Source organism: Grampus griseus, assembly GCF_964374135.1.
Source record: "Grampus griseus genome assembly, chromosome: 5".
NCBI lineage: Eukaryota > Metazoa > Chordata > Mammalia > Artiodactyla > Delphinidae > Grampus > Grampus griseus.
The window spans coordinates 9960910-10105088 of NC_138998.1; the positions used below are offsets into that span (position 1 = coordinate 9960910).

Below are 144179 nucleotides of genomic sequence, written 5' to 3' on the forward strand. Positions count from 1 at the left end.
AACTAGAGAAAGCCCTCGCACAGAAACGAAGACCCAACACAGCAAAAATAAATTAATAAACTCCTACCCCCAACATCTTCTTAAAAGAAAAAAAAATACATAACACCACGTACGATGTAGTCCTGCAAAAGAAAAACAAAATCTTGAATCTAAATGAGCTCTAGATCTCCTTACCAGTTTATGTGACATACAGAGGATACAGGGTGATGTTCAATGACACCTTGAGGATACAGTAGGCTGGGTTTACAATGTGGGAAAGTCTGTAGGACCAATGCCCCAGTTTCTTCAATGAAATGTCTATGGATATGTGTGTGGGGTGAGAGGGGACCGTGGATTGAAAGCAGCTCAAAGGACATATCAACCAAATTGCAACACGTGGACTTTGAGGCAGTGGGGGGAAAAGAATTCAGGAAGGTTGTTTTGACGATATTAAGGAATCACTGTTACTTGTGCTGAGTGTGATGATGGCATGGTGGTCACATTGAGGTGACATGGCTGTTATACACTGAAGAATTTACAGGTGACATGATATGATTTCTAGGATTTACTTCAAAATACTCCTGAAACATCAAAACACAATGACGTTGAGGGCAGACAAAAATAAACAGCAGAATGTTGGTAATCAGTGAAGCTGGGTGATGGATGTCTACTTTGGTGTATCTTTGAACATTTTCGTAAGACCTTTTTTTTTTTTTTTTCTTTCAGAATAGGGGCTACTGACCAGAAACAGGGTCCCAGGGAACATCCTTATCTCGGAGCTCCACGTCCACCTACAGACACCCTGTGGATGAGGAAGTGCCCTGTGCCTCAGAGAAAGCCCCTTTAATGGCAGACTATTTGGGAAAGGCCAAGGTATTTGATCCATTTTCTGGTGAGCATTAGCGTTCATTTTAACACAAAATTTGAGAAAGTCTCACACATCAGCTTAACCTATCTTCTGAGTAGACTCTGAAAGGGTCTCATGTCCCAAGAAGAAACATCCTTTCACAAACTCATAAGGCCAGAAGGATCCATAAGAGTGCCTTTAAAACAGCCCATCAGCTCTGGGCAGGTCCTCTCACCCATGTAAGAAGTATCTACTAAGTACTTACCATGTGCCAAAATGAGCGCTGAACAAGACAGAGCCCTACCATGTGCAGGTTACAGGCAGGTGGACTAAACCTGCGCCATCCAGCCTCTTACACCCTTCCTGAATAGGATGAGGAAAAGCAAAGTACTAACACACTCACACTCATGCACTGCTCTACCGAGCACTTCATGTTTCATCACCTTTAATCCCCATAACAGCCCTACAAGGGAGGGGGTATTATTCCCTCCGTTTCACATGCAGGGGCGCGTTATGTGCCCACGTGTGTGTAATCAGAAACTGAGGCAGCACGCAGGTCAGTGACGTGCTCCAGGTCATCTACCCAGTACGTGGCAGAGCTGAGATCTGAACCCACGCAGCCTGGCTCACAGGCTCTCTCCAGTTGACATTCTCAGCCACCACACTATAAATTCCAAGTCACCCTGGCTGGACTTAATTTGAGGACCGAAGAGATTCTCACTGGCCCAGCAAGCAAGGGCAAAAGGACATCCTTGACCAGTGGACCAGATATACTGTTCAGCGCTCGGCACCAGAAAGAACAGAGCTGGAAGGAGCTACAGTCTAGGCAAAGGTCATGACCTGGCCCCTCAGCGATTTACAGATGGCGACAGTGTCTGGCAGGGTGGCGGGCAGAGCTGGGATCTCCAGGACGGGTGGCCCTCGCTCTATGACACAACACCGGGCACACAGGCCCCTGTCCCATGCCACACTGAAGCTACCCCCCGGCACCTCCACTCCCAACACAGAAAGGCCTGGGGCGGACTCCCTCTTGGTAGCTGGGTGTCCCCCCGGCTACCAGCTGCCCTGGCCAGTGGGCAGAAGGGCCCTGCGGTGCTCTCACGCCCTTGAACCTCAGCATGCTCCGCCCTCAAGGCCAGCCCTCAGCCTGGACACTTTGGGGCCAACGGGTGACTCAGGCTCCTTAGGGAGGTCAGAGCTCCTCATGTTCCCCTCACCTCTGAAATGGTGACGATCATTGCCCTGAACGGACTCTGATGTTCTTGTCGGGTCAAGGGTCCCCCTCTCCTCCTACGGAATTCAAATCTGGGATTGAAACAGTTGACAAACGATCCCTGCTTAAAACAAAATTCAAAACAGGGCAGAGGCTAGAATGGTGATGCTAGCCGTCGCCAGACCCCATAAGTCAGTGATGTGTTTAAGTCCTGGAGTCCCCGTGAGACCTGCAACCCCAGAGAGGAGAAAGGGTCCCCTGCCCTCTCATCAGCTGGAGAACAGAATCCTCTCCACGGACCCCTGCATTCCGGCTCTGGTCTGCCCTTCTTCCCGGACCCCCCTTACCTCATGGGGTTCTCCAGGAAAGTGGCCATGGTCCGAGACTGCCTGTCACAGAAAGGAGGGCCTGGCCTGAGCCTGGGGACTTATTTCAGGTATTTTAAACTCTAAACAGAGATAAGAAGTAAAGTCTGCTTTCTAGCAGTTCCACCAGAGCAGCCTTAGGACGATGCTCTCCACTCTGTCCATGCATCCTGGGGACCACCTCCCAACCCCAGGCTTAGCAAGGGATTAAACGGTAGTTGCTTTCTTTTAGTCACTCAACAGGTATGTGAGAAGCTGCTGTGCCAGGAACAACCCTGGCAAAAGAATGAAATAAAAGGCAGAGGAACAGGGTTTGGAATTGGCTCTGTAGCCCCTAATCAATCCTAAGCACATTTCTATAGCCAGCCAGCCGAGCCACTAAAGGCAGATTCAACAGGGAACACAGCAGTCATCCTTGCCTTTGTCCCAAACAAGAAGCCGCCTCCCACGTGTAGCACTGAGGCAGGTGGCCAAAGACACAGACCCCAGGAAAGGTTTCATCTGAGAAGAAACTAACAATTAGGATACATACTGAGGTTGTTTATTAACATGAAGCAAATATGCTGGATGTTCAATTCCATAAAGCAGTTTTCCTAATAATTTTCTATTTCCAAATCCAACTTCTGAAGAAGCAAGGCTGCAGGCAACAATAAGGTAAACTAAAACATTAAATTTTTATTTATTTATTTTTGGCTGCGTTGCGTCTTCGTTGCTGCGTGTGGGCTTTCTCTAGTTGAAGCAAGCAGGGGCTACTCTTCGTTGCAGTGCGCAGGTTTCTCACTGCAGTGGTTTCCCTTGTTGCAGAGCATGGGCTCTAGGCGCACACGCTTCAGCAGCTGTGGCACGCAGGCTCAGGAGTTGTGGCACGTGGGCTTAGTTGCTCCATGGCATGTGGGATCTTCCCGGACCAGGGCTTGAATCCGTGTCCCCTGCATTGACAGGCGGATTCTTAACCACTGTGACACCAAGGAAGTCCCTAAGACATTAAATATAAAGCATTTCAAATGAAATTATGTTTAAATTTATTCAACATAAGATATATAGGTTGTTATCAAATAATTTAAAGATAGCCTACCTTTCACACACAAAACCATATTTTCATGACTGAATAAAAGTCTATGTCTTTTTTTCCCTTAAGGGGAAAGAAAATCCCTATTGACCAATTCAAGGTACATCATGAGATAATCAAGCAGTTATTCATAAAAGAAAGTCAACGTAGTGAAAATCAGTTTAATCAATGAAGTTTTTGCAACAAGTTTATAATTTAAGTCTGTCAGCTGGTTTTTCTTGTTTCTCCAACCGGTCACTGAGTTCACAGCCTTAAAAACTAAGACTGGGTAGAGGTAAATTCATCCACCACGAATCACAGAGTGTACTGTCTGTCCCTGTCCTCGTGGACCTCCATCCCACCCTTCTGCACCTGCGCCTGCCCCCTACCACCACTTCTCAAAGTAGATGTGCTCTTTGGGAACGTGGCTGCTCTCCAGTTCCTTGGAGAAAAAGTCTGTCATGGGAGGTGGGCCACAAATGTAGAACAAGGTCTCTCTTGAAATATGGTATCTTATCTCCTTCTCCGTTATTCTTCCTTCTACCAAAAATCAGAATAAACACCAATTTAAGCCAGACGTGTCTGTACTGAAAAGAGGAAGGACTAACCACAACTCGGCAACAGTGTTTATTTTCAGTAACTAAGCTCAGTGGGTCGCGTCCTGAGTCATCAGCATGCTGGCTCCTGCTGGTGTCCGGGCCGGACCCAAGCAGAGAGCGCGTCTCCAGGTTTCCTGAATCCACAGCAAGCAATGAGGGCAGCTGATCCTAATGCACTCACCAGACAGGGCCAGGGAGCATACTGATCTTTGGGAGAGATTCAAAACTGCCTTCAGCAAAGTAAATAAACTGCTTTGTGAGAACTCCTCCCAGGGAGGGGAAACCAAGAGAAATTTAAATTACTATTAATGGCAAATGGAATTGATTCAGTCAAAGCCGGAGTATAATTCTTTGTATGCATACTACGGCGATGACGCAAAGGTCCCCTAAAAAATGCAGAAAATAAATTTTAATATGGGCAGCAGGAGATCTGTATATAATAAGTAAATCCAACTAACCTCTCCGTATTTTTCCATGATGAATCGTCTCTCAATTCCCCAAGTAGTGACATTCCCAGCCAGCAACTCCCAGCAATAAAGCATCTACACTCAACCAACTGGCACATCCACAAAATAATGGTGTGGATACAGTCAAAACATCTTTAGGGGACTCACCCGTGATGTACGGCTTGAGGTCTGCACTGATTTGTGTAGTCTGTTTTGTAACATGCAAACTGCATGCAATCTTCTCAGGAAATTCATTTACTAAATCAAGGATATTTTTCTGGAATGTCAAACATACTTGGTCACACTACAATTTAAAAAAATCAAAACAGATGTGCACCCCCAGGGACGATGAACCTCCACTGCCATTCCACACACGTCTGCCCCTCCGCTCTCTACTTAGAGAGATATTGTTTGCAGCCGAGCAGGCCAGAGCATTCAGAGTACAGAGGGCTATTTGGCTTTAATTGAAATCTGAATATGCTAACAAGCATATTACTAACTCTCCGGGAGTTTTTTCTTTTTTCTTTTTCTCAGGCGTGGGCAATTAAGCAGCAGTTTCACTGACCACAGTTGTGTCTTTTAACTGTTTCTGTTCTTTTGTTCATCCTTGCAGCTGCAAAGCAACCCAGAGTGAAACGCTTCTCCTGTCAAATGGACTTAGTTTCCACAGATGCAACCGCTGGGAGTTTCACATACCCAGCTGGGTCTCACCTACTCCTGTGCCATCTGAGCCCACCCGTAGTCCTCATGACTCTCTGGGGAACCCCAGCGCCACGCTGACTTTCCTGCTCGTCCACCTCCTGAGTCAAGCCCCCAGCCCTGCCCTCTCCTGTCACTGCACTGGGAGCCTCCTCAGCACTAGCTTTTTAAATTGTCCTGGGCCTCATTTGAACATGATTCAGCCTCTCCAGCTTCTGAACTATTGCAGAGAAGACAGAATAGAGACAAGAAAGGTCCGTGGACACTAATACCATGATGCGGGTCTGCTCACAGCAAGCTATGGGACACACACTCCTCCCTTACCTTGAACAGGAGCTCACTGGTGTTTTTTGCGCTGTAAAACAGTCTGATTGTTCCAATCTCATACCCACGTCCCTTGTTCGCCCGTTCTCTGTGGAGGTCTGCTGCATGCCGCAGGATGGAAAGCAGAGGGTTAATTCCAACTCCTCCCGCAATCAACACAAGGTTTCTAGAGGCATCTGCAGGCTGAGGGTCAAAGAAGAACTCTCCACCCACTCTCATGGCCACTTCCGAGTCCAGTGTACACTGAGGGGGGAGAGAAACGAGCCTTTAATGCTGTGTAGCAAAGGTCTTAAACCATGTTCTTCCTTCGGAAAGCAGAGGGCATCCACCTCCTATATTCTGGTCAGTTTTTAGGGCCATTTTTACAGCTTGCTCTCAGTTCTCGCAGGGCCGTGAATTGATCCCACCTGTGCCTCATACAGGCCATGTGCTCCTCCACCTTCATGATGCAGGCTGCACAGCCACTCTGGTGTTGAGAAACGGAGGCTCGCTTCAGGAATCCTGCCGTTTGTTAACTTCTCAGGTGCTGAACTAACTGGGTTGTGCAGAGAGGCACTGGGCCCAGGGGACAGCCCTGACGTATGAGTGTCCTTTTCTGAGCTGTGTGCCTGTGCTCTGATTAAAGCCTTGGAGCTGAGAGGCGGGATGGGGCTACCCTGGGCTCATCAGGGCTGAGGAGTGTGGGTCCCCAGGCTTCCTCCTGGCCGCCAGCAGGGAACAGCCAGGCTGCTCCACAGGCTGAGGCCAGCACTGCGGTCCTGCTCAGTGCTGTCAGCTTCTCCCTGGAGCAGAACAGGCAGCCAGAGGTTCCAGCCTAGGGGTTGAGTACCAATCACACCCACCCAGGTAAAGCAGCTACAACTGGGTGAGGTCACTTACACCAGAGATACCATCAGAGCTGAATGCACTGGTTCTCCATGGGGGCGGTACTGCCCCTGAGGGAGGTGTTTTGGAAATCTGTGGTGACACTTTTTTCAGGTCATGATGACTTGGGGAATCCAACTGGCATTCAGAGGGCAGGGCCAGAGACACCAGATGTCCTGTGAAGTTAGTGGTGCCCAGAAGCTGGCTCCTGCTAAGCGGATGGTTAAATCTGCAGGAATTGTGTGGGCCAGTTTCTACTGGTAGTTTGATGCCAGCAACTGTGGGAGTACTTACAGCACAGAAATCAGCAAATGAGGCAAACGAGGGCTTTTAAGTCAGAGAGCTGGTGTGGCGGCACACCAGTCTCTGTGATGCACAGGGCTGCCCTGCACAGACTTCTAAAAGATCCATGGGACGTACATGCAGGTGAAAACTGGTTTGGAACGATCTGAGACTAGACCCTAAATCATTTTACAAAAAAACTCGACCACAGGGCAGACAGCAAAGCAAGAAGAACCACAATCCTGCAGCCTGTGGAACAAAAACCACATTGACAGAAAGACATGATGAAAAGGCAGAGGGCTATGTACCAGATGAAGGAACAAGATAAAACCCCAGAAAAACAACTAAATGAAGTGGAGATAGGCAACATTCCAGAAAGAGAATTCAGAATAATGATAGTAAAGATGATTCAGGACCTTGGAAAAAGAATGGAGGCAAAGATAGAGAAGATGCAAGAAATGTTTAACAAAGACCTAGAAGAACTAAAGAACAAACAGAGATTAACAATACAATAACTGAAATGAAAACTACACTAGAAGGAATCAATAGCAGAATAACTGAGGCAGAAGAATGGATAAGTGACCTGGAAGACACAATGGTGGAACTCACTGCTGTGGAACAGAATAAAGATAAAAGAATGAAAAGAAATGAAGACAGCCTAAGAGACCTCTGGGACAACGTTAAACACAACAACATTTGCATTACAGGGGTCTCAGAAGGAGAAGACAGAGAGAAAGGACCCGAGAAAATATTTGAAGAGATGATAGTCGAAAACTTCCCTAACATGGGAAAGGAAATAGCCACCCAAGTCCAGGAAGTGCAGAGAGTCCCATACAGGATAAACCCAAGGAGAAACATGCCAAGACACACAGTAATCAAATTGGCAAAAATTAAAGACAAAGAAAAATCAGTGAAAGCAGCAAGGGAAAAATGACAAATATCAGACAAGGGAACTCCCATAAGGTTAACAGCTGATCTCTCAGCAGAAACTCTACAAGCCAGAAGGTAGTGGCATGACATATATAAAGTGATGAAAGGGAAGAACCTACAACCAAGATTACTCTACCCGGCAAGGATCTCATTCAGATTCAATGGAGAAATCAAAAGCTTTACAGACAAGCAAAAGCTAAGAGAATTCAGCACCACTAAACCAGCTCTACAACAAATGCTAAAGGAACTTCTCTAAGGGGGAAGCACAAGAGAAGAAAAGGACCCACAAAAACAAACCCAAAACAATTAAGAAAATGGTCATAGGAACATAACGCATCGATAATTACCTTAAACGTGAATGGATTAAATGCTCCAACCAAAAGACACAGGCTCACTGAATGGATACAAAAACAAGACCCATATATATATGCTGTCTACAAGAGACCCACTTCAGACCTAGGGACACATACAGACTGAAAGCGAGGGGATGGAAAAAGATATTCCATGCAAATGGAAATCAAAAGAAAACTGGAGTAGCAATACTCCTATCAGGTAAAATAGACTTTAAAATAAAGAACGTTACAAGAGACAAGGAAGGACACTACATAATGATCAAGGGATCAATCCAAGAAGAAATATAACAATTATAAATATATATGCACCCAACACAGGAGCACCTCAATACATAAGGCAACTGCTAACAGCTATAAAAGAGGAAATTGACAGTAACACAATAATACTTTAACACCTCACTTACACCAACGGACAGATCATCCAAAGAGAAAATTAATAAGGAAACACAAGCTTTAAATGACACAAAAGACCAGATAGATTTGATATTTATAGGACATTCAATGCAAAAACAGCAGATTACACTTTCTTCTCAAGTGCGCACGGAACATTCTCCAGTACAGGTCACATCTTGGGTCACAAATCAAGTCTTAGTAAATTTAAGAATACTGAAATCATATCAAGCATCTTTTCTGACCACAATGCTATGAGATTAGAAATTACAGGGAAAAAAATGGTAAAAACCACAAACATATGCAGGCTAAACAATGTTACTAAATAACCAAGAGATCACTGAAGAAATCAAAGAGGAAATCAAAAAAATACCTAGAGACAAATGACAATGAAAACAGAATGATCCAAAACCTATGGGATGCAGCAAAAGCATTTCTAAGAGGTTAAGTTTATAGCAATACAAGCCTACCTCAAGAAACAAGAAAAATCTCAAATAAACAATTTAACCTTACACTTAAAAGAACTAGAGAAAGAAGAACAAACAAAACCCAAAGTTAGTAAAAGGAAAGAAATCATGAAGATCAGAGCAGAAATAAATGAAATAGAAACAAAGAAAACAACAGCAAAGGTCAATAAAACTAAAAGCTGGTTCTTTGAGAAGATAAACAAAATTGATAAACCATTAGCCAGACTCATCAAGAAAAAGAGAGAGAGGACTCAAATCAATAAAATTAGAAATGAAAAAGGAGAAGTTAGAACAGACACTTCAAAAATACAAAGCATCCTAAGAGACTACTACAAGCAACTCTATGCCAATAAAATTTTAGGACAACTTGGAAGAAATGGACAAATTCTTAGAAAGGTATAAGCTTCCAAGACTGAACCAGGAAGAAATAGAAACTATAAGCAGACCAATCACAAGTAATGAAATTGAAACTGTGATTAAAAATCTTCCAACAAACAAAAATCCAGGACCAGATGGCTTCACAGGTGAGTTCTACCAAACATTTAGAGAAGAGCTAACACTCATCCTTCTCAAACTCTTCCAAAACACTGCAGAGGAAGAAACACTCCCAAACTCATTCTATAAGACCACCATCACTCTGTTACCAAAACCAAAGATACGGGCTTCCCTGGTGGCGCAGTGATTGAGAGTACGCCTGCTGATGCAGGGGACACGGGTTCGTGCCCCGGTCCAGGAGGATCCCACATGCCGCAGAGTGGCTGGGCCCGTGAGCCATGGCCGCTGAGCCTGCACATCCGGAGCCTGCACCCTGCAACGGGAGAGGCCACAACAGTGAGAGGCCCGCGTACCGCAAAAAAACAAAACAAAACCAAAGACACTACAAAAACAGAAAATTACACACCTATATCACTGATGAATATAGATGCAAAAATCCTCAACAAAATACTAGCAAACAGAATCCAACAACATTAAAAGGATCATACACCATGATCAAGTGGGATTTATCCTAGGGATGCAAGGATTCTTCAGTATATGCAAATCAATCAATGTGATACACCATATTAACAAATTGAAGAATAAAAACCATATGATCATCTCAATAGATGCAGAAAAAGCTTTTGACAAAATTCAACACCCATTTATGATAAAAACTCTCCAGAAAGTAGGCATAGAGGGAACCTTCCTCAACATAATAAAGGCCATATACAACAAGCCCACAGCAAACATAATTCTCAATGGCGAAAAACTGAAAGCATTTCTTCTAAGATCAGGAACAAGACAAAGATATCCACTCTCACCGCTATTATTCAACATAGTTGCAGGATACAAAATTAATGCACAGAAATCTCTGGCATTCCTATACATAAATGATGAAACATCTGAAAGAGAAATTAAGGAAACACTCCCATTTACCACTGCAACACAAAGAATAAAATACCTAGGAATAAACCTACCTAGGGAGACAAAAGACCTGTATGCAGAAAACTACAAGACACTGATGAAAGAAATTAAAGATGACACCAACAGATGGAGAGATATACCATGTTCTTGGATTGGAAGAATCAATATTGTGAAAATGACTATACTTCCCAAGCAACCTACAGATTCAATGCAATCCCTATCAAATTACCAATGGCATTTTTTTTTACAAAACTAGAAAAAATCTTAACATTTGTATGGAGACACAAAAGACCCCGAATAGCCAAAGAAGTCTTGAGGGAAAAAAACGGAGCAGGAGGAATCAGACTCCCTGACTTCAGACTATACTACAAAGCTACAGTAATCAAGACAATATGGTACTGGCACAAAAACAGAAACATAGATCAATGGAACAGGATAGAAAGCCCAGAGATATACCCATGCACCTATGGTCAACTAATCTATGACAAAGGAGACAAGGATATACAAGAGAAAAAACACTCTCTTCAATAAGTGGTGCTGGGAAAACTGGACAGCTCCATGTAGAAGAATGAAATTAGAACACTCCCTAACACCACACACAAAAATAAACTCAAAATGGATTAGTGACCTAAATGTAAGACCATACACTATAAAACTCTTAGAGGAAAACACAGGAAGAACATTCTATGACATAAATCATAGCAAGATCTTTTTTGATCCACCTCCTAGAGTAATGGAAATAAAAACAAAAATAAACAAATGGGACCTAATGAAACTTAAAGCTTTTGCAAAGCAAAGGAAACTACAAACAAGACTAAAAGACAACCCTCAGAATGGGAGAAAGTATTTGCAATCAAATCAATGGACACAGGATTAATCTCCAAAATATATAAACAGCTCAGGCAGCTCAATATTAAAAAAACAAACGATAGAATCAAAAAATGGGCAGAAGACCTAAATAGACATTTCTCCAAAGAAGACATACAGATGGCCAAGAAGCACATGAAAAGCTGCTCAACATCACTAATTATTAGAGAAATGCAAATCAAAACTACAATGAGGTATCACCTCACACCAGTTAGAATGGGCATCATGAGAAAATCTACAAACAACAAATGCTGGAGAGGGTGTGTAGAAAAGGGAACTCTCTTGCACTGTTGATGGGAATGTAAATTAATACAGCCACTATGGAAAACAGTATGGAGGTTCCTTAAAAAACTAAAATTAGAATTACCATATGACCCAGCAATCCCACTACTGGGCATACACCCAGAGGAAACCATAATTCAAAAAGACACATGTACCCCAATGTTCACTGCAGCACTATTTACAATAGCCAGGACATGGAAGCAACCTAAATGTCCATCGACAGACAAACGGATAAAGAAGATGTGGTACATATATACGATGGAATATTACTCAGCCATAAAAAGGAACAAAACTCGGTCATTTGTAGAGACATGGTAAGATCTAGAGACTGTCATACAGAGTGAAGTAAGTCAGAAAGAGAAAAACAAATATAGCATATTAACGCATATATGTGGAACCTAGAAAGATGGTACAGATGAACCAGTTTGCAGGGCAGAAATTGAAACACACATGTAGAGAACAAACGTATGGACACCAAGGGGGGAAAGCAGCGGGGCTGGGGGGTGGTGGTGTGATGAATTGGGAGATTGGGATTGACATGTATACACTGACGTGTACAAAATGGATAACTAATAAGAACCTGCTGTATAAAAAACAAAAACAGAGGGCTTCCCTGGTGGCACAGTGGTTGAGAGTCCGCCTGCCGATGCAAGGGACACGGGTTTGTGCCCCGGTGCGGGAGGATCCCACATGCCCCGGAACGGCTGGGCCCGTGAGCCATGGCCGCTGAGCCTGCCCGTCCAGAGCCTGTGCTCCGCAACGGGAGAGGCCACAACAGTGAGAGGCTCACATACTGCCAAAAAAAACCCCCAAAAAAACCCAGAAACAAAAACAAGTCAAAGTATTGTTTGCCTGGATCTAACATAGTCTGAATTTTCCAGAATGTCACTGCCATGTAGATTGTATGTTGTTATGTCCAGAAATTTACCAAACATGTTCACTATTCTGGAGAACCACATCCCAGTGTACAGCACGTATGTGTGGTCATTCTGTTGCCAGGAAACACCTGCACCACCTGCATCTGTATACGTGTATTCACGGTAATCCTACACTGAGGAACAGCAACCTGCCTACCTCATTCTACCTTCTAGTTTAGACATGTCCCACCATTTATACACTGAAATACAGTCTTTGATTATGGATCACTTTCTTTCTTTATTTCTCCTTTGTATTGTATTTAGAGAATTGTGTTATATTTTAAATGTATTTATTTAATGTATGTACCTATGTATATATTAACTTTGAATTTCATTTCAGAAATGAAAGGGGGCATTGGATCCAGCAGTGTTGAGAACCCTTAATTTGGATAAAAACACACTGATCTAGGAGTCAGAAAGCTAACTTTTAATCACAGCCCCTATGAAATCCAGCAAGTCCCTTCGCTCCTCTCAGCCTCTGCTGCCACACCTGGAAAATGGGTTCCAGCCCCTGTCCTGCTCACCCCCCAGGGCCATGGTGGGCATTGCATGACACTGTGGGGGAACCCCTGCTGGCAGCAAGCACTACATGGAGGGTATTTTGGTCATGTGGCTGTCACAGAAGAAAAAACATAGGGGGTGCCTGCTTCCTTCTTCCCTGTCACCAAAAAACAGAACTTAGGAATAAAGAAATCATTTATACTAGGAGCATTCTTGACACAAGTCAACTGAGTAGACTCCCTCAGTTCAGGCACTTTCTGAAAACCAACCCTGAGCGCTCACCTGGTGCCTTGCCTGATAGGTGCACAGTAAGTACTTTTTGATATGAATTTAATTTGGGGCTCTACAACTTAAAGAACTAAACTTAGAGAAAATCTAAGAAAAAACGAAAATTATGTGAATTCACAGAACAGGTCCTTTTTGGTCAAGAACTGTTAAATGAATGGAAATCCTTTCTCTGAGGGGGAAAAAAAACCCATCTGAACTATTTTAAAGATGCAGGAGATTTTTACATGAAGGATGGTACATGGGTTTTCATTTTTGACAGAAGAAATTAGCAGCAAGGGTGCATTCTTTTAGGAATAACTAAAATCTAGGAATTGCGACACTGTCTTCCAAAGTGCTTTAAAATGCTCTTCCCTTTCAAGTCTTGAAAACAGAAATCTGTGGAGGCTCTGTCTAATGATGACAGCAGAGTTAATCTCTCTCCCCTCCTCTCCTTCTTGCCTGTACATTTCTCTTTATCTCTAAGAATCTAAGAGTAAAAGAGACTAAGAAACAAGACAGAAATAATTCCCTCCAATGGTCACCTTCAGAGTGCTTAGTAATGACACCAAACAAAACCTTTAGGTTACTGTTTTTAGAAACCAGAGCATTTTCAACCCTTAAGTTGTCAAGAAAATATGTCCCAGAGAGAGAGAATAATCAAGAAGCCTGTCGTCTCCTTAGTGACAAAATAATCTTCAGTAGATCTATCTCCTAATTTGCTAGCATCTGGAAAGAACCAAAAGCCATCTTTGTCTTTTGTTGATCAATAAAAACTGCCAGGGTAGCATGAACACGAGACTCAAAGTGCTGTAGAGTATAAAATGGAAGCGAGTAAAGGGACATTACCTTCAATTACATGGCAATGTATCTAATTTGGATATAGATTTTCTACTTTTGAAATAAACAACTTTTCCACTGCAACTGGCGCCCAGCACACAATAGCTGTCTACAACCCTTTACCCTACCAGGAGCTTGAGCCAAAGCAGAGAAAATAAAGGAAGACATTTATGGCACTTTATTCCATGTCCCAACACAGCAGCCTGCTGCCACCGAGACACTCACGTGCCTCTATTGTCCACTCTAATAGCTTAATAAGACGAATCCTCAGGAGGAAAACAGACACCTGAGAATGGTTCCAAGAAAAATCTAACTTCATAAAGGCTGTTTGCAACTCCCACTGGGCAGAGTGGAGTAGGCAATACAATTAGGATGTGCACTCAAGCAATACCACTTGGAGATTTTCTACAGCCTCTTGGAATAAGTTCCTTCACTGAAATGCCAATGAGCCATGAAACCAAGCAGGGAGCTATGGACCAGGAACAGGTCCAGGTCACGTAGGCGGCCAACACTGGAGGGGGCACGTGGCACTAGGAGCCCAGATGGCTAAGCTCCTTTTAGCACTGAGCTCGGGGCACATGGACACCTTGCTGGTCCCACCCTCAGGGCATACTTTAACAACTCAGGATGCAACCTGGAGATAGTGATGGAGGAAAATCCAAAGAGAATATAAAAAGGAATGAGATAGCCGAGGCCACACCAAAGGAAGGACTCAGAAGGTCGCAGGGTAGAAATGTGACAGGATACATTTACAATGGAAATGCTAAGGCAAGCAGCTAGAAATGTGTGTAAACAGATACAACCTGACATGTAAACCATAGGAAGAATATTTTTTTATGCTGCTGTAGATTTAGAAATCTTTTATTTTTTACATTATCTTTACAGTAACAGTTTTTTGTTGTTGTACACTTCTATGAATTTTAACACAAACATAGAGAAGTGTAGCACCAAAATTGATACTGAACAGTTCCATCACCCCCCCAAAACTCCCCTATGCTATCCCTTTCTGCTCGCACCCTTCCGCACCCTATCCCTTGTCAACCACGTTTCCATCACTGTATTTCTGCCTTCCAGATTGTGGCATAAATGAGATGTATGGGACCTTTGAGACTGGCTTTTTTCACTCAACATAACACCCCTGAGATTCACCTGAGTTGTGTTGTGCATCAACAGTTGATCTGTTTTTACTGCTTAATTAACAAATACAGGTGGACCTGGGAGATACTGCAGGTTGGATTCCAGAACACAGCAATAAAGCGAATACTACAATTAAGTGAGTCACAGCCATTGTTTGGTTGCTGTGCATATAATAGTTACATTTATAATGCATATAAAAGTTATGTTTACATTATACTTTAGTCTATTAAGTGTATAGTAGCATTATGTCTAAAAAAACCATGTACATACCTTAATTAAAAAATACTTTATACTACAAAGCTACAGTAATCAAAACAGTATGGTACTGGCACAAGACAGATCAATGGAACAGGACAGAAAGCCCAGAAATAAACCCACACACTTATGGTCAATTAATCTATGACAAAGGAGGCAAGAATAGACAATGGAGAAAAGACAGTCTCTTCACTAAGTGGTACGGGGAAAACTGGACAGCTACATGTAAAAGAATAAAATTAGAACATTCTCTAACATCATATAGAAAAACAAACTCAAAGTGGATTAAAGACCTAAATGTTAAGACCAGATACTATTAAACTCCTAGAGAAAAACATAGGCAGGACACTCTTTGACATAAATTTCAGCAATATTTTTTTTGGCTCCATCTCCTAGAGTAATGGAAATAAAAACAAAAATAAACAAATGGGACCTAATTAAACTTAAAAGCTTTTGCACAACAAAGGAAACCATAAACAAAACGAAAAGACAACCTATGGACTGGGAGAAAATATTTGCAAACAATGCTACCAGCAAGGGATTAATGCCCAAAATATACAAACAGCTCATACAGCTTAATATCAAAAAAAAACCCAATTAAAAAATGGGTAGAAAACCTAAACAGACATTTCTCCAAAGAAGACATACAGATGGCCAAAAGGCATATGAAATGATGCTCAATGTCGTTAATTATTAGAGAAATGCAAATCAAAACGACTATGAGGTACCACCTCACTCCAGTCAGAATGGCCATCATCAAAAAATCTACAAATAAATGGTGGACAGGGTGTGGGGAAAGGCAACCTTTCAAACTGTTGGTAGAAAGGTAAATTGGTGCAGCCACTATAAAGAACAATATGGAGGTTCCTTAAAAAACTAAAAACAGACTTAGCATATGATCCATCAATCCCACTCCTGGGCATATATCTAGAGAAAACTCTAATTTGAAAAGATACATGCACCGCAAAGTTCATAGCAGACCTATTCACAATAGCCAAGACATGGAAACAACCTTATGTCCATCAACAGATGAATGGATAAAGAAGATGTGGTATATATATATATGATGGAATAATACTCAGCCATAAAAAAGAATGAAATAATGCCATTTGAAGCTACATAGATACACTTAGAGATTATCATACTAAGTGAAGTAAATGAGACAAAGACAAATATCATATATCACTTGTATGTGGAATCTAAAAAAATAATACAAAAAAACTTATTCACAAAACAGAAATAGACTCACAGGCATAGAAAACAAAATTACGGCCACCAAAGGGGAAAGCTGGGGAAGGGATAAATTAAGAGTTTGGGATTAACATACATATACTACTGCTATATATAAGACAGATAAACAACAAGGACCTACTATATACTACAGGAAACTATATTCAATATCTTGTAATAACCTATAATGGGAAAGAATCTGAAAAAGAATATATATATGTATGTATATGTATATATATATATATACACACATACACACACATACATATATATGTATAGTCACTTTGCTGTACATCTGAAACTAACATAACATTGTAAATTAACTATACTTTTTTTTTTTTTTTTTTTGCGGTATGTGGGCCTCTCACTGTTGTGGCCTCTCCCGTTGCAGAGCACAGGCTCCAGACGCGCAGGTTCAGTGGCCATGGCTCACGGGCCCAGCCGCTCCGTGACATGTGGGATCTTCCCAGACTGGGGCATGAACCCGTGTCCCCTGCATCGGCAGGTGGACTCTCAACCACTGCGCCACCAGGGAAGCCCAACTATAATTTAAAAAATTTCTTCATATAAAGAAAACCTTTATTGTTAAAAAAAAATGCTAACTATCATCTGACAAGGCAGGGTTGCCACAAACATTCAATTAGTAAAAGAACACAATTATTTGCAAAGTGCAGTAAAGTAAGGCGCAGTAAAACAAGGTCTGCCTGTATACTGTATGAATGTATTGATATCACAGTTTATCCATTCACCTGCTGAGGGATGTTTTGGTTGTTTCTAGTTTTTGACAATTATGAATAGAACCACTATAAACATTCATGTACCGGTTTTTATATGGACAATTCTTTTGTTTCTCTAAGATGAATACCCAGGAGTGGTACTGCTGGGTATTCTGGTAAGTGTATATTTAGTTTCATATGGAATTGCCAAAATATTTTCCAGGATGGCTGTAGTATCTTGCTTTCCTTCTAACAATATAAGCAATATAAGAGTTCCAGTTTCTCCACATCATTGGCAGCACTTGGTATTGTCGATCTTTTAAATTTTAGTCATTCTAATAGGTCTGTAGAGGTATCCCACTATATATGGTTTTAATCTGCATTTCCCTAATGGTTAATGATGCTGACCATTGTTTCATTGCTTATTTGCCATCCTTATGTCCTTTTTAGGGAAGCATCTGTTCAATCCTTTGCTCATTTAAAAATTATGTTTGTTTTATTTTTGCTGCCTTTTGCAAGTTCTTTATATATTCTGGATATGAGTCCTTTGTTGGATATCTAATTTGCAAATACTTTCTCCTAGGCTGTGGCTTCTTTTTGAAAATTCTGTTATAGTGTATTCTGCAGAAAAAAAATTTTAATTTTGATTAAGTCCGATATATAAATCTTTCCTCTTAGGAATCTTGCTTTTGGTGTCATGTCTAAGAACTATCTGCCTACCCTGATGTTCAGAATATATCCAGTGTTTTCTTCTAAAACCTTTACTTAGACCTACAATATATTTTGAGTTACCTCTGAATATAAAGTATGAGATTTAAGTCAATGTTCCTTTTTTCTGCATATGGATAGACAACTATTCCAGCACTGTTTGTTGAAAAGGTTATCCTTTCTCCATTGAATTTCTTTAGCACCTCTGTCAAAAATCAAAAGGCCGTATGTGTGCCGGTCTATTGAACTCTTTAATCTGTTCCATTGATCTATATGTCTATGCCTTCACCAATACCACACTGTTTTTATTACGGTAGCTTTATTTTAATCTTAGATTTGAGTAATGTGATGCCTCCCCTGTTAGTCTTCTTTTTCAAAACTGTTTTTGCTACCCTAGTTCCTTTGCTCTTCCATATAAATTTTAAAATCAGTTTATTTGTATCTACAATATTTGCAATATAGCACATTCCTTTTTGGTAAAGGGGATAAGCAAGTGCCTGAGATGGGATGGAGGTTGTTGGTAAATATAGAAGGCACACTCTAGAAGTGAAGGGGATGGCAGTTAAAAAAAAGATAAAGGTCAAAAACTAAGAAGACAAATAACTGATCTGTTCTTAGCTCACTCTTTGTTATCAGAGTTCTAGTAGGTAATGAACAGCAGCATAGGGTTGTGTTGAGGTCCATGATGAACAATGAATTATTAGCAGCAAATGTGGACTCCTTCTCAAAATCACATGTGAAGAGCTCTCCAGAGACTGAAATGGAGAGGCAGTGGCACCACAGGTTTAGCAGTGCTCAACTGGGCACGAGAAGTACGTAATCAGAGATTGTTTCCTCTCCAAATAATGAGAGAATGATTAGCTTAATTCTCTTCATTTAAGATGGTCAGGACAAAATAATCTGATTTATAGATTTACCAATTACAAGACACACACAGAGCCAATTTCCAAAAACGTACATATGAAGTAAAAATGTTTTAATCCTAAAGCAGCATTCAACTGAATACTGTTTGGTGACCCAGAAGGTATTTCAAGACCCCAAAGTATCTTTGCATCATCCTTAGTGCATCAGAAAGGTTCTGCTTCTTTAACCTTGCTACAGTCTGAATTCTGGATGGAGGGGAGCTCTTTGTGAGCTTCTACCCTTTTCATGCAAGCCTAGGTTTCTTAGGTGGATTAAGTGAGCTGAACACAAATTCTGTGGGAGACAGAGATCCCAGATCTCCCAGTTTAAACACAGGTTTGCTCACCTGATTGTGAATCCAGAGAGCAGGAGGGTGGTTTGTGTATTTCACTGCCAATTCTATCATTCTCTCTTGTTCTAGCAGTCTGGGGCTGGAGCATATTGAGAACCCACCAACCACAGAGACTCCTGGGATAAAGAAGTCAACCCTAAAAGGAAAGGCAAGTAAATAACTATTGTTGAAGCAATTTTAAAAGTGGGTAGTAAGGTAAACAAAACTGACAAACTAGACTAAGAAAAAAGGAGAAACAAATAAAATTACTAAAATCAAGAATGAATGATGGGACATTATCACCAACCTCACCAAAAAAAAAAAAAAAAAAAGATTATAAAGGAATTCTATGAATAAGATAAAAAATTAGCTAACTCAGATGAAATGGACACATTCCTTGAAAGACACAAATTACCTAACTGGACTCAAGAAGAAACTGAAAATCTGAACAGACCCATAATAAGTAAATGGATTGAATTAGTAATTTTAAAACTTCCCACAAGAAAAGAATAGGTCCAGATGGCAGCACTGGTGAACTCTATCAAACATTTAACGAAAAATTAATGCTAATCTTTCACAAATACTTCCAAAAAACCCAGAAAAGAACCCTTCCCAACTTATTCTATGAGGTCAGTTACCCTGATACCAAAACCAGACAAAGCTATCACAAGAAAAGGAACTATAGATCAACATCCCTTGTGAATATAGATGCAAAAACCCCAGGAATACAAGATTGGTTTAACATATGAAAATCAATCCAATGAAATAAACCCACTTAACAGAATAAAGGACAAACCCATGTGATCATCTCAATAGATGCAAAAATGGCATCTGACAAAATTCAATACCCTTACATAATAAAAATACTCAACAAACCAGGAATAAATGTGAACTTCCTCAACATGATAAAGGCAACTATAAAATATCTACAGCCAACATCATATTTAACCTTGAAAGGCAAAAAACTTCCCCACTAAGAACAGAAGCAAGACAAAGATGTCTGCTCTGACCACTTCTACTCAACATGGTACTAAAGGTTCTAGCCAAAGCAATTAAGCAAGAAAATGAAATAAAAGGTATCCAGATTGGAGGGAAAGAAGTTGCAGATGACTTAATATTGTATATAGAAAATTCCAAGGAATTTACTATAAATATATTAGACTAATAAACAAGTGCAAATAAGGCTGCAGGATTTAAAATCAGTAATAAAAACCAATTTTACTTCTACACACTAGCAATGAACAATCTAAATGTGAAATTAAGAAAAATAATTCTATTTATAATAGAATAAAATAATAACTGGGAAGAGTCTTTAAAAGAAGTTTAAGATTTGTACACTGAAAACTACAAAACATTGTTGTAAAAAATCAAAGAAGATCTAAATAAACAGAAAGGCTTCTCATGCTCATGGACTAGAAGACCTAACACTGTTAAGATGGCATTAGTGCCCAAAGTGATCTACAGATTCAATACAATACCTATCAAACCTTAGCTGGTTTCTTTGCAGAAACTGACAAGTTGATCATAAAACTGATATGAAATTCAAGGAACCCAGAATCACAGAAGAATAAATTTGGAGGATTCATACCTTCTGATTTCAAAACTTATTATAAATCTACAGTAATGAGGACACTGTGTACTGGTGTAAGGAGAGGCATATATATCAATGGCAAAGAACTGAGAATCCAGAAATAAACTCTTAGATTTATGGTCAACTGATTTTCAACAACAATACCAACACAATTCAATGGCAAAAGAATAGACTTTTCAACAAGTCATGCTGGTTTTGTAGTAATCTATAAGGGAAAAGAACCTGAAAAAGAATATATATACACACACACACACACATATATAAATAACTGAATCACTTTGCTGTACACCTGAAACTAACACAACATTGTAAATCAACTATACTTCAATTAAAACAAACAAACAACAAGTGGTGCCGGGACAACTGAATAGCCACACAAAAAGAATAAAGTTGGACCCCTACCTCACACCATATACAAACTTTAACTCAGATCACAGACTTAAATATAAAAGCTAAAATTATAAACTCTTAGAAGACTTACACAGGAGTAACTCTTCATGGCAACAGATACTTAGAAATGACACTAAAACACAAAGGTCAAAGAAAAAATGGAGAAACTAGACTGCATACAATGAAAAACTTTGTGCCACAAATGATACCATCAAGAAAAAGATGACCCTCAGAATGGGAGAAAATATTTTCAAATCATGTATCTAATAAGGGACTTGGATACACATTATATAAAGAACTCTTAACAAGTCAGTAATAAAAAGACAACTCAAGTAAAAAATGGGCAAAGGATTTGTACAAACGTTTCTCCAAAGAAGATATACAAATGGTTAATAAGTACATGAAAAATCCTCAACATCATTAGTTATTAGGGAAAGGCAAATCAAAATCACAATGGGCTATCACTTCACACTCACTTGGATGGATGGCTAATCAAAAAGACAATATCAAGGATCAGAGAAATCAGAACCCTTACACATCGCTGATGGGAATGTAAAATGGTCTTGCCACTTTGGAAAACAATTTGGCAGTGCCTGAAAATGTTAAACATATGTGACCAGCAATTCCACTCCTAGGTATATACCGAAGAGAAAAAAATATATATGTCCACTCAAAAGCATGTACATGAATGTTCACAGCAGCATTATTGATAATAGTCTAAAAGTTTCAAAATAATCTAAACATTCATCAACTGATGAAGGCATAAACAAAATGTGGTACATCCACACGACGGAATTAAATACTGATCACATGCCACCACATCGATGAACAACAAAATTATGTTAAGTTAAAGAAACCAGTCACAAAAAAAGATCACATATTATATATTTCTATTGATATTAAATGTCCAGAAGAGGCAAATCTGCAAAGACAGAAAGTAGAACAGTGGTTGCCTAAGAGGGTGAGGATGGGGACTGAATGATAATTAGTGCAGAGTTTTTTTCTGGGATGATGAGAACGTTCTAAAATTTGTCTGGGCTGATTGATCACTGTAGTTCTGTGAATATACTAGAAATCACTGAATTGTACACTTTAAATGAGTGAATTTTATGATATGTAAAGTATATCTCAATAGAAGTTTTTAAAAAGTGTGGGGAAAAAAATGGCAACAAACACTCTCTCACTGGCATTTGAAAAACTAAACAGGCTGATGCGGGCTCCTAAGTTCCAAGAGTCTCATTTTCCTTCTTCTCTTCTAACCATTCTCCTGTAGTCGAGAACTCTTGTGAGTTCTTCTACTGAACTGAATTCTATGCCACAGAAACTTTGGGGGGGGGCTGGGGGGGTGATTCTAGGAAATGCAACAAATCTAGTCACATACCAAGGAAAGGGAAACTCTTTAGAAACTGGGACCACAGGAAATTCTCATCTCCATGTGCAGAAAACTCAAATATCCAATATAGCTGCTTCTCAGCCATCAAAGAGCAATAGTATTAAAAAAAAGCAATAGTATCATTTCCCTCCAGTTGCTTCCCTACCAGCAGGCTTACACGAAAAGCACTTGACGTTCTCTCCTGATTTGATCTATGTATATGGCCTTAAAAGATGTTCTCTTCTCATCTCTGGCCTTAGATATCTGGCCATTTTTTTTATAGTCTTAGAAAACCAGTTCTGGACTGGAAGTGCTCCAGAAAAGGTCCCCAGGCTGTTTTCGCATTTATTCACTTCCTTCTTTCCCATGAATATTCTAATTCCCCTTCCATTTCAGACAAGATACAAATTTTAAAAGACTATAGCTAACATTTATTAACACAGTTGCTATATGCTTTCAGAGAAGAGGTAAATGGCATCTCCATAGCTTCTGTGTTTAAAAAAATTAATCTCTGAGCTACTTCTGCTGCTTTATCTCCTGAACTATAGCACCCTCTGCTGCTTGATGTTGATAAAGACCTTTCTCTCAGGTGTCCCTCTTCTCTAGTAACTCTGGAAACCCTTTGCCTTTAAAAGGACTCCTTCATGAAATGCTACAGAAGAACCTCATCTGAATGGACTTAAGAAAATATGTACAATACGTATTTAATAAAACATCTTTCTAAGAAAGAATTAAGTTTTAAACACACAAGCGCGCGCACATGCACCCCTTTAAAAATGCCCTCTGCAGGATCAGCAACCAGATGAGTGAGTACGTGAAGAGCGGAGAGAAAAGACCTAATTCTGTAGTGAAGCGCACATATCCACATCCAATGTGACACACCAGGCAGCCCCATCCTGCCCCAGGGCCCAGCACAGAGCAGGCACACAAACCACAGCCGAACGACAATGCTTTAGCCGTCAGCTACCGTACTCGGCAAACGCGACAGACGGCATCTGCCCACCATGAACAGGCACTGGGGTTGGTGTTGCAGGTAAAGATGCAAGTATGTCTTGGTTCCTGCCCTCAAAAAACTCCCAAGTGGGAGGAAAATTAACAAATAAACACGATTAATGGGGCTATGAAAAACTCTGCTTGGCAGAGAGAAAACGCTCATCATTTGAGATCTGTCTGGAAGTACCTGTACTTAGTATAGGTTTCTTCTTAGCTCCAACATATGTGATCCTGATTTTCTCAGGCAAATAACTAATAAAGCTGCTGCTTTACTTAAAAAAAAAAACTTGCTTGGGGGGTGGGACGTGGGGAGGGGAGGCGAGGAAGAAGTAGTCAATTCCACTAGGGGTGGAGGAATTAGGAAGGACTTCACTGAGGAGTCCTGAAAGACAGTGCTCATCAGACAAGCACTGGAGGAGGACACCATCTGAACAAAGATGCCAAGGAACGCAGCACTACCTCAGCGTGGCCCTGCGAGTCAGGGCTGTGAGGCCGTCTCTATATACGTCTACAGCACAGCTGCCCTGCCAGCGGGTGGCGGGGGGGGGGAAGAGTCCTATTTCTCTAATCTTGCTCCTCTAATCACTTTCTTCTCAGTGTCTCCTCTCTTAGTACAGCCCAGTCACTTGCAAGCATAAAACCTTGTGTTATCTTGTACGAAGTCAGAGACACACCTTTCTCTCTCCAAAAAACGCCTGGGCCTTGCTCGCCTGGGTGCGTTCTGTGCACAGCCCAGGTGCGGAGCACACACTGACTGCACACAAGGGACAGCATCACAGGGAGTGGAGCTGTGCACTGGCCCACTCCTCGCAGGTCTGCTGCTCTTCCAACAATAGCCTCACTGCAGGGGAACTGGCAGAGGAGCTAAGAGTTACAATCTGTCCCTTGGGCCTCACCAACACAGATGATCTAACTGACTGTGAAACACTGGCTACAACAAAAAAACAAAACAAACTCTGCCCGACATACCCCAAGACACAAAAATATTACTATTCCCTGTTTAAAGACATGGAAACGGAAGCTCAGAGCAAGAAGAAAGCCGCCCATATCACAGAGCCAGCAGGTAGAAAAGCAAGCCTTTGGGCCAGGCAGTCTGCAGAGCACAAGGCGTGTGACGCTATGATACAGCCGCCCAGGGGGACAGACCCAACACTGGTGATATTACCAAATCCATTCACTGATACGGTGCATGTAACACCCACCCTGAGTGATTTTATCTTGAGGCTCACAGGGAGACCCTATTTCTATGTATATCACCAGGGAAGGATGACATTTTTCTTATCAGATAACAGTTTGCAAACTTACAGTTTGCAAGTGCCAACACACTCACACACACGCCATGGGAGCAGCAGTGTGACGAAGGCACAGGCTTTTTCTAATCAGGACGCTGGGGTCAGAGTCTTGGCACAACTCTGAGTTGGAGGCAGGGAGATAATTGTGTGCACAGGACACAAACACTTCCCCAGAAGGGAAATGTGGAAAGATAGATCATTACAATTAAAGTTTGCACTTTCAATGTAAAAACTGCTAAACTAGTTTGGAAGGGTAAAAACGCTGCCCTCCCCCCTAAAACAGCCCAAATTCACTTAATATGTATCACTGAACATGTGCAAAGATTGCAGTAAATTGCTTCACAAACGCAAATTATTGCAATCAGCATCTTGTTTTCTAGTTCTAAATTCAAAGGCAAACTATTAACACAAGACTGCTAACTCTTGCTATTATCACATTTGCTATTATCACACATCCTCCTTCTAACAAAACCACATTTCCAGATGGACTGCCAAAATTAGTCAAGTGACTCCTAAGAAAGACAACCAAGACTGACATGCCAGAAATTCATTTAGAAATGAATGCTTTATTTAAATAAAGGAAACAGACACCCAAACACACCTTTCCTAAGGAAATACAAGTTGCTTTATTTACAATTCAACTTGAATCCCAGCGCAGTGAGGCCATTTGCGGGAACAGTGGGACAGCTGGGCTGTTACACTGTCAGCGTACTGACCAGCTCTCAGAGTCCAGAGTGTGATGTGGGCTGGGCCCCATGGGGGATCCTGATAATAAATTCAGCAAAATATTTCAACTCAACCCAGACAAGTTATGAGGGATACAGGAATTCAGGCAAGAGGGTGGGCAGCTCTGTGACACACCTCGTTAGAACAACCAGTTTCAGACTGCTGTGTTTACTCTGCATTTGACATAAAGAAGACTGATTTTTAAAAATGGATCAACCCCCCAGCAACACAAAACTGAAGCACGTTAGATTACTGCAGTGCAATCTATTAGCAGCCATTCCTGCAGAACGTAATCAGAGTTGTCAGGTCCTCAGACCACAGCTAGCTGCTGTTTCAATCTGGAAAACTCAAGAAGTTCTGGGAAGTACTCCTTGGCATGAGCCCTCCCAAAGTCCACCATTAGCCCCACCAAAGAGCCAGGTAGGCTCCAGTGCTGGGTCGCCTCAGGCCAAACAACCAACAGGGAGGGAACCCCACCCCACCCATCAGCAGACAATCGGATTAAAGTTTTACTGAGCTCTACCCACCAGAGCAACACCCAGCTATACCCACCACCAGTCCCTCCCATCAGGAAGCTTGCACAAGTCTCTTAGATAGCCTCATCCACCAGAAGACAGACAGCAGAAGCAAGAACTACAATTCTGCAGCCTGTGGAATGAAAACCACATTAACAGAAAGATAGACAAGATGAAAATGCAGAGATGTACCAGATGAAGCAACAAGATAAAACCCCAGAAAAACAACTAAATGAAGTGGAGATAGGCAACCTTCCAGAAAAAGAACTCAGAATAAAGATAGTGAAGATGATCCAGGACCTTGGAAAAAGAATGGAGGCAAAGATCAAGAAGATGCAAGAAACGTTTGACAAAGACCTAGAAGAATTAAAGAACAAATACCTAGAAGAATTAAAGAACAAACAAATAGAGATGAACAATACAATAACTGAAATGAAAAATACACTAGAAGGAATCAATAGAATAACTGAGGCAGAAAAAAGGATAAGTGACCTGGAAGACAGAATGGTGGAATTCACTGCCACAGAGCAGAATAAAGAAAAGAGAATGAAAAGAAATGAAGAGAGCCTAAGAGACCTCTGGGACAACATTAAACATACCAACATTCGCATTATACGGGTCCCAGAAGAAGAAGAGAGAGAGAAAGGACCCGAGAAAATATTTGAAGAGATTATACACAAAAACTTTCCTAACATGGGAAAGGAAATAGCCACTCAAGTCCGGGAAGCACAGAGAGTCACAGGCAGGATAAACCAAGGACAGACATGCCAAGACACATAGTAATCAAACTGACAAAAATTAAAGACAAAGAAAAATTATTAAAAGAAAAAAGGGAGGGGCTTTCCTGCTGGCACAGTGGTTGAGAATCCGCCTGCCAATGCAGGGGACGCGGGTTTGAGCCCTGGTCCGGAAAGATCCCACATGCTGCAGAGCAACTAAGCTCGTGCCACAGCTACTGAGCCTGCACTCTAGAGCCTGCGAGCCACAACTACTGAAGCCCAAGTGCCTAGAGCCCATGCTCTGCAACAAGAGAAGCCAGCGCAGTGAGAAGCCTGTGCACCGCAACGAAGAAGAACCCCAGCTCACCACAACTAGAGAAAGTCGGCATGCAGCAATGAAGACGCAATGCAAGTCAAAATAAATAAATAGATAAATAAATTTATTTTTAAAAAAAGCAACAAGGGAAAAAATGTCAAATAACACACAAGGGAACTCCCATGAGGTTGACAGCTGATCTCTCAGCAGAAACTCTACAAGCCAGAAGAGTGGCACGGTATATTTAAAGTGATGAAAGGGAAGAACCTACAACCAAGATTACTCTACCTGGCAAGGATCTCATTCAGATTCAATGGAGAAGTCAAAAGCTTTACAGAAAAGCAAAAGCTAAGAGAATTCAGCACCACCAAACCAGCTCTACAACAAATGCTAAAGGAACTTCTCTAAGTGGGAAACACAAAAGAAAAGGATCTACAAAAACAAACCCAAAACAATTAAGAAAATAGTAATAGGAACATACATATTGATAATCACCTCAAATGTGAATGGATTAAATGCTCCAACCAAAAGACACAGGCTTGCTGAATGGATACAAAAAAAAAACCTCCATAGGTATGCTGTCTACAAGAGAGCCACTTCAGACCTAGGGACACATACAGACTGAAAGTGAGGGGATGGAAAAAGATATTACATGCAAATGGAAATCAAAAGAAAACTGGAGTAGCAATACTCATATCAGATAAAACAGACTTTAAAGAATGTTACAAGAGACAAGAAAGGACACTACATAATGATGAAGGGATCAATCCAAGAAGAAGCTATAATGATTATAAATATATATGCACCCAACATAGGAACACCTCAATACGTAAGGCAAATGCTAACAGTTGTAAAAGAGGAAATCAACAGTAACACAATAATAGTGGGGGACGACTTTAACACCTCACTTACACCAATGGACAGATCATCCAAACAGAAAATTAATAAGGAAACACAAGCTTTAAGTGACACAACAGACCAGATAGATTTGATATTTATAGGACATTCCAACTGAAAACAGCAGATTACACTTTCTTCTCAAGTGTACACAGAACATTCTCCAGGATAGATTACATCTTGGGTCACAAACCAAGCCTCAGTAAATTTAAGAAAACTGAAATCGTATCAAGCATCTTTTCTGACCACAATGCTATGAGATTAGAAATCAATTACAGGGGCAAAAAACGTAAAAAACACAAACACATGGAGGCTAAACAATACATTACTAAATAACCAAGAGATCACTGAATATGATCATCTCCATAGATGCAGAAAAAGCTTTTGACAAAATCCAACACCCATTTATGATAAAAAAACTCTCCAGAAAGTAGGCACAGAGGGAACCTTCCTCAACATGATAAAGGCCATATATAACAAACCCATAGCAAACATCATTCTCAATGGTGAAAAACTGAAAGCATTTCTTCTAAGATCAGGAACAAGACAAGGATGTCCACTCTCGCCACTATTATTCAACACAGTTTTGGAAGTCCTAGCCACGGCAATCAGAGAAGAAAAAGAAATAAAAGGAACACAAATTGGAAAAGAAGAAGCAAAACTGTCACTGTTTGCAGATGACATGATACTATACATAGTTAATCCTAAAGATGCCACCAGCAAACTACTAGAGCTAATCAATGAATTTGGTAAAGTTGCAGGATATAAAATTAATGCACAGAAATTTCTGGCATTCCTATACACTAACAATGAAAGATCAGAAAGAAAAATTAAGGAAACAATCCCATTCACCATTGCAACAAAAAGAACAAAATACCTAGGAATAAACCTACCTAAGGAGGTAAAAGACCTGTACTCAGAAAACTATAAAACACTGATGAAAGAAATCAAAGATGACACAAACAGATGGAGAGATATACCATGTTCTTGGATTGGAAGAATCAATATTGTGAAAATGACTCCACTACCCAAAGCAATCTACAGATTTGATGCAATCCTTATCAAATTACCAATGGCATTTTTTACAGAACTACAAAAAAAAAATCTTAAAATTTGTACAGAAACACAAAAGACCCCAAATAGCCAAAGGAATCTTGAGGGAAAAAAATGGAGCTGGAGGAATCAGGCTCCCTTACTTCAGACTCTACTACAAAACTACAGTAATCAAGACAACATAGTACTGGCACAAAAACAGAAATACAGACCAATGGAACAGGATAGAAAGCCCAGAGATAAACCCACATATCTACGGTCAACTAATCTATGACAAAGGAGACAAGGATATACAATGGAGAAAAGACACTCTCTTCAGTAAGTGGTGCTGGGAAAACTGGACAGCTACATGTAAAAGAATGAAATTAGAACACTCCCTAACACCATACACAAAAATAAACTCAAAATGGATTAAAGACCTAAATGTAAGACGAGACATTATAAAACTCTCAGAGGAAAATATAGGAAGAACACTCTGACGTAAATCGCAGCAAGATCTTTTTTGACCCACATCCTAGAGTAATGGAAATAAAAACAAAAATAAACAAATGGGACCTAATGAAACTTAAAAGCTTTTGCACAGCAAAGGAACCTATAAACAAGACAAAAAGACGACCCTCAGAATGGGAGAAAATATTTGCAAACGAATCAATGGAGGAAGAATTAATCTCCAAAACATATAAACAGCTCATGCAGCTCAATATTAAAAAAGCAAAAAACCCAATGCAAAAATGGGCAGAAGACCTAAATAGACATTTCTCCAAAGAAGACATACAGATGGCCAAGAGGCACATGAAAAGCTGCTCAACATCACTAATCATTAGAGAAAGGCAAATCAAAACCACAGTGAGGTATCACCTCACACCAGTTAGAATGGGCATCATCAGAAAATCTACAAAGAACAAATGCTGGAGAGGGTGTGGAGAAAAGGGAACCCTCCTGCACTGTTGGTGGGAATGTAAATTGATACAGCCACTATGGAGAACAGTATAGAGGTTCCTTAAAAAACTAAAAATAGAATTACCATATGACCCAGCAGTCCCACTACCAGGCATATACCCAGAGAAAACCATAATTCAAAAAGACACATGCACCCCAGTGTTCCTTGCAGCACTATTTACAATAGCCAAGACATGGAAGCAACCTAAATGCGTATCAACAGACGAATGGATAAAGAAGATGTGGTACATGTATACAATGGAATATTACTCAGCCATAAAAAGGAATGAAATTGGGTCATTTGTAGAAATGTGGATGGATGTAGAGACTGTCATACAGAGTGAAGTCAGTCAGAAAGAGAAAAACAAATATTGTATATTAATGCATATATGTGGAATCTAGAAAAAATGGTACAGATGGTACAGAAAAATGGTACAGAACTATTTTGCAAGGCAGAAATAGAGACATAGATGTAGAGAACAAACGATGTAGACAACAAGGGAGGGAGGAGGGGATGAACTGGGAGACTGGGATTGACATATATACACCAATATGAATAAAATAGATAACTAATAAAAACCTGTTATATAAAAAATAAAATAAAAATTTTAAAAATGTGTATCAACCCCCAGCAACACATAACTGAAGCAGATTAGATTATTGCAGTGCATTCTATTAGCAGCCATTCCTGCAGAATGTAATTATCAGAGTTGTCAGGTCCTCGGACCACAACTAGCTGCTTTGTTTCAATCTGGAAAACTCAAGGCAGCAATTTTCATCTATGACTGAGAGGGTCATGTGCTCAAAACCAAGGTGAGCTGAGGATAGGAAATGAATCAGATTCTCCATGCCAAAAAGAGGCTCAGGCCGAATGGAGACGCTCTAGAATTCCTACTCCCTGGCAGAAACAGTAGCCATAGAAGTCCTTTCCAGAAGGAAAAACAAGCTCTTGTATCTGATGGCACCTTGAACACACACACACTTAGGAAACAGAAAAGCCACTTACCACTGGCCGGCTTTAAAAGAAAAGTCTTTATCAGCTACAAGCAGGCGGAGCCTCTTCACAGATGGGGACTCATCAGCTGCTCCACACACCTTAGCTGCTGACACCACCTGGAGCCAAAAGACCACAGTGGCTGAGGTTAGGTGCACACAACTCAGGAACAAACTGTGGCTTTCTGCTAGGTAGGTTTTTGGGTTTTTTTAAAAATCTACAAAGATGTGGGTTTTGAAAATTGCAAAACAAAGTAAAGCACACTTTGCTTTAGAATTCTGCCTACCACCAGGTGAACAAATTTTAATTATTTTGGGAGAATTTTATTCTGCATACAAAACTCACCTCTGAGAGGGACCGTTTAACAAGCGTGTATTAGTGGAGCGTGCAGTGTGTGCCACGCACGAGGCTGGGTGCTCTGGGGAAGAGCCGGGGCACCGGAGCCCCATGCAGCCCTGCCTGGAGCCTGACTGCTCTGTCAGCGCTATGCACGTAAATGAGACCCACCGTCAGCCACAAGCCTGTGTTTGTTCTGAGCCCTCCAGAAGCCCACGCCAAGCTGACTTCAGAAATTAAAAGCCAAGCACTTAGAAACTTTTTTTTATTTTAAGCAATTTTCACAGAGTAAGTTGTGTGCCTGTTTAATCTAATGACAGACAACAAATTGGGTTTGTACTCCTTGTGCCTTTGTTTTCTTCATTTATTTTTTCTAATTCATTGTTTATTATATTTTACAAGATATAAAGAGTTCACAACCTTCAAACAACAAAAACAGCCCTTTGCCACAGATCGTTGGACAAACACTATTTTAAACGATGTATCTGATTTCCAGAAAATCCTAAAAAGGTCTGAGTCAGGTACTCTTCAGTTCAGTGACATCCATGCCTCCAACACCCCTCAAATTCCAAATGCCTCTACTTCCTACATTCCTTGTTTCTTCCGCCTGTGGGTTTCTCTTCCTCCCAAACCTGGGATTTCTTCACAACAGGGCTGAAAAGACAATATGACTCTTTCCTCCACCTACTGCCCTTCAGCTCCACTTCTGGCAGCAAATCAAATCAGTAGCAGGTGACCAAACACAGTCCTTCTCCTTGACTGTGTTACCTTCACAGCTCCATTAGGGGGCGCCTTGGGAATCTGTCGAGGTCAGTGAGCCTCCCACCCTAATGCTAGCTCCCCTAGCCCCTTTTTTCCAATAGGACCAAGTCAAGTCAAACTATCAGTGGGAGACAATTCTTAAAAATCCACGGGAAAATTCTCCAGATGATGATGGTCTCCCTCGCCACCTCAACAAACCTCTTAAAATGTTCTCCCTTTCTCTTGCTCCTGTAAAATCCCCTGCCTCTCTTTCTCTGTATTTTTGCCAGTCCTCTCTCTCCTCCTCTCCCTGAGAGCAAGTGGGGTGAATATCCCCTCTGGAGCCTCTGAGCCTGGCCCCACCCCCGCCCTGCATGAAACGCTGCTTCACCAGCTCCCACCAGCCTCTCCTCCAGGTTCAACCTGCTCCTCTAGACCCCCTGACTCATCAGACATGATGTCTAATGCTAACTGCTCATCCTCAACAATTCAGCAGCAAAGAGGAAGCAGCAGAGTACGGCTTTTAACAGCACAGGCTCTACAGCTAGACTGCTTGGTATTGAAGCCTGGTGCCACCACTTACCAGCTGTGTGACCCTGGCCACACGTGTGACCCTAGGCCGCCTCAGCTGGGAGATGAGAATAACAGCACCTGTACCTCACAGAGTTGGTGGGAAGATTAAAGGAGACAACATATGCAAAGCACACATAACGCTGCTGGCCCACAGTAAGTGCTCCTTAAGTGTCTGTTTTTATGTATCTTATTGCATTAATTATAATGAATTTATCAGTATTTATTCATTATTACAAGAAATCTCACACTTTATCCATTTACGATCGCACATGCCACCTCACCAGTGCCGCCATGCAGGGACTCGCAGACCAAGCGCCGCACACCCCGGGGAGCTGTTCTCATGGACAACAGTACACACTATAAAGCATGGTGGTCTTGGTACCACAGCCTATTCATTGTTTTGCTAGAACAAACCTAAAAGCCATACCGTCTTTAAAAGCTATTCTGGAAATCTTGCCTTTAACACTGGCCTCTACTTATACTTCTTCATCCAACAGAACCTTCCCTGCTCCCTTGATGCTCTCTGCACCCATGGGAAACCTGGCTTCTGCTCTCCTGTGACTTCTCCCAAGCTTGGTGGATGTCTTGCCGAACAACCAAACTCAACATCCAGTCCCAGTTCTCAGCCTCCCTTCCAAGCGTCCCTGGTCTCTCTGAATTTGATGCTTCCTACTTCCTTTCCATCCTGAAGCACCCTCCTTGCCTGGGACGGCTGACACTGAACTCTCCCGACCCCCTCCTGCCTCTCTGACCTGGTCCTCCTGCCCCTTCTCCGCCCCTCCTCCCACTTCCTTACCAGGCGCTTCCTCTGAGCTGCCTCACTCCTGCGCCCTCTTCACCTCCGGGCTGAGGCCCTCAAGCACTCCCAAAGCTACAACCCTCCACCCCAATTCACTGTTACTTCTCTGCCAATCACAGGCTCACATCTACATGCCCCTGTAAAAACAGCCAACGTCTGAGGAGCATTTATCTCAGGTGTACGCCAGGTGCTGAGCTAAATGTTTTATGTGCATTAATTCATTCAGCTAATATGAATAACCATATTCTATCCCGAGAGACAGTATTGTTACCCTCCATTCTGCAGATGAGGAAGTGGAAAGGTTCAGTAACTTGCTCCAGATCACTCAGGAATGGCCGTGTCAGGATTCACACCCAGGTCTGCTTGGCCCTTGACCACCTGAAAGTCCTGATCCAATGGCAAACGCACTGATGTGCACAACTAAACCCAGCATATTCATTCCTTCCACAAACCTTTCTTGAACTTGGTGCCTGGCGCTGGAGGCGCAGAGGTGGAGAAGGCTGCTCCTGCCCTCAGAGGGCCCCGCAAAAGCAGCCGCCTTTCACGACCAAGGTTTCAGGCCAAGGTTTCAATTCTGGATCGACCTTGGAGTCAGTAAGTCAAATCCATGATCTACTGGTACCTGCGCACACAGTCTTGGTTCATCGCTAACACAGGCCAGTTCCACGAATTCAGCTCACGCCTCTTCCTCCCCTTGCTCGCCCACCACCATCCTAAGCCAAGAACTCTGCTCTTCTCGCTTGAGTTTCTGCCTCAGCCTCCTTCTTATCTCTCTCAAAACAGACAACAGGCGAATATTCCTCATGTTCTGACCTCACCGAGTTACTCACCAGCTCAAAACCCTCCAAGGTCTCCCTAACTCTCAACTACAAACAAAATGCTCAGAGGCCTTGGTAACTCATGCCAGCCTGAGCTCCTCCTGGTTTACCAGCCAAACTGGACGACTTGCCAGTCCTTAAAGGCAACTGACACCTGCCTCCCTCTCAAAGCCCTGCTGAGGTCTCTGGGCAGGCACCCGCCCTCAGTCCTGTCACCCTCCCACCCAGGCCCCCCGGCCCTGCTCAAACACCACCCCTCACCCAGGTCCTCCCTCTCCTCTCCATCCTCTCAACTCTGCCAATAAAATTTTTCCGCCTGTCTTATCATACTTAGCACATTTAATGTAAATATAAATACTCATGAACAGATCTTTTCCACACACAGACCACAAGCCTCCTGAGGTCACGTACTGGATAGAATTTCCATCTAGGTCACTTCCCTGCCTCAAGCATGGGGCCAAACACATAGTTAAGATTCAGTAAATATCTGCAGAATGAACGAAAACTCTAACTTAAAGTGACTTAAAATTGGTTTCCAAAACAAAGGTTAGTAGAAATTCAGGAGTTATTTGTTGTTCAAAAAAACAAAAAAACAAAAAGAAAAGAAAAGAAAAGAAAAAAAAAGCAAGTGGGGGACCGCTAAAGAAAATCTAAATTCATGTTCAAAACTGTGGAAAAGTCAGGGAAGGCAGGGATTTCTTCAGTAGAATAGGAATCTTCCTTTGTTTGCCACACACTCTATTTTAAGTATCTTATTACAAAGTAATAATCAGCAGAGGACTCTCATGACATTATTACTCTTATTTTTTTAGGTTTACAAAAAAGAAACATTTGTTTTTGTAAAGTCATTATTTTCTTTCAATACAATAATCTGCAAAAACACAGCCAAGAGCTAGATTATTTCATTTGTAACAGTTTAATGGGCATCTGTCAGATTCATTAAAAGCTAGATATGTATAAGCTTTAAACACATCCCAAAGAGTCACCTGGTCACAGGGAAATGACATTCATAATCACAGGGGAGGTGGGGAAAGGCACAGAGAATTTCAGCTGAAACATGAGCATGCTTGACCAACAAATGCTAGACTACATAAAATGAATTCAACAATCATCTGCCAATGTCCAAATAAATTCAATGAAGAAGGGAAAGAAGTTATACTTCCCATTGAAAAAGTTCTGTTTTCATCTGGATAGCCCCCATGACCAAAAATGATCCCAGATGCTTTATGCTTACTGGTATTAATACAAAAGGCAACATACCTGTTGCTATTAGTCCAAATAATCTGGGCAAAACTGCTATAACTGGTCACACAAAATACCTTTGCACAATTCATGATTTTTAAAGACATGCCTCCCTCTTAACACCTTATTTTCTTAATATAAATACTGTTTACTATACAAAGATTTCTAGCAATGGGGATTAAAAACATTAGCAAAATCTTTTTGAAGGCCGTGTCTTTTATTTTATTCTGAAGCTATTTCATATAATTAAGCCATGATTATGGCTCTGGTTATATGCCATTCTTTCTCTACTTTTAGTGAATAAGCAAAACATGATGGAGAAACTGTATGTTTTAACATTTGTACTTGTTCTCAATGGATCAAAAGATTTCGCAACTGAAACCTCAACTAGCCATGTCCTAAGTTAAAACACATGGCAGGAAATGAAGTTTTCCATAAAATAACATCTAGACTCTTCTACTGTTCAGTAAAATAACAATACATTTGCCAACTTTTACTAGCACACTTTTTTAATGCTTTGTCAGAGTCAGCATCTAAAAGGAAATGCCATCATGCTGACTGAAAGGGTTTTATGGACGATATTTTGATGTTACTGCTGCTACAAAAGTCTCTGTTCAGGAAATGGGCCTTTCTCTGGGAAACCTGGCCGCCTTCCCCTGTTCACTCCCATTCATTCATTTGCTGGCTTAAAAATTTAGACAAAGTCAGTAGTAGAGACGACCTGAAACAAAAACACAGGTGGGGCACAGAGCATTTCAGAGGTGAAGGAAAATGTAGTCATCATCCAGAATAGTGTGTCATCTTACACATAAGGACACCAAGGCCCAGAGACATGATTTTAACTGTGGCTGAACACCAATCTGATGAGTAGGAATCTGATTAAAAGAAAATGGTTTTACTGAAGTAAATTACTGACAAGGAAAGACCACACAATTCTGTCAACTGTATAACCTCTTCAACGGTGTGTGCCGTCAACACCACGGCCTGCTGTGACAATGTGCTCTCCCTGCTCCTCCCAAACACTCACCCATCCACCTGGGCTGAGTCTGCTCTCTGCCCCCTCAAGCCTTCACTCTTTCATGCATCACTCCCCGCTCCCCTGTCTCCATGACAACACACTCGCGTTTGGGTCTGCCGCCTCACATAAGGACACCGGCAGCAAACGCCTACACACAGCGCTCACCACCGGCTAGCCACTCCACGTACAGCATTCATTCCATCGTCACAACAACCCGAAGAGGTGGGTATTGCTATCATCCCCATTTTATATGTGAGAAAACTGAGGTCCCAGAGCTAGTAAGTGGCAAAGCCGAGATTTGAATCCAGGCACTTGACCACTGTGCTTTGCTGCTTCTGAAAACATAACAATTAAAACAAGCCTCTCCCTTAACCCAGCTGTTACCCCATTTCTCTGCTACCATCCACATAAAAAATTTCAGAGGGATACATGGTCCTGGCTCCACTTCCCTATTTCCCACCCTCTCCCCAACACATCCATCAGGCGTTCACGCTCAGCGATGCACTGAACTGAAGCCAGCCACTCCGGTGGCCCACTATCCACTCTGCTATATCCAGTGACGGCCTCTCAGCAAACTTCCACGTGGTTGGCTGCTCCCTCCCGGAAACACTTTTCCTCCTGGCTTCACCAACACCTGCTGATCGCCCGCCTGCCTGGTCAGCCCCTGCTTCCCCATCTCCTCCGCTGGCCCTTCCTCTCCTGCTTGACCTCTAGATGTTGACATGCCCCAGGCTGAGTGCCAGGCCCTCTCCCTCTCCTCTCTATGTGGCTTAAACTTTTCATCTCCAGCAGTGAACTCCAATCTCGTATACCCAACTGCTGACTTCAATTTCCATTTCAAACAAAACATCCAACATAGAACTCTTTTATCTCTCAAAGTTTCTTCCTTTTTATTATGGAAAACATCAAACATACACAAAACTAGTAAAAATAATATAATGAATCTCCATGTAGCCATGACCCACATTGAACAGCTGATGTGAGGTGACAAAGCTCATGTCTGATCTTGTCTCATCTGTAACTCCATCTACCTCCCACCCCAGATTATCCCCAAACTGAGCTCTTTATCCCCCTCCTCCAAACTTGTTCTTCTCTATTTTAGTAAATATGTGCCACCACCATCATCTACCCCGATGATTCAAATCCCAAACTAGAAGTCTCTTGGTCTCCTGTCCTCTCACTAGCTGTACGCCCCCCGCCCCACCTGTGAATCCCATCAGCCCCACCCACAACCCCACCACGCTACCCTAAGCCACCGTCATCTCTCCGCGGACTATGTCAGTAGCCTCCAACTTGGTGTCAAAGCACCGCAGAAGCCCAGAGCTCTACCGAGCCAATAGATGACCCACTTACAATGTAAACCACACGTCATTTCCCTGCTTTAAACCTTCTGTCACCCTGAGAATAAAACCCCAACTCCTTGTCCAAGGCCACAGCAGTTTCCATGACCTGGGCCCTCCTACCTCTCATCTATCACCTTCTCTGAACACGTGGTGCTCGTTCCTGCCTCAAAGTCTCCGCACTCTCCAGTCCCTCTGCCAGGAATGCTGTGCACTAGGCTGGCTGGCTTTCCTCCTTACTCGAGTCTCAGCCCAAACGTTACAAACCAATAGGAAATAACGCTCCCAACACCCATGACCCCATTACCCTGTTTTATTTCCTTCACAGTGTTTATCACATCTGACATTTCTGGTTTACCAGCCCCACATACGTCAGGGGCTTTACCTGCCTCATGCACTGCTGTATTCCCCACACCTGGAATGGGGCTAGGTTACAGCAGGCACTCAATGCATGTCTGTTTCATTTGATTGGATCCCCTAAGGGAAAAATGGAAAAGAGCCACCTCTTAGATTACTTAATTTGTTGAAAAAAAGGGTGTCCGTGAAAAGCAATGACACTATATATTTCAGACACTAACAAGTTAAGTTCTGGGTCTAGTTAAGAAGTACCAGGTGAGGGAAGTTCTCATTTTCACAGGCCTTATCTGCATATCATCACTGTCCCTACTTTACAAAGGGACTCTCCAAGGCAGTACAGGTAATCAGCCACAGAAGAGGTGTCGAGTGAAAAAAAATACACAACCTAAAAGTTGAGAATTATACTTTATTCTGTGGACTTACTGCAGACTTAAGTCTAGGATACAGCCTCTCAGATAGCTCTGAGATACTGGTCCAAATAGGTAAGGGAGGAGCCAGGATATATAGGAGTTTCTGCAAAAACCCAGGTAATCGACCATCAAAAGATTACTGCTAGGGCTTCCCTGGTGGCGCAGTGGTTGAGAGTCCGCCTGCCGATGCAGGGCACACAGGTTTGTGCCCCGGTCCGGGAGGATCCCACATGCCGCGGAGTGGCTGGGCCCGTGAGCCACGGCCGCTAGGCCTGCGCGTCCGGAGCCCATGCACCACGACAGGAGAGGCCACAACAGTGGGAGGCCCGCATACCGCAAAAAAAAAAAAAGATTACTGCTAATTAAAGAAAAAACAGACATCTCGAGTTAATGAATTTAGTGCTTCTCTACGTATGGGAAGATGCAAGAGTCTGAGCTTATTGAAATCATTCCTTTGATATGCACCTTGGCTATCTAGGGCCAGTATCCTGCTTTTCTCCATCCTGAATCCCCTCAGTGTGCACCATGGGGGATGGTGGCTACAGTGGCTGATGGCTTGATGGCCCCAATATCCTTTGTTTACTGAAATGGGCAGGCGACATTCTTTGTCCACAGTGGGAGTAACACTTGTTTATTCTACTCAATGAAACAGGTACTGAGTGCCTATGTCATGTCAGCACTATGCCAGGTTCTGTGGCTACAGTGGCTTCCCTCTTCGTAGGCCTCCACTCACAGCAGGGTGCTGGGTACCTGAGGAGCTGGAGGCCAGCTGCCAGGGCCATCAGACTGCACCCCCCTGGGAGATTCTCCAAGAGACTGGGGCCCACCCCCCCACAAGCCCCCAGCTGCCTCTAGGTGCCTGAGGTCTCCCCACCACTCTCTGCTCTGTCAGAGCTGACAGTGCCGTGAATGCCAAGTACTGTTCATCTCAATCTGGATAATCTCTAAAAGGTTCTCTGACCATCAGTCAAAGCAAATTAGCTGTCCAACTGCTGGGAAACAGTCCATATTAAAAAAAATGCCCCCCCACCTCCCAACTTGAAGAAGGCCGCTCCAGCACACAACCTTTCCCAAATGTACAGGTGATGACTAGCAGAGAAGTGTTAAGAGTTAAACTCAGAACACGATCCAGCTCTCCAACTAAGCAGCCTATTCCACTCAAATCCAAGCCTCAGCAAAACCCAAAGTCAAGCAGATTCTCGGCACTCAATAACCAGCAATGGGACTCACAGGATCCCCAAATGTCTCTGACTCAGAAGCCCAGTCATTTGGTTTTATTGTGTCAGTAGTAACTCCCACGTTTGTTATGCCCGGTAATACTAAGTGAAGTTTTGATCTGGAACAGAGAAATGGCTGTGTGAAATTTACCTCCCATTTTGTTGCTCAATTGAACTTTGTCTAAATCAAGTGTCACGATCCTCTGCTATATTAGAAAGAAAGACCAATTTGATAACAAAGATCTGAGTTCAAGGGCTGAGTTTTCCATTTACTTGAACAAGTCCTTTAAACTTAGGCCAACAATGTAATTTATCACCCAAAACAGGGCCCTTGTGAAGGTGAAAAGGGGGTGCTACTGACAATTATACCAGAGGAAGAGTTATAAGCGAGGACTACCCCAGGCAAACAGAAAGCAGGGTCATCCTATCTAAATCTCTGAAACCTTACTTTCCTCACCTGTGCAATGGGGATAAGCACCAGGGTGGCTGTGAGAATCAAATAACAACTTATTGTCTAATCGAGGGCTTTGTAAACAACAGGCAACAATACACATAAGGCATTTGTAGGATAAGGCATAGGCTTCTAAAAGAAGTACACTAGTACAATTAAAAAAGTATTAATCCCAAGGAGGAACATACCTAGACACACAGTAATCAAACTGGCAAAAATTAAAGACAAAGAGAAAATATTAAAAGCAATAAGGGAAAAGCAACAAATAAGATACAAGGGAATCCCCATAAGACTATCAGCTGATTTTTCAGCAGAAATGCTGCAGGCCAGAAGGGAGTGATGTAATATATTTAAAGTGATGAAAGGGAAAAACCTACAATCAAGAATACGCTGCCCAGCAAGGCTTTCATCAGATCTGACGGAGAAATCAAAAGTTTACAAACAAGCAAAGCTAAAAGAATTCAGCACCACCAAACCAGCTTTATAACAAATACTGCAGGAATTTCTCTAAGTGGAAAAGAAAAGGCCACAACTAGAAACAAGAAAATTATGAAAGAGGAAAGCTCACTGGTAAAGGCAAACATATAGTAAGAGTAGGAAATCATCCACACACAAATATGGTATCAAAACCAGTTATCATGAGGAGGAGAGTACAAGGGCAGGATATATGAAATGCATTTGAAATTAAGAGACCAGCAATTTAAAACAATCATGTATATATACAGACTGCTATATCAAAACCTTATGGTAACCACAAACGAAAAATCTGTAATAGATATATACATGAAAAAGAAAAAGGAATCCAAAAACAACACGAAAGATAATCAATCACACGAGAAGAGAACAAAAGAGGAAAGGAAGAAAAAAGGCCTAATAAAACAAATCCAAAATTAATAAAATGGCAATAAGAACATACATATGGATAATTACCTTAAAAGTAAACAGATTAAATGCTCCAATCAAAAGACATAGACTGGCTGAATGGATACAGAAACAAGGCCCATATATATGCTGTCTACAAGAGACCCACTTCAGATCTAGAGACACATACAGACTGAAAGTGAGGGGATGGAGAAAGGTATTCCATGCGAATGGAAATCAAAAGAAAGCTGGAGTAGCAATATTCATATCAGACAAAATAGACTTTTAAATAAAGACTGTTACAAGAGACAAAGAAATATACTACATAATGATCAAGGGATCAATCCAAGAAGAAGATATAACAATTGTAAATATATATGCACCCAACACACGAGCACCTCAATATATAAGGCAAATGTTAACAGAAATAAAAGAAACTGACAGTCACATAATAATAGTGGGAGACTTTAACGCCCCACTTACATCAATGGACAGATCAACCAGACAGAAAATCAATAAGGGAACACAGGCCTTAAATGACACATTAGACCAGACGGACTTAATTGATATCTACAGAGCATTCCATCTGAAAGCAGCAGAATACACATTCTTTTCAAGCGCATATGGAACATTCTCCAGGACAGATCACATGCTGGGCCACAAAGCAAGCCTCAGTAAATTTAAGAAAACTGAAATCATGTCAAGTATCTTTTCTAACCACAATGCTATGAGATTAGAAATCAACAAGAAAAAACTGCAAAAAACATAAACATGTGGAGGCTAAACAATATGCTACTAAACAACCAACAGATCACTGAAGAAATCAAAGAGGAAATAAAAAAATACCTAAACACAAATGAAAACAAAAACATGATGATCCAAAACCTGTGGGACATAGCAAAAGCCATTCTGAAAGGGAAGTTTATAGTAATACAAGCTTCCCTCAGGAAACAAGAAAAGTCTCAAACAACCTAACCTTACACCTAAAGCAACTAGAGAAAGAACAAAACACCAAGAAGGAAAGAAATCATAAAGAGCAGAGCAGAAATAAATGAAATAGAGACTAAGAAAACAGAAAAGATCAATGAAATTAAAAGCTGCTTCTTTGAAAAGATAAACAAAATTCATAAACCTTTAGCAAGACACATCAAGAAAAAAAGGGAGAGGGCCCAAATCAAACTTTGAAACAAAAAAGGAGAATTTATAACAGACACCACAGAAGTACAAAGGATCACATGAGACTACTACAAGCAACTACATGCCAATAAAATGGACAACCTAGAAGAAATGGACAAATTCTTAAAAAGGTACAATCTCCCAAGACTGAACCAGAAAGAAACAGAAAATATGAACAGATCAATTACAAGTACTGAAATTGAATCTATGATTTAAAAACTCCAGAACACAAAAGTCCAGGACCAGATGGCTTCACAGGAGAATTCTATCAGATCTTTAGAGAAGAGGTCCAAGAGGGAGGGGATATATGTATACATATATCTGATTCACTTCACTGTACAGCAGAAACCAACACAACATTGTAAAGCAATTATATGCCAATAAAAAAATTAAATTAAATTAAAATAGGGAAGAGTTAACACCTATCCTTCTGAAACTATTCCAAACAAACTGCAGAGGAAGAAACACTTCCAAACTCATTCTATGAAGCCACCATCACTCTGCTACCAAAACCAGACAAAGATACCACAAAAAAAGAAAATTACAGGTCAATATCACTGATGAATAGAGATGCAGAAATCCTCAACAAAATATTAGCAAACCAAATCCAACAATATATTAAAAGGATCATAAACCATGACCAAGTGGGATTTATCCCAGGGATGCAAGGATTCTTCAATATAGGCACATTAATCAGTGTGATACACCATATTAACAAACTGAAGAATAAAAACAATATGATCATCTCATTAGATGCAGAAAAAGCTTTTGATAAAATTCAACATCTATTTATGATAAAAAACTCTCCAGAAAGTGGGCATAGAGGGAATCTACCTCAACATAATAAAGGCCATATACGACAAACCCACAGCAAACGTACTCAACAGTGAAAAACTAAAAGCATTTCCTCCAAGATCAGGAACAAGACAAGGATGTCCACTCTTGCCACTTTTTTTTTTGCGGTACGCGGGCCTCTCACTGCTGCGGCCTCTCCCGTTGCAGAGCACAGCCTCCGGATGCGCAGGCTCAGCGGCCATGGCTCACGGGCCCAGCCGCTCTGCGCCATGTGGGATCTTCCCAGACCAGGGCACGAACTCGTGTCCCCCGCATCGGCAGGCAGACTCTCAACCACTGCGCCACCAGGGAAGCCCCACTCTTGCCACTTTTATTCAACATAGTTTTGTAAGTCCTAGCCACAGCATCACAGTCAAATGTCATTCAGTTCAGAGCTCAGTTTCCCTCATCAGCAGGACTCCAGACAGCTTACAGTTACAGCCCCAAGTAAGAGATATTAACATCATAATATGGTCATTCAGTAAATTCTCCAGAGGGAACCCCAGGCCTAGTAAAGAAAGGACACTTCCGGGTGGGTGAGAGCTCCATTCTGGACCCACTCCAGGAAGCAGCAGGGTCCTTTGGCCTAGGAATCAGAGACCTGGAGCTTCCCTCTGGCCCCAGGCTCTGCTGCCTCTGCTGTAACATGGAGATGCCAAGCTATCCTTAGGCTGCCTCACAGGCTGGAACTGAAGGGCAAATGACACATGGGGAGTTTTGTGCGGTATGCTAGCCGTACAAAGGGAAGGCAGGGTCTGCAGACAAGAGAGGAGAAAGTGGTCTGGCCTGACCAGAGGTGCTGGTCATTTCCAGAAGTCCAAGCTGAGCGCCTGTTCCATGGCTAGGACCTGCACTCTGGAGGGATGCAGGTGAGCCCCTGATGACCTTACACCACTAAGGACGTGGTTCCAGGCACCACCTGGCTTATCCAGCTCCACCCCCCAGCACCCCACTCTCACTCTGTGTGGTAGAGGAGCAGAAATGAGAAACAGAGAAGGAGGGGAGGTGCAACTGGAAAATCTCCCACCTAGCTGATACCATGGCTGGACTTACCCTGTAATTCTGACTTCCAGGCATTACAACTCTCAACTGCTCAATCACACTACTGGAGTTTCCATTAACTTTCTGTGCAGTTTTCTTAAACTTGGCTCAAAATAACCCCTCAGAAGTCTCAGAAATTCTGTCCTGTAAAATTTGAATTCAGGAATTGGCAAATTACAATCGACCCACAGGCCAAATCTGAGTGTTCTGGTGAATGCCGTCTTGTTGGAACACAGCCACAACAATCTGTTTACATGTTGTCTAGGGCTATCTTCACACTACAAAGGCAGAGTTTTGTAGTTGTAACTGAGACAGGGTGGCCCTGGAAGCCTAACATACTATCTGGCTCCTTATGAAAAGTTTGCCAAACCCAACTCGTAATTCTACCTGCCTCAAAATACAACAGAAGAGAGTACAGTCCAAACCTGTTAAATAAACTGCTTTTTCTTCAAAGCTGGCAAGGTTTCACTTTAAAAAAAAAAATTCTAACAAATCTCACTTTTACAGAGTCAGCATTTTTGCGTGTTGAACAAACCAAAAAAAAGCGTTTTCAGATTTATCATCAGCGGGAAAAGCATATTTTCCCACACAGCCATAAATCTATTATGCTGAACTACTTTACATAAACTCCTCAAAAACACATTGGCTTAAAGCTGAATCCACAAACACACCACTCTTGGCCCCAAAGCAATTTTCTGAAAGTAGAATAAGCTTGAGGGTGGGGTCTAAATAATACTCTTTTACATTAAAGTATATTCTATTATTAACACTAAAAATTAAACTACTGCGACAATGCAATTTCTGACCATGTTTATAGAAGTGTATAATCCTTCCTTATATGAAATAGTTTTCTAACTGTTAGTTTAAATACACTTACAAAACTAAGCTAAGTATTTTCAAATACGTGAAGAATCATTCAAAAGCAAAATCAAATATCCAACTGACACTTTTAAAAGAAAATGGGGTTACTCACAGAGATAAAGGGTGAGGATCCTTTATTTCCCAGCCCTCGACACCCCTTTGGGTTGGTGGATTAGCACTTCTATGGTCTGAATATGGAGGAAAATATCTGCACATGGCAAGGGGTAACAGGAGCTCGTCCACCTTCCTTTCTCAGATGTTAGTGCTTTCTCCCTTTTGATGAAATAGGAAGTTGTTCTAAAGTAGGGATAAGAACAAGGACTTTGAGACATGGTGCCAAAAAAAAAAAGAAAGAAAGAAAGAAAAAGCAAGCTACTCGTAAAATGTAGGCTCTAAAAGAAGTTCTATCCCTAAAATATAACCTTAAACCTTAAACCTTATGCCTGTGAGGATAGTTCCCTCCATTGCTGCTACACTTCCTTCATCAAAAACAAATCCATCAGGACTTCACTGGTGGTGCAGTGGTTAAGAATCTGCCTGCCAATTCAGGGACATGGGTTCGATCCCTGGTCCAGGAAGATCCCACATGCCACGGAGCAACTAAGCCTGTGCGCCACAACTACTGAGCCTGCGCTCTAGAGCCCACGAGCCACAACTACTGAGCCCACGTGCCACAACTACTGAAGCCCACGTGCCTAGAGCCTGTGCTCCACAACAAGAGAAGCCACCGCAATGAGAAGCCCACGCACCGCAACAAAGTGTAGCCCCCACTCACCACAACTAGAGAAAGCCCGCGTGCTGCAACAAAGACCCAACACAGCCAAAAATGAATAAATAAATAAATTTATTTATTTAAAAAGAAAAAATCCATCCATTCCAAGTTTAAAGGGAACAATTTGAGTATTTTGCTGTCATCTTTTCAAATCAGTTGTCATATGCCCTGTTCAGAAAAGTTCTGAAGAGAAAAATAACAAACTTGCCCTGACTGTCTTCACAGGGATCAAGCTCATGTAATGCCCTCTCAGTAAGCCAGTCCTAACTGCGTGCCACCTGCCAGCGAGGAGAACCTGCCCTGGCCCAAGATACAAACCTCCCGGCGAACGACATCTGCAGTTCTCTCCAAGTGATCAGTTTTCCTTTTGGATTTCATTACGCTTTAATAGAAAGTAAAATTAGGTTATTAAGTATTATCCTCCTGAAAATTAATTACACTAGTAATTATCGTGACTATCCAATACCTGTCATACCTGTAGCTGGAAAGCAACAGCATGACTATCCACAATACAATATAACATCATGGATCCCAGAAAGCGGCCCATGAAAATCTGCACATCTAACTAAAGCTTAATGATCCACTGACAGCATGCACGTGTAAGCAAGATGTTACAATATGCCTCCCATGATCATCAGCAGGTCAGGTCTTTTTGAAAATCAACCTCAAATGACACTGAAGGTGACAACTCACCTGCTTAGAGTAAGGTGGCGCAAAGCGCTGGGTGTCAGTCTACTCGAAGCAGCCTGAGCGCAGATGGCCCCCACAAAGCCTCGCAGCAACGCAGGAATCACGACAGCCATGGTGCTTCCTGGGAAACAACAAACTGAAAGTTAAAATATTTTAAGGAAAAGTAGGGAAATATCAGACTATCTTAGGGGCCAGTGAAGAAGAGTTTGGATTTTTGTTCCTGACATTATGAGCTGATCTAACAGCAAAACAATTAACTTCACCCTGACAAAATTTCTGCTACTACATACAACTGATTCAACTGATCTCCACAGCACATACGTATGTAATTATGGTGTTCAAATATTTCTGTTCTCTATTAGTTTCCAAAATCTCTGACCAAACTCATGGGACTAATCTTCTGCTATTACAGAAGAGGACAGTAGATTTTATAACTGCCTAATAATTATATTCTGCCCAGAGCACCGCATAAGTCTTTAATATTTCTTGTTAGATAAAGTGAAAGGGACAAATTTTCTGAGGTTCACAGCAATGAGAATAAACAAACTCCAACTACATGCAGTAACATAGGTATCACAAATATCACAGTAAATGAAAAGAATGAAAGAAGCCAGACTCAAAGAAGTCAGTCACACAGAGTACAAAAACAGAAAAAACGAATCTACACAGTTAGAAATCAAGTTAGTAATTACTCCTGGTGAGGTGCCAATGACAATGTCTTTTCTTAATATGAATGCTGATGGGTATTTTCATTTTGAAAGAAGTTCATCAAATCACAGAGAAGTTTGGGGGCAGTAAAAATACTCTGCATGGTACCATAATGACAAAAGTCATTAAACATACGTCCAAATCCACAGAACATACAACACCAAGAATGAGCCGTGGTGTTAGACTTGGGGTGATTATGATGTATCAGTGCAGGTTCATCACTTATAACAACTGTCCCACTCTGGTGGGGGATGTGGATGCTGGGGGAGGCGATGCACGTGTGTAAGCAGGGGGTGTATGGGGAATCCCTCTACTAGCCCTCAGTTTTGCTGTGAACCTAAAACTGCTCTAAAAAAAAAATCAAGTCTTAAAAGTTCAATGAAGCAGTCCTCTTAGGGTTTATGTACGTCTGTTTATATGTTACACTTCAATAACAAGTTAAAAAAAAAAAAGCCAGAAAGATTCTCCAACATTTCAAATTCTAAAAACTACTGCCTATCAGGGAAAGCACTGATTGGAAGTCAAATGATACATTCTTTTTGCTTCCTATCACTCTGTTTTCCTCTGCCAATTTTTAACTATTTCTTTGCCTAACATGGCCACTTTTAATTATATTAAAAGTTATATTGCCATATATATCTGTCCTTTCCTATCTCAGTTGGCTTGAGAATAAATGAAAATGTATGTGAACACTCTATTTCCTGAGCTCTTTGGAAGGTACTACATAAATTAATTGTAACAAATACAGTGTTAGAAAAATATTCAAGTGAGGTGTGCTGCATTCCTACTCCACATTCATTAATTTAGCCCTTCATTTGACAAATATTTATTAAAGCCCATCACATGGCAGGTCCTGGGGATACAAACATGAACAAAACAAAGACCTTAGGGAGCCTACATTTAAAAGACAGACACAAGAAATAAATAAAAGTAAGTAAATTGAGCAGTGATATCAGTCATATGTAATTTATTCAGTTATAATCAAATCATATCAAAAATCCACTGTTTCATAACTAGTCTTTAGACAAGATAAAAGATCTATTTCTTGCCATGCAGCATCACTGTGGATAAACATGCTACTCGCTACTTTTCTCTCTAGTAAATGAAATAAGTATAAGGCCTCTTTCACCTCATGTAAGACTATTACACGTAGTTTTTCTCCTTTGAATGTAGTAAACCAAAAATGGTACATAAATCATTGAAAGAAAGAAGGCAAAACTTACTTTAAAAGTCCATGAGAGTTCAGGAGTCATTAAGAGTAAGGCTGGCTGACTGACTGACATGCAATATTCTGGTCCTGCATTTACACTGAGACCTTTGGAATATACACCAGTTGGAACACAGACAGTGTTTCCATATACTGAAATTCTCACAAAGTTCCTGCAACGGCAGAGACAACATATAAGTACGATGTTGGGGAAAATTAAAAAGCACTGTCTCTTAGTGGCAAAAGGAAAGCTCATTGTAATCAGCAAGAATCACCACAGAGCAAGCCAACTCTCAAAGACCCCCTTTCCATTCATTCCTCCTCCTGTTTCCACTTTTCTTGTCTGACTGTCTTGCTGCTTCTCTCTTTCACCTTCCTTGACAGTCAGTCTGTAACTTCTGCTGCTTAGGGTATCCACCCCATGAACAACCAGCTCAATGGCTGGAATGATACAGTTACATGTCACTTGGGGTCAACTTCCCTGATAAAATTTAACCGATATGTAGGTACATACGGACACCCTGTTCTGCTCAATGTTTTGGACAACTACTGCTACAGTAAGTTGTCCTCGTCTAAGACACATATTTTAGTGATTATGCTGTCTGAACGGTCTACTGCTCAACTGAACTGGAAAACAAAGAAATGTTAATTTTTAAAAGCTGTTCTCTTTAAAATTCTAAAATCTTGTTTTGTAACAATAGTAACCATGACCAAGAGCACCACCTACTGGTAAAAAGAAGGGTATTTCATCAAATTGTGTTCAAAGTGCCTTCCAAAGCAATAGGTATTTAAAGAAAAAAAACTACCCATATTTTGAAATATGTCCAGTGGTTTTATATATTCAATGTAAGTATTAATTAACTATGGAAAATTAACATATATTAAGTAATTTTCAAAAACATACAAAAAAGAATATTCCATCAATGTTTGTATCCTCATAGGCCTTACCTCACCAAAGTTATTTCTAAAACAGAGAAAAGTATCATAAATGCTAAATAAAACATATATCCATTTAAACAGTGAACTACAAGCAACAGATAATTATGACACTATACATATAAAATCCTGAAGATGCTACCAAAAAACTACTAGAGCTCATCAATGAATTTGGTAAAGTTGCAGGATACAAAATTATACCCAGAAATTTGTTGCATTTCTATACACTAGCAACAAAAGATCAGAAAGAGAAATTAAGGAAACAATCCCATTTACCATCACATCAAAAAAAAAATACCTAGCAATAAACCTACCTAAGGAGATAAAAGACCTGTACTCCGAAAACTGTAAGATGCTGATGAAAGAAATCAAAGATGACACAAACAGATGGAAAGATACACCATGCTCTTGGATTGGAAAAAATCAATATTGTCAAAATGACTATATTACCCAAGGCTATCTACAGATTCAATGCAATCCTTATCAAATTACCAATGATATTTTTCACAGAACTAGAACAAAAAATTTTAAAATCTGTATGGAAATACAAAAGGCCCTGAGTAGCCAAAGCAATCCTGAGAAAGAAAAACGGAGCTGGAGGAATCAGGCTCCCTGACTTCAGACTATACTACAAAGCTATGGTCATCAAAACAGTATGGTACTGGCACAAAAACAGACACGTAGATCAATGGAACAGGATAGAAAGCCCAGAAATAAACACACACACCTATGCTCAATTAACCTCTGACAAAGGAGGCAGGAATATACAATGGAGAAAAGAGAGTCTCTTCAATAAGTGGTGCTGGGAAAACTGGACAGCTATATGTAAAAGAACGAAATTAGAACGTTCTCTAACACCATGCACAAAAATAAATTCAAAATGGATTAAAGACCTAACTGTAAGACCAGGTACCACAAAACTCCTAAAGGAAAACATAAGCAGGACACTCTTTGACATAAATTGCAGCTATATCTTTTTGGATCTGTCTCCTAGAGCACGGGTCCCCAACCGCCCCCCCCCAGTCGCACAGCAGGGGGGAACCAGGTCGCAAGCAGGAGGTGAGCAGCGGGGAAGTGAGCGAAGCTTCATCCGTATTTACAGCTGCTCCCCTTCGCTCACATTACCGCCTGAGCTCCGCCTCCTGTCAGATCAGCAGCCGCATTAGCACAAACCCTACTGTGAACTGTGCACGCAAGGGATCTAAGCTGCATGCTCCTTATGAGAATCTAATGCCTGATGATCTGAGGTGGAGCTGAGGCAGTGATGCTAGCACTGGGGAGTGGCTGCAAATACAGATTATCATTAGCAGAGAGGTCTGACTGCACAGAGACCATAATAAATCAATTGCTTGCAGACTCATATCAAAACCCTATCAGTGAGTGACAAGTGACAATTAAGCTGCATCTGGTGGCAGGCTTTATAGTGGCAAGTGAGTTGCTGTACTTCAATTGTACAGCTGCATCTAGTGGCAGGCTTTGAGTCAGAATCCAACACTTATTTAGTCCACGCGTGGCCCACCCATTATTTTATTTACCACTTCCACTGTGCCTCCTTCCCGCACTGCGCACTTGTCTCAGTAAGAGTTTTGGTAAGCCCACAAGCTAACCCTAGCCAAAATGCATAAAAAACAAACGTCTCTGGAGAGCTTCTTTGAAAATGGGGAAAGACCCAATGATGAGACAGCAGAAGACACTAAGACTGCCAACAGAAAGAAAGCTGTATTTAAAAGAAAATACCAAGAGTCCTACATAATTACGGGTTCATTGCAACAAGTTATTCACATTCTCCAAGCCTGCTTTTGTATAATATGTGGCAACTGGCTATCCAACAAAGCCATGAAACCTTCAACTGCTTCACCACATGGAGACCAAGCACCCTGCATTAAAAGACAAGCCTTTGGAATTTTTCAAAAGAAAAGAACATGGACACGAAGAACAGAAGCAATTATTGAAGGCCACCACTTCATCAAATGTGTCTGCACTGAGAGCATCTTTCTTAGTGCCCAACCACATTGCTAAAGCTAAGAAGCCCTTTACTATTGGTGAAGAGCTGATCCTGCCTGCTGCTAAGGACATTTGTCGGGAACTTTTAGGAGAGGCTGCAGTTCAAAAGGTGGCATGTATTCCTCTTGCAGCTAGCACCATAACTAGATGAACTGATGAAATAGCAGCAGAGGATACTGAGACACAATTGTTAGAGATGATTAATGAGTCACCGTGGTATGCAATCCACGTTGACGAGTCTACTGACGTTGACAACAAGGCAACAACGCTTGTTTTTTGTGCAATATATTTTTCAGAAGGATGTGCATGAGGATAAGTTATGTGCACTTTTGTTGCCAACCAACACCACAGCTGCAGAACTATTCAACTCTTTGGATTTATCGGGACATATCAGGAAAACTGAATTGGTCATTTTTTTAAATTAATTAATTTACTTTTGGCTGCATTGGGTCTTCATTGCTGTGTGCGGGCTTTCTCTAGTTGTGGCAAGTGGGGGTTACTCTTCCTTGCGGTGCATGGGCTTCTCCTTGTGGTGGCTTCTCTTGCTGTGGAGAACGGGCTCTAGGCGCACAGGCTTCAGTAGTTGTGGCACACGGGCTCAGTAGTTGTAGCTCGCAGGCTCTAGATCACAGGCTCAGTAGTTGTGGCACATAGGCATGTGGGATATTCCTGGACCAGGGCTTGAACCCGTGTCCCCTGCATTGGCAGGTGGATTCTTAACCACTGCGCCACCAGGGAAGCCCTGAATTGGTCATTTTGTGTCAGTATATGTGCCGACGGAGCACCTGCCACAACTGGACAGCTTTCTGGCTTCACCACTTGGGTCAAAGAGGTCGCTTATGAATGTGAGTCTACGCACTGTGTCATCCGTAGAGAAAGGCTGGTTAGCTGAAAAATGTCACCTGAACTTAACGTTTTGCAGGATGTGATTAACATTATCAACCACATTAAAGTACATGCCCTTAACTCCCATCTGTTTGCACAGTTCTGTGAGGAGATGCACACAGAGCACACACGTCTTCTCTTATACACAGAAGTGAGATGGCTTTCTAAAGGTAGATCACTGGCCAGAGTTTTTGAGTTACAAGAGCCGCTCCTGAGATTTCTTTTAGAAAAACAGTCACCACTGGCACTACAGTTCAGTGACACAGAATGGGTCGCAAAACTTGCTTACTTGTGTGACATATTCAACCTGCTCAGCGAACTCAATCTGTCACTTCACAGGAGAATGACAACTGTGTTCAAGTTGGCAGATAAAGTGGCTGTATTCAAAGTCAAACTGGAATTATGGAGGTGACAAGTGAACGTTGGGATTTTTGACATGTTTCAAACATTAGCAGAGATTTTGAAAGAGACTGAGCCAGGGCCTTCTTTCTCCCACTAGTGCATGATCACCTATCTCAGCTTTCAGAAGAGTGTGAGCATTACTTCCCAATCACAAAAGACTCCCGAACCGGGAAGGTATGGATCCGTGACCCATTTGTGAATAAGCCAGGTGAATCGACTTCGTCCATGCTAGAAGAGAATCAACTGCTTGAGACAGCAAATGATGGTGGCCTTAAAAGTATGTTTGAGTCAACTTCAAATCTCCATACAGTCTGGATTAAAGTCAAGGTGGAATATCCTGAGATTGCCACAAAAGCACTGAAAAGCCTGCTTCCATTTCCAACATCCTATCCTTGTGAAGCAGGGTTTTCTACAGGGACAGCAACCAAAACGAGATCACAGAGTAGAGTGGACATAAGCAACACACTTCGGGTGTCCCTGTCTCCCATTACCCCCAGATGGGACCATCTAGTTGCATGAAAACAAGCTCAGGGCTCCCACTGATTCTGCATTAGGGTGAGTTGTATAATTATTTCATTATATATTACGATGTAATAATAATAGAAATAAAGTGCACAATAAATGTAATGCGCTTGAATCATCCTGAAACCATCCCCCCACCCCACCCCACCCCACCCCGGTCTGTGGAACAATTGTCGTCCACGAAACCAGTCCCTGGTGCCAAAAAGGTTGGGGCCGCTGTCCTAGAGTAACGGAAATAAAAACAAACAAATGGGACCTAATTAAACTTAAAAGCTTTTGCACAGCAGAGGAAACCATGAACAAAACGAAAAGACAACCGATAGAATGGGATAAAAAATTTTCAAACAATGCAACCAACAAGGGGCTCATCTCCAAAATATACAAACGGCTCATACAGTGCAATATCAAAAAATCAAACAACCCAATCAAAGAATGGACAGAAGATCTAAATAGATATTTCTCCAAAGACATACAGATGGTCAAAGACACATGAAAAGATGCTCAGCATTGCTAATTATTCGAGAAATGCAAATCAAAACAACAACGATGTATCACCTTACACTAGTCAGAATGGCTATTATCAAAAAGTCTACAAATAATAAACGCTGGAAAGGGTGTGGAGAAAAAGGAACCCTCCTACCCTGTTGGTGGGAATGTAAACTGGTACAGCCTCTATGTAGAACAGTATGGAGGTTCCTTAAAAAACTAAAAATAAAGCTACCATATGATCCTACAATCCCACTCCTGGACATATATCCAGAGAAAACCATAATTCAAAAAGATACATGCACCCCAATGTTCACTGCAGCACTATTTACAATAGCCAACACATGGAAGCAACTTAAATGGCCACTGACAGATGAATGGATAAAGATGTCATATATATATATATATGTATATGTATATGTATATGTATATGTGTGTATATATATATATATATATATATATACACACACAATGGAATATTACTCAGCCATTAAAAAGAATGAAATAATGCCATTTGCAGCAACATGGATGGACCTAGAGATTTTCACACTAAGTGAAGTCAGACAAGGAAAGACAAATAACCACATGATATCACTTATATGTGGAATCCAAAATATGATACAAATGAACTTATCTATGAAACAGAAACAGACACACATAGAAAACGAACTTATGGTTACCAAAGGGGAAAGAAGGGGAGGAATACATGTTTGGGATTAACATATACACACTACTATATATAAAATAGATAACCAACAATGACCTACTGTATAGCACAGGGAACTATACTCAATATTTTGTAATAACCTATTAGGGAGGAAAATCTGAAGAACATATATACTTATGTATGTATAACTGAATCGCTGTGCTATACACCTGAAACTAACCAACAATGCAAATCAACTATACTTCAATAATTTTTTTTAAAAAACAAAGCCACATTCAAAAAATACAAAAAAAGAAAAAAACTACACATATTTTGAAATTTATGTCCAATGGTTTTATATATTCAATGTATTAACTATATAAAATTAACATATTAAGTAATTTTCAAAACCATACAAGAAAGAATATTCCATCAATATTTGTATCCTCATGGGCCTTATCTCACCAAAAAGTTATTTTATTTTTAAAAGAGAGAAAAGTATCATAAATGCTAAATAAAACATATCCATTTAAGCAATGAACTGCAAGCAACAGATTAAGATTTAAAATGAATGATACTAGTTTCTGTTCAATAGCTACATTCAAATTCTTTAACAATTATTGAGGCACCAGGCACTATTTTAGGTTGTGGAGACACAATAAACAACCAGACACAAGGCCTTTGCCATCATGAGGCTTTTATCACAATGTCTACAACAGATAATAATAAACAGATAATTAACAAGACACAGATTACAATGAGTGTGATAAAGGAAATAAGAGTGATGGGGTAGGTGGGGGAATATCAGGAAAGGTCTCTCTCAAGAGGCATCAGAGCTGAGACCCGAATGAGGGGAAAGAGGCAGCCAAGCAGGCGTTAAGTGCAGAGCACTGGAGCGAGGCCCCATCACAGAAACAAGCCTGGTGTGGTAGAGGAAGCACAGCCAGTGTGACTGGAGAGCAGTGAGCCAAGGACAGTGACAGGACGCGAGGTCAAGCAGGGAGACACGTGCCAGGTCACAGCAGGCCACAGGAAGGGTGTGGACTTTCTTCTAAAGGTGAAGGGCAACAACTGAAGGGTTTAAATAAACCAGGGGAGGGACGTGATCTAATTTACATTAAAGGATCACTCAGGCTGCCCTGTAAAGAACAGATCGCAGAGGGGCAAGAGTTGAAGCAGGAAGTTCAGTTAGAAGGCACCAGGCTAAGCGTGGATAGGATAAAACTCAGACAGAAGCAGATGAACATGGAACAGATTTTGGAATTAGAGCCCTATCACTTGCTGATAGACTGGATGAGGTGTGAGCAAGCAGAGAGAGAAAGAAAAACCAAGAATGCCTCAAAGAGCATGAATGCAGAGATAAACTCACAGAGCTAGCATGGCACCTGCTGATTTACAATCCTAGGTGCCAGTGAGGAAGCACAAGGGATCCCGGCATTTGGTAAGGCGACCCGAGTGGAATACAAGTTATAACAGAGTGCTCAACTCAGAATCAGCAGAACTGGGCTCAGATCTGACTCCTTTCTGCTTTCTGACCTTACGCCAGTCACCTCTTCCCATTTATAAATGGGAATGACAACACTACCTCACTAGATGAAAGGAATAAACGTCCGGGGAAATACCTAGCAAGCAGGAGTGTCACTAAAAATCAACCCAAATACGTTATCCCTGCCAAACAACGTAGAGAGGCAGTGGGTTGATATTGCCAATAAACAACTCCTGAGCCTGATCTACAACAGCACTCATAAAAAACGGCTGCTATGACAGTAAGTAAGTATGATCTAGTTCTAAATTCAATCTCACGCTAAGAATTTTGGTCACTGTTATTTTCCAAATCAGCAGTGTTACAATTAAAAAAAAATTACTTTTAAACCATAAATTTGTGATCTCAAATGACTGTATAGCAACTAGTAAACTTGCTTTTGTCATGCTCTCAGAGTCCAAAGATGTTTCATTATATTATAAAATGTCTATTCCCTTTTAGGAATAAATGTAAAGTTTAGTAGTCATCGTGATGTTTTTTTTTTTTTTTTCATCGTGATGTTTTATTAAAAAATGCTGGGTGGCGTAAAATAATGCCTCACAGGATTGACTACAGTTTTACTTTCCTCAGCACAGGATGAACTCAAACTGGCAGAATGATATGGGAAACCACCTCTGGCCAGACAAGGGATATGGCAACAGACGGCAGGCTGAAAGTGGTATGGAAGGCCAAGGAGACCCCCAAATCTAGGCCTCAAGGGAACCTGCACTGCTCTAGCAGAAAATCTCAGCAGTCTACAGAGTGCCAGGGCTGTTTGTTTAATCCAGCTTTGCTTCAAGCACCATCATATCAGATGGCACTGAAGGTAATTAAGAGCCTAGTTTCAGGGGTCAGACAGGTCTGAGTGATCACCATAGCTTCATGTCACTTAACCAGCTTTGCCCCTTTTGGTAAGCTCCTAAACCTAAGCCCCTAAAGCTCAGGTTTCCCAATGTTGAAGATGGGATTAATGATACCTATACCTCACTGGGCTGTTTCAATGACATGATGCATATAAACCATTTGGTACAGGGCCTGGCACACAGTGTCAATTACTATTAATAAGTGGTTCACTCATTTTTCTTTTTCCATTTGAGGTAATACACACTCAAAGAAAAGTTGGAAAATTACAAGGAAATTATAAAGAAAAATTATCCAACGACTCCTGAAACTTTTAGGATTACAAACCTCAGATTTTAAGATTCCCCAGCAAATTGTTTTTGATAGATCCAAACTGTTTTCTAAAAGGTCTACCAATTTATAGTTCCATGAACCAAATATAACTGCACCCATTTCTGTACATTCAAAAATGGCTCACCTTTATTTTGTAGGTACTTATGCTCAGAAGCACTGAAGAACTAAAGAAAGTTCCCAACCTCAAAATGATCACTGGGACTACAGAATAAACACTGGAGACTCTGTGTCCTCCTCTCTCCAAGAGGCTACCTGGGAAGTATCCGTGCCTGCAAAGATTCAGGGAGCAGCCTCTGAGCTATGTGGGCTCTGAGCTATGTGGGCTTTCTCCTTTGCTCAGAGCAGAACCATCCCAGTTAACCCTCAACAAGTTTAGCAAATGTTTCCTAACTCCTGGGTAGATCTCCAATTAGGCAAAATAGAATGTTGGTGAAACCTCTGAAATAATCTTCTACTAACCCCTTTAACATAACTTCTAAATTTTCTCCCAAAGATTCCTCTGCCTTTAGGTTTTCAAGCTTTAAAAGGGCTAAACCAGGTGGAACTTCAGCGTGCACAAAATTGGTAACTTCATGCAAACGTCGGAGTACGTGTACATAAATAAGCATAAGGATGTGTACGTGCGTATATTATGCATATGTATTATATAAATATAAACGGAATATCGTATATGTGATTGCTGAACCAAGTAAAACTCGTAATTTCCACGCAAAAGTAGAATGTTGGATCTGAAAGGAATCTTGTAAATCATCTCTCATCCAACCCTCTTTCAGTCAGAAGAGGAAATAAGGCCCAAAGAATGTAAATGTCCAGCCCCCAGAGTTAGTTCCCAACGGTCATCTTCTGAGCCCAGATGTGCTTCTAAATAGTCGTTTTCTCACAGCATTCCTTCTCTACCAAGATTTGAATAAATGCCTAGTAATGGAGCAATACTCCCGTTTTACCAAGGCAGGCACTAGTACTGCTTTCGAGACAAATCACTTTTTATTTGCATTTCCCATTAAGGTATACAAAGGCCTCATGGTAGTAACTCTGTATGCTGATGCCATTTCTTTTACAAAGAAGAAACTGTGGTTCACGCAAGTTAAGTAATTTGTTCATAGGCTTGGGGACAGACAGGCTCTTCATTTCCTAGGTGTGTGATTTTGGTCAAGATACGTGACTCTCTGTATCTCAGTTTAAAGATTAATAATATGGAATAACATCTAAAGTCCCAGGGTTGATGGAGGAATTATACTTAGCGAAACACCTGATTGTAGTTATATAATATTATCAATACATGCTTGGCAAACACAGGACTAGAACTCAACCTGCGTAACAGATCTTGCTTGGTCCTTTCGACAACACAATTTAGGGCATTTGAAGACAATCTAGGGTGAGGAAGAGGCGGGGATATACCTGAATAGCCGAGTGCAGCCAGAACTACAAGCTACGCGTCGCCCAGAGCTCACGGTCACTCGGTGAAATCACTATTCCAGGGGAGCTTTTCGTCAGTCACCGGGGAGGCAGGGAGGGACGTTCCGGAGTCCGAGCAGTTCCCGCCGCCACCTCTGACTCACAAAGCGCGCCCGCTTTTCCGCAGCGTCGCAGAAGGGCAGGGCCGACGCTACCTAGGCCGGCCGCCGCCCGCTGCGGGGTCTGGTTAAGGCCTCTCTAAGGCCCGCGGACGTGAGGCAGGTAACCAACCCCTCCAGTAAGGAACCTCCAGCCCACCGCCGCCTCTGGAACTCAGCTCGCAGAGTAAGGACAAGCTCCGCCCCCGGCGCCGGAGAGCTTCCGGTGTTCCCCCACGTGACGCAGCAGCTGCGCGAGCGAACCTCACATATTATTGGTCGCTGCCGTCCGATGGGCGGGGCGGGGCGCGACCTCAAGGAGCAGCCACCGCCGTCCGCTCGTGTCTCCGCCCCCTAGCTCCGCCATCTCCATGGTGACCGCTACCCGGTCACCAGTTTGACCTCAAACCCTGAGTTGCGTCATTGTCTCTGAGCCGGAAGCGGTCATTCCTGCGCAGGTGCACTGCGACAACGCCCAGCTGGGCCGGCGTCCTACAAGTTGGACCGGTCCCGGCCTGGGTCGGACGGCGGAGGTGACAGGCCTCTGCTCGCCCCAGTAACGATGGCGGTGTTTCACGACGAGGTGGAGATTGAGGACTTCCAATATGACGAGGACTCGGAGACGTACTTCTACCCTTGTCCGTGTGGAGATAACTTCTGCATCACCAAGGTAACTCGGGGACCCGCCCGGCGACTCCAAGGAGCAGGCGCGCTTTCGCTCTGCCGAGTTCCTGCCGCCGATCCACGCGGCTCATAGTTATCCACGCCCTTTTTTATCGGTTTCTGAATTCCGCCAAATTTGATACTCCGCGCTGTCGGCGGCACTTGGTTCTGGCCTTTAGTCGGGCCGGAGCGGGGAGGGGAGGGTGTGGATGGCGCCATCCTTCCCAACTTAAGCTTCCACTTCCTGGGGTACTCTTTTGGAGGAAGGTATGTGTTTTTGTCTTCCCGGGGGTTTTGAGGCGACTGAACCTTGACTCACTCTCCTGGGTGTTTATCCCAAGTGACGCTTCCAGGGAAGAGTGGGGCTGGCATTTCTCTTGGAAGATGCTTTTGGTCCTCACATGCCTTGTGGGGAGGCCAGCCTCAAAGGAGCTTGCCCACAGAGATGGGAGGGTTTGGGAGAAGGAGATCGCCAAGAGAAGAGTATGCTGACCGTGCGGTGTTCGATTTTGTTATAGGAAGATTTGGAGAATGGGGAAGACGTGGCAACGTGCCCTAGCTGCTCTCTCATTATAAAAGTGATTTATGACAAAGTAAGGAGTCAAATTTTAAAAGTTGGGGGGAGGGTTGCAGGCACCTAGAGTAGTCTGCCTGTGATAGGTAGGTGCAGAATGTTTTCTAATCTTGTGTTAGGTAAATGCTGTGTTTTTAAAAACAAATTTTTAAAACCATTAATAAGCAGCTGTATGGTAAATTAAAATTTTAAAAGCTCAAATTGATTAACTCTTTTAGCTTTGGAGCAGGCAGTAAAGAAAACTGTTCTGTATCTAGTGAATATTATGATTACTTATTAAATAGAGGAAAATAATTATAAAGGTTATTTAATTGACAGTGTTTATTCCTCCCTTATTTAATAAGCAATTAAAATTGTTTAGAGCTCTTGGACTTATTTTGAGGGAACATTTGTATAGTGTCTCTTACCTGGCTTATACGTCGAACTCTGCATTATCTTGTTTGAGATGTAAGTCATAGTTGCAATTTTACAATTTTCATTTTAGTCTTTAGTTGTCCTGCTGTTTTCACCCAAGGATATTGACAATAGAAAACAAAATAAATGCCCACCTCCACCCCAACTTTTGGTCATTACTTTGAATGGAGTCTTAACATCATAAGAAGCTTAACATTCTTTTCTCTGGGTTTTGTTTTTTGTTTTTGTTGTTGTTGTTTTTGAGATATAATTGTCATATAACAAAGCTTAACATTCTTAAGGATGAACTCTAAAATGAGTATAGGCAAGGTGGGGGAACAAGGCACTTAGCCTCATGACATAAGCAGGCTATAATTTAGACTACACTTAAGAGGTTTACTGATTTATTCTTGCATTTAAGCGTGTTCTGGAACAAAAAGAAAACAGGGTAAAGGTGAGCAGGAGTGCTGGTATGAGAAGAGATAGCAATTTTAAATCGGGTGATCACGTACTGTAGCTTGTTTAGTAGCATCCCTGACCTCTACCCATTAGATGCCAGTAGCACCCCACAGTATGTCAACCCAGAATGTCTCCACACATTGCCAAATATCCCCAGAGACAAAAGCAGCGCCTCCTCCCCGCTACCCCTTGAGAACCTTGTGTTAGAGCAGGAAGGCACAGGGCCATTTTAAAGAATGTGGAGCATTGTGTTGTTGGTGGACCATAAACTCCAAAGAACACAGTGGGAGTGTTCCAGGTGCTGGGCAGGAGTCAGAGATCGATAGGGACAGAATACAGGCAGATCCTTACGGGGATCAGACTGCAGGAGATGAGGGGTAACCTGGGAGGCAGAGGTTTCCTGGGCTGGCTGGTGTAAGCCAGGCTAAATCATCAGAGATTGAACTTCATTTACAAAATAGCTAATTTGCAGATTATCTGTGTTGGGAAACATAAAGAGCTATCCCTTTAGTTGAAAAAAGTAATTACTTTGAAGAGGGTAGGTATTTGAGTGACCAAATATTGAAGTGGAGAAGTAGTAGTGCAAATAGTAATTAATACAGAAACTTAAAAGGTGTGACGTCTGTTTTATAAATGTGATTTCTGAGAAATGGGTGCTCTGTAGTGACGAGGGACATGTTTGTTTATAAGGTAAGGTGCATTAAATATGAATTCAGAACTAAAAACGGATACATTTGTAAGATTATGATTCTGATGCTGGCATTGACTCATTGAACAAGAATGAAGTGATAGAGCAAAGGAAAAACTTAGATTAGCAGAGCTGGATTGATTCTGTAACAAAATGAGTATACCATTGATGCATCTGTGACACAGACACTCCGTGATTAATATAATTTCTTGTTCTGTCTTAGGATCAGTTTATGTGTGGAGAGACAGTCCCGACCCCTTCCACCAACAAAGAGCTAGTTAAGTGCTGAAGCAGACTTTAGGATTCCAAAGCCTGAATTTTGGGGAATGAGCCAAATTGGAAAAATCAAATGCAAAGTCACTGGCTTCTTCATGGGGACAGTCATTTTGTAGTTTGGTGTTCCGTAGAGTGTGGATTCTTTCCATCGGCTGCCAAGTTCATCTCCAGTTGAAGAAGCAAGTCCACCACATGACATACGCGGATTTTGTGCCAAAACTTTGAATTGGATGGGCTCTTAATTTTCCATCTGAACTTAAAAGAAGATAATTTCAAATCAGTGCTTTCTTTTGCTCAATTTTGTTATTTTTATATCTTACACCTAATTACTTCATTATCTGACAACAGCTTCATCTACCTCAAAGTCATTAGGATTCGTTAATTTAAAAAAAGATTTTATTTTTTAGTTGGTTATTAAGATTATTAAAATCAGCCCTTTCTTTGTAGTTTGACATCAGCTCTGCTGTTCTAAACTGAAGGAAATCAGTTGCCTTTAGTCAGTCGGGACTGTACCTTCAGTTGGCCAGGCCAGTTTTCAAGAGCTGGCCATGAGTCAGATGTCTGTGTTCTGTTAAGCATGTCATTTCCATTATACTTCATACACTGGGTTCTGGTCATGGTGTTAAAGAGAAAATATACTGGGCTCACAATTTTTCCAGAGTTAAAAGGTAGTGAGTTAAGAAGAAAAGTCAAAAAGTGAAATGGTCAAAGAATGTGGAATTTCCTTATCAATATTCTGCATGTTCCTTGAAAATCAGGACAAAATAAAAACAAAAACAGCCAAAGAAAGTGAAATTGGTAACAGACGAGAGGAGAAAAATATGCCTACTTTTAGTAAATTAACTGCTTCAGTGGTTTTGTGAGAACAGAGCTAGTAATATTTCTGTATCTGGGTTCTTGTGTGTGTATTTGTTTTTAAATAAGGCTAAGGAAATTTCACTCTAGGTAGGGGTTAATGTTAAGTCTTCATGGCTAGCGGCCCTGCTTTCAGCATTACCACCAAATCGAGTTACTAGTCCTAAAAGGTAAAGCTTCGACAGCAACTCTTGTATTTGCTGAGGAGGAACTTAAAAATGAGATGCCTGTTCCAATTAAATATGCCCCTGAGGGCACATCTAATAAGCCTCTATAAGCTGCAACCACATCAGACATTCACTCTTGCCCTGGAGAAAAAGAAACATACAAAGATAGGCTATCGGTCTTCCTTTGCTACAATCCTGAGAATAGCAAGAAATAGAACCACTTGCACAGAAATTCCAAAATTCCCTTTATATACACACCTCTGCTGTGTGTACATAAAGTTAAAGTCACCTATGTTTGGTGGGTTGCTCTGTAAATGGCTTCTGCAGTTAGAAAAATAGCTTGCCAGCATGTGAGCATTTTATTACTAACTGATAAATGTGCAGCATACTCATTGGGGGTTTAAATTAAAACAGGCCAGTGGCCCTTTTTCCCCTGCCAACAGCATGGCTATGTGAAGCCATTAGGCTGAGACATAAATCACCAAAAACTGTATGCCAGAACTGCTTGGTACATTATGTGAAGCATACGGCATGTTGATGTGTTGAGAAATCTCATCGCTATTTGGGACACTGACACCCCAGAAGTAATCCACAGTTGCTTTGGAACGAGTGACGGCTCAGGTGAACAGAGCAGGGTGTGTGCTGACTGGTGGGGATGAGCTACAGAGAGAAACGAACTGTCCCATACTCAGATCTGATGGTTTCGTAGATACTGGTAACTGATGATGAATTTCAAACAAGAACAGACATCCCTGATGTCACTTACACTGTGAGCGTAGAAGAGCAGGAAGAAAAGTTGCCCAAGTCCAAACGTCCCAGGAGAAAAGCCAACGCTACTGGCGATTGGTGATAATCTGTGATAACGGGAATGATTTCATTCCAAAGCAGCTGAGTTGCTAAATCTGTTAACCGCAAAAGAACACATCAGGATTTAAGGATTAAGCAGAAAGTAAAACCTGGGTCTTACAGATACGACTCAAGTTCAGTGTGGTGTATATGCCTTGTTTAGCTTCACAGACATTTCAGAGACCCTCTGAGGACTGATTTGTAATCCAGGCTCTGTCTCTTGCTACCTTGGTAATCTTTGGCAAGACCAGTGGATTCCTCATCCGTACGATTCGGAGACTGGATCAGGGTATTTCTAAACTCAGTACTATAATTTCAGGCTTCATAGTTTGCAGGAGCTGGAATGGTAATTGAAACCTTTTTAAACTAAACACGAGCTGAAGGTGAATTACAGAGAAAGACACTCCATTCTTCAGTAACTCCATGTCAAAGGACTCTGCATATACTTTAGTGTACACAGTCAGAAACCTTTTTATTGGAAAGCACCCAACATTTTTGACAACTGTATGTATTAATTTATTACCAGAATAAATTGTATTGGCTTGCTAAATAAAGCCAGATTATTTACATCCATTTGTTTTCATGTAGTTTTTCTTCCCCTAAATACGAACATTATGTATTAAAAGGTTATAATGTGATTTTTATATGAGGTAGAAATCTTTAACCTGCTTTAGAACTTTGTAAGGTTTCTGTTATGGACAGTACAGTTTTTAAGTAGGAAAGAAATTGCCACTGTTTCTACTGTTTGGCCACGTGGGTTTCAGTTCTGGATTTTTATTGTTATTTGGAAAAAAAATAGCTTTGAAGTAAGCGGCAGATATAGTTGACTGTAAGTAATTCAGTTTATTGCTGGGAAGGAAGGCTGGTATTTAAGACTGATGATTAGTTCTTACAGTGCTTTGAGAGCCCAGCTCTAGTTAGGGCACAGTTTGAATCTCAGTTCCTCCACTGTGATCTTGGACAGGTTTCTTTTTGTATCTCTATGTCCTGGTCTGTGAAATGTAGACCATAATAGTACCTTTTCCCCAGCGTTGCCCTGTGGATTCCTTCATTCAGCAAGGGTCTGTGGAGTGCTTGCCACATGGTGGATACTAAGTGAGGAAGACAGGTAGGTTTCTGCCATCGTGGAGCGAGCTTGCAACTAGAAGAGAGGAAATAAGAGAACAGGCTGTGTTTAGCGCCCAGGAGGAAACAAACCACGTGATGTGATTACAGGTGCCTTTCTAAAGAATAGATGAAAGCCTTCTCAGGTCTGGCACCTTTTCTGAGACGTGAAGGATGAGAATGAAGCAGCTTTGTGAAAATGATTACCTTAGCTAATGACTAAAACATTTAGCACAATGCCTGTCATATGTGCAAAAGCAAAAAGTTATCTAATACCAAAAGGAATTCATTGTTTTGAGCACTGACAATATTATTAGAATAAATACGAAAAGTGCAAAGTATTGGGCACCCTTTGCCCACACGTACTGAATCTCTCTGGGCTTGGGTTTTGACAAGCCCTCCAGGTGGTTCTGATGCAGCTAACTTTGAGAAGCACGGGTTGAGCACTGGCGTTCGAACTTGGCAATGCACTAGAACCACCTGAGGAGATTTTAAAAGCCGTGCTGCCCAAGAGAGGCTGATTTATTTGGTCTAGGTGCAGCTTGGACGTCAGGAATAGTACAGTCTCCCTTGTGATTCTAACGTGCAGACCAAGCTGAGAACCACTAGACTCAGCTGGAAAAGAAAATTCATAATCACAAAGTAAGAAGGATCCAGTTTTTTCAATGGTCACACCTTGTTTGCACGTGAAACAGGAGTGGGCTCAGTCGGCCACTTGCTTTGTGTCCAGACATACAATCAGCCTTAACAAGTGACCGCAGAGCCCTAGCTGGGCTAATGACCCCAGTGGGAGAGCCCCTATCTGGGTAGCCCCGTAGCTGCGCCCCCTGCTTAAACAATCACATTTTCCCAGAACACACTCTGGCTGCTAATTACACACCTTACAGAAGTGACAGCTTCTGCATGTGTAAGTAATTAGGATTGCTTTAACTCCATTCCCTACTTCCTACAAAGCAAATTGCTCATGATTACATACTACATTGGGAAACCATTTTACAAATTATTCCTTCTTAAGAGTTTAAAACAAAGGACGCATGAAAGGGACTTCCCTGGTGGCGCAGTGGTTAAGAATACACCTGCCAATGCAGGGGACACGGGTTCGAGCCCTGATCCAGGAAGATCCCACATGCCACGGATCAACTAAGCCCGTGCACCACAACTACTGAGCCTGCACTCTAGAGCCCGGGAACCACAACTACTGAGCCCACATGCTGCAGCTACTGAAACCCGTGTGCCTAGAGCCTGTTCTCGGCAGCAAGAGAAGCCACCGCAATGAGAAGCCTGCACACCACAACCAAGAGTAGCCCCCGCTCACCACAGCTAGAGAAAGCTCACACGCAGCAACAAAGACCCAACGTGGCCAAAAATAAATAAATAAATAAAATAATTTATATATTTTAAAAAAGGACACATAAAAAAGAAATCACAGTTAAAAATACTAGCTCACAAAATTCTTAAAATGGAGGAGGGATATCCAAGAAAGGCAGCCACCTTGGTCCTGGCAAACGAGGGGTATTTGATGGGGCAAGGGGTTCCATCTGAAGTGACTCCCAAATAGAGGTGAATGTCTAGTAAGGGGTGGGGCATCTCAGTATGTGGCACAGAGCCCAGGCACTGCTTCAGGGGGTCAACACTTGGCACTGAGACAGGCAAGCAGGACCCAGTCACTAGGCAAAGATTTGGGGCTAGACTTCATTTTTAGAGGGGAATTGAGCTCTTTCCTGTACGTTTGGGCAAAGATTAACGCCAAGACTGAGGGTGCAGAAGAGGGGAAACAGACTCTTAATGGGCACCACCTGTGTTCTAGGCTCTTTCCATGAGGGCAGGACAGGGCACCCAGGGACACCCCAGAGGGCATTGGGTCCTAGTCTACTATCCCAAATGGCAGAACCTGGACTATTACTGTAGCCAGCAGGTATCTCTGAACTACCAACTGGTGATGATGAAAGAGTGAACTGGCGAGGATGGGGGCTTTGGACCATTTAATGAGATTAAGTGAAATAATACATGTAAAGCAGTGAGCACACTGTTTGCACATAGTAAGAGCTCAATAAAAAATAGTTTAATCGTGCTTATTTTTTGCTCTATCAGAAATGACCCAAGACTTATGGTCTGAGGAACTTGCCTGAATTTAAAGGTTAAGACGGCACAGAACTCAGCCATGATGTGTCAGGGGTCAACCCAGAAAAGCAAAAGAGCCACGAGCAGTAGAGGACGAGGGATGTGTCTGAGGGTTAGACTTTATGTGGTTGTGCGAGCGAGAAGGAGGCATCAAGGCTGTTATCTCTGCGTCTGGTCTTGAGACTAAAGTAGCTACACGTCAGCCAAACTTGGTGTGAACAAAAGAAAATACAAACTGGAGCTGCATCTGTCTCTCCCCACTGCCAGCCTTGACTCAGTGGGTGATGTCTGTAGGAGGCTGGCACCCTTCCCCAGGGAACTGCATAAGTAGTTGGCGCAGAGCAAGGCAGAGATGGCAACAGTGTGTGTGAGCACCCACTGACCTGCTGCCCTGCTCCAACCTTCCGAACATAAAAATATGTCTGCTGCTTTCCTTCTCATTTCCAATTTTTTTTTTTGGCCGTGCAGCTTGCGGGATCTTAGTTCCCCGACCAGGGATTGAACCCGAGCCCTGGCAGTGAGAGCACCGAGTCCTAACCACTGGACCACCCTCATCTCCAAATCTTGCACAAAATTTCTCTGGTGGTCGATGCTCACCCCGGACCATACAGAGAAAGGAATTCTGCAAACTGTAGTCCTATAGTCCCAGTTTAGCCGATTGCCACCATACACAATGTTGGGGAAGCCGAGGCAGGGGTGGGACACCATTTTTGTTTTTAAACAGGTAAAGTGATAATAGCATGACGTCGTTTAGATCACACTGTGGTGTTGATTTCATTATCCCCATGTTAACTGAAACATTAGATCAAGTCAGCCTCTCTTGCTGGCCAGACATCAGACAACAGTTCCATGAGATTAATTTTTGCTACACTTGCGTTGTGAGATGAACAAGGTTTTGGCTGTGTTTTCTGCATTCAAATTTAGAGCAATGTCATTCTAGTAATAATAGTTTAATATTTCCAAAGTCTGCTCTATATATCCACATGAAGGGATTTATTAGCTCTAATTCTAGAGAGAAATGGGACATATGTTCATACAATGTCATTCAAAGTGAGATGTAATACCCCTGGGAACCTAGACTACCCGCCCCCCCACCTCCCCTTACTGATGGGTCTGGTTTCCTGGTTGCCGGAATTTGGGGATGATGCGTTTTGAGTGTTTTTATTGCAACAAATTCCCTGATACATTTCAGTGGTGTCCAACAGTTTGTTATCCAGACCGTTTCAAATCAGGTGAGAAGCTCACACATTAAGTCTGACATGATCTGCATGGCCAGGCCTGAAAACTTGAACTTTGGACCTTGAACAGAATCTGCCAGATATAGTTTTTATATTCCTGGCAAAATATGGCCTACTCAGGACTTGTCCATCTAGCTTGGCTAAGCACTCGTCACATGATGCTGAGGTCAAGGGGAAAAACATCCGTGAAGTTAGACATAAAAAAGGACTCTCTGCTTGTAGAAGTGTTAAGGTTATTAGTAGTTACCCACCAAAATGGATAAGCAGTGTCATTCAACCAATAAAGATGCCGCAAGCATTTTCTGTTTATGAGTTAGGCCTAATCTTAACTTTAAGAACAGGATGGAAATGCTTTTCACCAATGAGTGACACAGATGTAGGTATTGGTAGCTAAATGAGTGGAAACTTTGTTCTCTTTGCCGAACACACCCCTTACTCATCAGGAATTGTAAGCAGTTAAGTACCATCTGGACATCATGAGGCAGAATGGGGCCTGACCTCGGCCAGATGGCTCCTGTTTTCCTCGCTTGCACACGTGTTCCTCCCCATCTGTGGACTCAGTGGGGCAGGGCCCTGGGCAAAGTGGCCAAGGACAGTACTGGTCACCTGGGCAGGCCTTGGTCTCTCCACTGTAATACAGGGAGGGGGGAGGAGTTGAAGGAATGATTTCAGACATCTTAGCTCTGTTCTGATGTGACATTGAGTGGGTGAATGACTATTGCCAGTCTCCGATGAACTTGTCCTCTCGAGCCTGCAGGGGCCACCTTGAGGTGACAGCCGTGCTTTGGGCTGGGAAGCGGGGGTCAGGAAGAGAGGAGTGGAGGCGGGGTCAGGAAGAGAGGAGTGGAGGAGAGCAGCCCTCGCAGGAATGACTGTGAATGACAGCGGCCAGGGCCTGTCGGGAGAGCCAGAGCCCCACTGGACACGAGTGTGGATAGCCCAAGCCCCGCCAGCTTGCAGAAGGACATGTGCGGCCAAAACCTCCCTGTCCCACGTGTCCTTTTTCCCAGGGGGCAGCCTACTTAATGCAAATGCCACCTGTGGGACCTTCAGCCCAGGTCTGGGGCAAACTCGCCCGCTGGTTACTGGCCTCAGCATCTCAAGACACACTTAGCCAGGCCTTTGAGTTCCAGGGCTGCCCTGTTTAACGTGGTAGCTAAAGTTCATATTTCAATTAAGAGGAAATAAAATTAAGAAGTCAATTCCTCAGCCATACTACCATATTTCAAGTACTCATGTACACTTGCTGCTGTGGCCTGTGGCTACCATATTGGATGGTCCAAGTAAAGAACATTTCCATCATCACAGGAAGTTCTACTGGAGAGCTCTGTTCCAGAATTCGCCAGAGTGCTCGTATACTGAAGAAACATAAAACACCTCTCTGGACTTCCTCTTCTTCTATTACGTTTCTTTCTTTGCTTGCATTGGAATATCTTGGCCATAGATTCTTTTTTTTTTAATTAATTAATTTATTTATTTATTTATCTTTGGCTGCATTTGGGTCTTCGTTGCTGCACGTGGGCTTTCTCTAGTTGCGGCGAGCGGGGGCTACTCTTTGTTGCGGTGCGCGGGCTTCTCATTGCAGTGGCTTCTCTTGCTGCGGAGCACAGGCTCTAGGTGTGCGGGCTTCAGTAGTTGTGGCTCACGGGCTCTAGAGCACAGGCTCAGTAGTTGTGGCGCATGGGCTTAGTTGCTCTGCGGCATGTGGGATCTTCCCGGACCAGGGCTCGAACCCGTGTCCCCCGCATTGACAGGCGGATTCTTAACCACTGCACCACCAGGGAAGTCCCCATAGATTCTTAGAGACATTTGATATCGAAGACCTGTGTTCAAGCCTCAGCTTCCCCACATCAAGTTTACGAGAGTTACTTATACTTAGTCTGTTTCTGTGTCAATAAAACGAGGATAATTAACCACCTCCCTGGGTTGGGAAAATCAGATGGGATAATAAACAGGAAGTTGCTGATAAGCCCTATGCACTGTACATATTCTCACCAAGCGATGCACAAAGAGAAAAGGGAGGGGTGATAGCCATTAAAATTCTGTCAAAAAAAGAGGTGGTTTTTGGAATAATATTGGTGGTTTTTCAGAAGGGACTGTAAAGGTAAAATAATGATACTTCCTCTGAGAAGAGAGGCCACTCCTTCCCACTCCCCTCTCCTTAGTGGGTCTTTTTGAAAACATTAATAGGCCTGATAAGAAGCCCAACCTTTTGATTTTATAATGCAAGATCAAGGGCCTTCGGACCCTTAAAACCATAGACACACATTGTGCAAATGAACTCAGAGCCTCTGGAGGTGGACAGGAGACAATCACATGGTCCACCCATCTGTCTATCAAAGGAATGAGAGACATTTTCATCGTTCCTTCTTCTACTTTACTGCATAAACTCATGGGAAATTCTGTCCAGACTCTGAAGTCACTTTCGTGTTACCTTAATGCACGTGAGTCTGGTAGTTCTTACCAATAATGAGTCACGTTCGCTCCCTTCTGTATTAGTACGGAGGGGTCTTTGTGTTGGCAGGATTGTTTTATTTCTCCAACAGGACCAAAGGAGACTTGAGTTTCCCATGCGGAGTGAAGGTGGCGAGGAGAAAGCCCCCCTCTGGAGGTGATGGGCTCAGATTGGAGGGAAAGGCTGGGTTTCTGGCTGATTTCCCCTCCTGGGACGCCAGCGTTTGAGACCCAACCAGAAGAGAGAAGGTGCTCTGGTTTTCAGGAGCCCAGTAGGGATGTAGCCCAGGAAAGGAGAGGAGTAGCCTGCTAAGTGTGTGGCAGACTCACTGATAACCCCAATCCTGTGATTTCTCCTATAAAAGTCCATGAAGTGAAATTTCTATTTTAAGTACTATGGGGCTTTGTCTTGCATGAGATTTCAAATCACTCTAACTTCAACGACAACTAAGAAAAAGTCCTTTCAGTTTTCTAGAAGAAGCTGGGAAGGAGCCCCAAGTCCTACTGTGAATTAGTTGGGGAAGCAGGTGGCAGATTCTGGGAGCCTGTGTGCCTTTTGCAAAAGGGGAGTTGGCGATCAAGTGGGCTGCAAAGGACGGAGCAGGGGGGCGAGGGGCCCGGGGGCTGTAAGAACAAAGGAGCCCAGGGGCAGACAAGGGAGGGACCAGCCCTGCCCACAAACCTGGGGTTCACATTTGGGGCCGAAAAGCAAGTCAGCCGACAATTTCAAGGAAGAATTTGGTCAAAACAAATATCTACAATGCATATATTCCAATCAATATTCCTTCAAGGATTAGTAATTTTGCTACATCACGGGACATTCGACAACTGCTTTGCACATGTATACACTTTTGGACAACTTTCAGAATTTTCCATTATTTTCTGTTTATTTCTTATTCATATTTTGCCAATATTCTCGGTTCCACATTGTTTATAATTACAGGGGAGAGGCTCCGGGGCCGGGTACTGAGGGCAGGAAGGACAGAAATGTTGAAAAATAGGGGCTCCACTGGTACAAATTAAATGTTCAACAATAGTTTTATTGTTTATTTTATTGTTTTGTCTCATTCTATAAGTAATGCAGCCCCATTATAGGAAAAACAAAAGAAAATAAAGAACAAGAGCTCCTATAATTCCAACTTCCCTTGCCTCATTCCATTTCTGTTCCTCCCAGGGGAATTCTTTTTTTTCTCCTAGGAGTTGAAGGCACAACAGCCCTCAGACTGGCAGCCCCTAATTTCCCCCACCCCAGACCAAGTTCAGGAGGCCTCCTGCCCTCAGTACCTGGCCCCAGAGCCTCTCCCCGGACACCTGCAACTTGTCTGCACTTTGCTACACTCACTTTGTATTATACTTCAAAATCCTTAAATGTAATTTTTGTTTAGTTTATTTATTTATTTTTGGCTGAGTTGGGTCTTTGTTGCTGCACACGGGCTTTCTCTAGTTGCGGCGAGTGGGGGCTACTCTTCGTTGCCGTGCGGTGGCTTCTCTTGTTGCAGAGCATGGGCTCTAGGTGCATGGGCTTCAGTAGTTGTGGCACATGGGCTCAGTAGTTGTGGCGCACGGGCTTCGTTGCTCCGTGGCATGAGGGATCTTCCCGGATCAGGGCTCGAACCCATGTCCCCTGCATTGGCAGGTGAAGTCTTAACCACTGTGCCACTAGGGAAGTCCCCTTAAATGTAATTTTATATATGATCTTCTATCAGGTGTGTGTGTGTGTGTGTGTGTGTGTGTGTGTGTGTGTGTGTGTGTATGAAAGAAAGATACAGATACAGCAAGTGAGGGAGGGAAGGAAAGAGAGAGAGAGAAAGGGACAGAGACAGAGAGACAGGGACAGAGACAGAGAGAGACACAAGGTAGATCTTTGGTGTTAAAAGATCTACAGATTGGGGTCAAGGGAAGCCCTGGAAATTTGGAAGGGGCAAGGGGATGGTTAGGGCCTTCTATGTTCCCAGGGTAGAGAAAAAAGTGTATTTCAATGGGAAACTATGTTTCATCTAGAGGTTAGATCACCTCCAATTTACCTGCTTCTAGACTCTGACTGTCTCTGAGCTGTTTTAACTCTGTAGTTGAGGGCAGCTGACAGCAACGCGAGGTCGCTCTTGTCTCTAAGTGTGCATGTCCTCTATTGCCCAGGAAAGGCTCAGTTGTTCGCCCTCCCACCATGTGACAAGACCCGTTTTGCCTCCATTTATGTACATATTCTTGTCAATATTCCTCCTGTATAAGGTGTCTCTTTTGAACTGGTTATAGTCTCTACTGGTCCCACATGAAATCAATAAAATCTTTAACATGTGTTCATTTTTATATCTGTATGAGAGTCATGATTTTACCATTTTTTCGAGAATTATCTTTGAATAGTTTTCCGAGGATTGAGGAGGGGTCAGCTGGAAAGTGAAGGGGGGAAGGGGTGAGCGACATGTACACCTCTGGGCATGAAAGGAAGTGGGGTGGTGGGGTCAAGGCACCCAGGTCATCTAAATCGCTATAGAAATGCACCTCTGTTTGGCTTACTATGTATTACTGATTTGGGCTCAGACTCTAAGAAGTCAGATATTAATGTGTAGAAGAGTAGTAAGTTCCAAGTGATTTTAGCCTGCTACAGACACAAATGATTTCTGTCCACCAAAAAATATAACTCCCAAAGGATTTATTGTCCTGTAAGAAGACATTATCTAATTTTGCGATCTATTTCAACATCTTTTATTCTTCTTCTTCTCCTCCCTCCCCCACCCCTCCTTCTTCTTCTTGGCTTTATTTTGCTTTGTTTACTTACTTTTTTGTTTTTCTTTGTTGGAAGGCAACATTCTTTTTTTCACTAACATTATATCAATCTTTCCTATTCTTTGAACTAGCTTTACCAATCTGCTGGTTCTCTCATTTATGAGTTAAATAAATCTTTGCCACATGCTTATCCTACTATGAAAGAGGGTCATAGTTTTTAACTTTTTGAAATGTATACGGCAACAGTCTAGTTACCAGGTCGTGTTCTGCATGATCCTGTCCCAAGTTCGTCCCACAGAACAGAACAGTGGAATCTGCATTCTCTTATCATTCACGGAGAACCTGTCCTGTGCCTGGCACCGTGGCAGGTGCTGAAGTTAGGGGAAATGGAGGCAGACAGGCTCAAGAAATTCACATTTGTGGCCAGAGAAAAGTTGTTGGTTTGTTTCTTAAATCAACAATTAAAATGAAATGGGATAGGGCTTCCCTGGTGGTGCAGTAGTTGAGAGTCCGCCTGCCAATACAGGGGACGCGGGTTCGTGCCCCGGTCCAGGAAGATCCCAGATCCCATATGCCGCGGAGCGGCTGGGCCCGTGAGCCATGGCCGCTGAGCCTGTGCGTCCGGAGCTTGTGCTCCACAACGGGAGAGGCCACAACAGTGAGAGGCCCGCGTACCGCAAAAAATTTAAAAAAAAAATGTGATAACTGCTGGCTTAGAGGTGGCAGTGCTCTAGAGCAAGCGTGGACGAAAGGAAAGCTCAGATCCCCATTATGCGGGCCTTGCCCTTGCTCCTCTTTTCCCTTTTTCACAGGGAGTCGTTAAGTTCCAGCTCAGTAGTCAGCATTGTCTTCTTCCTGGCTAGGAGCATCCTCACACCTCACATGACTCCAGTGTCCAGGCATTAGATGCTTCTGTGTTAAATGAGAAAAACTAATTTGAACAGCGTATCCTAAAGAAAGTCTGTTGTGAAATCCATCCAAAAATCTAATAAGTAGGAGTGATATCTGTTGGTGAATGAATTGGGTTATCTGAGGTGAAGCTGAGTTACTAAAGCAATAAGCAAATCAAGAAGAGAGCAATCTGGAAGGTTGTGAATGTGCCTTCTGGTTCCTAAAAAGCAGGATTAGCACTGAACAGAAAAATCCAATGAAGCTTGGCCCATTTGCATTTTAGCACTCATTTTGGGTACGGGTGGGATGGTGGAGAGGACCTTGGTCATGGAAATGGAAGTTCTTTGCTCTAGTCTGAGTTTGGAAATCTTATCCCAGATTTTCTCTCTGAGCTTTAAAGAGTTGGTGTGAGGTTAAATCATAGAATTAATGTTAAAGCACTCGTGATTTTGCCTCTACAAGACATTTGATAATGTCTGGAGACATTTTTAGTTTTCATAATTGGGTGGTGAGTGGTGCTCCTGGCATCTGTGTAGTAGGGACAGGCCAGGGATGCTCTGAAAAGTTCTGCAATGCACATGGCAGCCCTCGAGCAAAGACTTATCTGGCCTCAAATGTTAATAGTGCTGAAGTTGATAAATGCTATCTAGGTCCATCTTCTTGGTTCTGTTTGACCCAGGGAATCTGATAAATGAGAGCTTTATGAAGACTGAGTTTCCTGAGTAGGTAGCTGATCTGGGGAGGTGTGGGTAGAGGATGTTGGGGAATGCAGATTCAGGTGATAACCTGGGTCCCTTGTGGTTACAGATGGAGTTGGTTGTCAGTTTTCACTGGTCTCAGTTCCCCAGTTGGTAGATGAATAGAGTGGGAGGGCCTTGCTGTGGAATTTACAGAGACAGTTGGTACCTCTGTTAGAAGGCCCCTCTGAGTGGCTGGGCTATAACCATAAGCTTTAGATGGGGTGACATATTGGTGTCTTATCAGTTTGTTAGATTTACAAAGATTCTTCCAGCTCATTTAAGTAAAGAAGAGTCACTTATTAAAAGTTTTGTTGGTTATCCATTTTAAATATAGCAGTGTGTACATGTCAGTCCCAACAAGCACCTACTGTATAGCACTGGGAACTCTGCTCAATATTATGTAGCAACCTAAATGGGAAAAGAATTTGAAAAAGAATAGATATATATATAACTGAACCACTTTGCTGTAGACCTGAAACTATCACAATATTGATAATCAACTATACTCCAATATAAAATAAGTTTAAAAAAGTTATGTTTAAATTAAAAAAAGAAAAAAATGAAATGTGGTAAGTCCCATAGTAGAGGTTTCAGAGTTAAAAACTAGATGCTTACAACAGCCCCTGCCTGACACCTCATCTTCCACATGATGGGTATTTAAAATCGTAGCTGGAATCTTCAGGGGGTGACTTGAGCTATCCAAGCCTGGTGATGCTTACAAGGAAATAAAATGGGAGTTTCCTCTCTGAATCACTTCACCTCATCAGGGCAGGACCAGCAGCCCAGTGGTTGTTAATTGTCCTGAAACATACTGGCGCTATTTGCTCTTCTTTTAACAGTCCCAGTAGCTTTCGTTGCCTTTTTTGGATAGTGGGTTTGGGAGTGAGGTTTTGCTTCTCCTTGTTTCACAAGCCATTTTGTGAAGAGGAGGCGTGCTTAGTTCCGGCGCGTTGGCCTGTGTCTGATCCAGTCTGGCCACCAGATGGCGCAGTTTCGCCTCTCAGCGCCGCAGTGCCGCGTAGGATTGAGCTCTGACGCTACTGGATTTGAGTCCTTTGTTGCATTGTGACCTTGGGAAAGCCAGTTTCCCCTTCTGCAAATGAGGAATGGTGAAAATCACCTTGCTGGGCAGCTGTGAGGATTAAATAAGATGACAAAGGCTAAGCGCGTTGAACAGTTCAGACGCACAGTGGGTGCTCTGTAATCCTGGCCCTTCTCTTTCCTCTTTCATTCATTCAGTGCACATTTATCGACCGGTGTTTCTATGCAATGGCTCATAAAGGCGCAGAGCGTCTTACACACAACACACACACACACACACACACACACACACACACACACTATTGTAGTTACTGGCATACAAGACATACCCTCTACCCTCCAGTACCTAAGTCATCCAAAATTTCCTGTCGTTCAAATGCATTTAGGTACAAAAAGCTACATTCTGAAGAGCTAAAATAATGGTAAAAGACATAGCAACCCTAGAAGAGTGTTACTATGTGTTCAGAGCCTACTATTCCCCACTGGGTTCCACTGTAGAGTATTATACAAACAAGATAATATGTTGCCCCATACAACCAACTTAAAATCCCTTTCAAAACATGTATGATGTTTTCCCCAGAGGAGGGACAGTGACACTGGCTCAGGACAGCCCTAGGCTTGTGGGCCAATGTGCCCTGAGTGCAGCGTTGTGAAGGGAGGTTGTTAGAGCTGCGTTGGGGGGGGATTGCATGTAACACTAAGCACATCCATTTTTGTCACATGCAGTGCGGAGCCACAGCTGCCTTCTGAGTTGAGGAATGACAGGGCAACATTACCAGCCCCAAACCCTAGAAAAAGCAGTGTCTGTCTAAAGCTGGGGGGTAGATAATTTCATCCTTAATCCCACCCGAACGTCTTCTCCCACCCCTCCTCCTCTCTTTCCTGTCCTCTCCTCCTTCTATTTACTCATTCATTCACTCATTCAGCAAAGATCTGTTAACCATATATACCATATTGCAGATATGTTTTAGGCACTAGGGTTAATCAGTGAACAACAGCAACAAAGCTTCTTCCTGGAACTTACAGAAACCCATTCATGTTACAATATTTATATATGCACCTGTCTTCTATGGGCCACCCGAGCAGTTGGGGGCCACCTGCCTCCCCGTGTGAAAAAGCCAGCATCATAGCTTGTCCTCTGAGGCCCTGCCGTGCCCCTGCCCTTCCCATGGTTTGGTTGTGCAACCTTCCCTTCAATTACATGAGATGCTTTGTTATTCTCCTACAAATCTCCCCAGCCTCTGCAGGACTAAGCTTGTGTAATTTGCATTTCTATCACCCGCCACCCAAAGGTGCCTGCTAGAAAGGCAGAGCCACTTAAGAAAACTGATAAGACTTTCTTGATTGTGTTGGGATGCAGGGCCAGCCCTGTAGGCAGGATTAGCCTGAAGGCCTACTTGGCATCAGCTGTGTTAGCCAGGACCAGCCACATCATAAAGGAAGGCTGTGTTCATGTGCGGTTTTGCTTGGCTTCCCCTGCAAGCAGAGCCTGAGGCAAGGATTGGGTGCAGGTGGTTGATGTGGGAGGTGAGCCTGGGAAGCAGGGGAGTGTGAGCAAGGAACTGAGATGGGGAAGAAGGAAAGGTGAATATAAGGGCACATTCTCCCAGCTGCTGCTTGATTCTGCTTGATTCTGCTAGGCGAACAGAATGCCTCCATTCAGAATTACCTCCTGAAAGGTGGAGGCTGGAGTGATCTTCCACTGGGTCCTGTCCCCTCAATGACTGAGAGTTGCCTGGGGTGCTAACTCTCAGGGATGCTCGCTCCTGGTCTCTGCCTTCAGAGAAGACCCTGGGGCAGAAGACCCTTGGCATGGGGCGAAAGGAATCAGAGCCACATGGAGCTGACCAGGAACTGGGGCTGAAGCAGAGCCAGCCTGAGGGCATGTGATGCAGGCACAGGAGGTGTCACCAACAGCCTTACTGAACTTTGCTGCATATTGTAAGTTACCTAACTCAGTGGTCCCCAACCTTTTTGGCACCAAGGACCAGTTTCGTGGGAGACAGTTTTTTCACAGACCAGGGGCAGTGGATGGTTTCGGGATGATTCAAGTGCATTACATTTATTATGCACTTTATTTCTATTATTATTACATTGTAATATATAATGAAATAATTATACAACAATTATACCATAATGCAGAATGAGTGGGAGCCCTGAGCTTGTTTTCACTTGCCACTCACAGATAGGGTTTTGATAGGAGTTTGCAAGCAGTTGATTTATTATGGTCTCTGTGATAATGATAATCTGTATTTGCAGCCGCTCCCCAGCACTAGCATCACTGCATCAGCTCCACCTCAGATCATCAGGCATTAGATTCTCATAAGGAGCGTACAGCTTAGATCCCTCGCATGTGTAGTTCACAGTAGGGTTTGCGCTCCTATGAGAATCTAATGCTGCCGCTGATCTGACAGGAGGTGGAGCTCAGGCCGTAATGTGAGCGAAGGGGAGCAGCTGTAAATACGGATGAAGCTTCACTCACTCCCCCGCTGCTCACCTCCTGCTGTGCTACCTGGTTCCTAACAGGTCATGGACCGGTACTTAACCGGACCGGTTAGGTTGGGGACCCCTAACCCCAGGTTGTGGGAGGTGTTGCTACCCCACATGAGATAGTCTCTGGCTTATCTCTAGAATGTAGCCTGTTTGCAGAACTCCAATCTAAGCATGGGCCTGGCAGGAAAGAATTGAGCTTCCAGAAATTCTGACAAGATCTTTATTTGATTTTGCACATTTTAAGTGTCATTGCTGAGGCTAATTTGGGGATCAAGAGTCTGCACCTCGTCCGGAACATGTAGCATTCTCTATGGTGTACCCCAATTAGGATGACTTCCTTAAGCCTTTGATTTGCACAATGGTGTTAGGATGCCTGACTGTACTGCCCTGACTGGGCCACCTTGGCATTGGTCAACATAGTGGCCGTGCACAAACTCTGCTTCCAGAATTGCTCTGCAGGCTCCAAATCACATTCAAGTTCTCCTGTGATGGTTGCAGCCAGCTGCAGAGACTGCAACATGTGGAGTGCCTGTCACTCTGCTCCCTGACAGCCTGGCTCCATTTACTTTAAGGATTTTGTGGCCCAGAATATTAACTGAGCTGTCACCGTCATGCTCTGTTACCCTGAAACGGATGGCAGGAAATGGGTCGGCGAGCCCTGTCAGTTTCCTTGCTGCTGGCATCATTCCTGGGTTCAACCGTGAGCATCCCGGCTGTGAGTCACTGCGGAGGTGGAGAGAATCCACTCAAATGTCTGCAGCCACACTTAGAAAGAACTCTTCGAGAGACAGAAGAGCCCTCTTCATCCGTGTCTATTCTCTGCCCTTGTTCTCCATGAGCTGATTGTTGCCTAGACTCACACAGCTGGGCTAATGGGCCACCTGCCACTCCTAAGAGGGCACAGAGCCTGTGTCATATGAGACCTGAGAAAGGAAAACCACCCCCAGGCTGTGGAGCCCCCTTCTTCCTCAGCACACAATTTCCCCGACACCAACATCAGACAAGGCTGCTCTGTGCCTGTTGTGATGGAGCGAGACCAAAACAGAGCCACACTGTCATGGGTGTGAGCTAAGACAAAGCTAGAACGCTGGGCACATTACAAAAATGACCAGAGAGGCCCTCTCCTGGAGAACAGGAGTGGTTGTCCGTCCACCAGTGATAGCATTAGCCCCTCTCTGTTCCTCCCATCACCTTCTATATAAAAGTGAGAGGCCCACGGGCTTCCCTGGTGGCGCAGTGGTTAAGAATCCCCCTGCCAATGCAGGGGACATGGGTTCGAGCCCTGGTCTGGGAAGATCCCACGTGCCGTGGAGCAACTAAGCCCATGCGCCACAACTACTGAGCCTGCTCTCTAGAGCCTGTGAGTCGCAACTACTGAGCCCACGTGCCTAGAGCCCGTGCTCCGCAACAAGAGAAGCCACCGCAATGAGAAGCCCGTGCACTGCAACGAAGAGTAGCCTCCCTTCACCGCAACTAGAGAAAGCCCGCGCAGCAACAAAGACCCAAATGCAGCCAAAAATAAATAAATAAATATATAAAAAAATAAAAATTAAAGAAAGTGAGATGCCCAATCATAAAATTGCCCCATTTCCTGATCGCATCCAGTCTAGAGCAAGACCATGCTTCCTAGCACCCTTTCCAAAGTCCCCTTGCCCAAGCTCTGATCTCCAAGCCCCTCTGCACCCTCCTGCTGAGATCCCCAAGGTTCCATACGGTGTGTGGTCTCCCTGGGTAATAACCCCAAGTTCCGCGGCCATGGGTGTATTCCTGATGGTGTTGGCTGGCTGGAGAAGGCCAGAGCTGACCTGCTGCCCAGCAGGCGCTCCTGTGTCCCCTCATCAACTGCAGAAGTGCTCCTGGCAGCCACTGGGGGAGGCGACTGGGGCTCTGGCCCCGCAGGGGGCACTTGATTGTCTCCTGTGGCAGACATTTTGGTGCCCAGTGTCTTGTCCCTGCCCCCCTCCAGATTTCAGCTCTAGGGCGCCTTTCCACGTGGGCTCGGAGTGACGGTCAAGCCCAGGCCTCTCCGCTTTCCTGCCTGGGGGCCTTCTCTGAAGCCTGGGAGCCGCTCTGCCCTTGCAGCCTGCAAGGGGCCCTGGAGAGAGCTGATATCCCCAGAGGTCATGTCAACCAGGAAAGGAGAAAAATTGGTGGAAAAACGTCCCGGCCTCTGCCCTTCCGGTGGATGGCTCTGGAACATGTTCTGCAGGCATCTCAGAGTAGGAAGAACCAAGCTCATGACCCCCTTACATTGGCTTTTCCTCCCTCTTTGCCACACTCTCCTGACTCCCTGACTCCTGTCCCCTGGGGTCACCTCTCAAATAAAGCACCCACATCCAAGGCCTTGTTCCGTCTGCTCTTAAGTTACCCCAAAGTAACATGCCTCCCTAGGACGCACCCACCCCCAGCTCCTGCCTGCAGAATTTCCTAGCCGTAATGTTGGCTGGGGTTGTTTCCCACACCCCAGCTCCAATCAGAATTCCCAAGCCCCTGGTCACAGAGTTTGGTTCAGGGGCATGCGCATTCCCCAAGCCAGTTTAACCAGAGTGACCCTTAGAGCTCTTGCTGGGGATTCTGGGACATGAACCCGGTCTCTGCCGCTCAGCCTGTGGGGATGGTTCTTTACCGATGGCTGCATTTTTTCACTCCTCCCTTTGTTAGGTGGGGTCTGTTTGCCCTCCTCTTGAATGTGGGCTGATCTCGGTTGCATTGAGCAAGGAGAACGGTGGAAGGGGTGCTATACAAGTTCCAAGTCTGGTCTTTAAGACGACCAGAAGCTTCTGTGTTGGTCTGGGTGTGCTGAGCCGTTGGGTAAGAGAGCTGACAGCCCTGCTGCAGGGACCATGAGAGAGGCCGAGACTCCTAGAGCCAGGCTATGTTTAGTTTCCCGAGGAACCTCCCTGCTGTTCTCCATAGTGGCTGAACCAGCTTACATTCCCACCAACAATGTAGGAGGGTTCTCTAGAAAAGGGCATTCTCGGCAGAGGGAACAACGTGGCAAAACCAGGGACAAAAGAAAGAGTGATGTATTAGGGGACAGTGGGATGAGTGGCAGGAGGTGAGTCCAGAGGCTGAAGGCTAGACAAGGAAGGAGCTTGTAGGCAGGCCGTGTCGGGGACCTAGAGCATTATTCTGAAAATAATGGGGAGCCATGGAGGGGATTCCATCAGGGGAGCATTTTGGCGAGATCACTCGAGCTTTATGGAAGACTGATGGTTGCTTGAATGAGTGAATCCTTCAAAGGAGGGGTTAAGGCTGGAGAAACACCTGGGAATTATCCGAACATAGGTGGATTATTACATCACAAATAGGTATTTAAAGGGTCACTTGATGCTGGGCCTGTTGCCATGGCAATTTTTGACAAATAATTATTTACAAATGTAAGTCTATTTTGTGTCCCACTTGGCAAATGTATTAAAAAAAAAAAGCATATTCATTTACTTTCCTGGAATTGTTTTTGAAATAAATAGCTCTGCCTTCCCAGAAACCTGAGGGTACATATCCAACTCCATCTGAGTCTGTGGTGACATAATATGCATTAAAGATGATGTTTTGCAATTTTCTGATTCATGGGTGACTCATCAAGGTCATCCAAGCTTAGCATTCCCAACGAAACACGTGGGACAAGGACCTTGCCGTGTCCCTGGTACTTAATAGAGATTCAAGAAATATTTGTAGTTTTTGAATTTGGAAAGTGACCCTAAGTGTCTAGAATTCACTCTGGAAAGAGCAATATAGTCTTGGTTGCTATTAGTAAACTTATCATCCAGAAGCTTAACTTTGTGTTTTGCGGGCCTCCGAAAGCCCAGCCATCGAAATTTGTCAGAGCACAGAAAGGTTTTCACCAGATGCTATACCTCTGTGTTTAATGACTGGACAAGGAAGGCGAGGATTAGGACCAAAGTGTTGAAGGATTTTGTCTTAAGCACTCGCATTATGAGAAAGCCGTGAGGAAATCCAGAGGCCCCTTGGCACTGCCGTGTAATGACTTCTCCCGCTCATGGGAAGCAGATGGAGTTAACAGGCTGAAACTGTTGTTTTATATAAAATCCCCAAACAACTTCCTATATCATATACTCTCATATGATACACAAAACAGGAAGAAATTCATTATAAATCCCAAGGGAAGTTCCCTTCTCACTTTCAGAAGCCGTACTTACTTGCTGTTCATGGTTTTTTTTAGAAAGCAAATAGAAACTTGCCTCTCAGAGATGGGAATAAAGAAAGATTTTTTTGTTCTGTTTTTGTTTTTGCGGTAAGAGGGCCTCTCACTGTTGTGGCCTCTCGCATCGTGGGGCACAGACTCTGGACGCGCAGGTTCAACGGCCATCGCTCACGGGCCCAGCCGCTCCGCGGCATGTGGGATCTTCCTGGACGGGGCGCAAACCCGTGTCCCCTGCATTAGCAGGCGGACTCTCAACCACTGCGCCACCAGGGAAGCCCAAGAAAGAGTTTTATGGGGTGGTGCTTTGGGCCACAATGCTTTCCAGAAGGTGTGTAAGAAAAGAGATCAAAACACCTTTGCCTCTCAGCATGTCTGAACAGCCCTGCTGGTGGACGGTGGGATCTGGATGGCAGGCACACAATGCCTTCCTCACAACCCCAAACTGAGAAAACCGAGCTGGTTTGGAGGGTTCTGGAAGATCCCTACCTTGGGGTGGGACAGGAGCTGATTGGAGAACACCCTGGAGTTGTGAGCACAGAACTGTATAGGTCTTAGACTCAGGGTCTGGCAATTTTCATTTCATAATGATAAAGAACAGAAGCAGAGCCCAGTCTTGCCTGAGAGAGGAGTCATCTGCAACTGCAGACACTGGCCCTGCACCAGTCAACCTCCCATCTTCCTGGCCCACAGAAGCCCAGTGAGGTCTGGGTGGCAGGGTGCCCAGCCCTTTCCTCCCTGTGGGTTACTTTCCATGACCATGTGGCATGGTTCTGGCTACTGGGGCAGAGGGAAGTCCACTGATGGGAAGTGGGAGGGTGTCTCTGGGAAAGACCTCTCTTTCTCAACAGAGACAAAGATGTTAGAGGAAAGCTTCCTTGTGTGGCATCTCTTCCTTACTATTTGGGATGCTAGGACAGGGATGTCATGTTTGGGGTTGTGATGGACATCCTGTAACCACAAAGCAATAGATATCAGAATCAAAAGCCAACAGGAATGGTGAACAGAAGGTTAAAAAGAGCCTGTTGATGAATGCTGTCTGTGAGCTATTGCAGCCAATGGGGAACCTACCTTTGAATCAGAAGTGTGAAATAACTGAAGATCTTTATTTCTTCAGCCTCTGGGGGTTGGTTATTCTTATACTTGCACCTGAACTCATTGAACTGATGCATCTAATATTTGCAGATGCTAAAACAACTTGACCTTTGTTTTCACCCATTCCCATTTGGAAGGTCATTGTCACAAACACTGGGAGGCAATAAAATGTAGAGGTTAAAAGTAAAGGCCTTGAGACAGAAGAAGCAAGAAGAACTACAATCCTGCAGACTGTAGAACAAAAACCCATTCACAGAAATATAGACAAGATGAAAAGGCAGAGGGCTATGTACCAGATGAAGTAACAAGATAAAACCGGAGAAAAACAACTAAATGAAGTAGAGATAGGCAACCTTCTAGGAAAACAATTCAGAATAATGATAGTGAAGATGATCAGGACCTCAGAAAAAGAATGGAGGCAAAGATCGAGAAGATGCAGGAAGTGTTTAACAAAGACCTAGAAGAATTAAAGAACAAACAAACAGAGATGAACAATACAATAACTGAAATGAAAAATACACTAGAAGGAATCAATAGCAGAATAACTGAGGCAGAAGAATGGATAAGTGAGCTGGAAGACAGAATGGTGGAATTCACTGCTTGGAACAGAATAAAGAAAAAAGAAAGAAAAGAAATGAGGATCATACTCCACGATCAAGTGGGATTTATCCCAGGAATGCAAGGATTCTTCAATATACACAAATCAATCAATGTGATACACCACATTAACAAATTGAAGAAGACAAACCATATGATCATCTCAATAGATGCAGAAAAAACTTTTGACAAAATTCAACACCCATTTATGATAAAAACTCTCCAGAAAGTAGGCATAGAGAGAACTTAGCTCAACATAATAAAGGCCATATATGACAAACCCACAGCCAACATTGTTCTTAATGGTGGAAAACTGAAAACATTTCCTCTAAGATCAGGAACAAGACAAGGTTGCCCACTCTCACCACTATTATTCAACACAGTTTTGGAAGTTTTAGCCACAGCAATCAGAGAAGAAAAAGAAATAAAAGGAATCCAAATCAGAAAAGAGGAAGTAAAGCTGTCACTGTTTGCAGATGACATGATATTATACATAGAGAATCCTAAAGATGCTACCAGAAAACTACTAGAGCTAATCAATGAATTTGGTAAAGTAGCAGGATACAAAATTAATGCATAGAAATCTCTTGCATTCCTATACACTAATGGTGAAAAATCTGAAAGAGAAATTAAGGAAACCCTACCATTTACCATTGCAACAAAAAGAATAGAATACCTAAGAATAAACCTACCTAGGGAGACAAAAGACCTGTATGCAGAAAACTATAAGACACTGATGAAAGAAGTTAAAGATGATACCAACAGATAGAGAGATATACCATGTTCTTGGATTGGAAGAATCAATATTGTGAAAATGACTATACTACCCAAAACTATCTACAGATTCAATGCAATCCCTATCAAATTACCAATAGCATTTTTTACAGAACTAGAACAAAAAAAAACTTAAAATTTGTATGGAGACACAAAAGACCCCAAATAGCCGAAGCAGTCTTGATGGAAAAAATTGGAGCTGGAGGAATCAGGCTCCCTGACTTCAGACTATACTACAAAGCTACAGTAATCAAGACATTATGGTACTGGCACAAAAAAAGAGGTATAGATCAATGGAACAGGATAGAAAGCCCAGAGATAAACCCACGCACGTATGGTCAACTAATCTATGACAAAGGAAGGCAAGGATATACAATGGAGAAAAGACAGTCTCTTCAATAAGTGGTGCTGGGAGAACTGGACAGCTACATGTAAAGGAATGAAATTCGGACACTCCCTAGCACCATACACAAAAATAAACTCAAAATGGGTTAGAGACCTAAATGTAAGACCGGATACTATAGAACGCTTAGAGGAAAACATAGGAAGAACACTCTTTGACATAAATCACAGCAAGATCTTTTTTGATCCACCTCCTAGAGTAGTGGAAATAAAAACAAAAATAAACAAACGGGACTTAATGAAACTTAAAAGTTTTTGCACAGCAAAGGAAACTACAAACAAGACGAAAAGACAACTCTCGGAATGGGAGAAAATATTTACAAACGAATCAATGGACAAAGGATTAATCTCCAAAATACATAAACAGCTCATGCAGCTCAATATTAAAAAAACAAACAACCCAATCCAAAAATGGGCAGGAGACCTAAATAGACATTTCTCCAAAGACATACAGATGGCCAAGAAGCACATGAAAAGCTGCTCAACATCACTAATTATAAGAGAAATGCAAATCAAAACTACAATGAGATATCGCCTCACACCAGTTCGAATGGGCATCATGAGAAAATCTACAAAGAACAAATGCTGGAGAGGGTGTGGAGAAAAGGGAACCCTCTTGCACTGTTGGTGGGAATGTAAATTGATACAGCCACTATGGAGAACAGTTTGGAGGTTCCTTAAAAAACTAAAAATACAATTACCATATGACCCAGCAATCCCACTACTGTGCATATACTCAGAGAAAACCATAATTCAAAAAGACATGTGCACCCCAATGTTCATTGCAGCTCTATTTACAAAAGCCAGGTCATGGAAGCAACCTAAATGCCCATCGGATGAACGGGTAAAGAAGATGTGGTACATATATACAATGGAATATTACTCAGCCATAAAAAGGAACAAAATTGGGTCATTTGTAGAGACGTGGATGTATCCAGAGACTGTCATACAGAATGAAGTAAGCCAGAAAGAGAAAAACAAATATTGTATATTAACGTATATATGTGGAACCTAGAAAAATGTTACAGATGAACCGGTTTGCAGGGCAGATGTTGAGACATAGATGCAGAGAACAAATGTATGGACACAAAGGGGGGAAAGTGGCAGGGGGTGTGGTGTGATGAATTGGGAGATTTGGATTGACATATATACACCAATATGTATAAAATGGATAACTAATAAGAAACTGCTGTATAAAAAATAATAATAATAAATAAATAAAAAGTAAAGGCCTTGGAACCAGATGAACCTGGGTTTGTGATACGGCTGCATCCCTTTCTTGTTGTGTGGCCTTGGGAAAATTGCTTCATCCATGTAAGCCTCACTTTCTTCAACTATAGAATGGGATCATATAAAATGAGGATTATAATGGTACCTACTTTGTTGGCCTGTTGTAAATACAACAAGAGATGGTGTGAGTAAAGGGCTAGGCACAGGCTTAACACCTGGGGCAGTTATTACTATTATTTCTGATGATGGGTACCTATGTTTGTTCACAGAGGTCGTATTGTCTCTTGTCCAGTTAGTGGCCAAAGTGTTTTCTACTTGATTTTCCTCCCAATTCTTGAAACGTCATTCATCTGTACTCCAGCTCCTGGTTTTCTCTCCTCCGTGATAGAATCCATGGAGTCGAGCATCCAGCCCTTTGGTAAGTGGTGAGGGGGAACAAGGAAGTATAGACCATGACTCTTTGCTTAAAAAAGCCTATTGCTTAGTCTGGGATAGAATTCCACTATGAGCTACACAGTAAGTCCCCTACAGATGAACGAGTTCCATTCTGAAAGTGCTTACGTAAGTCCAATTTATTCGTAAGTCCAACAAAGTTAGCCTAGGTACCCAACTAACACAATTGGCTATGTAGTACTGTACTATAATAAGTTTATAACACTTTTCACACAAATAATACATAAAAAACAAACACAAAAAATAAAGAAAACATTTTTAATCTTACAGTATAGTACCTTGAACAGTACAGTAGTACAGTACAACAACTGGCATACAGGGGCACGTTCGCATCTTTGAAATTTCGCAACTTGAATGTTCATATGTAGGAGACTTACTGTATTGAATAGAAATGTCAGACAAGGGCCATCTTAAGGCAACATATATCATGTTTCCATCTGGATCCCACCTGTTAGCCTAAGGCCAGATGGGTAGGGAGGCAATGCAAGGATGTAGCCAGCGGGTTGGAGGAGGGCACTGGAGACCTGACCAGCTGGGAGGGCCATTACTCAAACCAATCCGTGAGGAGATGTCATTGTCAGGAGCTGGACCCTCAGGGAGACGGTAGGAGCTCTACCACCAAGCAAACCAACCACTACATAGAGCCATGTGCAAAGGCCTCCCATGGAGAGCAGTCGAGGATATTCTCAAAGAGTTGACTGGAGAAGAAAATAGCATTCCCAACAAAGAGTAAGAATAGGGGATTCTCATCCTTCTGTTATATGAGGCATCTGACCAACATGGAGGAACAAACCAAGATCTCACCACAGCAGAAGACAAGAGGCCTCAGCTGTGCCTCCCAACTGCATGGCCAGAGTGATGGAGCTGCCTGGTCCTTGTGCTTGGTGAAGGCTCGCTGGACAATGACAAGTGGGGTCAGCAGTGTGGAGAGTAGAGATGGGGCCGGACAGCTTTGGACTGTCTGTGCATGTGGGGTGGAGGTGGTCCTCAGGCTGTTCGTTTTATCAGGAGCCAGACTTGGATGTGCCGGCACTGACGCTCCAAGGGCACGATGGGCTGGCAGCCCCGAACGTAGGTTGTAACAGGCAGGAGGCACCCCTGGGTCTGGCCTTTAAACATGTTCCATGGGCCCATGTTGCCTTAGGAGCACAGGGAGGAAGGTTTGCCGGCCTCGTACAGCCTGGCCTCAAGCCCTGCTATTGGGAGTCCCTCTACTTGGCTTGACTCCTCCTGTTGGCATTTTGAAGTCTGGCTGAATTGGATGCCAAGGATCGGAGTTTATATAAATACACAGAGGCTATGGCTCTTGCTCCACGCGAGAGCTTATATCTGATCGTCCTCACATCCCAACTGCAAGGGGATTGTGTTGGGGGAAGGCAGGGAGTGTGTGCATTGTGCTTTGTGAGTCTCTTCACCACTATAACATAAAACCTCGAGTGTCAGATTTCATCTGTTACTACAATTGAATCCTGTTGGCTTGGCTGAAATGATGAGAGTTGCTTTGCTTCTTAGCAGCCCTCCCTTTCCCGTGGATGTTCTTACTGCAGCCTGTGGTCACATAAGGAAAGCTGGTCCTGCCCAAGCTCTGTCAACAGTGAGGGCCCGTGGCATCTGGGTGTCCAAAAGAAAGGCAGCTGAGGGCTACAGTGTCAATGTTTTATATTTTGATTTACAAAAATGATTCATTTGTTTATTTCTATTTTTTTCTGAAAAGGATTGGAGTCTGCTTACAATAAGATCTAATATTTCCCCTCTTCTGTTTTCTTTGCTTTTTTGGTTATTTATACTGTAAAAACACCCTATTTTTATGTTTTTCAAGCTGATTTACAATTTCTTTGGGAATATTTCTGTTTTTAAAGCATCTGTCATTTGTCTCCTTCTGCAGCTGGAATGAGACAAAAAACTCTAGTGCAGGTGGTGGCAAATGATGCCTGTGGGCCACATCTGCCCCACCACCTGTTTTTTTTTTAATTAATTAATTATTTATTTATTTATTTTTGGCTGCGTTGGGTCTTCGTTGCTACGTGTGGGCTTTCTCTAGTTGCCTGCCACCTGTTTTGTTTTGTTTTTTTTAAACAGTGCCGACTTTCTTTTCTTTTTTTAATTAATTAATTGATTGATTGATTGATTTTTGGCTGCATTGGGTCTTGGTTGCTGCGCGCAGGCTTTCTCTAGTTGTGGTGAGCGGGGGCTACTCTTCATTGTGGTGCGTGGGCTTCTCATTGCGGTGGCTTCTCTTGTTGTGGAGCACAGGCTCTAGGTGCACGGACTTCAGTAGCTGTGGCATGCAGGCTCAGTAGTTGTGGTGCACGGGCTTAGTTGCTCCGCAGCCTGTGGGATCTTTCTGGACTAGGGCTTGAACCCATGTCCCCTGCATTGGCAGGCGGATTCTTAACCACTGCGCCCCCAGGGAAGCCCCTGCCACCTGTTTTTGTAAATAAAGTTTTATTGGAACACAGGCATGGGTATCTGTTTATTATTGACCCTGATTACTTTTGTGCTACAATGGCAGAGCTGTATAGTTGTGACAGAGACTGTGGAGCTGCAAAGCCAAAAATATTTACTATGTAGCCCTTTTTAGAAAAAGTTTGCTGACCCCTGCTTTAGTTCACAGTCAAATATAATTTTAAAATACTATCTGACCTAAGTGAATTTATCTTGATCGGCACTGTGTGGTGGCGTGTGGCTAGGATGGGTGTCCATTCTTTTCTATACCAATGTTGCTCTGCTTCCTGAGAGCCCAGTCTTACTGGATCTATCTGACTGCCAAGGCTGCTTTTTGCCGGCTCTGTCCTGGACAGTGAGCTCAACCCAATTCCTTGATTCCCGTTCTCCAAAACAGGACACGGTCAGTGTGGAGGGCTTGGCTGAAAGTGTGGAGTGATGGAAATAAAGCACACAACTTTAGACTGAGGACTAGACACCTCACTCTGAAAATCCCTCTGGCAACCCTTCCTGCCCCCACTAGGAATACCTTTCTGACCATCTTGCTCTTTAGATATTCACCATGTTGTTTCGCCCTTCTCCTCTCCAATACCCACCTCATATCTAAATCCCCCTCACTTTATCCTGGAGAGCTATCATGCTCTCCACTACTGACTTACACAGTATACCTGTACATCCTCTAATACTGGTATGTACCAGTTACTGGAAAATAACTGGAATATGAGAGGGAAATGTTGTGTGATGCAGGAGGGAACCTTGCTTCCCTAGGCTTCAGGTTTCCACAAGGAGGGACATCAGCTAGTGGAACATGAGTGGCCTCACTCATTCTTACCCAGAGGAAGGACTTCTAATATTATTGATAAGCTTGGGATAAGCACTGACCATATGCCCCTTCCTCAGTCTCTTTCTCTCGGGACACAGCTTCCCGGAAGCCCATACTCTGGTCTTGCTCTTTGGTGGGATAATTTCAGTTCAGGGCAATAGGGGTATTTGGTGCATGGGGTGGGACTATTGATAAATAAATGAAGAATGGAATTTGATGAACAAACTAACTCTTGTAGATGGAAGCTTCTGGTGGGCCAGGCCATGTATTCTAGGGTGGGTTTTCCTATTAGGAGATAAGGATTTGAGGGCAAGTGGTCTATCTGGAAGGTGAGCCTAGGAAGTACCAGTTGGGGTGTGTGGACGGGAATGCAGCCAATTACAGATGCGCCATCAAGCCATTTACCACTTGGGTGATCAGAGCTTAATCCCACAGTAAACGCTGGAAAATGGTGTAGAACATGCACCTCAGAGTTGTCCTGCTGGAGAGGTGAGGGAGCTGAGGTGTTTATACTCCAACTCCTGTCAGTCAGTGATTGAGGGTTGCTCCTGGGGGGTGACTTCCAAGGCATGGCTGGGCTTCCCCACATCATAAAGAAGCCTTCTTTATCTTTGAGGAAAACCCTCAGGCAAAGAAATGCAGATGCTCACTGTTATCATTTCTTCAGGAGCTCACTGAAGCTGTAAGACCAGAGGGAGGTGGGCAGGGCCAGAACACTCTATGTCACTATTACAGACTCTGGTGTTGAAGAGTGAATTTGGCGTCTCTTTCTTAGTTAATGGTGCTTTAACTTTACTGTGGGATTCAAGATTGAGAGAATCAAATTTTGGGTTTCGGCATGATTTGTTTTCTGATCATATAATCTCATGTTTGTCCGTTCGATGTGGCTATTTTCAGAGGCCACAGGTCCTGGATCATCTCCAGAGGGTTCCTATAGAGCCTCTACTTAAATGGGGCTACCTGCTTTCCAGGGCCCCAGCTGCCTCCTCGAGACAAGGACCATATCCCCACCACTATCGGCAGGACCTCTAGTAGCCTCTCATCCTATGTCCATAGTAAATGGTATTTCTGTGCCTTCATACTGTGGGCTCTTCCAGGAGAGGAGCTGAGGTTGAGAACAGCTGAAAATTTGAGCAATTAATTGATTTGTTCAGTGCTCATAAATTCTTACATTATCTCTTACATTTCTGCTAGAGAGACTAATTTCTTAGCCTCAGTAGCAAAATTATTGGTGAATGTGCTGGTTGACCCAATTAGGTCAAGTGTCCTCCCTGGAACCAATCAGAGGGTGGAATCCTGTGGCGATAACAGGCAGGTCCCACTGGAGCCACATGGCTAGAGCTGGAGAATTGTGCTGGTTAGATAATCCATTTGTTGCTCTCCTCCCACACAACAGATATTCTCCACCCTCTGAACAGGGTTAGCATTGGTGTACCTGGACAGGTCATGACTTTAAAAACAGCTTCTCATGCTCTCCTGGGTCTTATTTAAATAAAACATTAAGCAATGCCACCCTTGGCCAATTCCTAAAGGAGAGGGGTCAGCAGTGCCTTCTTGAAGGTTGCCCAGTGAAGTAAAGTTGCCCTATCCTCTGGTCACATTTTACTGTAAAGTTTAAAGGCTTTCATAAGCCCAAGTTGCAGCAGAATTGGCCCTGCCATCTTCATTTAGCATTTGTCAAGCGTTCTGGAATATCAGTTAACTGTGTGTTAGCTGTACGGTTTAGGAATTATTGGGAAACTTTAATTTTCAAACATGAATCTAATCTGTTTGGGCTGAGCTTGTGAACTATCACCCTAGGAGTGAAGTAACCAGGCCGACTCTGTTTTTGAGCCAAATAAAATCAGGTGAGCTGCTTTTATGTCATTATAGCATAGTGTATTGATATCATGTAGAGACTTCAGTGATGAGAGAACATCAACGTGCCAGTCCTGTGGAAAGAATTACCACGCCAGCAAAGATCCTCACAATATCAAAACAATACTAAGGACACACTTCCATATTTAAAGAGCACATTTCATGGAGGAAGAGGTTGAAACTGCAAAGAGTTTGGAGATTGGAGGGACCGTTATTAATAAAGAAATAGGAGAGGATTCTAGAATCCTGAAAATATCACCTCCTTGGCTATTTGCACTTAACATAATCACTGGAAATATGCCCAAATCAAGGTGCTTGAAGAATCAGGGCTGGACTTGTAGGTGCTTTGGGCTTTGGCCAAACAAGTTGCATTCTGAACAGAGCTTTTAAAGAACAAGCATAAACAGTGTACACAATATGTAGAGTTGTGCCCATCAAGGCAGCCCGTGTCAATGTCCAGATTTGGTGACTGGTCACAGATCACTTGGTGTCCAACTGGTTTTTCTTGGCCTTTCAGGGGAAAATGGAAGGCTTCTCCTCAGGTGGGCACAATAACACGAACTCTAATGATGTCAAATTCTGGTGCAGTGACAGCACCATCTCGTGGACCTGGGGGACTTTTTGATGTTTGTGGGAGTTGGGATTCTAAGTTGGTCAGTGAGATGGATGGCATTGAGACCAAAGAGGAAATAGATCAGGGCCCCTCCAGGGATGACATCTGCTTTCATTGTGTAATAACACAAAGAGTGTTGACTCTAGATTGTTGGCTGAATACTTCTCTCTGTCCCCTCAGTGGGATACTTACTAATGATGGCGAGCTTGTTGGGGGTGATGATGAATTCAGTCTTACAACCCAAACAATAAGGTCAATCATAAAATTCAGGTAGACAAATGAAACTCTTGGGAATCAAATCTTCCGACTGCCAAGTTTCTCTACTTTTAAATTGATCATTGTGGATAAAATCAGAGATGAGCCCATAGAGAAGAGAATTTGAACACTCTGTTCCTCTATGAGGAGAAGAAGGTTGAATTTTTTTAGAACTAAATGGAGGCATCTGTTTTGTTTAAATTAAGGGTCTTGAAGTACCAGCCAGGGACTGAGCTGACCACCATTTCTGTAATAAGGTAATAAATCATGCGGATGGTTAAAGAAGCAAGAAACACCACATTCTTGCTTTGTTCAACCAATTAAGCAATAAGCCTTCTGGGTCCTTTTGTTAATTACTGTCAAACACAACTTACACAATTGAATCCAGCCTTTTATTTAATTATATTAATCTATTCCAGCAACTTCAAATACCAACAATGCCAATAACAAAGTTCATTTTAAAAATAGAGGTCTTGTTTAATTTTTATTTTTCAACCATAATACCCTTTACAAGGTTGCCATCTGAGAATTTTTAGCTCTGTCTCAGCCTCAGGATGTTAGGGGAATTTGTGTTGAATATAGACAAGTCTGAAGCAAGAAGATGGTGGCTGAATCTCTTCTCTCAACGGGGTGATAAATCTGTCTAGGTCTATGCTATCCAATAGACCTGTTTGCACTGACGAATGTTCTATTCTCTGTGCTTTGCAACACAGTGGCTATTGAGCACTAGAAATGTGGCCAGTACAACTGAGGAACTGAGTTTAAATTTTCTTTAATTTTAATGAATTTACGTTTAGATAACCACATGTGGCCACTGGCCCCTCGCCCAGGTCTAGAGTGTATTCTGAGGAAGGAAAAATGCAGTGTTCCATTGACTTCAACAGGTGAAGAAATGCATAGTTATGATGTGTACTGTTTAGAAACCCTTACCTCCTGCTTAGAGTTTGTTATTTGAAACACACTGTATCCTGAGACAGCCCAAAGGAGATCAGCATCTTTGAGGGGAGGTTTTAAGCTGACCATGTGAAGAGGGAAATCCACCTGGAAGAGAGATGGGTACCAGGTCTTTTTTTTTTTTTTTTAATAGATCTTTATTGGAGTATAATTGCTTCACAATACTGTGTTAGTTTCTGTTGTACAGCAAGGTGAATCAGGCATATGCCGACATATATCCCCATATCCCCTCTCTCTTAAGCCTCCCTCCCACCCTCCCTACCCCACCCCTCTAGGTCATCGCAAAGCACCGAGCTGATCTCCCTGTGCTATGCTGCTGCTTCCCACTAGCTAGCTATCTTACATTCAGTAGTGTACGTACTCATACACGTCGCCCCAGCTTCCCCCTCCCCACCTCCTGTGTCCTCAAGTTCATTCTCTATGGTTACGTCTTTATTCCTGCCCTGCCACTCGGTTCATCAGTACCTGTTTTTTTTTTTAGATTCCACATATGTGCGTTAGCATACAGTATTTGTTTTTCTCTTTCTGACTTACTTCACTCTGTATAACAGACTCTAGGCCCATCCACTTCACTACAAATAACTCAATTTTGTTTCTTTTTATGGCTGAGTAACATTCTTTATCCATTCATCTGTCAATAGACACTTAGGTTGCTTCCATGTCCTGGCTATTGTAAATAGTGCTGCAATGAACACTGTAGTACATGTCTTTTTTTTTTTTTAACAGCTTTATTGGGGTATAATTGCTTTACAATGGTGTGTTAGTTTCTGCTTTATAACAAAGTGAATCAGCTATACATATACATATGTTCCCATATCTCTTCCCTCTTGCGTCTCCCTCCCTCCCACCCTCCCTATCCCACCCCTCCAGGCGGTCACAAAGCACCGAGCTGATCTCCCTGTGCTATGCGGCTGCTTCCCACTAGCTATCTACCTTACGTTTGGTAGTGTATATATGTCCATGCCTCTCTTTCACTTTGTCGCAGCTCACCCTTCCCCCTCCCCATATCCTCAAGTCCGTTCTCTAGTAGATCTGTGTCTTTATTCCTGTCTTACCCCTAGGTTCTTCATGACATTTTTTTTCTTAAATTCCATATATACGTGTTAGCATACGGTATTTGTCTTTCTCTTTCTGACTTACTTCACTCTGTATGACAGACTCTATGTCTATCCACCTCATTACAAATAGCTCAATTTCGTTTCTTTTTATGGCTGAGTAATATTCCATTGTATATATGTGCCACATCTTCTTTATCCATTCATCCGATGATGGGCACTTAGGTTGTTTCCATCTCCAGGCTATTGTAAATAGAGCTGCAATGAACATTTTGGTACATGACTCTTTGAATTATGGTCTTCTCAGGGTATATGCCCTGTAGTGGGATTGCTGGGTCATATGGTAGTTCTATTTTTAGTTTTTTAAGGACCCTCCATACTGTTCTCCATAGTGGCTGTATCAATTTACATTCCCACCAACAGTGCAGGAGGGGTCCCTTTTCACCACACCCTCTCTAGCATTTACTGTTTGTAGATTTTTTGATGATGGCCATTCTGACCGGTATGAGGTGATACCCCATTGTAGTTTTGATTTGTATTTCTCTAATAATTAGTGATGTTGAGCATCTTTTCTTTTTCTTTTCTCTTTACTACTTTTTTTTGAATTTTTGAATTTTACTTATCTTTTTATACAGCAAGTTCTTATTAGTCATCAATTTTTTTACACATCAGTGTATACATGTCAATCCCAATTTCCCAATTCATCACACCACCACTCCCACCCCCACCCCCCCACTTTCCCCCTTTGGTGTCCATACGTTTGTTCTCTACATCTGTGTCTCTGTTTCTGCCCTGCAAACTGGTTTGTCTGTACCATTTTCTAGGTTCCACATATATGCATTAATATACAATATTTGTTTTTCTCTTTCTGACTTACTTCACTCTGTATGATAGTCTCTATATCCATCCACATCCCTATAAATGACCAATTTCATTCCTTTTTATGGCTGAGTAATATTCCATTGTATACATGTACCGCATCTTCTTTATCCATTCATCTGTCGATGGGCATTGAGGTTGCTTCCATGACCTGGTTATTGTAAATAGAGCTGCAATGAACATTGGGGTGCATGTGTCTTTTTGAATTATGGTTTTCTCTGGGTATATGCACAGTAGTGGGATTGCTGGGTCATATGGTAATTTTATTTTTAGTATTTTAAGGAACCTCCATACTGTTCTCCATAGTGGTTGTATCAATTTACATTCCCATGAACAGTGTAAGAGGGTTCCCTTTTCTCCACACCCTCTCCAGCATTTGTTCTTTGTAGATTTTCTCATGATGCCCATTCTAACTGGTGTCAGGTGATACCTCACTGTGGTTTTGATGTGCATTTCTCTAATAATTAGTGATGTGGAGCAGCTTTTCATGTGCTTTTTGGCCATCTGTATGTCTTCTTTGGAGAAATGTCTATTTAGGTCTTCTGCCCATTTTTGGATTGGGATGTTTGTTTTTTTAATATTGAGCTGCATGAGCTGTTTATATATTTTGGAAATTAATCCTTTGTCCATTGATTCGTTTGCAAATATTTTCTCCCATTCTGAGGGTTGTCTTTTCATCTTGTTTGTAGTTTCCTTTGCTTTGCACAAGCTTTTAAGTTTCATTAGGTCCCATTTGTTTATTTTTGTTTTTATTTCCATTACTCTAGGAGGTGGATCAAAAAAGATCTTGCTGTGATTTATGTCAAAGAGTGTTCTTCCTATGTTTTCCTCTAAGAGTTTTATAATGTATGGTCTTACATTTAGGTCTCTAATCCATTTTGAGTTTATTTTTGTGTATGGTGTTAGGGAGTGTTCAAATTTCATTCTTTTACATGTAGTTGTCCAGTTCTCCCAGCACCACTTATTGAAGAGACTGTCTTTTCTCCATTGTATATCCTTGCCTTCCTTTGTCATAGATCAGTTGACCATAGGTGCCTCGGTTTATCTCTTGGCTTTCTATCGTGTTCCATTGATCTATATTTCTGTTTTTATCAGTACCATACTGTCTTGATTACTGTAGCTTTGTAGTATAGTTTGAAGTCAGAGAGACTGATTCCTCCATTCCGTTTTTCTCTCTCAAGATTGCTTTGGCTTTTTGGGGTCTTTTGTGTTTCCATATGAAGTGTAAATTTTTTTGTTCTAATTCTGTGAAGAATGCCATTGATAGTTTGATAGGGTTTGCACTGAATCTGTAGATTGCTTTGGGTAGTATAGTCATTTTCACAACATTGATTCTTCCAATCCAAGAACATGGTGTATTTCTCCATCTGTTTATATCATCTTTGATTCCTTTCACCAGTATTTTATAGTTTTCTGAGTACTAATCTTTCATCTCCTTAGGTAGGTTTATTCCTAGGTATTTTATTCTTTTTGTTGCAATGGTAAATGGGATTGTTTCCTTAATTTCTCTTTCTGATTTTTCATTGTTAGTGTATAGGAATGCAAGAGCTTTCTGTGTATTAATTTTGTATCCTGCAACCTTACCAAATTCATTAATTAGTTCTAATAGTTTTCTGGTGGCATCTTTAGGATTTTCTATATATAATATCATGTCATCTGCAAACAGTGACAGTTTTACTTCTTCTTTTCCAATTTGTGTTCCTTTTTTTGCCTTTTCTTCTCTGATTGCCGTGGCTAGGACTTCCAAAACCATGTTGAATAAGAGTGGTAAGTGGACACCCTTGTCTTGTTCCTGATCTTAGTAGAAATGCTTTCAGTTTTTCACCATTGAGAATGATGTTTGCTGTGGGTTTGTCATATATGGCCTTCATTATGTTGAGGTAGGTTCCCTCTATTCCCATTTTCTGGATAGTTTTTATCATAAATGGGTGTTGAATTTTGTTGAAAGCTTTTTCCGCATCTATTGAGATGATCATATGGTTTTTCTTCTTCAATTTGTTAATATGGTGTATCACATTGATTGATTTGTGTATACTGAAGAATCCTTGAATCCCTGGGGTAAATCCCACTTGATCATGGTGTATGATCCTTTTAATATGTTGTTGGATTCTGTTTGCTAGTATTTGTTCAGGATTTTTGCATCTATGTTCATCAGTGATATTGGTCTATAATTTTCTTTTTTTGTGATATCTTTTTCTGGTTTGGGTATCAGGGTGATGGTGGCTTTGTAGAATGAATTTGGGAGTGTTCGTCCCTCTGCAATTTTTTGGATGAGTTTGAGAAGGAATGGTGTTAGCTCTTCTCTAAATATTTAATAGAATTCGTCTGTGAAGCCCTCTGGTCCTGGACCTTGGTTTGTTGGAAGATTTTTAATTACAGTTTCAATTTCATTACTAGTGATAGGTCCGTTTATATTTTCTAATTATTCCTGGTTCAGCCTTGGGAAATTGCACCTTTCAAAGAATTTGTCCATTTCTTCGTGGTTGTCCATTTTATTAGCATATAGTTGTTTGTAGTAGTCTTTTGTAATCCTTTGTATTTCTGTGGTGTCAGTTGTGATTTCTCCTTTTTCATTTCCAATTTTATTGATTTGTGTCCTCTCCGTTTTTTTTCTTGATGAGGCTGGCTAAGGGTTTATCAGTTTTGTTTATCTTCTCAAAGAACCAGCTTTTAGATTTATTGATCTTTGCTATTGTTTTCTTCATATTCTATTTCATTTATTTCTGCTCTGATATTTATGATTTCTTTCCTTCTACTGACTTTGGGTTTTCTTTACTCTTCTTTCTCTAGTTGCTTTAGGTGTACAGTTAGATTGTTTATTTAAGATTTTTCTTGTTTCTTGAGGTGAGGTTGAATTGCTATAAACTTCTCTCTTAGAACTGCTTTTGCTGCATCCCATAGATTTTGGGTTGTTGTGTTTTCATTGTCATTAGTTTCTATGTTTTTTAAAATTTCTTCTTTGCTTTCTTCAGTGATCTCTTGGTTATTTAGTAATGCACTGTTAGCCTCCATGTACTTGTGGTTTTTACAGGTTTTTTTCCTGTAATTGATTTCCAATCTCACAGCACTGTGATCAGAAAAGCTGCTTGATATGATTTCAATTTTCTTAAATTTTCTGAGGCTTGATTTGTGACCCAAGATGTGATCTATCCTGAAGAAATTTCCATGTGCACTTGAAAAGAAAGAAGTGTATTCTGCCACTTTTGGGTGGAATGTTGCATAAATATCAATTAAATGTAACTGGTCTATTGTGTCATTTAAAGCTTGTGTTTCCTTATTTATTTTCTCTTTGGATGATCTGTCCATTGGTGTAAGTGGGATGTTAAAGTCCCCTACTATTATTGTGTTACTGTCGATTTCCCCTTTCATGGTTGTTAGCATGCCTCATATACTGAAGTGCTCCTATGTTGGGTCCATAAACATTTATAATTGTTATATCTTCTTGGATTGATCCCTTGATCATTATGTAGTGTCCTTCTTTATCTCTTGTCTTTGTTTATCTCTTGTAGCAGTCTTTATTTTAAAGTCTATTTTATCTGATATGAGTATTGCTACTCCAGCTTTCTTTTGATTTCCATTTGCATGGAATATCTTTTTCTATCCCTTCACTTTCAGTCATATGTGTCCCTAGGTCTGAAGTGGGTCTCTTATAGACAGCATATATATGGCTCTTGTTTTTGTATCCATTCAGCCAGTCTGTGTCTTTTGGTTGGGGCATTTAATCCATTTACATTCAAGGCTATTATCGATATGTATGTTCCTATTACCATTTTCTTAATTGTCTGGGGTATGTTTTTGTGGGTCTTTTTCTCCTCTTGTGTTTCCCGCCTAGAGAAATTTCTTTAACATTTGTTGTAAAGCTGGTTTTGTGGTGCTGAATTCTCTTAGCTTTTGCTGGTCTGAAAAGCTTTTGATTTCTCCATTGAATCTGAATGAGATCCCTGCTGGGTAGAGTAATGTTGGTTGTAGGTTTTTCTCTTTCATCACTTTAAGTATATCCTGCCACTCCCTTCTGGCCTGCAGATTTTCTGCTGAAAAGTCAGGTGATAACCTTATGGGGATTCCTTTGTATGTTATTTTTCCCTTGCTGCTTTTAATATTATTTCTCTGAATTTAATTTTTGTTAGTTTGATTAATATGTGTCTTTGTGTATTTCTCCTAGGTTTTATACTGTATGGGACTCTCTGAGCTTCCTGGACTTGGGTGACTATTTCCTTTCCCATGTTAGGGAAGTTTTTGACTATAATCTCTTCAAATATTTTCTCAGACCCTTTGTTTTTCTCTTCTTCCTCTGGGACCCCTATTATTCGAATGTTGTTGCATTTAGTGTTGTCCCAATGGTCTCTGAGATTGTCTTCAATTCTTTTCAGTCTTTTTTCTTTATTCTGCTCCTCAGCAGTTATTTCCACCATTTTGTCTTTCAGCTCACTTATTCATTCTTCTGCCTCAGTTATTCTGTTATTGATTCCTTCTAGTGTATTTTTCATTTCAGTTATTGTGCTGTTCATCTCTGTTTGTTCTTTAGTTCTTCTAGATCTTTGTTAAATATTTCTTCTGTTTTCTCAATCTGTGTCTCCAATCTATTTCTGAGATTCTGGATCATCTTTTCCATCAGTACTCTGAATTCTTTATCAGGTAGATTGACTATTTCCTCTTCATTTTTTTGGTCTTGTAGATTTTTACTTTGTTCCTTCATCTGTGACATATTTTTTTCCCATCTCATTTTTTTTTCCTTTTCTTATGAGTGAGGTTGTGCTCCTGTCTTTCTGGTTGTTTGGCCTGAGGCTTCCAACACTGGAGTTTGTAGGCTGTTGGGTAGAGTTGGGTCTTGGTGCTGAGATGAGGACCTCACTCCAATGAATATTCCCTGGATTCTGAGGTTCTCTGTTAGTCCAGTGGTTTGGACTTGGAGCTCCCACCGCAGGAGCTTTGGCCTGACCCCCGGCTTATGAACCAAGATCCTGCAAGCTGCGTCGGGTGGTTAAAAAAAAAAAATGGAGAACCATAACAAAGTAAAAAATAAAATTAGACTAGGAAACTAACAGCTGTGTTAGTTTCCTAGACTAAAAATAAAAATATAGATGAAACAACAACTGGAAAGTAAAACAGAACCACAATAGTAAAAAAGAGGAAGAGAAAAAAGAAAAGGTGGAAAAGGCCTTGGCTGTGGAGGGCAGGGCCTGAGCAGGGGTGAGGTTTGAGCAGTGAGTGGGGCCTATGCTTAGGATCCATGGGGCTGGAAAAGGCGTGGGGGTGTGGTGGGTGGGACTTAGGCTCAACAGAACAGAAGGGCCCAGGTGTGCCCCTGCCTCTGGTCTCAGAGGGTGGGGGACCTCACCTGGGAACCCAGCAGGTTTCCTGGGCTTGAGTGGGTGGGGCAAATGCCCTCCACTCCTCCGGTCCCAGAGGGCTTGTCCCGCCTGCCTCTCCTGATCTCCCCAGCCTCCCTCCTATGCACCCAGGACCCACACACCCAGAGGGGACTTTGGAGGTTGGGAGACTGGCCTGGGAGCTCAGCAGGCTCCCTGTGCCTGAGTGGGTGGGGCAAACCCTCTCTGCTCCTTTCCTACTCCTCTGGTCCTGAAGGGTCCCTCCCGTCTGCCTCTCCTGTTCTCTCCCGGCCTTGCTCCTATGTCCCCAGGACCAACTCAGCCCAGAGGGGACCTCTGAGGGCATAGGACCCAGCCTGAGAGCCCAGCAGATTTCCCCGGCCGATTGGGCAGGGGAAATGCTGGGCCCCTGATCTGAGCCCCTGAGGTCCCTCCAGGAGTGGGAACCCCTCCCCCCTCTCAGCCACCCTTCAAGGGTGCCAGTCCTGTCTAGCGTCCACTTCTCCTTCCCCCTCAGTCCCCCCATATCCTACTGGTTCGCTTGGGGGTTCTTCCCATCTCCTTGGGTGTCGGGGTCCCTCACCCAGCACCATGTCTTCTCAATCACAGAACCACCCCCACTCAGCAACTCTTACAGCCCAACTGGGTGGGCCAAGTCACAACAAGAGGGCCATTCAGCTTTTGCTAGCATGGGCTCTGCCCTGATGGAGATGTGTTCTTCTATGACTGAATGTTCAGGTGTGGGCATATTTGAGGGTCCCAGACATTTCCTACCGGCTCAGAGTCAGCCCTTTCATGGACATTAACACCCACCTCTAGTTCCTCTCATAAGAATTTTGGCTCAGACGCTGGCATTTCCCTCCCAGGGAGGTTTACCTTTTTGCAAATGTTGCTTATTCTGATCCAATCAGCGCAAACCCTGTAACAGGGCATCAGGAGAGTTTCTGAACTGTACACACTTCTGTTAGTGGGAGTGTTCAATCTAAGCTGACCCAACACCAATGATTAAAGAAAAGAATATTGCATGAGAATCCGATTGTGGTTAATCTAGATAGAGAACAGCAAGGGCAGGGTGAATGGAGATAGAAAGTTCTGAGGAAATTCTCATTAACATGAGAACATCTTATTCCAGGTCTACTGACTCTTTTCAGCTACTAGGCTGAGCTGAAGAATTGGGTCAGAGCTCTCTCCAACCCTATTTTCTCTCAGTAGCTTACTTCCCTTCCTTCCTCTGAGCTATGCCTCAACCAATGAACATGAAATTTGTCCTCATAAGCCTATTGCAATGGTTTTTGGATGTCAGGACTTTGCACTTTCTTCATGCTTTAATTTTCATGGCTGGTGACACAGACAATCCAAGATAAGGCCATTTGAAATAAACTGATCAATCAGAATTGTGTATCCTGAAGGTGTTGCCAGGCTCTTTCCTTAGTCAGAGATAAAAGCAATTATTTACTGCTCAATGGAAAAAAAACCCCAAGAATCTTATGTACCATGTAATGATCATCTACCAGTGATGAAGACATTGAGACAATGGGTCCATGTTTTTCTTTTTCTAAAACAGCCAGTGGTCAATGAAGTAAGGTACGGGAAGGAAAGACTTCCCATATTCATTTGTGGAGTTTTTGTTTCTACTATCACCACTGCACAAATACAAAGGGTCTCCTTCATGATATGCACATGCTCCTGTTGTTCCCTTAAGTTGAACCTCTATGGTCACATTTCTCTTTTCCTTCTGTTGGTAGCATTCATTGTTCATCCACGGTGCTGACATTGTCAAATCGCCACAGCTGGCTGGCTTTTCCATCACACTCACGTAAATACAAATCTTTATTGTTTTCCTGCATCACAGCTTCTATGCATTTCCCAGAAAGAATGTGAACAATCATTCCATTCTGAAAAGAGAGAAGAAAAGGAAAAAAAAAAAAAAGAAAATGAGTTGGTCCCCCACAATCAGTCAGCAAGGAAGGAAATTTCTAAGATTTGTGCTAATCATTAAGAGAATAATAAAGGTGATATGAACTGGCCTGGTAAGGAATTGGAGTATTTTGGTTACTATATAATATAATTTAGGTAACCCTAAAATTTAAATATCATACAGAGCCTTGGGGTCATTAATTCAATTATTATTATTGTGGTTGGGTAATTATGCCATTTCTTGGAGAGTTCTGGCTAGTAAAATGCCAGTGTAAAGATCATGTTCAATCATTATACTGTATTGTTGACATTCATTGTTATCACTGTACTTGTAAATTTCTGCTTTCAAAAGGATTTAATTTAATCTCTGCCCTCTGTTAATCCTGCAATTTAGTACTGCTGCCACCAGGCTGCAGTATACAGTAAGACTTTAAGGATACACTGAAGGCCTGAGTCAGCCATGTTTGGAAGACCATAGCTGCTTCCTGCCCAAAATCTACCAAACTTAATACTGAATGTAGCCATCCCCTTTTCAAGAAGAAAATCAATTTCTTTATGAAAAGTTAAACAACCTTAACCAACAGTGCAGATAATGTCCATTTATTTATTTAGAGATATAATTCACATGCCCTAAATACAACTCAGCGGATTTTAGTATATTCACAAAGTATATGCAACCATCACCTCTATCTAATTGCAGAAAATTTCATCACTGTAAAAAGAAATGTACTATCCATTAGCAGTCACTTCCCATTCCTGCTTCCTTCCAGCCACTGGAAATCATTAATCTAGTTTCTGTGTTTATGGATTTGTCTCTTCTTGACATTTCATATAAATCGAATCATATAATATGTGGCCTTTTGTGACTGACTTCTTTCACTTTGCATGGTATTTTCAAGTTTCATCCATATTGTAGCACAAAATAGTACCCAATTGCTTCCTTTCTTTCTTTCTTGTTAGTGGTAAAAATATGTAATATAAAACTTTCTACCTTAACCATTTTTAAGTGTAAAATTTAGTAATGTTAAGTATATTCACTTTGTTGTGAAACAGATCTCCTTTTCTGAATGAAGAACTTTTTCTTCATTCAAAACAAACTCTATACCCATTAAACAACAACTTCCCTCTCCTCACTTCCCCTCGTGCCTGGTAACCACCATTCTATTTTCTGTTTTTATGAATATGACTTCTCTATATATTTCATATAAGTTTAACCATACAGTATTTGTCTTTTTGTGACTGGCTTATTTCACTTAGCATACTGTCCTCAAGCTTCATCCATGTTGAAGCAAATGACAGGATTTCCTTCTTTCTTAAGGTGGGAAAATAGTCCATTGTATGTATATAGCACATTTTGTTTATTCATTCATCAATCACTGAACCCTTGGGTTGCTTCCACCTATTGACTATTGTGAATACTGCTGCTATGAACAGTATCTTGCTCCTTTTTATGGCTGAATGAGAATACTTTTTTAAAGCCTTATTTTTTAATGCCTGAAAGATGCTGGGTGTATCTTAGTCACTAATATTTTACATATTATTTTTAAATGCTGTTTCTAAATCTATCTTATCCAGAGGACTTGCTTAGAATGATCCTTTATGATCATTCATAAAGGGCCTTAACTTGGTTTCTAAGAATTCTTTGAGCATGTGTGGGCCCCCTGAGGCCTAGGTTCACTTGTCACCAAAGCCCCAAGAGCTTTGTTCTCAACTGTTTATCGTGAGCTCAGCTTAAGTTTTACACTATACGATTTTCCTCTTTCACAGCCTGCTTTAAGAGTACCGATGCATGGAGTTCTGCTTAGTTATTTAATCCCCCCCCCCCGTTATTCCCAAGCAAAAGTTGAAGAAAAGCATGTTTAAAAGATGTGTGTATTAATCTGTTTGTTTGTATACTTGTACCCTAACTCATTTCAGAAGGGATTTGAGGTGAAGGAAAAACTATGTATGGACAGTTATTGTTGATACTGCCACCTTCCAATCCCAATCCTGTAAACGGCTCACTCTCCCTAAATACTTACACTCCTCCTATTTCCTAATACTTACACTCCTATTTCCTCTTTATTGATGCATAACCTCTGGAAAGGATCTCAAGCTTCTCTCTGGAGTCATGGGAATCAAAGCCTTACTAAACTGATGAAATGCTCAGAGTGGAATTTGCAAAGGAAGAAAGAACGATCTACATCCTCATCTATCTGGTTGTGGAACAGGAGGCAGGCCTTTCCATTGCCCCTAAAACCACACCACCAACGTGGTTGACTGCTTCTGTAACACGCTCCATGGTCCTACTTGTGACCTAAGCTAATAAACTTTAAAAAGAGGCTGTCTCCTCTCTCCACCATATCAAGACCAGAGCTATACAGAAACCTGGCAAATCAGTACATTTCAAGATGCTGGTGGTTAACTTTGCTGCAAGGTTGGCTTCACCTCCCCCTGAGGCCTTAGTGCCAAGTCACTCAGTTCAACAGCAGGGACACAGGCTTGTATGGTAATACTTGACCTCTTGGAAGAGCCTGAGACACGCACCAGCCAGCCGCCCCGCTGAATCCTTCCTAGCTGGGTTACTTACCTCCTGGTAGTCCCAGTGCTGCCGATGGATGTCAGGGCCTCCCTTGGTGCAGTTCTGCAGAATCACTTGCTCTCGCCTGACATCGAAGCACAGGCGGTGGGGGCTGCCATAGTGGATCTCCTTCCTGCCCATGTGATCCAGGTGCTGGGACAGAGGGAAATGGCTGTTAGCACAGCTAGAAGGAGATCCTCTCCAAAGCTGGAGGTAAAGGAAGGAGAGCTCATTGCAATAGGGCTGAGGTCTGGGGGCAACCTTCAGATTCTACTGGGGTCAGCAAGACCCTATCTCATAGTCAAGTCCACAGATATGATGCTGGACTAGCCCTGGCCTCTGAAATCTCCACATTCCATCTACTTTTGCATTCATATTTATACATTCTGGAAAGTTCCTCCATTATTCTATTTACTGTATCATAGGTGAGGCCATAAAGGATGCTGTGTGTTTTGTGAGGGTACAGTTGGAAGGGCAGATGAGGAAACTCCTGAGGCCCGAGTGGATCTCTTTCTGGAGACGTCTGTGCTGGCCCTGCAAGTGATTTTCCTTCTGTCTTTTGTATCTGCTGACTCTCGCTCATGGTTTGCATTTCCTCCTGGGTTCCGTAGGACTGGATCATGCATTCCTTTGCAGAGGGGCTTTAGCTGCGGGAAGCTCGTGGGCCCAGGTTGGAAACACATCCCGATAAAACCATTTTCCGTTTGTTCCTGCTAAATGCAGCCTGAACTAATTTTTACGCTAACTTTGTGGCTGGGAGATGGGGTTGGCTTCATGGGCATGTGACTTGTGTAACTGCAGGGGCCTCATGCTTAGAAGGGTTTAATGTTCTTGGTGTAATATATTTGGTTTAATGCTGATACTGTCTAGGAATTCTTAATAATTGTTGAGTGATAGGTCTCACCATCTTCATGTGCACTGAGCCCAACAAGTTAGGTAGCCAGTCCCACCTGAGGATTCCCAGACAACCCAGTTCCTATAAATTTGAACCCTAAATCCACGTCGGACACAAGCTTGTGGTTAAAAAATTTCAGGGAAGAGTCATTTTCTCCAGCGCAAAGACCTGTCTACAGACCTGCTTCCTTGTCATCTTCTGGTGGCAATAGGTAGTCTTTTCTAATCCCGGTTTTCACAGATAGGTTACTCTGTGAAGGTCAAAGCTGGCTTTGTATGGGTGTCCCATTTCCAACCCCTCATCTGTCATGGGCTGAAGATGGGCTTTTGTCACTATCTCCTGCTTGGAACCAATGCCTCTGGGTTCCTGAGGTTTGACAGAAACTGTCCCCTTCACCCTGCAGGAGAGCTTGGCCATGGCCCTATGACTCTATTTCAGTTGCCTCTGGATTCGGGGCCCCTGGAGATTTCCCTTTGTTATAAACATAGTTACTTATGCATAAAAGAGGGTGTTTCTTCTTTTTTATATGGCATATGGTGCTTTCAGCTTAGCAAGTTCACAATTTTTCTGGATACAGAAGCCCTTGCTAATCCCCACCTCCCCACCAAGAATGTAAATAAATAAATAAATCCAAAAGCTAACATTCTTTTTGCACCATTATCCCCAGTTGCAGATGAGGAAACCAAGACTCAGAGAGGTTAAGAGGCCTGCCTGATGTCACACAGCTAGAAGGTGAGCTATTTCCACCATCACAGAGCTATCTCTCTGTCCTCCTGTGCCAGGTGTGAGTGCCCATTGGGGTGTTCTAGAACATTGGTAAAAGGGCAAAACTGAAAGGGGACAAATGGATACTGAGAACTTGCTTCCCCGGGTGTCCTCCAGGCCCAGGGCCTTCCCCTAGGGTCCCAGAGCCTCGCCAGTCCTGCCTGCAGGGCTGGACCCTCCAAGACTTGTTCTGCCTTTCACCCCAGGCTCTTGGGGCCTCACCTGACTCGTTTGATCAATATCTCCAGGAAGTTACACTTTGTTGTTTGTTTTTTAATACAGGCCTTTGGGGTAGGACAACTTATGCAAAGGCCCCATCACAGGCTGAAAAGAGAAAGATTTGGGGGGCGGGCTAGACTTTCCAGGTTGTCATCCAAGTTTTGATAAGAAGTGGACACACCAACCTTCATCCGGCATCATGGGGACGTCTCACGACCTGGGCAGTTATTCCTGAGATGGAAATTTGAAGAGAAGAAATACCCTAACATAGAAGGAGACCTTCCTGATATCCAAGGAGCCCACATGGTGCCGGAAGGACCCTCTGTCTCTAGATTCTTCCCCTGACTCAGTGTGGATTTCAGACCTGATTCAGGTCCCTTCTGGCCATATGTACCCACGAGCAGGACCTCTGGCTCAAGGAGAGACTCTCCCTGTGGTCAGTGCCTGCCAGTCACTTTCAGTGTCGCCCTTTGGGCCATAAACTTTTGTTGTCACAGGGCAACCCCGCCCTTCCTCGGTACCGAAGGGTCCAGCCATGCTGCAGAGTGAGGCCCCGGGAAATCCATGGAGTTGGTCTCCAGTGCGCCCCAGGAGAGCTCATGTGCTCTTTCCCTCCCAACCCCAGGGGCGTTTGTACCCTCTGCCTTCCTCCTGACCATGCAGTGGAAGCCTTTCTCCCTGTGGAAGGAGTTTCACAAACCACATTGCTCTGTGTGTGGGAAACGTTCCGAATGAGGCCACAGCTCTGAAACCCGATGACCCCATCTGTGTGTAAGGTCTCCTCTGACAAGTGAGGCAGAGGGTCACCAGAGGCCATGAGCCTTGTCTACCCAGATCCAGCCCTCTCCCCACTTCACACACACACACACCCCCCAGGCTCCTGTGATGCCCTAAAGTTCCCCCTCTGGCCCAGAAGTATTGGCCCCCATAGATCCCCATTAAATGCCCAAAAGACACAGCATAGCTACTCTGGGCAGGACTCGGCGTCAGAAGCCTGGAGTCTTAGGAACACAGTCACGAGCTATGGGTTTGAGGCACTGCTGCAAATGGGTAACATTTTCCAGGGTCCCCTCGATTCCTCAGTGTTTCTGTGCCTATAGTGCCTGCTCGGTGACCCACTTTCTCCATCTCTGGTTCTAGTTGGCTAACGATCTTGAGCTGGTCCAGATGTTTCAGAGAGGTGCCCTGGTGGAAATTTGCCTGCACACAGGTTTTCTTTGACCTCTGTTTATAGATTTTTAATTTAAATGGGGAGCTTTTCCATTTTATAAATAAGTTCATTTGTATCATTTTTTTAGATTCCACATATAAGAGATATGTTAGGATATTTGTCTTTCTCTGTCTGACTTACTTCACTTAGGATATTCACAGAACAGAAACAGACTCAGACATAGAAAACAAACTTATGGTTACCAAAGGGGAAAAGAGGGGAGGGATAAATTACGAGTTTGGGATTAGCAGATACAAACTACTATATATAAAATAGATAATCAACAAGGTCCAACTGTATAGCACAGGGAACTATATTCAATATCCAGTAATAAGGTATAATGGAAAAGAATCTGAGAAAAATTATATATATATATTTATATATGTATAACTGAATCACTGTGCTGTACACCAGAAACTAACACAACATTGTAAATCAACTATACTTTGATAAAAAGAAAAGAAAAAGAAAAAAATGGGGATCTTTTCCATAAACTCTGTATTTCCAGTGTCTTTTAAATTTTTGGATGATCTTGTAATACTGGATCTGGTTTCATACAAAACGAAAGACATTTACTGAGGCTGGGGCAGGCGCTCCTCTGTGACAACAGCCTCTGCCCAGCTCCCCGTGTTTGTTTCCTTTATCCACTAAAACCCTGGAGACACACCTGAGTTTGAAGCCCCTGGACTAGCCACTCTCCAAGCCTCGGTTTCCTCATCTGTCAGATGAAGACATTGGCTAAACAGCCTCGCCATGTCCCTCGAGCTCAGATGCTCATATTCTCTGATGGGTCCACATTTGGGCTTGGGGCTGGGGCAGGTTGGGGAATGGGTCGTCAGAGTGGGGGACCATGCACAGTCAAGGGACATGGAACCACTGAAAGGAGATGCCCCACAGGGAAGGGAGGGCCATCCCAGCAAAGACCCCTTGCAGGTCTGAGAACACTGACCACCCACCTGCTGCTGCTGGCTGTCACTGCAAGGAGCTAGCATCATGGCACAGCCCAGGACGTCCCCTTCTGCCAAGCAGTCTGCACAGAAGCCAAGTCCGGTGTTGTGGAGCTGTAAGCAACGTTCACAGAAGTGAATCCCGCCCTCTGCTGCAAAGATGCCCTCTGTCGGCCACTCCTTCACCCTCTGCAGTGTAGCTCAAGGTTCCATGCTCAGATCATAAAAATGATCGAGGTCAAGCTGAAGCCAGTGACCCTAAGGACAGGCCTCCTGAAGGAGGTGACAGCACCTGTCCTGGTGAAGGGGCCCTGGGACGGGTTATGGGGCAGCCCAGCCACCCCCCGCAAGGAGGCCCTGCTGAGCTGGGACTGGGTGGCCAGGGTCATGGAAGAGCATCTGAACTTCAGCTCCTATCCTGGGAGACCACCCGACCCCTTCTCTTCCTCTCTCTCTGCACTTTGTTTTTGTTTTTTTTTTTTTTTTTGCGGTACGCAGGCCTCTCACTGCTGTGGCCTCTCCCGTTGCGGAGCACAGGCTCCGGACGTGCAGGCTCAGTGGTTATGGCTCACGGGCCCAACCACTCCGCGGCATGTGGGATCTTCCCGGACCGGGGCACAAACCCGTGTCCCCTGCATCGGCAGGCGGACTCTCAACCACTGCGCCACCAGGGAAGCCCTCTGCACTTTGTTTTTATCGTGACTTGCCTTTCCAGAGAACCTGGGCCTGCGTTCGGATGGGTAGAGCTCGGGATAGATGTTGGCCAGAAACCAGTGGAAGGTCCGACAGCCCAGCCTCCTCTGCAGCTGCTGGCGTTCAGTGCAGTCCGGCTTCCCAGCCTGGGGAGGAGAGAGACACAGGTGGCAGGATGGAGAAAGCTGGTTTTACATCACAGTTCATGTGCTGGGAAGCACAGAGGTGTCTGGGAGCAAGCTGAAGGAGGGGGACAGCAAGCATCACTGTGAACCACGTCCCACATTAAATAGCATTTACATGTCACACCATCAGAATGGCGCTGAGTGGTAGTGGACCAGGTGAAAATGCACTGTTTGCAGACATTTCATTAAATGTTTAAAATGTTTATTTTTCTGTGCCTTTTTGGGGATGTCCTTTATGTTTATATTTTATAGTAAAAAATATTTATATTTGTTTCACGTCTTGGGTAATTTTACACAACACTGTAAATCAATGTTATATTTGTTTCACATCTTAGGTAATTTCACAGCCTTGAGCACTTTGCCTGGGATGAAAGGGCCCTTGGAGACCCACTGCAGCGCTCACTCCTCACCCAGCCTCTCCTCCGGCCACGGGATGAAGGATCACACCCCTTAGATGTGATGACAGAACCCCTACAGACATCAGGGGGTTCCAGGCCATGATGCCCCTGGGAGATGCTGGAAGAGACAGAGGACAACCCCGCCAGGTAGAGGAGCCACTTGACAGGGGCCACTGATGGAAGTACTAGCCAGAAGCTTCTATCTGCCCTTCCAGGCGGGAGGGGAGGTGGTCCTGCACAGCCTCCACCTGGTGGCCCTGGGTGGGCACAGAAGACCCTGCCGGTCTCTCCCCTTACCTTGCTCAAGGAGAAGGCCTCCGGGCTGTGCCTGTAGAAGGTTTCTTTGAACGCACCCAGCCAGGTCTCAGCAATGCGAACCTTGTTCCGCAGGGTGGCCTCCCAGTCAAAAGGGGAGTGGGCATCCTGATTTCGGTAGACGTGCCCCACCCGAGAGCAGGGAAGGATTTCGACGGAGCCCCTACAGAGCCAGGTCTGCAGTGAAAGGAGAAGATCAACACCTCTGTACTCTTCTCCAGCAACGTGGGGAGTGAGGGGCTGGCAAAATGCACCAGAAATCATGAGCACAGAAGAGAACGATGGTTCTTGTTCTCAGGATGGAGCAGGGTTTCCAGATCTGAGGGTTCTGGGCTGGGGAGGGACAAGGTGGGGAGAATGAGGGCGGTTGTCCTGGGTCAGAACTCGTGGTGTGAGGGGCTCACACCCCTTGCCACTACCTGTGGTTCCCCACCCCTACTGAAACACGTGACCAGATTCAGCACTTAGAGGATGCAGCCATGCCGTAGTTAGCGCCTGGATTCTCCCAAGGCTGCTTCCTCGGGGAAAGGGGTATACCTAGTGGCCAGGGAATTTCTAAAAGCTTGTGAAGTCTCCTGCTGCAAAGGCACCAGAAGCCATCTGTGTGGAGGTCAAAGCAAGCTTTCCTCAACCAGAATCTTTCTACTTCTGGAAATTTCTCTACTCTCCACTCCCTCCCTCCTACTCCCAAATGCCTGAAGTTCATTTGACAGGAAGCCTTTTATTCCCCACTTGGGAATAAAGAGGAAAGTGAAAACATGCCTAGGATAGGCAGTACATGAAGCAAAACACACCAAGAACCCAAACCGATGGGGTTCCCAAACTGGGTGCCAAGGCACCGCAGGGTGCTGCAGCAAACTCAAAAGGCCACGTGGGATATTTTCATTGTTCAGGAGAAACACGGTGACATCTGTGTTCTGAAAAGTACAAGTTCAAGGCAATTCATCGTTTCAACCTTAGATCACTGCCCTTTTAGCGATATATGCCTTTGTTGGGCTGGGTTTTCAGTGGTTGCTGCATCAGGTTAAAAATCAACATGGAACAGGAAATGAGGGTGAGAAACTGTCTGGCGCCCAGTGGGTGCTAAGCTGTTCGGACAAATACTAAGTTCTTTGGACCAAACTACTCAATGCACAGAACTGCTTGGTATTTGCTTTGGCCAGTGGGTGCTGTGAAAACTGTCAAGATGCTAAGGGTGCCGGGAATGGAGAACGTAGGGGAAGCTTTGCACTCAGGTGGAGATGACTGAAAACTCGCCCTTGCCTAAGGGCAGGTTTGACAGGCAAGTTCAAGAAGGAGGCTGGGATGAAATCAAGAGAGATGAAAAAGGAGGAGAAATGAGGGTTTGACACACTACGTATAATGACTCTGTAATTTGCCCGAAGCCTTGGCCCTGAGCTCCAAGCTGTGACCGGACACAGGGCTCCAAAGAACCCACCTGGGCCTCCCTTGGCCCAGGAAGTACCTTGAGAGACAGTTCGAGGTTTTCGCCACCCCTCAGTGACATGAGAGGGTCATACGCTCCAGTGTTTTGGAAGTAATGTCTGTCCATGGCCACGACCCCGCCGGGCAGCACAGGGCTCCTGGAGAGAGAAGGTGAGACTATGTAGAAAGGTTCAGAACCTGGAGCATCTGCTGAGCGGTGGGGGGGATGGCAGGTAGGGGCCGCTCCAGTGGCCCAGAGAGTGGACTCAGGGCTCAGACAGATCTCAAGACTGGAGCCAAGCAAGCATGTCAGAAATCCCAGTATTTCATGAAAAGAGAGCTCTATGGGCTTCCCTGGTGGCGCAGTGGTTGAGAGTCTGCCTGCCGATGCAGGGGACAAGAGTTTGTGCCCCGGTCTGGGAAGATCCCACATGCCGCGGAGCTGCTGGGCCCGTGAGCCATGGCCTCTGAGCCTGCGCGTCCGGAGCCTGTGCTCCGCAACAGGAGAGGGCACAGCACTGAGAGGCCCGCGTACCGCAAAAAAAAAAAAGAGAGAGAGAGAGTTCTGGTTGCCTGGGCCTTTTATACCCCATCCTCCGGTACTGCTCCTTCAGGGAGAGCCCCCCCTGGCAAGATTTTGGGAAGAAGACCTTGGTTAAATAAGATGCCCTAAGGCCGGCAGCACCAGGCATGGACCAAGGAAACCGGCAGTCCTCTTTCTTCCCTCACCCCTGATCTCACCCTCTTGTTTGCTTCGTGACCATTCACCCCCTCCCCAATTCTAAGATGAATCCCCCAGGGACTCTGGAAGTAGATAGGTCCCCATCTGCTCTGGGGGAAATACACATGAATTAAAAACACAGAAAACTGGAATCCCGAGTGAGGGAATGAAGATGGCAACAGCATCCCTCAGAAGGGTTTAACTGGGGAGGATGGAGCCAGAGGCTTTTGAACCACAATCTCTTTATTCAAAAGAGAACAAATTTTCATTGTTGTTGTTTTTGGGGGGTTTTTTGGTTTTTAAAAAAATTAAAAAAAATTTTTTTATACAGCAGGTTCTTATTAGTTATCCATTTTATACATATTAGTGTCTATATGTCAATCCCAATCTCCTAATCCATCACACCACCGCCTGCCTCCCCCCCACTTTCCCCCCTTGGTGTCCATACGTTTGTTCTCTACATCTGTGTCTCCATTTCTGCCCTGCAAACCGGTTCATCTGTACCATTTCTCTACATACATGCGTTCCACATATATGCATTAATATACGACATTTGTTTTTCTCTTTCTGACTTACTTCACTCTGTATGACAGTCTCTAGATCCATCCAGATCTCTACAAGTGACCCAATTTCATTCCTTTTTATGGCTGAGTAATATTCCATTGTATACATGTACCACATCTTCTTTATCCATTCGTCTGTCGATGGGCATTTAGCTTGCTTCCATGACCTGGCTATTGTAAATAGAGCTGCAATGAACATTGGGGTGCATGTGTCTTTTTGAATTATGGTTTTCTCTGGGTATAAGCCCAGTAGTGGGATTGCTGGGTCATACGGTAATTTTATTTTTAGTTTTTTAAGGAACCTCCATAAAAGAACAAATTTTAATGCAGCCAAACTCTGGGTATGCCTCAAGGAGTGAGTGACTCAGAGTTCAGATTTTTTTTTAATTACTAAGAAAATAGTCTTACATTAACAAAACTACTGACCTTTAGGTTATTAAATATACTAAGTTATACCACAATACTGAAAACCAGTAGTGTAGTTATTACTTGATACAATTTCCAAGTCTACCACTCACAGTTTGTAAGATCTTGGATGATACAGATAACCTGTCTGGTCTCAATTTCCTTACCTCTAATCGGGTACAGTAATAGTGGTTCATAATAGGGTTTTGTGGGGATTAAAAGAAATGTCATGTAAAGCACATGTGCATGCCAAAATCCAAAGATCTCTGAAAATCAAGTGCTTTTTCATGATGCATCTGGCAGTAAACCGTGTCCTGAACTGACGTGGGTATCTGGGGATGACAGACTGACGTGGGTATCTGGGGATGACAGACTGTATTTAAAACTTGTATTTAAAACACAGCAGAGGGGATTTCCCTGGTGGCATAGTGGTTAAGAATACACCTGCCAATGCAGGGGACACGGGTTCGAGCCCTGGTCCAGGAAGATCCCACATGCTGTGGAGCAACTAAGCCCATGTGCCACAACTACTGAGCCTGTGCTCTAGAGCCCATAAGCCACAACTACTGAGCCCATGCACTGCAACTACTGAAGCCGGTGTGCCTAGAGCCTGTGCTCCACAACAAGAGAAGCCACCACAACGAGAAGCCCACGCACCACAACAAAGAGTAGCCGCTGCTTGCCACAACTAGAGAAAGCCTACACACAGCAATGAAGACCAACGCAACCAAAAATAAATAAGTAAATAAATTAAAACAAAAAAACAAAAAAACACAGCAGATCAGAGCCGTGAAGAGCGATGTGTCAGGAGGCTGGCCATAAGGGTTTTTTTGGTTTGGGGGGTTTTTTTTTGCAGTACGCAGGCCTCTCACTGTTGTGGCCTCTCCCGTTGCGGAGCACAGCCTCCGGATGCGCAAGCTCAGTGGCCATGGCTCACGGGCCCAGCAGCTCCGCGGCATGTGGGATCTTCCCGGACCGGGGCACGAACCTGTGTCCCCTGCATCGGCAGGCGGACTCTCAACCACTGCGCCACCAGGAAAGCCCCAGGCCATAAGGGTTTTAACCCTGGATCTACCTTTTAACAACCTTATGGAACTGGGCAACCTCTGGGGGTTTCATCTGTAATTTAATCTCTATATACCTCACTTTTCACACGTGTAAATGGGATTAATAACAGTAATTAGTAACAATAACTGCTTTACAGAATTATGGTAAGGTTTGAGTTAATATGTATACTATGTTTACAGCATTAGCTAAGCACATAATATATGTTCAGTAAATATTCCTTAATACTATCATTTGCAAGTATACAAATGATGATACCCTTTCTGGAATTTTCTTAACATCTGTATAGAGTCTGTACCAAACCTTGTCCTAATTCCTCGTTTCGTGCTCTCTCACCAGACTGATGAGGGAAGCCATGAAGTCAGAGTATTCAGGGTGGGGAAGACATGGGTAGAAAAGTATGAATGTGTGTGAGGAGGGATCTGGGCCCTGGATAGGGAGGCTGAGGCCTCCGTGGGGCCCCAGGTAGCAGCCGGGTCTCAGGGAAGGACCGGCTGCTGAGGGCAAAGGTGGCTGGGCTCTCTCTGGCGCTGACTTTGGCCGATGGTAGGTCAAGGTGACCTACAGTGACCTTGGCCATTAGAGAGGCCCTGAGGCTTAGAAGGTTCCAGAGAGGATTGATGCCTGGGGTCAAAGTGCCTTTGCCTCAGGTTGGGTAAAGGTCCTCTGAGAAGTCTGTTCTCTTCAATAGAATCCCTTTGCTTCGGCTGGAGCAGAATAAATTGTTCCCTCAAGCGAGCACCTCTCTTAACTCCCTGTGGGCCCCTCTGTACGGTACCCCTCATACTGCTCACCAATCTACTACCCTCCCCACACCATAAATCGAAGAGGTCTGGAAACTTCTCTTTCAATTCTTTGTGTCCACAGCCCTTAGAGTGTCTGGCATAAAACAGGTGCTCAGAAGAGGCTGATGGACCAGGAAAGAGGTTAGAAAGCATTCAAAGCTCTCTGCACTTTCAGGATTCATACCTATGATGGAAGGAGGTGAAATCTATCTGGCTCTGCACCCCGACCCCTCATAGTTACATCTTAATACCATGAAACTTCCCCATTGGGTATACAAGGCCCAAGGTTGGTATTGGCCTGTTACAGACTGAATGTATGTGTCCCTCCCAAATTCACATGGCAAAGCCCTATCTCCCAGCGTATATTGTATTTGGAGATGGGGCCTCTGAGGAAGTAATTAAGGATACATGAGGTCATAAGGGGGGAGCCTTGATCTGATAGACTCGGTGCCCTTAGAAGAGGAAGAGACCCCAGGACCCCCTCTCTGTCCTGTGGGGACACAGGGAGAGGTGGCTGTGTGCAAGTCAGGAAGAGAATTCTCACCAAAAACCAAATTGGCCAGAAACTTGTTCTTGGGCTTCTACCCTCCAGGACTGTGAGAAAATAAATTTAATGTGGGTTAAGCCACCCAACATGCAGTATTTTCTTATGACCACTGAGCTGACTACAACATGGCCCAACAGCCAAGAACGAAGACACCAGACTCTGAGCTTTAAAGTTTGAGTGACAAAGCCGCCGCCTATGCCTAAGCTGAGGGATCACCCTCACAGAGCCAGTATTTTCTATGTCCAACTAGATAAGATCCTCCACCCTGAGGAGAGAAGAGAGAGCCCGTGGGGAGACCAAGAGACAAAGGTGCAGGTAGATCCCTGAGAAGGACCTCGTGTCCACCTTTACATCTTCGGGGTTAATTCCTGGAAGAAGAGGATCCCGTGCTTGTTGTTTGGGAATCAGAGAGCAGGGGGCATGTTGCCCACCTCCCATCTGGCTGCCCTGGGAGTTCAGGAACCCCCTGACCACCTTCGGTCCCGGGAGACCCTGGGGACCCAGGCAGAAGGTCATGGGGGCCCTGGGGATCCAGGCAGAAGGTGGTGGGTGCAGTTCCATGGAGACCCCTAGCCCATCAGCACACCAGCGTGTGCTGTGCTATGGGGGCCAGGAGAAGATGTGGGACTTCAGCAGATGCCACGTGGAAGGTGCAGGCCACTGGGGACAGCGTGCCAGCCCCGCATCAGAGGCCACGACCAGTGAAAGTGCATCGTGGTGAACACCGATGCAGGACAGCTAAAGCCCGAGGTGGGGCACTCCCTCCCCACCCACCTCCCCGACAGAAGCCTGGAGCTCAAAGTCAACCCCGGGGGGACGGGAGGGTGGACAAGCATGGATGACAGATTTAAAGATGAGATGACTAAGCTATCACTGAATTTGTCTAATTTGTCTGGAAGGTTTCTGCCATTAGGAAGCAGGGGTCAAGACAGAAATTGCCTAAGTCCAGTTAGTAGAAAATAAAAAGAAATGTTTTTTGCGTATCTAAGCTCATGGTTTATCACATGTCAGCTGTGAGAGTTGCACACCCTCGGGCAGACCCTTGGAAGTCCTGTTTGTGCCTAATGCCTTCACTTCGTGTCCCTGGACTAGGCATTTGGAAACAACTTGGGTAACTGCTTGGCACTGGGCAGGTCAGCTGTGGCAGATTCCTTATCCCACGGGCTTTTCTTACAACATGACATTGACATTGACACCCCTGAGAGGTGGGTCCATGTCTCCTTCCTGTGGACCTGGGTGGGCCTGTGACTTTGGAGGAAGTGACCTTAGGTGACTTCTGAGACTTAGTTATAAAAGGGGATGCATGCTCTAAGACATCACAGTAAGTGAGAGAAGACACATAAAGGTTAACCATTGTACGATTCCATTGATATGAAACACCCAGATTTGATCAATCCATAGAGACAGACAGTAGATTGGGCATTGCCAGAGGCTGGGGAAAGGGGACAGCTGGAGACACTAAGGAAGGGATTTTCCTTTGGAATCATGGAAATGTTTTGGAACTAAAAAAGGTGGTGGTTGCCCAATATTGTGAATGTACTGAATGCTACTGAATTGTTCACTTTGAAATGGTTCATTTTATATGAGTTTCACCTCAATAGATTATTTTTTTAATCGGTCGGGGGATACAGCTTGGTTTGCCTGGCTCCTTTTGGGTACTTGCTCTCCGAACCCTATGCCGGGGTGTAGGAAACCCCAACTAACCTGCCTTCAGTGACTTCAAGGAGAGAATGGGGAAGAAGCTCCCGCTGGGTCCCAGCGACGGCCAGCGTCAAACTCCAGGGGATTCCTGCCCGGAGCTGTTGAGTCATTTCCAGCCAGTCTAGTCTAGTAAAGGATAGTCCTGCGGAGGCCCCAGACACCACGGAGCAGAGACAGCCAACGCCAATGCTCTCTTTCAGAATTCACAACCCAGAGTCCATGCTCTTAATAAAACAGCTGTTTCACGCCTTTAAGTTTGGGTGGTTTGTTATAAAGCAGAAGGTATCTAGAACTTTGACTTAAATAGAATAGTTGTCCAAAAACCAAACACATGAGAAGCAAACCATAAAGTTGGACATATTTTGAGACTTATGGTGTCCTAGCATTCACCCGGCTGAATTCTTCCTTTTTACCAAGAAAGCACCCCAGGCAGGGAAACTCCAGTGTTACCTGGTTAAACAGAGCTGGATTGAGGCCCCAGACAAGGTGCTTCCACTTTCCACTCCAGTATCTGGAAGCTTCGCTGGACTCCATCCATATAACATTGTAAGAATAATAACACCTATAGCTGCGTGTCTGGCACTTTCCGAATGTTTTTCCTATATTAGCTCATTCAAACCTCACAACAACCCTATAAGGTAAGTACCGTTACTATCCCCAATTTACTGATTAAGTAACTTGCTAGGAAACTAGGAGAACCGGGATTAGCCCAGGCAGTCTGGTGCTGAGTCCACCCTGAGGAAGTAAAAGCAAAGCAGGCTGAGTGAAGGAGCCTCACCTGATGGGGCTGATGGGGGACAGGAGGGCCTTCCTCTCTCGCTTCGGCAAAGGCTCCCAGTGGAAATCCAGCTTCCAGTCCAATACCCCGCGCTGCAGGTCCTTGGAGGGGTAATACTGGAAAGTCTTCCAGTCAATCACATCTAGGACTGGAGACACCACCCTGCTCCTGGAAAGAATCGTGGAATCAGATTAGGGATACACACCCTCCACTTGCTGGGGGACAGAAACATAATCCAGACACGTGCTGCCCAATAGGGCAGCTACCAGCCACACGCGGTTACCGGGCACCTAAAATAGCATCTGTCCGAACTGAGATGTGGTGTAAGTGTAAAATATGCCCTGGATTTAGAAGACTTAGTTTGAAAAAAAAGATGTACAAATCGCAGATTGCATATTGAAATGATAATATTCTGGACATATTGGGTTTACTAAAATATTTTGTTAAAATTAATGTCATCTGTCTCTTTTTCTTTTGTAATGAGACTACTAGAAATGTTTAAATTATATCTGTGGCTCATGTTCTATTTCTACTGAACAGTACTCTCCTAGAAAATATATTTTTCCATAAGGAATCAGGGGCCTATTTCATTAAAAAGCATGCCTGCCCCTTTCTTTAAAAACCTCTCAGGATAGGGCTTCCCTGGTGGCGCAGCGGTTGAGAGTCCGCCTGCCGAGGCAGGGGGCACTGGTTCGTGCCCCGGTCCGGGAAGATCCCACATGCCGCGGAGCGGCTGGGCCCGTGAGCCATGGCCGCTGAGCCTGCACATCCGGAGCCTGTGCTCCGCAACGGGAGAGGCCGCGGCAGTGAGAGGCCGGCGTACCGCAAAACAAAAACAGAAACAAAAAACTCGCAGGATAAAACTGAGACACAGGGGAATAGGGACCTAGGCTCAGCTCTGCCGCTAATGTGCTGTATGATCTTGAGATAGCTGTTGCACCTCTTTGGGCCTCAGCTTCCTCATTCATAAAATGGGAGGCTGAACTACTTCTCACAAAGGTCTTTCTCAGCTGTAATGCTCTAGGACTGTGGCTCTTGACTTCTTTGGGGGTCTTTGATCTCTTTGAGAATCAGGGGAAATCTATGGACCCCTCCCCAGAAAATAATCATATGCACATATACAAAATATCGTGCATAGCTGCAGAGGGTTCACGGGCCCCTGCTCTAGGGTCTAGTTCTTGTTCCTCCCTGGATCATACAACTTCATTGGCTTGAGGAATCAGGATTGTCAAGCCCCCAAAGGGTCCTCATTGTTAAAGTGTGTGTATGTATGAGTACGTGGTGTCTGTCAGCAAAGTCGTGAGTCTAGGTTGATTCGCTCATTTACTGTTGCTGTTGGTAATTGTATTTTATCCCAATTTTTTTGCACAGCCTGGGATTACGTGACCTCAGAGAGGGTAATGTGGGAAATTGGTACAGGTTGGAAACTCTGCCTTTTAATTAAACAAGTAATCACTTAGGTGTAGCAGGAGCTGCCCTCTACCTAGTCAGTATCTCACTCACATTTTTTTTCTGACCTCTCACAATAGTTTCTTCTAAAATCCGTACCATGCAATGAATCAGGCCTGAACTCAGGGGTGCTGGAAGTTACCAGTCTAAGAAAAGGAAGATTCCTGGAAAAGAGATGCCAGCCATGCTGTTCGTACTCCCATCAATTTCCATCCACCTCAGAGACAGCCAGGGCTGGCACGAGCCCAGCGCTTATGCAGAGGGCCAGGGTGGTCCTGGGATTCAATGATCTGCTTTAGTCTGTGGCCTCAAGTGACTGGCCTTGGCATGAAGAGTCATGGGGTTTATATTTACAGCAAGGATCTTGATACGCTTGTCCTGCGCTTTTCACATTGTTCCCTCTGGAAGGTAAGGGGAACTTAATCTCTCTGGCCTCCACTATTTTGGGGCACCTCGCGTTGACCTAAGAAAAGTGAGAAGCAAGGTCAAGGAGGAAAGGAGGGCACCGTCCCAAGTCTCCGCTTACTGTGGAATGAGCTGAGCCATCGAGATGTATTTGGCTACTGGCAAAGCATTTTGTGGAATTTCAGAATCAAGAGGCAGGGAAGCTGTGCGGCTGAATTCTGAAGAACCCCATCAAGTTTGTGCCATCTCAGTAATGGTAACAGGACAAGAAAGGAAACTGCATTCAAGCGTCCACACAATCAATTCATCCCAGACCTCTGAGCTGTGTCCTTCTTGATAAAAGGTGTACATCCCTTTTCATCAGAAAACGATCACCCTAAAAGTCATCAACTTTCTTTTTACTCTGTCTTGCTGGAGGCTCAGTCATACGTAAAGCTCACTTCTAATAACTGTATTATCCCCGATTTCTTTCTTTTCTTTTTAAACTTAAATTTGCCAGATTTCCCTGTACGTTTTATTTTTTTTAAATAAATTTCTTTATTTATTTTTTGGCTGTGTTGGGTCTTTGTTGCTGCGTGCGGCCTTTCTCTAGTTGCAGCGAGCAGGGGCTACTCTTCGTTGCAGTGCGCAGGCTTCTCATTGTGGTGGCTTCTCTTGTTGCGGAGCACGGGCTCTAGGCGTGCGGGCTTCAGTAGTTGTGGCGCATGGGCTTAGTTACCCCACAACATGTGGGATCTTCCCAGACCCGGGCTCGAACCCGTGTCCCTGCATTGGCAGGCGGGTTCTTAACCACTGCACCACCAGGGAAGTAAGTCCCTATCCCCGATTTCTAACACTATCTTTTCCTTTCTGAAATCTCCTTTCCCTTCTATTTTAGCCAGATACATAAGTGATTCATCATAAGCCTCTTTGAGTACATTTTGGATAGAGATAAAGAATAAAGTGTCAATGAATGAAGTGAAAGATGTTTCCTTGTTTTGGTTTTCATTCCCATGGACCATAACGGCTGCCCAACCAGAGCTGAATTAGGAAGTAACTACAGTCTAGGGACTCGAAAAAAGGTGGTTAAAAAAAAATCTTATATTTAGCTTTGTGTTTCGAATCTACAGATGTAGCTGGTGCTCCTGGACTTCACTTAAAACAAAATAGCAAAGCTTCCCTGTCTGACTTGGAAGGAGCTAGGAGAGGGCTCACTCCATCATCCTGTCACTTATGAACTGAGTTTTAACTCTCAGGCAGACACGAGATCGATCCTCTCTTAAGCCTTTCTAAGCTCCAGGAGGTCAAGCGTTTGGGTTTCAATGGAGCCATCAACAAACACCAGCTAACTGAAATACGTGAGGTCAACCAAGGCGCCACTGTCCAGAGAGCCAAAAGCTACCTGCAGTTGCAAACTTCCCAACCAAACTTTTTACCGCAAGGAAGAATGAACCCTAGTTCATCTCACCCACTCTTTATTTTCCCCAGGCCTGGATGTTCCTCCAGCTCTACAACGTATAAAGTCATTTTGGAAGTTCACGCAAATTCTCCGTGTTTGTGAGAAGTATCTTACACTGAGAAGCAAAAAGCTCTGAATTCCCTCTTCCCAGAGCTCTGCTGCTCAGGTGTGACCCCAAGACTGACGCTGGCCCTTCCAGGACTCTGCCTGCTGAGGGGAGTGGAGAAGGATGGAGGCTGGAGAGTTTCCTGTGGGCATCGGACAGGAGGAAGGCTGCTCCCTCTGCAGGGCTGGAGGCATCTTGATCCCCTCGCTGCTCTTCAACACACACACGCACTCACGCACGCACGCACGCGCACGCACACACGCACACACGCGCACGCACACACACACACAGGATTCCTCAGACTGCCTTCCATCATTTACGCCCTCGAACGGAAGTGCTCTGTTCCCTGCCCCACCTTGCTTCTCCCTGTGGAGCAGGCCTAGCCCCGGCTGAGAACTAGGTAACCTTAAGAACTAGGTGTTGCTAGGACAGGAGCCCAGACCAGTCTTCAAGTGGGAAACAGCTCTTGAGCCTCTTGACAGCCTCTGGAGCCAGGAATACCTCTAAGAGAGTGTTGCCCATTTCCCCTTGGAAATTCTCCTTTTTCTCTGGCCATGACTCTTACTCCTTGGCTTGGGCCCTAGAGCTGGTAGTCAGCACAGGCAGTGACGTGTGGGTGTTCTCTGAGCGGCTGAGGCTGTGGACTGTTTCTCCCTCTCCCACCTCCTGCTCTGCAGCCCCTGGGGGTGAGTTACCTGTCACCAGCTATTCTGGCCAGGAGGGGCTCCAGCCAGCCCGGGTGGCACTCGCAGTGGGCGTCCATGAAGACCAGCACGTCCCCGGTGGCCCTGGCGGCGCCCAGCATCCGGGCCCTGGCGGCGCCCAGCCTCCTGTTGCTCCTGAGCAGCTTCACCCCCTCCAGCCGGGCCACGTACTCGCTGAGAGCCGACTTGAGCTGTCCTGGAAGCAACAGGACAGTGGGGTCACGGATGCCACAGCCCGCAAGATTGCAATGACCCTCACTAGGAACACTGTCAACAGGTCTATGTTGGGAGCTGTGGTGAGCACGAGAGTCCCGAGCAGCACGTACATGGTGGTGGTTGTGAAGGTGTAAAACGCTTCGTTAGTTTCGGTGGGTCAGGATTCTCTCCACTAAACACTAAAGGAAATGGTGTCGTAAAACTAAGAGAGGAGAGAACCCACTCACATTCTCTAAATGCAGCAATGAGGTTGAAGCAGATACGGCTGGTGCCCTACTCAGAAGCCCTGAGACCCCTTTTACTGATCTGGTTTGCTTTGCGTGTGCCCAGCTGCTGTGGGCTGGCTGCTAACGGCAATCAGCAGCCTTCCCTGGAGATGTGCCCTAGAGTATGGGAACCACCTGTCCTGCAAGTGGCAGGGAGTCATGCAGGATGATACCCCTCACCCCAGGTGCCAGAGTCAATGACCGGCCATTGCCGGGGTACCAAGCCCGCTCCCTTGCCTCAAGGCAAGACAGATGCTGAGGTGCAGTTTACACTGCAGAGCTCCCCCTGGGATCAGGCTGTGGCTGAACTTCGTCTGACACCACATCTAAGTTCAGCTCCTTCCTCTGCCTCTCCGGCTTTCCCCACTCCCCTACAGTGTTCCCCGGAGGGCACCGCCCCCGCCAAATCACATGCACATGAGGCCCCATCTCAGGCTCTGCTTCTAGGGTACCTGAGCTGAGACACAGTGGTCAAGGAAGTCAAAGACAGAGGGTCCATTTCATATGACTGCCAGTAGGTCGTTGGTGGCCCTGGCCAAAGCGGTCTCACTGCAGTGGTAGCGGTGACTGGGCAAAATGCAGTGGGTCGAAGAGAAAATGGGAGGTAGGAAATTGAGACCAAAAGTCTAAACGTTCTTTTAGGAATGACAATCTATAGAGTTGACAGGATGAGACAAGCTTGTTAGGCTTTGTACTCAAGATCAGAAATGCTGTGTATGGGCATGCTGAGTACACCCAGATAAGCAAACTAGGGGAGATGGAAAGAACAAGGTATAGTCGTTCCTCAGTATCTGGGTGAGGGGATTGGTTCCAGGACCCGCCCCCGTAGATACCAAAATCTGCAGATGTTCAAGTGCCTTATATAAAAGGACAGCGTAGTCAGCCCTTTGTGTCTGAGGGTTCTGCATCTGAGGATTCAATGAGCAGAATACGTCTTTGGTATTCACAGAGAAGCAGTGCCCCTGGGGCTCTTCACTAATGAGTTACCTGCGCCTGCATCCCATCTGCAGGTCTGCTTTGGGGAACCTTGCCTGCACAGGTTCCAAACCCCAGTCTGTGCACGGGAACCCCCCAGGGTCCAGGCCCTCCCCAAGGAACCTGGAGGAAGCCCGCGGGCACCTTGCGGGCTGAGGTCGTCCACCAGGATGATCTCCTTCAGGTAGGCCCTGGGCGCTGTGTCCAGGATGCTATGCACGGTTCTCAGGAGGGTGGACCAGGCCTCATCGTGGAAACAGAGGATGACGCTGGCTGTGGGCAGGCTGTCTCCGGGATGCTGCTGCAGACACCTGCAGGGAAGAGAAGCAGGGCGCTGAGGGGAAGGGCAGGCCCTGGCTGGGGCTTCTTCAGCCAATGGCTCTCCTCCCAACTCACCGGCTCTCTCTGGGTTTTCTCAGAATTTCCACATAAACAGAACCCATTACACCCTGACAGAAGTGCTGTCCACTATCTCCCAGGACTCGGGTTCCGAGAGCTTCTTTACAGCGTTAACCCATGCCTCTCCCATAGAAGTTGAGCGGTATTACCACCATTCTCAGCAGACGACTGTCCTAATCTGTAAAGTGGGAATGAATGACAATATCACCAACCTCTTAGAGCTGTTGTGAGGCTTAAACAGGACGAGGTACATAGTAAGTGTCCTGCGAACATGAAAGATCATCGGTTTAGGAGTAGGGACACTATTTTCTTTATTTTTGTATTTCTATAATCTAGTACAGCATCTGACACATAATACATGTTAATCAACATTTCAATCTATGCGTGTCCTTTGCCCTAAGGTGGGTCTCTTGTAGGCAGCATACTGTAGGATTTTTTTTTTTTTTTTGTAATCCAATCTGCCACTCTGTGTCCTTTTTTTTTCGAGACTGTCATTTTTTTTTTTTAATTTATTTTTGCTGTGTTGGGTCTTCGTTTCTGTGTGAGGGCTTTCTCTAGTTGTGCCAAACGGGGACCACTCTTCATCGCGGTGCACGGGCCTCTCACTATCGCGGCCTCTCTTGTTGCGGAGCACAGGCTCCAGATGTGCAGGCTCAGTAGTTGTGGCTCAGAGGCCCAGCTGCTCTGCAGCATGTGGGATCCTCCCAGACCAGGGCTCGAACCCGTGTCCCCTGCATTAGCAGGCAAATTCTCAACCACTGCGCCACCAGGGAAGCCCGACTCTGTGTCTTTTGACTGGAGTGTTTAATCCATTGACATTTAAGGTAATTATTCATAGATATGTATTTATTGCCAATTTTAACCTTGTTTTCCCATTGATTTTAAATTTCTTCTTTGTCCCTTTGTTTTTCTTTTTCCTTTTCTGGTTTGATGATTTTCTTTGTATTATGCTTATGTTCTTTTCTTTTTGGTTTTTGTGACTCTATTGTATATTTTTGATTTGTGGTTATCCTGTTTTTCAAGTATGTTAACTCATCTTCCTATATCTAATTGCTTTAGACTGGTAGTCATATAGACTCAAACACATTCTAGAAAAAAATCTATATTTCTTTACTCTCCTCCTCCATATTTTATGATTTTGATGATTTTATGATTTTCCATCTTCATTTTCATTCTTTTGCTGTTCATTGTGGTTATGATCGCTTTAACAGAAAATTTTAAAAAAATCTGTATTGGCTTATTTAAATGATTTACTTTCCAACTGTGATTTTCTCTTTCCTATAGATTCTTACTTCTTTTCTATTTAGAGAAGACCTTTCAAAATTTCCTTTAGGATAGGTTTAGTATTGCTGTATTCTTTTAGCTTTTGCTTGCCTGAGAAATTCTTTCTCTCTCTTTCTATTCTAAATGATAATATTGCTGGGAAGAGTATCCTAGGTTGCAGATTTTTCCCCTTGAGGACTCTGAATATATCTTATCATTCCTTCTGGCCTGAACGTTTCTGTAGAGAAATCAACTGACAGCCTTATGGGGGTTCCCTTGTAAGGAACTCTGTTTTTCTCTTTCTGCCTTTAGAATCCTCTCTTTATCTTTTAACCTGTGGGGCGGTGTGGTGCGTGGTGTGGCCTCTGCCCAGAGGCTGTCAGGTCCCACTTTCCTCTCCAGGTGAATGGGATGCTTTATATTTGTTGTGCCTCGGGTCTGTTGAGAGCTCTGAGCGAATCCACAGTGGAATGAATTCTAATAACAAGCTGGTCCATGGAGCAGTGTGTGGCTCACATTGTCCACAAAAGGCACTTTCCTAAACTGCACTTCCAGAGTGCTCCTTTCTAGGCTGCAGCGCTGAAACCACTGGTCCCTCCTCAGAGGAGTATTTGCATTTGAATTGGGGCTGTCCCAAGGACCTCAAACTTCCAGCATCTAAAGGCATCTGTGCTGGTGGGACTGCACACAGAGGGATGATCAGAGGAGGCTGGCCCTGCTCGGGGGAGATGCCACATGAAGGGTCAGCCCGAGCTGCTCACCAGCTGGACATTCCTCTGCCAGGTGCGTCCCAGCCAAAGCTGGAGCTCTCAACACTCTGGAAACCTGCCCGTGACTCTCTGGGCAAAATCCTATGTGGTGGGGGATTGATACTAGGTAAGTGCTTTAACTTAACGGTAAAACAGAAATCTTAGATAATTAAACAAAAAAGCGCATGAACATCTCATAAGGTAGCTGTGACAACTGTCTTATTGTTTCTGTATTTATACACTATTTCTTTTCATAAAGTATTTAAAGTCACTCTCAAGAAATAAGTACCATAAAATAATGGTAAAAGAAAAAATAAGGCTGAAAAGTCAAGAGTAGGGAAATAGAAGTAAGAGTGTGTGGACAAAGAATGTCGCCTGCCATTCCAGTAAAAAGAAAAGAACGTTGTAGCCATCAAGCCAACAGCCAGTGCACCCCTCACCCACAATGCACCCTGAGGGGATTCAGGATGCAGAAAAAGAGGATACTTAAGATACTTATCTAAGGAATAATTTCAGTGAGCCCAGACTTTTGCATCTTCCCTTATGTAGAAAAGCACTAAAATCATTAACTTGAGATACCTGTGTTTTGTGATTAGCAGTTATCTTTTGATGTTCAGCTCCATGGTTTGTCTGTTTATTTGTTTGTTTGTTTTCAGCAAAACCTCCTATATATCCTCCCCTACCTCTTTGGAGCAGTTCCTCAGAGCTATTTGAGAGCCGGTCTCCCCGGCTATGGTCCTCAGTAAGGCTCCCAAATAAAACATAACTGGCAACTCTTAGGTTGTGCATTTTTCTTTAGCTGACAAGTAGAAAGTCAACATCTGGAGAAAGAACATACATTCATAGGTCAAAAGGGCCTTGGTATTTCTAGAGAGAATCTAAAATTTGACTTTGAGCTTCCTGGTAGCCAAAGTAAAATGGGAGGTGTATTCTGCAATAGAATTATTAACATCAGAAAAGTTACATACCAGATATTTTAGGGAAAGCAATGTTATTTCTAGACTGTTGTTTTGTTTTTTTTTTTTTTTACAATTTATAACTTTTTCATTTGAAATCATTTAAGACTCAAAAGAAGTTGCAAAAATAGTACAGACAGTCCCCGTGTTATCTTCACCCAGCTTTGCCGAATGATCCACAATGATCCAAACCAGGAATCTGACATTGTTCCATACTATTAACTCAAATACAGACCTCATTTAGATTTCCCTAGTTTTTACACCTAGCACTAATTTCTAAAAGAAATTCCTAAGGACTTTAGAAAGAATTCCCTCAAGAGATGACAGTGTCCTTAGAAGCATCCCTAAGATGAATAAAATAATGAACTATACTATACATGAACCTTTACAGCTTGATTTCAGGGATGGTCAAATAACACATCCAAAGTGGAACCAGTTCCCATGACGTTTTGGGACGATAACGGAGAGGACCTAGCGCACGCTGCGCTCTTGGCTGAGTCTCCGACCCCCTCTACCCTCCCTCTCTCCCACCCTGCAGCCCCTCCTCTCACCCCAGGCCCTGGTGGAGTTTTCCTCCTGCAGTCTATCCGAGTTCCAGAAGTTCCACTCTGCCCCCAGAACTGCTCTAGATCTGCTCACAAACAAACAGGTTCCAATTTTCCTTTGTGTGTTCTCCATTTCCTGTGTGGTTGTACGTATTGGCGGATCCAGGGGTTCTAGAGATGGGGACCTCCAATGGCTGTTGAAAAGAAATCTTGCCTCAGTGGACTCAGTGAGTACAGAAAACCACAAAAACATTACTTGGGCGATTGCTCGGAGGCTGGCTGTTTTCCAAGTCAGACAGGAGAGGAGTTTGGGGACAAGGAGGTCTGCAGATGGGATGCCCATGGGTGCAGATTCAGAGGAAATGAAGTTCATCACCTCAGGGCAGAACACAGCCATACCTTCCCCGGGGCCTGGCCCCTTCTCCACCCCAATCTATAGAATATGTGGACAGGAAACAACACTTCTGTGTGTGTGTGTCTTTGTCTGTGTGCACCCATGTGTCCTTGTAGGATGGTGGTCAAAAGAGCTTGGACTTGGAATCAGAAAAATTTTGATTTGAATTTCCCCCCTGCTGCTCCCTGAGTTTCTCTGGGTAATATACTCAATATTTAACTCTCCTCAAGTCAGGAGACGGGGGAGCTTCCTGCCGGGCTGCAGAGCTGGGGATCCCGGGCAACCGACTTTCTCTCCTTGGCCTCACAGGACATTCCCTGCAGAGGTGATTCAGCTGTGGACGCGGGAGCCCCGCTACTTCCTAGCTGTGTAAACGACCCTGGACAAGTAATGTGGCTTCCTGGGGCCTTGGTTTCTGCAGGCGGGTGACAGTAGCCCCTGTGTTGCAGGGCTGCTGTGAAGATGAGATGGCTTTTTCACGAAGCACTAAGAACGGTGCTGGCACTGAGCGCTGTGTAAGTATTCGCTGCCATGATCAGAGGATGTATTATCACTGCAGGATGGATCACGAAGGCTCTTCCAGCCTTGAAATTCTGTGTTCCTGACTCTTCTATGCATAGGAGAGGGGGAAGGGAAGAGGACAAACCAGGGGAGCAGGGGTTTCAAAGAGAATCTCAGAGGACTCCTCTCCTCTCCCTCCACTAGGGTTTTCTAGGTTTTATGCATAGATAGAACTGTGTTCTCTCTTCCTGGTGAGAGAGGTGGGTGAAGAGATGACAGGCAAGGCTGGGATGAGCTCAATAGGCTGCGAGGACTTTGAAAGGCAAATGGGCTTCTGGAAGCTCTTCCAAGGCCAAGGGCAGTACCTCCCTGAGCCGCAGAGGCAGGTGTCCTGGCACCAGCTCCGAGAGGACCCTTCACCTGCCACGTGGAAAGATGCTCACACGGCCTCCAAGACATAAACAGGTGGTGCTGGAACACCTCTTCAGGCAACCGCAGAACTGCCCGGAGCCGTGAACTGGAAATAGCCGTGGCGGTACCGTGGTCTTTCAGGGCTGAGCGCCGTGGGCTCCTGCGGGAAGGCCAGTGCTCTCACCGTAGTCTGAGCGCGGTGCTAAGTATTATCAACAGAGGGTGGTGAGGCCTGTGTCTCGGGGCCAGGGAGATACTCTTCAGAGGAACCAGGATTGATTCTTTTGTTTCTGGGGGGCGGGGTGAGGAGGCGCAGGGGCCTGTGGGCAGGGCAGGCTGTGTAGAGCCCCGTGGAAGGAAGGGCTCTGGATACATGCCTGGGCTTCTGCGGTCGGTGGTCATCAGCCCGTGGGCAGCACCGGGTCTCGTAGGGATGGGCAGACGGGCCCATGTGGTAGCATAGTGTGGAGAAGGGGGCTGTGGCATGCGATACCCTGAGAGCTCAAACACCGTGACAGTTTAGGGCATCTTAGGAAGAGTCCGTATGTGTCATCAAGCTTTGGCATTGAGTTCAAATCCTGGATCTGTCCTTGTGTGACTCGGACAAGCGACATAAGCTCTCTGATAACCATCTTTCCTTTCAACAATTTCCAGATCCGCAGAACCAGTCACATCTGTAGTAATCAATTGTTATTTTTCGAAATACTTTTGATTCCAGTATGTCCTTTTTGAGCATGCATTTTACTTAACCTCAGTATTTTTCATTTGTGAAATGGATTTGTTGGAAGGATCAAATGAGTTAATTCATACAAAGTACTTAGAGCAGTGCCTTACTCATAAGTAACAGTTCAATACATGCTAGTTATTATTATTTCTTGCAAGCCTCCCAAAGGCCTGAATACCTCTCTAGGCCTCAGTTTCTTCATCTGTAAAATGAGGATAAGAAGTAGAGTTATTTTAGAGGACTACTTAAAGATTATAAACTTCATATAAATGGAATCACATAACATGCAGCCTTTTGTGTCTGGCTTCTTTCACTTAATATAATGTTTTCAAGGTTCATCGTGTTGAAGCATGTATCAGTACTTCATTCCTTTTTACTGATGAATAATGTTCCATTGTTTGAATAGACTGTATTTTTATTTATCCATTCATCAGTTGACGGACATTTGAGTATTTCCAGTTTTGGCTATTATGAGTAATGCTGCTGTGAACATTCATGTATAAGTTTTTGTGTGAACATGTTTTCAATTCTCTTGGGTATAGAGCTAGGACTGGCATTGCTGAGTCATGTGGTAAATCTGTGTTTAATATTTTGAGGAACTGCCAAACTGTTTTCCAAAGCAGCTGCACCATTCTACATTCCACCAACAACTTCTTCACATCCCTGTCAACACTTGTTATTGTCTGGGTTTTTTTTTTTTAGCCATTCCAGTGTGGGTGAAATGGTACCTCACTGTGATTTTGATTTACATTTCCCTACTGACTAATGATTTGAGGATCATTTCATGTGCTTTTTGGCTATTTTCTATGTAGTCTTTGGAGAAATGTCTATTCTAATCCTTTGCCTATTTTTAAGTTGGATATCTTTTTATTGTTATTGTAAGGGTTCTTTATATATTCTGATATAAATCCCTAATCAGATATATGATTTGCAAATATTTTCTACCATTTCTGGGATTGTGTCTTCACTTTCTTCAAGCACAAAATTAAAAATTTTATGACATCCAATTTTTAAGCCACTAAATTTTGAGGTCGTGTGTATGCAGCACTAGATAATGGATACACTGTCCCATTTTAAAGATGAGGAAAGAGTCCAGAGAGCTTAAGTGACTTGCTTAAAGCTGCACAGCAAATTGCTGATGGTCAGTGTGACTCTAAACCTTGTGCTCTTGACCAGTATATACATATCCCCATCTTGGACTGAAGTGCTAATAGAATGTTCTGGATTCAGAGTCATAAGGCTTGGGTTCTGATGTCCAGATCACAGTGACTGTGATGGGGGGGGCGTTATTTGAAGAACATGCAATCCATTGGTTTCATCACAAGCTCTGGACTGTCTACACTGATTCAGTAAAGTCCTCAGAAAGCAACTTACTTTGATCCCACTGTCTTGGCTGCCTTAGAAATTTGCTTCTGTGGAGTTCTGCTTGACACCATGCTCTCAGCTTTGATCAGAGAACAGTACATGAAGGCATTTCAGGACACCTGCTCTGCATTACAGTCTCTGTAACAACTGTGGAGGGGAATTGTCTCCTCCAGCACTTTCTATCCCCTCCATGCAGCTTTAGAGGGAAATTCCTGGCAGATAGAAGTGCCAGGAAAAGCTTTTCCTCCTCTGAGGACCTGGCATGTTTCCTGTTCCTGAGCAATAAGGATCATGATACTTATTGAGTTTCCTTTTTCACTTTGGCTGCCAGGAAGCTCAGAGTAAGGAATTAGGATATTTAGTCATTGGTTGCTTATTTTCATTCTAATTTTCTCTTTGATCTTGATCTTCCATCTCTCCATCCAGTCATTTAACTGATATTGACTGACAACCTACTATGTGTGAGGACTGGAAGATGAATTTAGTAGATAAAATCCCTGAAGCAGAATCTGTGGTGCCCTGCCCATATCCCCTCGGGGATATCACATAATACAGCACAGCCTGACTTCCAATTGCCCGAGCATTTTCTCTGACTGCCAGAGATGCTCTCCTTAAGCACCAGCGGCCTGAAGAGGTGGAGAGTAACCTCCCTCCACCCCTGGGAGCTGCCCTCAGTCAGTGACTAAAATGAGTTGGTGTATTAATATCCAGCAACCCAGACCCTAAGGGTGGGGGTGGGTAACAACGAGATGCTGTCTCCCAGGGTCCCCCCTGGGCTGAGCTCTAGCTGCCTGCAGAGGTAACTGCCTGCAAACCCACTTTTCATTGGCTGCTCCCTACCAGGGCTCCCAGGCATCACCTGCAAAACAACTCTTTATCCTTAGGGTCTGCTTTGGGGGAACCCAAACTCAGATAGTCTCTGATATCATGGAGTTTATATCCTATTAAACAGAAAACCGAAGAATTATTCAACAACTGAGAGGGGAGAGGTGTTCTTGGCAGAGGTCACAGCCTCTGCTAAGGCCTGGAGGTGGGAAGGGGCTTGGCCTGTACCAGGAAAGGAAGGAAAGATTTTCTAAAGTGTGCTTCCCTTTATCTTGACTAAACATGATATTAATAGCAATTTTGTATTTCATAATGTATCTTCAAATCCTTTGAGGGAATAAAGTACGTAGGTAAACAAAGAAGAGAGCAAAAGGTAAGTGGTCCACACAGGGGCCCTGGGCAAGTCGCTTCCCTCCCCTGGTGACCTGGGTTCTTTCTGTCAAGTGGGGATGTTTTTCCTGCTCTGTCTGTGCCACGGCTTTGCTGGGGGGCGTGAATGAGGCAGGGCAGAGAAACAGTTCTTGTGCATTGCCAAGCAGTGTCCAAATGTCACCAGGTACTCATGAAGCGATCCAAGAAGAAATCCTTGTTTTCATTATTAAATAATGGAGGCATTTTCTTTGTCCTTCAACCATATACCTGGTGAATATTTTACTGTCCCAGTTTGTACGCATCACACAAGTATCCGAAAGCCCACCCTGACCTCATTTGTCCATCTTCTGAGTGGCAGCAGGTGGGGAAGGAAAGACCCAGGGCTTTGGAATCAAATCAATGTGGCTTTGAATCTTGGCTCTGTTATTTATTTATATCCCTTAATTAGCCAGCACAGGGAGCCTGAGACCTTTCTCCAGCCCACGGCTGCTGCCTGGATTAAAAGGGATCATTCAGGCCCAGGAGAGCCGCTCAATGAGTGCAAACTTTATGTCTTCACACTCCAAGATCAGGAGAGCCTGCGTCTGTGTTTACACAAAGATGCACGCCCTCACTTCATGCAGCTCCAGGGTCCCCCGTGAACTCAGAACGTGAATTTGGAGGCTGATTCTGAAGAGGATGAGTCACGGCAGTGCACCAGATGGCCTGGCTGTGACACAAACCCTCTCCTGCCCTTCCCTTGCCTGGCCAGAGTAGAAAGGTTTCTGTCGGGTTTTCTAAAGCTGGTTTGGAGTGACTGACCCCCTGCTCCTACCAAATCAGCAGAGGCCCCCCCCACTGAGATGGGCTTCCCTGTCTCAGCCCTGAGCCCAGTGATGTAACAGCTGGTTACTTGTCTGCATCCCTCAGTGTACCCTGAGCTCTTTGGGGGTGGGGCTGGGGCTTGCTCACCTTCTCACTTTCAATAGTCGCTAAACAAATAATTATTCAGTGAATGAAGGTGGACACTGTTCTTGCTTTCAAGGGGTGTATAGGCTGGCTGTCTATAGACACAGGACAATAATACCAATTTCTTGCATTCTGGGAAAACCCCGAGGTTCAGCCCATTGTGCCTCTAATTGGTAGAGCTCATCTTGGGGACACCAATTTCCAGGGCAGACCTGGGGATAGAGCGGCTGGAGATACAGCCTGCAGACAATGCCTTAGAAGGATGGACAAAGGAGCTTACAGATGAGAGAGAAATGTGGAAGGGCTGGAGCCTGTAGGTGAGGCTGAGGCTGCCAGCATGTCACTCGCCACAGTGGAGACAAGTCACACAAGGTGCGTGCAATCCCCTTCTCTTTGTGGGAGTCCTCTGAATTCTCCCAGCCTCCTTCTGAGGGGCTCCAGGCACCCTTGGCTTTGCCCTGATCCTGGCTCCCTAGTCCTGGACTAAAGATGGGTACCGACTAGGAGTCTCTGGTCTGAACACTGAAGGCTCCTGGTGCAAGAGCTCCGCCTAACAGGGACAGCTGCCCTAAGAATGGCCAGCTGCCCCAGACCGATCCTTGGTCGCAAGGTGATATTCAGACACACGGCGAGGGTCAGCAGCTGGTAGCAGGTCACAGAATGGGCAGTAAGCCAACGATGAGGCAGCAGAAGCCAAGAGGTAGCCCAGCGCTTCTCAGATATTAACAGGTACCCACATCACCCGGCATCTCCACAAATGCAGATTTGGGGTCCAGGAGGTCTGGGGTGGGGCCTGAGAGTCTGCATCTCTAGTGAGCAAGCTCCCGGGTGATGCTGATACAGGTGGGTGCTAGACGACAGCTTGAGTAGAGGACAAGACATCAGCAGGGAAGTTGCAACAGGAGTGAGTGCCGGGCCTCCAGCTGCCAGAGGACATCAGGAAGGCACAATCCCAGAAGCACTGTGACCCGTGAGTCCCCTTCCTGCACTGCCTGCAGTCTTCCCTGGGCAGTCCCTGCTCCTTACTTCCCTGGGAAGACTCGAAGCCACCCTGCCACCTGCAGTCACATGAGTGTCTCTGCTCCTTTTCACCTAAGAGGACATAGATCAGTAGCTCCCGGCCTGGCTGCACACAAGAATCACTTAGAGAGCAAGTCCCGGTCAGTTGTATTTTGCTTGGTTGGTCTGCGGGTGGGGAGCCTGGCCGTGATGATTCACAAAACGCTCACATGCAGGCAGGGCTGTGAACCCTCATCAGCTTACTCAAACTTTAACACGAGCATAAACCACCTGCGGATCTTGTTAAAAACAGAGTTTCTCAAGCAGTAGGTCTGAGTGGGCCTGAGACTCTGCATTTCTGATGCTGCGGGTCTGAGGCCCACACTTTGAGTGGCACTGCAGTAAATAACACCAGCTTTCCCCAGTAATTAAAAAAAGATTAGATGCAGGTGGATCACTTCTGATCTAACCCCCGAGGCTGGCCCGAAGCACAAGACAAGACCCCACTGCACTGGGCACCATAAGTGCATTCGATCTCAAAGAGTCACACTCAGCTCTGTCTACACCACAACCCCACTGTGGGGGCCGGATCCAGGGTGGTGGTCCAGGGAGGCGCCGCTCCTGGCCGTGGCTACGCTGGCCTCGGGGGCTTGGTGCTTGTGGGTTCCCTTCGACACCTGGCTGGCCAAGTCCCACACATACTGGGTTGTTTTCCCTCTCTTGTTGCCAGAGGGGGATGAGCTGGGCTCCAGCCCCCAGTCTCTGCCCCAGGCTACTAACCCCTCCCCAAGGGGCATGCCCACTCCCCCAGATTTACTGGTGATGCCCTGTCAGCTGCCTCTCCTCTCTTTTGCAGCCCAGGTGCCAAAGCCATCCTGGGGTGTCTCACTGCCCACCAGGAACTGACCTGACCCTGTGGCCTGCAGCACCCCTCCTCCTTGACAACAAAGCTCCTGCCAAAGGGGCCTCTGGGGCAGGAGGGGGCGGGGTGAGCAGAGGAGGAGATGCTCCTTCCTACCTCCCCCCACTGGCGGGGGAGTGCCTGGTGCCTCGCAGCCCTGGTTCTCAGCCCTGGCTGCACGTTGGAACTACCAGGGGACACCCAGGCCTCACCCCAGACCAACTAAATAAGAATCCCTGAAAGTGGGACCCGCGCAGGAGTCCTTCTTATGACTTCCCAGGTAATTCCGATGTGCTGCCAAATTTGTGATGACTTAGCAGCTGGAGGGGCAGAAAATAACCCATGGGTCAGAGAAAGGACAGTGGTGTGAGGCCCACAGCTGCCCGCTCCAATCTTCCTCCGTCTTTACAACTCACTCCTAGGGCCTATGCTAGAGAATACAATAAGGGCATCTTCTGTTTGGACTTGAACACTGGGTGGGGGGGGGGGGGTTGGCGGGGGGGAATCAGCACACACTTCATCTCATTTGATCCACAACCCTACGCAAGGGTGTTATTATCATCGCCATTTTACAGTTGGAGAAACCGAGGCTCAGAGAGGTTGAATGATTACACAAGGTCACACAGTAAGGGTTGGTGTCTAGAATTCAACCCCAGGTCCACTGTTCTACGGGAGTATGATTTAGTCACAGTTGCGGGCATATAAACCAGGGAAACATGGGCCAAACGGTAAACACAAGTTATAAGTTGGCACAGGCAGGTAGCGTGCAGCCAGCTACGGCTGACCTGACATTTGCGTTTAAGTGTAAAACCCTGGGCCATGAAGGGGACTGTGTTCCTTTCTGCCTCTCTTCTCTGTTCTCCAATCCCAGAACTACCTCCTCCATGGAAACTTCCAGAACCCTACTACCTCTCCACTCACCATCTATACCAGTGGTTCCCCAAACTGTCTAGTATCAGCTTGTAAAAATTCAGATCGCTGGGTTCCAACTCAGAGCCACCGATAGTCTCTAGCGATGCAGTCTGAAAAATCTACATTTTTTTTTTTTTTTTTTTTTTTGCGGTACGCGGGCCTCTCCCATTGCGGAGCACAGGCTCCGGACGCGCAGACTCAGCGGCCATGGCTCACGGGCCCAGCCGCTCCGCGGCATGTGGGACCTTCCTGGACTGGGGCACAAACCCGTGTCCCCTGCATCAGCAGGCGGACTCTCAACCACTGCGCCACCAGGGAAACCCTGAAAAATCTACATTTTAAACAATCTGCAGGAATCTAACATGCACATACGTTTGGGAACCAATGATGTAGTCCCTTGCTGCTCAAAACTGTGGTCTCTGGACCATCAGTGCTGGGGGACCTGATAGAAATGTCGCATCTGGGGCTGCACCCCTGGCCAACTACCAACATACTCTGCATTGTCACAAGATGCCTGCGGCGATTTGCATACATGTTGAAATTTGAGAAACAGGCTCTATGCAATCTGCTGGGCATAAAGAGTGTGCTCAGACACAAAGGGTAGGTGCTTGAGAAATGGCTGTTCTTTTATGGGTTGTATTTGGGCCCAGTTTTAAATCTAGAAAAATGGTACAGATGAACCTATTTGCAGGGCAGGAATAGAGACGGAGAAGTGGAGGACGGACATGTGGACACGGAGGGCGGGGGTGGGGGGTGGGGAAGGGGAGGGTGGGATGAATTGGGAGATAAGGATTGAAATATATACACTACCATGCATAAAATAGACAGCTAGCAGGAACATGCTATAAAGCACAGGAAGCTCAGCTCGGTGCTCTGTGATGACCTAGATGGGTGGGGTGGGGGGGAGGGAGGTCCAAGAGGGAGGGGATATATGTATACATATAGCGGATTTCTGTACAGCAGAAACTAACACAACATTGTAAAGCAATTATGCTCCAATAAAAAAAAATTTTTAATAAATATAGTGATGGGAGAAGGAGAGTCCTGGCACCCTGGAGGGAGGGTTGTGGCCTTACTTTGCAGAGAATCCCTTGTGCATCCTGGAGCCTGCCAGGAAGGCGCGGCGCCAGTGCCTGTGCGCTTCTGGGGGAGGGGAGTCTGGGGTCTCAGGCCGGGCGCACAGGCTGCAGGGACAGGCTGCGGCCAGAAGAGGGCGCCACATCCTGCCGGACAGAACCAAGCTGTGGGCGGGGAGACCTACCGGCCCGGTTAGCCTGGGACGGAGGGGTTACTGCGATGGGAAAGTCCAGGCAAACTGAAACTAGTTGGTCACTCTGGCTGGAAGAAGCACACACAGAAGTGGTGCACACATGCACATCACACGCATGACACAGTGTACCCACACATGCACAACACTCACCCATGCACTTCACACCACAAGCACAACACAGACAACACACTTGCAAAAGTACACACGCGCCGCTTGCACAACACATTTATAACACAAGGAGCACACACCACGCAATGCACATGTGCAGCACACACAACAAATACGCATGTACGCAGACCACACAAACACACCGAACAAGCCGTACATCACAGCACACACACAGGCACACAAGCACAGTAGGGGTGCCCATCACGCCACGTGCACAGCATACACACATGAACCACACACACACAATACACCCGTGCCCTTCACACCACTTACACAACGCATGGGAAAACACACAACACACACAAGCACATCATACATATCACACACGTGCACACAGTCATGACACACGTACCACAAAAACACAAGCACCACATAACAACACACACAGGCACAATGCCATGTGCACCACATACATGATACGTGCACGTGTCACGCAATCACGATGCATACACGCATGAACATTGACACAGCAACAACACACATGCACACATGACAAGACACCACACAGCTTGCACCCGTGCACATCACATCACAGCATACACAGGCACCAGGCACACGGGCACCACTAACACACTACACACAACACACATGCACAGCATCCATTTGACACACGCACAACACAATGCACCCACACTTGCACGATGCGGACACACAGAGACACACACACTCACAGCTTTGGGAGCCAGAGACTCTTGATCGAGGCCGTGTGTCTGGTTGGTAAATCGTCCTTGCTCCAGGCCAATGAAAAGATGTATCAAAAGAATTGGAAAACGATATATTGATTCATTCAGCAATTGTTTCTTTACTGTGTGCTGGGACTACAGGTTCACTGCATGGCAAGGGAAGCAGGCACCGAATAAACGGATACATCAATGACCATTTAGCTTCGGTTGTCATGAGTGTTACGAATTAAGGCTGCAGAGAGCACAAACCTGTGATGAGGGGGCGGGGCCTGGATGGGTCTGGGAGTTGCCTGAAAAGAGCTGTTGCAGCCAAGACCTGGAGTCGGAGCATCAGGGCTGGGGCTTTGGTGACATGGGTGAGACTCTGAGGTACACAGTCTAAGGAGGCTTCACCCTCCAGGCGACTGCCTCTGCACGCCCCTGAGGGCGAGTGGCTGAGTGGCCAGGCTCAGAGGAGCCCCATCAGGGATCTGAGAAGTAAGTGGTCCGGCTCCCAACTGCTGCTTCACTCCAATCCTCCCGCCCAGAGGGCTGGAGGATGGGTTTGCTTCCCGGGAAACTCTGGGCTCTGGGAAAAGCAGTGCTTATAGGGAAGGGACCTAGTCACCCAACTACCCAGCTGCCCTGCTCCTGGATGCTGGTAACCAGACCCCTCCTCTGCACCCGCCATGGTAATGGTGGGGAGGGCAGGGGGTCCAGGACGAGCCCACCGTTTCCCTGAGCACAGCCTGTATGTCATCCTACTTCCCAGCTTGCCTCCTGGGGGCGGGGGCACCCTGCCAGGTCAGGCTGCATGAGTGCAGTGTTCTAGATCCTGGGTCCTGGACCTGTCCCCTTAGTTTCACTGACTAAGGAAGGGGGCGTAGAGTGGGGGGCTCAGGCAATTTGGAGCAAATCCCTGCTTTGGCACCTACTAGCTGTGTTACTGTGGGTAAGTCACTTGGCTTCTCTGTGCGTCATTTTCATACGCATAAAATAGGCATGATCGTAGTGCTAGCACCCATCCTTATAAGTTGTAAGGATTTTTGAGTCAATACATGAAAAGCTCTTTGATTAAAGTCAGGCACATGGCAAGAGCCACATAAAGGTTAGCTGCAATTGTTACCTTCATCCAAAATAAAAGTAAACCCAACAATCATACTATTAAAATGTGCTGGAACTGGAAGCGTCTTGGAGAACATCCACCCTAGGCCCCTCTGGGTTATAGAGATAAAGCTGTTTGACAATCCACAGAGACAGAAGGACTAGAACCCAGGACGGGAAGAGAAGGGACAAGGAGGGGTTCCTCCTTTTCTGTCTCTAGGACGGTGGTTCTCCCCTGGAGGGCTGATTAAAGACAGATCGCTGGACCCCACCCAGGGTTTCTGCCTCTGAATCTCTAACACGTCCTCAGGGGATGCCACCGCTGGTCCAGGGACCACACGTGGAGAAGCGCTGCCCTGAGGCAGTGGAAGCAGAATGCAGAAAGTCTGCATCCCTGAGTATGCTGGTTGCCCTCCAGGAACGGGGAAAGGAGAAGCAAGGGCCTACTTACAGTGGATGCCGTACCTCCGGCAGCGCCCTCTGCAGGGGGATGCGGGCACTGAGCGCCTCCTCCAGGCTGAGCGAGGTCAGCGCCTCTTCTTCAGATGCCCCCGCGTCCTCCTCCTCGGCCGCCCAGTCCCTCTCGGGGGCGTCCTCGTCCGGCCTCCTGCTCAGCCGCTTGATGAGCTGGTAGCTGCCACCTCTCTTGCCCTGGCTCTGGTTCCCTCTCGCCCTGGGAGAGGCCACAGCCACCAGGAGCTGATCCTCCCGCAGCGAGATGAAGGGCGGCAGACCCTCCAGAGGGCCGTACTCTTGGTCCTCGTCCTGGGACTCCAGCACCCACTCCTGGGATTCCCCAAAGTCCAGGCGGTACCCGGCTTCGGGGCCGTGCTTGGCGACCTGAGCTGGGACAGCCTGGGGCAGGGCAGGCAGGGGAGGGTGCAGCACGGCCAGCATCAGCAACACACATCCCAGCAGCAGGAATTGCAGCCTGCAAGGTCCACGCCTGCATCGCTTCCTTACCAGCATGTGGCTGGAACTTGCCAAACGCAACAGGTCATGTTCAAATTCACTGTTTCCTCCTGCTCCGGGTTCCTCCAAGCTGGCAGCAGAACCTGGCGTCCTGGGTCCACCTGGAAGGTTTTTCTGCCGGTCACTTAACCTGCTCCTTTTTTCCCCCGCTGACATTTGCCAGCAGCGTGTGTAAGACCGGCTTCCACTTACAATAAGAAAGCCACGGACCCAAGTCCCAGCCCAGGTCCCCTCTGAGCGGACGTCTTTAATTGCCTTCCAAAAGCCCGTTCACAGGGACTTCAGACTGAACTGTTTGCGCCTCCCTCCACCCCCACCTTTTGATGCCCTTTTCCTCTTTGGGAAAAATAATGTTTCCTTTCTGCTCAGGGGTCCTAGTCCCACGTGTTTCGCTTCCCCCCCTTGCACGAATTGTCAGGCTGCTATGAGATGTCTGGGGGTAGCCGGTGGGTCCTCAGTCTGGCAAAGCTGACAGCCGTCCTCTTTTGGACCCTGCAAGTCGGGTCAGCTCAACAGATGTGAAGCCGGCAGCAGGCTAATTTCCTTTCACACATTGCTCCCCGCGCAGCCGGCCCGAGAAGCTCTGCCAGACGCCGCAGGCGTGCGCCTCGCTCATGGTCCTAATGCCCTCACTGTTCCCAGGCTTTGTGCAACCGGAGGAACCCGACTCCGGGGAAAACAAACGCCGTCACCGCTAGGACCAAACCCAACAGGAACACCCTAGGAGTTCTGATTCAAATCTCCTTCACAGGAAGGCTTCTTTCCCCACCCAAAGGGGCGGGAAAGAATATGCCCTCCTAATTTCCGGAAGGCTGTACCTGGGATGGAAATGCAGGGAGCTCGCTGCCTATTTGCACACTCAGCCTCCGACAGGTCTGAGGACCACCGTCCTCAACCTTCTGAAAAGGAGTGGAGCTGGGGGAGATGCTTTTGTCACAAGCCCCTCCTGCCCACAACAGCACCTGAATGCCTGCTCTGCGCTGGCCTCTGAGCAGGCTGGGGGTGGGGGGTGGGGAGTCAGAAGAAGAGGGGCATGCTCCTTCAGTTGTAAATGTCCTTCATTCAACCAATGAATATTGATGAGCACCCACCATGTGCCAAAACTATCCCGGAGACTGGGGTATAGCAACGAATAAAACAGCAAAATGTGCACCTCGTGGAACTTACATTCTAGTGGGAAAGACAGACAGACAGATAATTAAAATATACAGTGGGAGGCACTTCCCTGGCGGCGCAATGGTTAAGACGCCACACTCCCAATGCAGGGGGCCTGGGTTCGATCCCTGGTCAGGGAACTAGATCCCACATCCATGCCTCAACTAAGGAGCCTAAAAGCCACAACTAAGGAGCCTGCCTGTCGCAGCTAGGACCCGGTGCAACCAAATAAACAAATGAATATGTTTAAAAAATAATAATAAAAAAATAAAATATACAGTGGGAGAGACAGTGATACAGGCTAAGGAGAAAAATAAAGCAGGGAAAGGGGCTGGGGAACAAGGGCTGGGCTTGACAATTGACACTGAGTGAGGGAAGGGCTCTCAGAAGCATTTGTGAACGAGGAGGCCTGGGCAGCTCAGTGGGGTGAGCATTTGGGGCAGAGAGCACAGCAAGTACAAAGGTCTTGCGACCAAGAGCATGCCTGGCCTTTTGAGGACCCGCAGAGGGCCCGTGTGGCTGGAACAGAGTGGGCAGGGTGGGAATGGAATGAGAGAGGTAAGAGGGGGGATTACTTAGGACCTTGGGGGGCTAAGGTCGGGATTTTGGCTTTTCCTCTGAGTAAGATGAGAGCCCTTGGAGGGTTGTAAGCAGAAGACAGACACAGTCAACTCGGACGTTAACTGGTCCACTCTGGCTGCTATGCTGAGGTTAGACAGTTGGGGAGAACAGGGCAGAAGCGGGGAGACCAACTGAGGTGTTACTGCGGTGAGACGTGATAAGGGCATCACTGGAGGTGGGGCAGTGTTCAGCTTCTGGACGCATTTTAAGGAAAAACCTATACGATTGGTTGGTGAATTAACGTCCAGTGTGAGAGAAAGATGAGTCAAGGATGATTACAAGTTTTTGGTCTGAGCAGTTGGAAGAATCAAGTTGCCGTCAAGGGAGATGGGGAAGGCTGGGAGCATGGAGAGGGCAGTGAAAGCAGTGGTTCCGTTGGGGACACGCATAGTTGGAGATGGCGTTTCAACAGCCAAGGGGAGGGGAAGGGTGGGCAGCTGGATATATGGATGCATGGGGATATATGATAGCTGGAGGTCAGAGGACAGGTCTGGCCTGAAGATAAACAGCCAGACGCCAGCAGCACATAGATGGTGCCTGAAGATCCTGGAGGGAGTGATGGAGACGGGAGAGGCGAGGGGAGCCAGCGAGCTCAGAGGCCTCAGGCGTCAGGCGGACCGGATTGATGGAGGGTGGGTAGCTGGCACCATGAGATGCCACCATCCTGATGTCTGAAGAGGAACCAGGGGTGGGGTGGGGAGGGCTGTCAGTGCAGGGTTCCTGGATGAATTGCTCATTGTTTCTGATTTGATTTTAATCTTAAATTGTGAGCATAAACATCTCATGGGAAAAAAAATGTTTTTCCTTTGGATTCAGTTGCTGCTTCCAGCCTGTGTGTGTGTGTGTGCGTGTGTGTGTGTTCACATTTGTTTTCCCTGAAGCCACTCGGAGTCAGAGGTGAAAGAGTGGGTCCTAAACGATTGTTCTCGACAGCCCAGCGCGGCGCCCAATGGACAGCTCATAGGAATTGCCATATTGGACTGTATTTTCCAAATCCCACATCAGGATGTCCTGGGGATGGGAATTGTATGACTTCCAGGTTTAAGAGGCAGGTGTTCTGGGAGATGTGGTTTAGAATGTAAGGACATTTGGGGGTTAACGA

General features: G+C 44.3%; 3 protein-coding genes across 4 annotated transcripts; 1 reads left to right on the plus strand and 2 right to left on the minus strand.

Moving 5' to 3' along the window:
- Positions 1–2953: 2953 nt before the first annotated feature.
- OXNAD1 (oxidoreductase NAD binding domain containing 1) lies at positions 2954–58737 on the minus strand. Of its 2 annotated transcripts, XM_082655244.1 has the most exons (9): positions 58403–58737; positions 48424–48580; positions 46496–46613; positions 46121–46184; positions 30968–31074; positions 19174–19315; positions 5521–5763; positions 4666–4774; positions 2954–3992 (listed from the first exon to the last, which is right to left on the minus strand). In XM_082655244.1, exons 3-9 carry the CDS (start codon positions 46603–46605, stop codon positions 3838–3840), a joined length of 930 nt encoding a protein of 309 aa, XP_082511370.1. In that variant the 5' UTR covers positions 46606–46613; positions 48424–48580; positions 58403–58737; the 3' UTR covers positions 2954–3837. The 2 variants fall into 2 exon arrangements, with proteins under 2 accessions (XP_082511370.1, XP_082511371.1); XM_082655245.1 differs by lacking the exon at positions 48424–48580.
- A 282-nt stretch (positions 58738–59019) lies between these two features.
- On the plus strand, positions 59020–64045 carry DPH3 (diphthamide biosynthesis 3). Its single transcript, XM_082654154.1, has 3 exons — positions 59020–59227; positions 59739–59813; positions 61558–64045. Exons 1-3 carry the CDS (start codon positions 59120–59122, stop codon positions 61621–61623), a joined length of 249 nt encoding a protein of 82 aa, XP_082510280.1. The 5' UTR covers positions 59020–59119; the 3' UTR covers positions 61624–64045.
- Positions 64046–102145: 38100 nt separating this feature from the next.
- GALNT15 (polypeptide N-acetylgalactosaminyltransferase 15) lies at positions 102146–141873 on the minus strand. The gene is made up of 10 exons (XM_082654771.1): positions 140781–141873; positions 125006–125172; positions 123396–123600; positions 119303–119470; positions 112778–112895; positions 111295–111489; positions 110429–110560; positions 109731–109835; positions 105695–105838; positions 102146–103103 (listed from the first exon to the last, which is right to left on the minus strand). The coding sequence occupies exons 1-10, from the start codon at positions 141455–141457 to the stop codon at positions 102957–102959; spliced, it is 2058 nt and encodes a 685-aa protein (XP_082510897.1). The 5' UTR covers positions 141458–141873; the 3' UTR covers positions 102146–102956.
- Between the last annotated feature and the right edge of the window lie 2306 nt (positions 141874–144179).

Excerpts from the sequence above, each read along its gene's own strand:
- OXNAD1 (XM_082655245.1), bottom strand. The coding sequence starts at position 46,605 with ATGGCTGTCGTGATTCCTGCGTTGCTGCGAGGCTTTGTGGGGGCCATC. Across the intron at positions 46,185-46,495 it reads CGCCACCTTACTCTAAGCAG|CGTAATGAAATCCAAAAGGA; the intron begins GTGAGTTGTCAC and ends TTTCTATTAAAG. Across the intron at positions 5,764-19,173 it reads CTCTCTGGATTCACAATCAG|TGTACACTGGACTCGGAAGT; the intron begins GTGAGCAAACCT and ends CTCCCCCCTCAG.
- DPH3 (XM_082654154.1), top strand. The coding sequence starts at position 59,120 with ATGGCGGTGTTTCACGACGAGGTGGAGATTGAGGACTTCCAATATGAC. Across the intron at positions 59,228-59,738 it reads ATAACTTCTGCATCACCAAG|GAAGATTTGGAGAATGGGGA; the intron begins GTAACTCGGGGA and ends ATTTTGTTATAG. Across the intron at positions 59,814-61,557 it reads TAAAAGTGATTTATGACAAA|GATCAGTTTATGTGTGGAGA; the intron begins GTAAGGAGTCAA and ends GTTCTGTCTTAG.
- GALNT15 (XM_082654771.1), bottom strand. The coding sequence starts at position 141,457 with ATGTCAGCGGGGGAAAAAAGGAGCAGGTTAAGTGACCGGCAGAAAAAC. Across the intron at positions 111,490-112,777 it reads ACCTCGAACTGTCTCTCAAG|ACCTGGCTCTGTAGGGGCTC; the intron begins GTACTTCCTGGG and ends CTTTCACTGCAG. Across the intron at positions 109,836-110,428 it reads GGCCCAGGTTCTCTGGAAAG|CTCCACAACACCGGACTTGG; the intron begins GCAAGTCACGAT and ends CGTTGCTTACAG.